Here is a 143,312-nt window from a genome sequence, read left to right as displayed (position 1 = left end):
TGGATATAATATATACTGGATATAATATATACTGGCATACAGTTGCCTACTCCTAGTGCTAGTACAAAGACCTCTTCAAATTAGACTTTTTAGGGCCAAATTAGACTTTTTAGGATCGTTAAGTAAGGTTGCTTGTATTTTTTGAAAATATATGTAGATAAAAAAAAATATAAAAATATGTATAATGTTATTTAAATAATAAAAATTGTTATTTAAATATCCCTATACAACCTCCTCTTAATTTTTTTTTAAGAAAAAAAATAATAAAGAAAAAAAAAAGAAAAAAAAAAAAGATGTATCTTACCCCACTGCACTAGAAAACAATGGAAAGTCTTGACTATAAAAATTGTCTTTTTCCACTGAAAAATCCAACTCTTTGATCTGACTGTTCATGGAAAAGGCCTTGTTTAGAGGTTGAGCAATCACATGGGTACGTGTTAGAAAAGACACTTTTATTTTATTTTATTGTTGGGCTGTTCTCCTCTGCTGTAAAGACGGCTGACTGTTAGAAGGGTCAACTTTTTGCTGATGTGTTGCCAAAAAACAAAATAATTTTGCTGATGTACTTCCTTATCTAGTTTTATAAAATTTTCGTTTTTAAAACCCCCTAAAATAGTTCATTCAAATGGGAGACAATCTTATCTCTTGAAGGAAAAAAATTAACCCTTTTTTAAATTCACTAATTCATTAAAATGATTTGGTTGTACAATATTTAACACAAAAAAAAAAAAAAAAAAAGTTGTGAGTTGTCACTTGAATTGAAACATATATCTTTGGAAAAATAAATATTTCAAACTCTATGGTCTATCGGACAATAAGGTTGATAGGTTGAGGTTAAATTGCTTACCTTTTAAACTATAGGGGTTAGTTCTTTTATTATTAATTTGAAAATCATAATAAAGGAGATGGAGAATTTGAATCATTATTTGATTTCTTTGTAAATGAGAAGGGACAATGTTATTGAATTACAAAACTCTTGAGTATTAACAGTCATTTAGTTTAGGTGTTGTTCCTTAAGTTCTTGAAAAAATCCACATGACAGAATTTTAAGATAAAAACTTAAAGAACAGTACTTAAATATTGTATCTAAGTCTTGTTCTAATTTAATTTGTTAAATTTAATGCATATATTTGCTTTAACTTTTTACTTTGTAGGATACTAGCCCTTATTGGATTGGGATTCGAACCATGCAATTACTATCAGGTGCAAGATATAAAAGCTAATATGGTAAATTTTTATTAACCTTTTACTTTTTAAATTTTTTTTACCCTTTTATCATTAGATTTTTAACTTTTACATCTCACAACCTAGTGATAAATTGCATGGATGGTCATGGTCATGTTATTGCATCGGATCTAAATTCTCCATTGTTTTTTTTTTTTTTTTTTTTTTTTTTTGAGGGTGTAAATTCTCCATTGTTTGATTTCAAATTTTCAATTAAATAAAAAAAATAAGTACATATATATTGTGAAATGCTAAGAACACCAATTTTGACATAATTTTGTGCTATAACTCATTATATGACGAGTTGTTATTAGTAAGGATGTATCCCCACATGGCCCACTAACACACCCTTACTAATCACAATTCATCATGTAACGAGTTGTGATACAAAGTTATATCAAAATTTGTGTCCCAAACATTTCTCTATATATTTGTAGAAGAAAACAAAAACACCCGAATCTTAGAGCAAGTCAAACAACATATTTGTAGTATTAGTATCGTAACAGCAACTTTCAGAGGGGGTTCCATCACGTACAACTCATAGCTGTTTTTTTCGAAAAGATGGTGATGCAATCATGTTATCAATATTATCATCATCATCATCATCATCATAACATACAAGTACAACCACACATGCATATCCCATAGTTGGAATTACAATAATTACTAAATCTTAGAAAGACTTTTAATTTTGAACGTGAACATAATAATCCGAAAGAAGAGGCTGAAATAGAAGAGATGGAGAGAGAACCACTTCTAGCGAAGCAAGAAAAACCTTTATTAGATACTCAACACAATTCTATCCCTTCTTCACTTTTCACGTACTTGTACGTTGGTCACTTTTTCGCCAGATGGGGTGCCAGGTTTATTTCTCATTTTCTATCAGTGTTGTGTTTACAATTACATTCTCATTGCTGGGTTTTTCTTCTTTATTTTTTTATAAATATATATATATATATATATATTTTTGGGAAAAAAATACATGTGCGGAACTGACTAGTCTATTGAAGATCTATAATAATTTCAACATTTTGAGATTAAGGCTTGAAATTTTTGAGACTAAAGTTTTTTATTTTACTACAAATTTTGAGACTAAAGCTGGTTCTTGTTGTTGTTTACCATTTTTTGTTAGGCTTATTGAATTTGAAGCTATTTCACTGCTATTGTGACATTTTAAAAATTAAATCTTTCAACTTTAATGTTTTAGAACTATTTCAAACAGTATAATTTTCATTTTTATTTCCCTGGATGTTTTCAAGTGTTGAGTGAATTTTACCACTCTGGTCTATTTAAGGATTGAATTTGTTTTTGTTTTTGTTGTTGTTGTTGTTGTTGTTGTGTGTGTGTGTGTTTTTTTCTCATTTTTTTTTTTCCCATTTTCTATGAATTAGTTTATTATTGAGGTGTTCAAATTCAGATTGTATGAACACTGCTATGGATTTTGATCCATTGAAAGGCTTTTTATTAGTTGCTAAAATTTTATTAAAAGCTACTGCTTGAGAATTCAACAAATAAACTACACAAAGCGATTTCAGGTGAACAATCTGTTAATACTACAGCTATCAGCTATGCCCATCTTGTGCCAAGAAATTAGAACTATGGAGATATTAAGTGAAACATCTTTGAAGGAAGAACAAGTAGCCAGCCAGATTTATTTTCCAATTTTTTTATTTTATTTTTTTTATTTTGATCTTTCCCTACATGTTTATGCAACATTTTGCCCTAGAGATCAACCTAGTTTCATGAATAGACTGAGTCTGTTCAAGTAAACTTATCTGAGGACCATGTTCCATGTGATTTTGTTGATTGTCTAATGAAAGAGATTGATTCAATGTGCCCTGATTGAATCCAAACACATGGTTATATTGACCAATGCATTTGCCCTTCAATATTTTGCCAATAATGACAAATTGGGTGACTCCTCACACCCAATACACTTCCTCTAGATATACTGTTTGGAATTAAGTTCTTATTGAATTCTTTTCTTGTTGCAGGATGTGGGAATTCTCTGTTGGTTTATACATGATCAACATTTGGCCAAACTCTTTACTTTTTGCAGCTATCTATGGTGTGGCAGAAGCTTCTTCTACTGTGCTCTTCGGTGCCATTGTTGGACAATGGGTGGATAGGTTGACATATGTAAAGGTTTGCTTACCAATCTATTCATTGTACACTATATTAAGTTTACAGATTTAGGATGGAGGGTAAGGGCATGAGTTTAAGATATATTGGGTGCGTATGTAATATAATCAACCAAAAAAAAGAGACAGATTTGTGATTGGTGAACATCAAAATAAAACAAATTTTCAAAAGTCTCCTAGAAACACCCAAAATATTTTGCCAACTAATTATTGCCTGACGACTAGCTCTTGAACAGGCACGACGAGAAGTTTATGGATTCTAATCAATGTATAGTTCTTCTTAACAATTTATAGCCAGGACTATCTTCTAAAAGATTATTGGAGATGGCTGGCAAGTTCCTTTTTGGCATATTTATTCTGCTTAAATGCCTTTCAGACAGGCCCTCCCAACTCTTTATGTTATAGCAGAACACAACAATGTGATGGAGGGTACTGGGGTTGTAGCCTCTTTGCCTTCTTTGACAAATCTGTTATTCATTTGTAAAAGCAAAAAGAATAAACTAAGAAAGAAAGAGACAAGAATTAATCCTCCTAAGCTGTCCACCAATTGATTTGCTTAGATAATCTTGTTGTCTTCATCTACAGGATGGAACATGAACAAACCATTATATGATAATTTAAACTTACTGAGTTATTTATAAAAGTATGCGGGTTGAACTTGCTGTTTGAGACAAATTTAAATCATTGATAGATAAATATGCATCTTAAACTCTATTGGCAGGTTCTCCGACTTTGGTTGGTAGCACAAAATCTCGCTTATATAATTGCTGGAGGCACAGTGATTGCACTACTGAAATTTTCATTCTTGAAGTCCACAAATTTTACAGCATTCATCTTTCTTGTGATATTAACCAACATCTCCGGAGCAATCGCAGCACTTTCAACCCTCGCTGGTACCATCTTGATTGAAAGGGAATGGTAATTGCACAGAGGCTTTCAAGTGAAAAATGACTTCATAATTTCACTTACATAAAAATAAATAAAAAAAAGAAAAAAAAGAAAGTACTGTGTAATTCTAGTTGAAATGTTCATCAGTATTGTTGGTGGTCAGAATTTGATCCTGCCAGACATATCATCTAAAATTTATTTTTCCTTAGTTAGAAAGTATTAAACATTTCATATTTTTGTAATCCTTGTTCAGTTTGTGCCTTAGTAATGCTTAATTTTTGTTATATTGTATTGTTGCTATCACACCATTTTGTCATTTTTGGTTTAAGTTCCTTTGATTTCTTGGCTACCAAACGGAGAATAAGGAATTTGTTATATTAAAAAATAATAATAATAACTTTTATGTAATATATTATCTATTTTTAATTTACAGGGTGGTTGTGATGTCAGAAGGCCATCCTCCAGAAACGCTGACAAAGCTGAATTCAATTATCAGGCGAATTGATCTAATAAGCAAGCTAGGAGCCCCTGTATTATCTGGCTTTGTTATCAGCTTTGTGTCACTAACATCATCTGCTGTGTCTTTAGCACTGTGGAATGCTATTACTGTTTGGGTGGAATATTGGCTTTTTATCTCTGTATATAATGGGATACCTGCTTTAGGTGAAAGTAGCCAAAGGAGGGTCTCAAGACTTTCACATAGTGTTGAAGAGACAGAAAGCTTGCTTTCTGATGATGGAGGCAATTCAGCATTGGCAGAGGAAAGCTGTGTAATGAGTATATTTGGATGGATCCCTTGTTTTGATGCATGGAAAGTGTATTGGCAACAAGATGTTGTGCTCCCTGGATTAGCTCTGGCTTTGCTCTATTTCACCGTCCTTAGGTGAGAACCTAATTACTCTTGGAATAATGGTTAAATGATCAAATTCATCATTTCCTAACATCTTAAACTTTAGGGATAAGTGTTAGTTTAAGCTTTCAGGACAGGTGGTGATCTATCAATTACAACTTCTTCATGAGTGAATGAATATATGAATATGTTTTAGGTTGTCTATTTTTCACAGGTCTTATCTCCCCTTAATTGCTATGCATTTTACATCTGATTATTTTTCCTTCAAATTGCTTCTAACTACACCTCAAAGTACATAAAATTTCCTCTCTCTGAGTCTCTGTGTATATTTTTTCCATGCTGTTTTTTTGGCTTAGCTGAATGTTGAACAAATTCTTACTGATTTTGTTTATCCAGCTTTGGAACTTTGATGACGGCTACTTTGGAATGGGAAGGTGTACCTGCTTATGTTATAGGGTTAGCACGTGGAGTAAGTGCTGTGATTGGAATAGCTGCAACAGTTGTATACCCAATATTACAATCTCACATTTCAACACTTAGAACTGGACTCTGGTCTATCTGGTTTCAGGTGAAAACTTCAGTAGACACATAACAGGTCATTTGGTATTCAGAAGATAGATTTAGTAGTATTACTTATTTTGAAGTCACATGCCCATTTGTAAATTGTAATAACCTGCAATTGCATTTTTTCCCTTTCTAAAAACACAGATATAAATAGTGATTCTTTAAGTAATCTTATTTGTGTTATAGGCCATTCTTTGTCAAAGTTACTCCTAATTAACCATTGAATTTATGGAGTTTATGTGGTTTTCATGCAGTGGTTCTGCCTTATACTATGCGTTGCTTCAATATTTGTGCAAAATGGCCTTTTATCAGCGTCTATGCTGATGGCTGGAGTAGCAACATCTCGGCTTGGTTTGTGGATGTTTGACTTATCTGTCATCCAACAAATGCAGGTAGAGAAACCCCAGAAATAAAACTAGGACTATACACTTATAGCAAATTTATAGCAAACTAGTACTCATACATTTTAATATCTCTCTTTCTTCTATTATTAAAAATAATTTCAACTTGTATTCTCACTCATTTTCCTTTGTAAATAGGATTGTGTTCCTGAATCTGATCGAGGTGTTGTGGGAGGAGTTCAGAACTCTCTGCAGTCTATTTTGGATTTGATGACTTATGTCATGGGAATAATTATCTCCAATCCACAGGTGACCTTATTTAGCTTTTGGTTTTGGCTTAATGGAATATCATTGGATTGATGCATGTATGTTCAGTTTATGCTTTGCTGTTAGTTCAGTAAGAGCACTTAATACATCCTTCCAATCTGTGTGTGTCGTGAGAGAGAGCGAGATTGGAAGAGTATCATTATTATTGTGGTGAATCTTTTGGCTATCATGAAATTTTCAGATTCTCTGGTTCTCAGTTTCTTTAAGTTTAAGAAACAGATAAAAGAGCAGAAGGAAATTCTATATTTCTGTATTTGTAACCTGTACAAGTAGAAGCCTGTATGCCGTATGTATAGGTGCACAAAATGAGTGATGTATAAGAAATGGGAGTACTGTACTAGTAATACTAACAGGCCTTGGCCTTTGGGCCTATAGGGCTTAATGTATTCTAACACTCTTGATAACTTAAGAAATTGTGTTTTTCTTAGTACCATTCATCCTCATTTGACTTTTGGTTGTGGTGGAAATATGATTAGTTCTTCATGCCACACATTTGAGAAGTGTGTCATGTCACATGTGGATTGTGTTCACCAGACTCTTGTGTCAATTGAGAAATATGATGCTTTGAACCAAATTAACTCCATTATTGTTATTTTGTAATATTTCAGGATTTCTGGCAGTTGACTTTGATATCCTTTATGCTGGTCACATTGGCTGCATTGCTCTATACTGTACATATCTACCATGTCCGGAAGCACCTCTTCCACTTTGAGAAGTTATTTTCATGGATTCAGTGGTCAATAAGATCACCTGAAAAGGCTGAAATGCTTACTTAAGTTGAAAAGGTAGAGGTTCTTACGTCTTATGAGTCATGATATAAATATTTCTCAGTTGCTGACAACATGTTGTATCTGCTGGCCTGAGAAATTGATTTCACATTCCTATGTAAATAACATTCTTACAATCAGTATGGCTAGAACTTAAAACGTTTTGTTTTGAGAAATAAGATAGGCAAATCTAATAATGTGTTTTGGCATGTTGTAAACAGCTGGACAGCATTAGAGCTGAAACTGCTATAGATAGCTTGTAAAATTTCTCTTTTAGTGAAGCTATTAGATGAATACAAGTCCAAACAATTTAGTCCTATTATATTACTATCAAAGGACCTATAACTCTTGACTTCAAAATTTATTCTCTGAAGTAAACGACTAACATGGCACTTTATAATTTAAGTGTTTGTAGTCTTTGTTAAAAAGTTTAGTAGCTGACAATGATGAAATTACTTTTAGTATGTTGGTTGGTTGGTTGTATAATTGTCAATTTGTCAATGGAGTGGGCAGAGTGCGACCAGTTTGGGCTATTCTTCAATGTCATATGCCCATGGAGGGGCCTCTTATAGCGTGCAAATCCCTTTATAAGACCCACATATTCTGAGAGAGTCGTTTTATGAAGCAGACATATGAGATAATTATTGCTTGCCGTAAGAGTTTTATTAGTATTAAATCTTTTTCTGGTAATAGTAACTTTAATTCACTTCGTCTCAAATTCTTAAAAAATATGACCAAACTACACAAGCCTTAGAATTAAATTTTATGTATACCAGAAGGGGTTTTATTATAATCCCCCAATTTATAGCTTACAAGTTACAAGTTCAACGGATCTCTATTGAAAAGAAACCAAAAAAAAAAAAAAAAAAAAAAAACAAAAAATCAAAAGTGACACTTTTCTACAAAATAAAAATGATTTCAAAGAATAGTGATAAATTAGAAGTAAAGTTTATGGAAACTGATAGTAAAATGAAGTTTATCATCATGCCAAAAGAAAGAAGAAATATTTTCATATATTGTTTATACAACTTTTTTTTTGGGATGAAAATTGTTTATACAACTAGCTCATGTGGCAAGTTGAGATTGATGTAACATCACTTTCACATAGCAAACTATTGAAACTATTTTTATTTTACATCAATCATAACATCATGTCTCAAAAATTGTGAAAAAAATTATAAAATTTTATGTGATTAGACTAATTGTGTTGAGAAATTATATGGATAAATGTGGATTACACATTTAATAAATGTTTGTAAAGTACTTTACAACCAAACCCATAATTTTATATGGTTAATACTTAATAGATAACATAAGATCTCAGAAAACATTATCCAACAGTATGGTTTATGAGTCAAATGAGATTACAATTGTATCTCTCTTAAATACAACCGAAGTAAGATGTAGATTCCCCTTCAAAAAAAGAAAAAGAAAAAAAAAAGTAAGATGTAGATATATAAGTATTATCATAGGTCCTTCTGGACCGCTTCATATACCTGTAAACATCGTTCTAACTTCTAACTTAGTTGAATTTGTCAATTTATTTATTTATTAATAAAAATGAGGTTAGTAAAATGGGAAAAAGAATTTGTGTTAACAGAAAAAACCACACAGAAGACCAGCCTCACAAGTCAACCATAGCTATAAAACAAAACTACTGCCAAAAAAAAAGTGAAACCCACAGACTCCATGCGTACAACACAACTGGGGCAATAAATTTGAGACTAATCCCCCACTTCTTACAATGTTCTCCATTGTTTCAAAGTTCAGCATCTTACCTTATCTTATGTATTTTACATCTATTGCAATTTCCTCGGTTTTGTTAGGCGTTTTGAAAGCTTAAAAGAGCATTTTTCAAACTTAAAAGAGCATTTTTTAAACTTAAAACTCCGTTTTGTAATCACAATTCCTCATAGTTTTTTTTTTAAAAAAAACACTCATTTTAAACTCAAAACACCATTTTCTAGCCACTTATACAAATGCACCTAATTAAGATTGAAAATCCACAGCCAGAACTTCAAATTTTAAGATTAAAGCTTGATTGTTGTATTTTATTAAGGTTAAATAAATACTAGAAACTTAGCCTTACGAACATGAAAGAAATAGCCTTAACAATCTTTAGAAATACATTTTAAGCCTTGAACATTTTTGTTGAATACACCAAGATGCTATTTGATTTAGAGGGCATTGACAAGAATTTTTTTTTCCCTTGCTTTGTAGTTTGCACTTTATTCTTACAAAACAAGCATTTGAAACGAATGAAAAAAGATAAATAATAAGTACGAAGAAATAATAAATTTCACTTTTTTATTTTTATTTTTTTATAATATTTGGTGAGGTGACAGATTGTAATTACTGCATAATAAAAGTAATGTCAATAGTAGTCTTCCTGAAAGTAATATTGTATTAAATTTAATCAGTCATCTCAATAAATTGTAAAATCGTAAAATCTATTATGCATTGTTTTAAAATAATAATAATTTATTTTTTTATTATTTGTTTTAAAAAAATGATTTAATAGTAAGTTGTTGGGCTATGAGTTTATGTCAGTGAGAAAAAAATATTGTTTTGCGGGGTGAATGACTGAGTAAAAGAGATGGGCCATATGGGGCCTGTCCATGCAAGTTCTAACTTCTAAAGTCTAAGAGTCTTTGACCTTGGACAGTTAAACCTATTCGGCCTCCATTTTCAATTTCTTCGGATTTTGGTGGGTGGATATATTGCTAACCAACATATATTTAACTCTTTCTTTTTTTGAGAGGATATATTTTAACATTTCTAATAGAAGCTTTTGGTCAAAATTCGGCATATTCTGGTACCATTTCCAAGCTCCCTGTCCCTCGAAAGTGGATATAAAAAAAAAATAATAATAAATAAATAAATAAATAAAACAAAAAGACAAATACAAAGGGAGAGGGAGTGAGGTCCTTCTCATATTATGTGGCACATTAAGTATATTAAAATTATTAACTTAGTTTACTCTAAGTCAGACTTTCTTATAAAGGCTATAAAAGTTTAAAATGCTAGTCTTGTACCAAAAATTTTGTAACTTGGTGTTATTCTGGTCTCATTTATTGTTGTAATTATTGAATTATATAAAAATAAAACTATTATAATTATCATTTTATTATTAAATGTGTACATTTAAATGTAGTTTTATTATTTAATTTTATTAAAATAATCTACTTTAGTTACAACTTAAAAAAAAAATGTTGTAGGTATAACATTTCTCTATACTATATATATAATAAAAATTTTGCCTTCCACGTTGTGTTTTCCCTATACTATATATAACATTTTTCTATACTATATATATAAAATAAAAGTTTTGTGGAAACTCTCTTACAATCTTACCAGTATTTATTTTATTTATTAGTTTATTATAATTTTTTAATAGAATTAGGTGTATGACATAATTTCGACAAAAAAATACAGTAAAATAAAATCTATCAATAGGTTGTAATAAATCGGCACTATACTTCTTCCACCTCTTTCTTCGTTAACGTGTCTATATGGGAATTGTGAAATTTTATATAACAATAAATTATTTAGTGATTTTCACCAAAATATTTACAATAAATTAATATTAAATAAACTAATGTCCAAATTATCTCATATATTATATAATAAAAGTTGTATCATACATGTTGCACCAAAAAAAGTGGGCATCCTCTCCTTTTTCTTTTTTATTTATTTATCATTTTTATATTTTTATTCTTATTTTAATCACATAAGTTATGATTAAAACCAATCTAAACACAAAGAAACTTCCCATGTGAATTATAAGACCTTTTTGTACACTAAATGAGAATAATGAAATTAAATTATTTAGATTCTCAAAAAAAAAAAAATTAAATAATGAAGTTATTGTCATCAAAATGTACATTCAAAAAAAAAAAAAAAAAAATTACATATTAAGTAAGGTCACATCCAAAGCATGTACCATATCATATAATACAAGTTTTGTCCTCCAAGTTGTGGTTGACCTAAATATTGAAATTTCTTTTAAATTAGTGGAAACTCAATTACCAATATTTATTAATTTATCATAATTTTTTGTTTTAATAATAAAATTAGGTCTTACACAGTTACACGTCATGCTTGTATTATGTGACTCATTACAAGTTGTATGACATAATTTCTCCATGTGACTCCTTTTAAGTACATTAAAATTATTCACATATTTTACTGTAACAGAATTCTATTACCAAAGTTTTCAAACAAATTAAAATAGTGTTTCAGTTAAAACTCAATTATCAAAAGTCTCAAGATTTTTTTTTTCAAAAGTCATTATTTATTTTAAATTATTTTATAATTTGGGGTATATTATAATTTATCTCCTTAAGGTTTTGACCTATCATAATTTTAGTACACAAACTTTCAATAGTTACATTTGACCTCATAAGGTTTGAACTACAATAAAATCATTATGAACCTTCCCAAAATAAGGTTTATAATTTCATTTTCATAAAAACTTTAAGAACGAAAATATAGTGATTGAAAAGTTTGTGACATGAAACTAAATTGCAAAATATATTAATTTGAATAATACCCTTACGATTTCATTTTAAACCAAAATTTAGAGAGTAAAATGTAACAATTGAAAAATAGTAAAGTTAATTGTAATAGGATCAGGAACTGGGAGTAAGTTGTAATTTTTTTTCAATAATCTAACATGACCATTGGTTTTTGATAAAAAAAAAAATTTGATGTTACACTATATGTGCATTCGTCATGTAAACTTAAATTACTTTTTTTTTTTTTTGTTCATTTTTTATTCAAATTTTATTATATTAATAAAATATTTTTCTTTAATTTATAGTATATATTGTCTTACAAAATGTTATTACATCAAATGACTATACGAGTTTGCCAAAGTTGTGAGTATCTAAAGACGTGTTGAGTAATAAGTGGGCATAACCTCCCTTGCTAGGCGATAAGGTTGATGATGATGACTGGTGAAGCTTTTACAAAACCACTCTCAAGCTTGCATGTGAATAATGCAGGCTGCTTTTGAATAGGTCAGGCCAAGAAGAACATGGAGCACATAATATTACAGGGAAGCCTATAAAAAGTTGCCGACAGTCTAGCAACAATTTAGGCTGTAATTTGACAGAAGGCTTTGTAGTTTTTAATTTACTGGCTAATGATGTTTTATCTGGGGTAAGGATGTTTATTAGTCCCTAAACAATCATTCGAATTTCAAGGTTTTTGTTTTGTTTTTGGTTAAACATATAGCGGAGGGAGGGGGAAATGAGATTTGAAGCATAGATATGAGGTAATACGAAAGATACCATTATCACTGGACTATCATTTAAATTTCTCAATTTTCAAGTTTGTTGCTTAAAAGTATGTCAAATTAATTTATGTCATTTTTCAATAAACTTTATCTTTCTCACTTTAGTCTTTACCATATGACTGGAGTGAGAGAATTGGCTGACATTGCATTTTTTTCCAAAAAAAAATAGTAAGTATGGTATTATGTTTTTTTCCCTAAAATATGAAAGTACAATAATAGCAATAATAATTAATTACTAATTCTTCAACCGTACCATTAGTTGTATGAATTTTGCCCCGTAATCTCACAATAAAGTAAATTTTAAATTTCTTCTAAAAAAAGTAAATTTTAAATTAGATAATTGTATTCCCACAAAAAAAAAAAAAGAAAAAAAAAAAAAGAAGAAGAAGATAATTGTATTAAGATTTTAATGAAGAGCATTACCCAATAATAAAATGGGTTTGATTTTGAAATTTGAATGAAGAAATTGATACAATTAATATTTAAGGGACAAATTTTTTTTTTAATATTATAAATTGACACAATAATTTTAAATAAGTGAGTCTTTTAATAAAATAATAAACAAGTAACGTTATCTATGATAATTTCTCGTGTTTCTCGTATGTAAGAATCAATCAAACAAAATTACAAGCCACTCTCAGCCCTCAACCTCAAGGCAGAAAGTGCCAAATGAGGGAGTAACTAACCCGAGGACTTATACAATAATGAACAAATACATAGACAACGCCATTAGCATCTCTATTGACCCACGGGAGGCTACAAGTTACAACAAACAAAAGTCTTTTTCATCAAGGACAAAATATCTTCAGTCAAACATCACTGTCTCCCAACCTAGTCTAAGGCCATTCTCCTTTAATGGTTAACTTTTGTAGATTTAGGAGTCCTCAAATATTAGTTCCTTCTTAACCTCTCTGCTCTTTGGCAGTCATCTGAGACCACAAAATGGCTTAAGCTTCAGCCACTTCTGGTTTCAAGAGAGGAACTGTGTATGCTTAGTTTGGAGTATTCATCATTATGTACGTTTATGTTGTTATAATAGCTGGAAACATTATTGTACGCCATGTGTTGTTAATTTGGAATGTTATGTATGTTCATATTATTAGAACTCGTAATTTTAAAGTTAATCCTTTGTTTATGTCTTGGTAATTTGGTACTTAATTAGTAGTTATTGTCTTTTATAAGTAGTTTGGATCGATTTTATTTCAATGATTCTTTAACATAAATTATCATTATTTCAATGATTCTTTAACATAAATTATCATTGTTAGGCTCTAAGATTTCAGGAACTAACGTATTAGAATTTCAATTTGTATATGTTGGCAAACCATGATCAAAACATTTAGTCTAGGTTTAGACTTGCTCAAAGTTTAGTTTAAATTAAGTTTGGAATCGAGTAATTGCAAGAAATTACTATTCAATTTCTGCAAAACTCGATCGATCGAAAGTTGCAGATCAGCAAAAATCAGCAAATGTAAAAATGCCATAACTTATCTATTTAAAGCCCAAATCGCGATATGTTTTTTCCAGTATTTAAAGAATATCATAAGCTAACCCTATGTAGGGTTTTCAAGGCTTTTTAGAGAGAGAAAAGTGTGCCTCTTTTGTATTTAGGGTTTTGTATCCAAAAAACTCTCTCATGTCTTCTACCGGTGTTATTCCTTGAGGAATCTCAAGATCTGGTGTTGTAGAAGTTGTTGCCTTCTCTAATCATCAAAGTTGTTGATGATCTAAACCTTCAATAGTGGTCCTGGAGTCACAAACAAAAGAGTTGGTGTTTTTTATCACAAGTGTGGGTGCTTATGTTGCACAGGCCTAAGAAAGATGTAGTCCATGGACTCGGAGCTATCATAGGGTCGTGTTAGTAAGTTTTCTACTTGAAGTAGCAATAAAATATTAGTGGTCTAAATTCTAGTGTACAAACTTTCAATTCTTTCATAGTGAATTTGCTTTTTACCTTAAGGATAATTAGGTTAAATCCTCTCTAGGTTTTTTACCGGTTTGGTTTTCTTGGGTCATTATATCATTGTGTTCTTTATATTTCCGCTGCTTTGTATGATATGATTGGAATGTGTTAACCTAGATCTGAATAATTTATCTAAGTAATCACTTGGCTAAATAACTAGGTTAATTAACTTGTGTTTTAAGGGGTCTAAAAGCGTACAATCATTTTCATTTTATTTTTATACCAAAATTAGAATCTTATCATCTTCCATCCAATGCACGAACCCTCGATCGTGTGTATGATCCCAATCCAGACAATCATGATGAAGAAACTTGATTTAGTTTCATTTACGCTAGTTTGACAACTTGCAATATTCTAAGAGAGATACCTCATTGCATTTGCATATTGAGGTAACAACTTAAACAAGTGATCCTACGTATATATTCACTACGAATACAAGATAAATTATTCTTTTAATTTTTTATTAAATACATATCAAAACATGTTTTTTTCTTGAGAAAAAGAGAGTTTCAACTTATGGCGTTTGATCATGAAAATAGTTATTTATCATCAGATCAAGACATTAATCGCTTTTTTGTACAAACAAGAATTAAACCCTAAATCTTTTATTAAACCATCAGAGACTTTACTAGATAAGCTAATTAGAACCCACAAAATACGTTTCTAACTTTGAACAAAAAGCTGTGTTCCAGCACAAGTGAATGCACTTGAAATTTGTTTAAGCATAGACCATGTAAGTCACAATCAAGGAAACAAGATATGAAGATCCCTTGATTCTAAATCTGATAATTGGGGTATGACGTTATGTTTTTTTTTTTTTTTTTGCCAATTGAATAATGACCAAAATTCATCACGTTGCCGTACAAACACTTGGAGATAAAGAAAAAGAAGATTAGGTATAGACTATTAGGATTAGGTAAAGCCGTACTAGTTTAAACCTACTATTAGGTAATATGATAATATAGAATTTCAACTTTCAATTTACAATTAACTGACTTAGTCTCATCTAGGGAAACAAATCAAAGATTTTGTATACAAAATTAGAGGGGTTATTTGAACAAATATACCTCCAAATTTAATTTCATACCGCACACTATTATAAATTAAGCTTATTTGAACCAAGGTCTCATTGACTAACGTTATAGAAGTTAGCAAGGGAAAGCCACCCAATAGTTTGCTTTCTTTTTTTTTAAAGGGTCTGGTTAATATTATGACATACATTAATCATCATTCATTTGTAAAAAGTTTTTATAAGAAATTGAAAAAACTATCAAAACAGTTAATCACTTATTTATTTTTCTATAAAATAATTTCTAAAATAGTTTATTGAAGTATATTTTTATAGCATACATTAATAAAATTATTTTTTAAAATTAAAAATTTTATGCATTATCGACACGACAAGGCATCTAATGCCAAATATACTAGTGTAGCTACTAGTGGGAATTTCATAATGTTTTTTTGAGGTGCAAAAGGAAAAGGAATCGAAAATGACGGTACTAAAGTGAGAAAAGAAAATCTTTCTCAAAAAAAAAAAAAAAGTGAGAAAAGAAAAAGAAAAACAAATTTCAACGTGTAGAGAGCGCGTTTTGTTTGACCTGACTTTGATTCCGTGTACAAACTACGTACAGACTCAGTTGCCCACTCATCTTAAAGGTTTTTTTTAATCTTTTTCACATATTATATTTACAATAGGCACCATAAATTATATTAATAAAATGAGTGTTTGGATCGGTTTAATCTTTTGCAGCTAAGCAAAAATTATTTGCTTAAACCTTTTCTTACTTATTGAAAGCCATGTCCTACCTCACTTACTAAATAACTAGATAAGCAAATAACATCTCATGTAAATATTTTTTTTTTTACCTCCATGTTAAAACTCCATTTATGCATTTTACTATTCTTTTTTGGTATTTCCTTTAAGCACTTCCTCTTTAAGAACTATAATGAAATTAAAAAAATTTAACAACTATTGACATGAGAAGTTGTAATTGAAAATTTGGAATAATATCAGTTTTAAATAAATTCATTATTGTTACCATTTTTATTTGAAATCATCATGAATTCTTGGCACGATGATCATTTTATAAGTACAAGTACTTGTGAGGTGCGGGAGCAAAAGTCGAGATACATATGCACTTAAATTAAGTTAAAATAAAATTTTATTTCATATTAAAAAAATAGTTATTTGAAAAAATTATGTGAAAAAAATTATCTCTAAACTTACTAAAGAAAACCAAAGACTCTTAACATTGTTTAATGATAGGTCTTTTTGCCCAGAGAAAGGTTTAAAGTAAACACAAAAGAAATGAATACTTTTTCCGTGTTTCCGTGTTTCGCTGATGCATCAACTCCCAATCCTATTATGAGTTTTTAATTGCAAAACCAGAAGCATTTTTAAAGAATAATATCCTTCTCTATGGTCCTTAGGATATTCTTTTTTTCTTTTTCTTTTTTTCCCGAAGATATTCTTGTTTGAGTAAGGACCAAAAAACTACACGAGAAAAACAATGAAACACATAATTACATGGTGCAGAATCATATAATAGCAATAGCACCACCACCAGAAGAAGCAGAATAAAAATCTGATACTTACAAATAAATACACCGAATCTTTGCACTTTTATTTCATCATTCCCTATTTGACATACCATGGATGCCATTCCTCTCACTCAGGTTAGCCATATCACATGGCAGAGCTAACCAAATATATGCCCAAACCACAATTTTATATCTAGAAACAACCCAACTATAGCATCTAAAATCAAAGTAATGTTTGCCCCAAAAAAAAAAAAATCAAAGTAACAAAACGCAGGGTATCCTTATCATTGTAGGAATGGTCCCTCATTGGTAATATCCGAGGAAAAGTCAGCATTTTGTAATGCAAAAAAATCCTTAATTGTAGTATTTTAGACCTGTTTGGTAGGAGAATTCTTATTTTTGTTTTCAAAATACACAATATGAAAATAATTTTCAAAAAATTGAAATTGAAAATAGTTTTCAGATAATAAGTTTTACATTATACGTGTTTTGCTCCCACTTTTAAAAATAATTTTCAAAATACTAAAAAGAAAAAATGATGTTTGGAAGACCATTTCTTTTTTCTTTTTCTTTTTTTAATTTACAAAAAGTATTGTGTAGAATTTGTAGATTACCTTTTTTTTTTGATAAAGATAAGTAGGAGCACAATTTGGTTCCTAAGCCCAAAAGATAAAGGGATTTAGGCCCAAAGAGCCCAATACAATGAATTTGTAGAGAGTGGGTTCGAAAACTAGGCTCTAATAAGTTGGATAACAATTATAGTGGATTCAGATGACAAGAAAGTAAAGACAAACTAGTTTTATCCAAAGAAAACCGTCATCAACACAATCTAGGGAGATTAGTTCTTGTATATATTTCTTTTGGATTTAATTACAAGTCTAGTTCCTATTGTTACAGTGTTTTTCCCTCAATTCTCCGATCCCCCCATGTAATGGGATCCTCCTCCTTTATATTGCCCCCTTTCCTTCTATCTCAGCCCTCAATGTGTAGATTAAATGGCTGACTTTTTTCCTTGTCCTATCAACACCTTCCTAAATTTTTTAGTGGTAGTTGTAAGGCAGAACATCACTGTTCAGGCATCACTTTCACATTAATGCCGCCAGAAAGTTAGCTACAAAGCATTTAATGCGGTGATAGCAGCTTTCCCTCAGATATTTCTCACTTTCTTTTTACCTTATCCCTTCTTGATGCTTATCTCTGCCAACAAAATCACCCAGATTGTTGTCCTTGATGTCAGGCCAACCCTTTTGACCTCTGCCCTGTTAAGCCAAGGTGAAATTTGTCCTCGGACATACTTCTTGGAACCTTTAAACTAGACCCCTTTGCCCATTCACTAGCTTGCGCTCCCACACTAGCATCTTCCCGTCCTTAGACTATTTAATGTCCTCGGACAGGACCTATGACCCAATATACCCTTCTGGGCTTGTCATCCCTACAATAGTCTATCGAAATTCTCCTTTTTTTGTCTCCTTAGAAAAAAAGAGGATTTCGATATTACCATTATTATCCTCTTCTTGTCATATGTCACCTTTGTATGTGCAGATGCCTTTCCAATTGCCCAACGCATGCTCCTGACGTTTCAGCATCCGGGATGCGTCTGTATTAAATTCCTATGGCTCCATGTCCCCTACATTCTACGACATGATGAAGATCCAATGGCTGAGGATCTTATTGGAACTTGAGCGGGAATTTTCCTACTCTCCTTTCCCTTTGATACAATAACTATTTAAAGACCACATTCACCTCACTTCTACAATCATAAATATCAATAGCCAGTCCGAGGAGAGTTCCTTCCTTCGCGTAAGTCATTTAAACATTCTCTTTTACTTTCTCTTATACTTTTCTTTAAACAAATCCCTTCTTTCCTCGGCCCCTCTAACTTCCTTTCACCTTTCTTTCACCTTCAACTATTTTGACAAATGGGTAGATTTGCCTACCTGGTAGACTCCCTAGAGAGTATAGAGAGCTTTAAAGTTCAATATGGAATCCCATAAGGGGTTTCCATTAGGTACTGTAAACAACGGGACTGGTACACCCAGAGGTAGGAGGGAGAAGTGGTAATCCTGATGATCACCTTCATAGAGGGAGGGATGAGAATCCCCATGAGCAGAGTCACTAGGGATTACCTGATAGCCCATAGATTAGCTCCCACCAAATATGCCCCAAATATGTTTAGTATCCTAGGTAGTGTCGATGCCCCCAACAAGAAGATGGGTCACCTCACCCATCACAACGTTAACTAGGTTTATAATCGCCATAAACTAACAGGGCAGGGCTACTACCTAAAAACTAGGGAACTCGCAGTTAGGCTCATATCATGCCTCCCTAAGTCTAATAAGGGCATGAATAAGGACTACTTAATTGTCTTAAGGGAATGGCACGACGACCTTCATTATTCAACGAGAGAAGGGACACTAGGTGAGGTTTTTAGGTCTAGGTCTATTGTTCTAATAATAATACCCCCTTCTCTCACCGACATCTTCCGTGCTCACTTGTTTTTTTTTTTTTTTTTTTTGGTACTTATAATTTTAGTTCCCTTTGATCTATGCTGCTTTTTCTTAACAGCGTTTTTTTGTTGATGGTTTTGCGAATAAGCATGCTGCTACCCCGAACATAAACTTAGTTAACCACCAGATTTAAACAAAGTACTCAAGGCCGAGGTCTTTGTCCATGGTGACGGGCAGTTAAGGGCAACCCACATCATCCTCGGCTACAACTTGATCTCGTCCAGCTTTCAGGCAAGTGTGTAATCAAGGCGAGGGACCCACGTTTACATCAAGTCAATGTAGCAGTCCCCGGCTTCCTCGTCATCAGTCTCATTCCAGAGGGTGTACTGCAAGTGGAGCTACCCTCTCAGTCTGCAGCCATGGAACCCACCCCTTCCTAGCCTATTATCAAAGAAGAGGAAGAGGAAGAGGAAGAGATAGTTGAAGTCTCGGATTTTGAAAATGACTTTGAAGTTTTCAACCAGCCCCAATCTCTAGAGCCTCAGGTCGACGACTCTAGCCACCTCCCTCTAGCCCAAGTAAGCAGAATCTAAGAAGACATTAGCATTCCCGAAGCAATGGGGATATAGTGCAAGCCTAGAGCTAGCCTTCTAGAGATCATGGAGTCTTAAGCAAGGGGCAAGGCACCCGAGGTGGCCGGTCAAGCTAAACACCCCTCTCTTCCCATTCTTCATAAGCCCTAGCTCAAACTTGTAGACAAAAAGAGAAAACGGGATCAAAAGGGGAAGGAAGTGATGGAAGAGGGCTGAGGTGTCCCTCCCAAAGAGATTGAGCCTCAAAGAGGGGCCAAGGTAGCCAAGACTACCCAAATGAGGTCCTCGAGTGATGGGGCACCTGGGGACAGGGGACGTGACCTTTATACCAAGGTTCCAAATTGGAATCCCCCCTGGTGTTAGATAAATCCCCTTTTCCTGCGAACTCTTTAATAAGGGACTTCCAGTAGGGGAAGGCCGGGTATGTAGCGCACCATGAAAAGACATGGCCGATCTGAGGACCATAAAGAGACATGAGGTGTTTCTGGGTCTGAAGAGAGACCACGCCACTGTAAGTCTTTTAAGCTAAGTCGCCTTTCTCTTTACTGTTTTTTTTTTTTACTCACTACTACATTTCCTTTGCAGGCTGTTCAAGTTACTTTTAGGGCTAAGGAGTTGGTGAATATCACTCACCGACTTTTAGGGCTGAGGAGGGCAGGTGTATTGCTGCTATTGAGGCCTTTAACGTGGTCGAGAAAAGGGTTAATGAGCTGAACACCAAGCTCATCGAGGCTGAGAGGGAGAAGAAAAGTGCTGAGGTTGCTCTGGAAGGGGTGGAAAGGCAGGCTGAGACTCAGCGCAAGCAACTTCGCCAGGCCGAGGATGAGCTTGCTGTGGCCAAGGAGCAAATAAAAGTGCCGAAGAAAAAATTGGAGGATGCTGAGAAGGCTAGGGACCAGACCAAACAAGATGGCTACGACGTAGGGGTAGCTGAGACCGAGGAGGCCTTCAGGGCTGAGGTCTCGGGGGTATGTAAAGCATACTTCCTCTAGGTGTGGAATGAGGCCCTCAACCTGGCTGGGGTTGAGGCCTCCTCGACACTTAAGAGATTAAAGAATGTTTACTACCCCCTCTGCAATCTGGGCACCAGACTCCTCAGTCTCCCAGGATAATGCAGCCCCCAAAGATCAGAGCTCCATTGATGAGATTCCGGCCAAGGACCTTCCTCCTCCCAACAGTCCTCCAAAAGGGGCGGAGCAAGCTAGCATAGTTGAGAAGGAAAAAGAAAAGCCCAAGGAGACCCCTTGAGACTACAAAGCCTTCAGCTGCACCCAAGGATTCTTCTGAGGGAGGGGTGGTTTCCCAAAGCCATGAGATGGTTTTGGCAACTTTACCCATTCCTGCCAAGGAAGAATCCAAGGGTAAAGGCCCAACATCCTCAGCAGCAGTAACTGTCCAGCCTACCAAGACTCCAGCTAAAGACAAGCTTGTAATAAAAATGAAGCCATAATTTATTTTTTATTTTTTTATTTTTTAACTATCTTTACTTTTTTGAACTGTTGTTTTTGTTTCCAAAATTTGTAATCAATTCTCCTTTTTGTAATCAATTTGCATTTTTCTGAGGCTCAGCTTAATGATAATTATAAGCTTTTCTTTCATACTTGTGGTATTTGCATGAATCCTAACATAGTTTTTGCTTTACTGCACACTTAATCAATGTGACAATGAGATATAGCTCTATTTAGTTATTTGCATAAGTGATAACATAGTTACTACATCCCACATAATCAGCAACAGGAAAGGCTAAACCTACTAAGCCTACAATCTCAACAAAGTATACCTTTAACTTCAAAAACATACACAATAGTAGAGCATCCATACATGTTGGGCTCCACCTAACCCTCCACTTCTCAGTAAGTCTAAGGAACTGGATAACATAGATATACTTGCAAATGCTTTAAGTGAAGCTCAAGAGTGTCCATTTGATCAAGTTACTACAATGAAGGTCTTTGTCATTCAACATGGCTGGTTCTGTTTACCCCTTAAACCAACAATAAGAAGTATTAATTTACCCAAGGTATGTGATCCGAGGAACTAGACATGACCAAAATTTTGTTTAACACTTAGAAAAATGATATGAAGTATTAATTTACTCAAATTATGTGGTCCGAGGAGCCAAACATAATTAAGATTTTGTTTAATACTTAAGTAAATAATAGAAACTATTAATTTACCCAAGGTATGTGGTCCGAGGAACTAGGCATGACCAAAGTTTTGTTTAACATTTAGAAAAATGATATGAAATATTAATTTACCCAAAGTATGTGGTCCGAGGAGTCAAGCATGACTAAGGTTTTGTTTAATACTTAAACAAATAATAGAGAGTATTAATTTACCCAAGGTATGTGGTCTGAGGAACCAGACATGACCAAAGTTTTGTTTAACATTTAGAAAAATGATATGAAGTATTAATTTACCCAAAGTATGTGGTCCGAGGAGTCAAGCATGATTAAGGTTTTGTTTAATACCTAAACAAATAATAGAGAGTATTAATTTACCCAAGGTATGTGGTCTGAGAAACCAGGCATGACCAATGTTCTGTTTAACACTTAAACAAATAATATAAAGTGTTAATTTACCTAAGGTATATGGTATGAGGAACCAGGCATGACCAAGGTTTTATTTAACAGTTAGAAAAATGATATGAAGTATTAATTTACCCAAAGTATGTGGTTCGAGAAGCTAGGCATGACTAAGATTCTGTTTAATACTTAAAACAAATAATAGAAAGTATTAATTTACCCAAGATATGTGGTTCGAGGAACCAGGCATGACCAAGGTTCTGTTTAATACTTAGAAAAATGATATGAAGTATTAATTTACCCAAAGTATGTGGTCCAAGGAGCCAGGCATGTCTAAAGTTCCATTTAATACTTCAACAAATAATAGGAAGTATTAATTTACCCAAGGTATGTGGTCCGAGGAACCAGGCATGACCAAGGTTCTGTTTAACACTTAAAAAAATGATATGAAGTATTAATCTACCTAAAGTATGTGGTCCGAGGAGCCAAGCAACTAAGGTTCTGTTTAATACTTAAACAAATAATAGGTGTAACGCATAATGTCATAAACAAAAATATGGCATAAATGACTTTCATTAATACTAATACATTTGCAGGTTATTTACATTCCAGGGGTGTGGTATAACATTTTCATCTAGATCTTCGAGGTAATATGCACCTATTCCTGTTATCGAGGTGATACGATATGGCCCTTCCTAGTTGGGCCCTAACTTTCCTCATACTGGGTTCTTTGCAGTACCCACAACATTTCTTATACTAACTCTCTAGGCGCTAATGGCCTTAACCTCACATTTGAGTCGTACACCTTCTTGAGCTTCTGTTGATAATACGCCAATTAAACCATGGTATTTTCTCTTCGCTCTTCAATCAAATCTAAACTCTTCTTTAATGACCCATCATTGTTGTTCAGAGTAAAAGAGCTCATTCTCAGTGTTGGGAATCTAGAATCCAGAGGAATTACTACCTCGGCCCCATAAGTCATTGAAAAAGAGGTTTCTCTTGTTGACCTATGAGGGATAGTACGATATGTTCAAAGAACATTTGGTAGCTCTTCTACCCATTTACCCTTAGCATTGTGCAACCTTTTTTTGAGTCCATTCACTATGACCTTATTGACAGCCTCGGCTTGTCCATTCTCCTGTGGATACGTCGGGGTGGAATACCTATTCTTAATGCCCAGGTCACAATAGTACCTCCTGAAAGCTTTGCTTTCAAATTAAAGACCATTGTCCAAGATGAGGGTGTGAGGAATCCCAAACTGAGTGACAATATTTTCCACACGAATCTCTTGGCATCCATGTCCTTGATATTTGCTAGTGGTTTAACTTCAACCCATTTGGTGAAGTAATCCATGCCAACCAGCAGCCATCTCTTATTCCTTGTTGCCATAGGAAAAGGTCCTACAATATCCAAGCCCTATTGAGTAAAAGGCCAAGGGCTAGAAAGAGGATTGAGGACACCTCCTAGCTGATGAATATTTAGGGCAAATCTTTGACATCAGTCACACTTATTTACGTACTCTTGTGCTTCCTTCTGTATATTTGGCCACCAATATTCTTGAGTTAGGGCTTTGTGGGAAAAGGATTTGTCTCTTGTGTGGCTTCCACAAATCTCTTTATGTAACTCTTCTAGGAGTAGCTCTACTGCCTCGGGGTATATGTATAGCAAATACGGCCCAGAAAAAGAGTGCTTATACAACTTTTGGTTCTCGGACAGCCAAAATCAAGGAGCCTTTCTTCGCACTTTGTTAGGCTTGGCTTTCCCTTTGGGCAAGATATTATCCTTAAGGAATAGCACAATAGAATCCATCTAGCTAGGTCTCATCCTAATTTAATGAATCTGGACTATCTCTCTCTTCATTTAAGTAGGTTTGCACAAGTCTTCAACAAGGATAACCTAAGGTAAGCTTAGCGCCAAGGAGGATGCGAGAGTGGCAAGAGAATCAGCATGGGTATTCTTACTCCTAGGGATTTGCAGTAAGGTGAAAGACTTGAACCTTGATTGCAAGCGCCTAACCTGATTCAAATACTCTTGCATTCTCACATCCCTGGCCTCTAACTCTCACTTTACCTGCCCTACAACCAACCTTGAATATGAAAATATCTCCACTGTTTTTTCTCCCATTTTCTGAACTATAGTCATCCCTACCAATAGAGCCTCACACTCAGCCTCATTATTTGACCAAGAAACCCAATCTTAAGGATTTTTCAATAACGATCTTCTCAGGAGAAATTACAACTAGCCCTACTCCAAATCCTCTTTGATTTGCTGCACCATCAACATATACCCTCCAGGACAAAAGCTTTTGTAGGGAGACCATGCCAGTTGATTTTTCTTCCATGTTCTACTTTTCTCCTTCCTCTTCCAATGGGGATTCAGCAAACTTGGCTATTAGATTTGCGAGGACTTGGCCCTTAATAGAGGTACAAGGCATGTACTTGATATCGAAAGCCCATAGGATCGTGCCCCACTTGGCAATCCTTCCAGTGTAATCAACTTAATGAAGTAGTGACTGAAGCGGAATTTGGGTTAACACAGTGACTATGTGAGCTTGGAAGTAATGTGAGAGCTTATGCGTAGCATGCATCACTACCAAAATGGCATTTTTCTAGTAGTAAGTAACGAACCTCGGTCTTATGTAGTGACTTGCTCATATAATAAACTGGTCTTTGTATTCCGTTATCAACTCATATCAATACTAAGCTCATTGTATAGGAGGCTACAGCAACATAAGCAAACAAAACTTCCTCTTTCTCGGGATGGGGCATAATAGATAGCTGAGAAAGGTATTCCTTTAGCTGCTAGAAGGCCAGGGCACACTCCTCGGTCCATTCAAACCCCTTCCACTTATGCAACAACAGAAAGAAAGGCCTACACTTGTCTGCTGATCGAGAGATGAATCGGTTTAGAGTAGCAGTCATCCCTGTCAATTTCTAGACCTCTATGGGATTTCGAGGAGGCTGTAAATCGTTAATTGCCTTAATTTGATCAGGGTTGACTTCAATTCCATGATAAGTGACCATGTAGTCTAGAAATTTACCTGAGTCAACGCCAAAAGAACATTTGGAAGCATTGAGGCGCAACTTGTGCCTCCTTAATATTTCAAAAATATTCTTGAGGTTTCTCACGTGCTTGGACACTACTTTACTTTTCACCACCATATCATCTATATAAACCTTAATATTTTTGCCTAGTTGTGGCTTGAACATCCTGATCATCATCTTCTGATAGGTAGACCTTGCATTCTTTAAGGAAAAGGGCATCACCTTGTAGTGGTAATTTTCAATAGGAGTAACAAAAGTTGTCTTCTCCTGATCACCCAAAGCCAATGGTATTTGATGGTACCCTTGAAAGGCATCCAAGAAACTCATCCGAGGATGGCTTACCGTTGCATCAACTAACTGATCTATCCGAGGCATGGGGAAGGGGTCTTTTAGGTAGGCCTTGTTCAAATTTGTAAAGTCCACAAGTACTCGCCACTTTCCGCTTTTCTTCTTCACCATTACAATATTGGCCAGCCACTTAGGGTAAAATACCTCCTTAATAGCCTCGGCATGCCTAAACTTGACCACCTCCTCCTTGACGGTATTAGAATGGTCCTTAAATGAGCGTCGAGGTGGTTGCTTTTTGGGGATGATGGATGGATTGACGTTTAAATGATGGCAAATGAAGTTTGGATCCAACCCGGGAGCTTCGTAGGCACTTTATGCAAATACATCAACATTCCTCGTGAGAAACTTTATTAACTCTTCCTTCTCCTGGGGAGGCAACTGATCTCCGACCTGGAAAAACTTCTCCTCGTCACCACCAATGATGACTTTTCTTAATCCCACACATTTGGCCCCCTCCATCACATCCTCTACAGATGACACTGTGATCCTTGATTGCTATAGACCTTGCTCAACTGAGGCTGAAGATTCAACTTCACCCTGATGTCTGATCGTAGCTACCAAGCATTGCCTAGCCATAGACTGGCTCCCCATTAACTCCTTAACCTGGACTCTGGATAGATACTTCACCTTTAATTGTAGGGTGGAGGAAACGGCCCCCAGGGCATGAAGCCAGGGTTTTGCTACAATGGCAGCGTAGGGAGAATAAGCATCCACCATAATGAAGTTCACCTCCACCACCTTTGAACCTGCTTGCATGGGTAGTTTAATCTGGCCCCTTGGAATAACAACCTTCCCATCGAAGCCCACCAAGAGTCAATCATAACATGCCAAGTCTTTAGGTCTCAATCTTAGTCTTTCATACAAATCAGGGTACATGTTCTCCGCACCACTGCCTTGATCTACTAACACCCTCTTCACATCATACCCTTCTATCCTAAGGGTGACCACCAGGGAATCGTCATGAGGCTATAAAGTTCCAACTTTGTCTTCATCAGAAAAACTTAATGTTGGTCGGACCTCCATCCTACCCTTCTTTGGCTTAGGGCTGGAGTCCTTGGCATGAGGCCGAACCACACATCACCCTGGAGGGATGAGAGTCGGTCTTCCCTGAAACGGCGATGATAACATTAATTGTGCCCAAAGGTGGCCTCAAAGAATTATCTCTCCAAGATCCCGATCCTATCTGGCCCCTTTGCCCATTGGGTTGATATAGAAATTGCTTTAACTTTCCATGCCTGACCAGCTGCTCCAAATGACTCCATAAAGTTCTGCAATCTTCTGTGGTGTGTCCTTACTCTTGGTGGTATTGGCAATGAAGGCTTTGGTTGCGCTTTATTAGGTCTCCTCCCATCTTATTTCACCATTTAAAGTATGGCTTATTCTTGATTTTTTCCAAGACTTGATGTACTGGCTCTCGGAACACCGTGCTAACCACTTGAGTAGTAGTAGATCCACATTTTCTAGCAAAATCTCTTTGAGGCCGGTTACTGTTGTATCTATCCAACCTAAAATCCCTTCTATCCTGAGGGACCACCTTAGCCTTCCCCTTCCCTTACTGTTGGTCTTCCTCGACCCGCTTATACTCGTCAATATGGTGCATGAGCTGACTTACTCTCCTAGCAGGCTTCCTGGTTAATGACTTCCTCAAATCATGCTCGGTAGGTAGGCTGACCTTAAAAATTCTTATAGTCACATCATCAAAGTTCTCATCAATCTCATTGAACATCTCTCAATATTTGTCAGAGTATGTTTTCAGGGTCTCCCCCTCTCGCATGGTCATGGACAACAAAGAGTTTAAAGGCCGAGGAACTTTGTTACAAGTAACAAAATGAGATCCGAATGCCCGAGTGAGTTCCTTGAAGGAACTAATAAAACCTGCTCCCAGGCCATCAAATCATCTCATTGCCACAGGCCCTAAATTGGATGGGAACACCTTGCATATCAAGGCCTCGTTCTTGGAGTGAATAGTCATTCTCTGGTTGAAGTGGCTTACATGCTTTACAGGGTCTGTTCGACCATTGTACATGGTGAATGTTGGCTGAGTAAATCGTCGAGGAAGTTTTCCTCCTCCAATTTTGTGTGTGAAAGGGGATTTGAAAATTTGGTTTAACGCTCTACTCATGGTGTCGTTTCCTAGGCCCCTGCAAGGTGGGCTCTTTTGTCCACACTTATGGTAGTGATCCTCATCACAAGAGAAAGACTCGCTAGGGGGGGGGGGGGGTCCTCGACCTAGGCCTATAACTACCATCTCCATCATTATTAGAAGAAAAGTCAGAATTTGAAGGAGTCCTTCTCCGTCGTTCACGGCGCAACCTCCTTCGCAAATGGTCAATCTCCAATTGCATGCTCCTAGTGTTCTCTTCATGAGAGACGTGACTCCCACCTCGAGATTAGCTCATACTAGTATGCATAGTATGCACACTAACCTCTCGATCCCTTTTGCATTTAAGGTTGAGAAACTAGGCTTGTCGTTGGGAACTAGTAGACTTCCCTCGATTCAGACCTGAACCTACCATAACTGAACGTTAAACTCATTACAACACAAGAAATCCCCACAGACGGCGCCAATTGTAGGAGCACAATTTGGTTCCTAAACCCAAAAGGTAAAGGGATTTAGGCTCAAAGAGCCCAATACAATGAATTTGTAGAGAGTGGGTTTGAAAACTAGGCTCTAATGAGTTGAATAACATTATAGTGGATCTAGATGACAAGAAAGTAAAGATAACCTAGTTTTATCCAAAGAAAACCTTCATCGGCACAATCTGAGAAGATTAGTTCTTGTATATATTTATCTTTTGGATTTGATTACAAGTCTAGTTCCTATTGTTACAATGTTTTTCACTTTCTTTTTACTTAATCCCTTCCTGATGATTATTCTTGCCAGCAGAATCGCCCAGATCGTTGTCCTTGATGTCAGACTAATCCTTTTGACCCTTGCCCTGTTAAGCTGAGGTGAAATCTATCCTCGGACATACTTCTTGGAACCTTAAAACCAGACCCTTTTGCCCATTCACTAGCTTGCGCTCCCACACTAGCATCTTCTCGGACTATTTAATGTATTCGGACAAGGCCAATGGCCCAATATACCCGTCTAGGCCTGCCATCCCTACAATAAGGATAGAGCTCATGCATTTTTTACTTTTATTTTTGGATAATAATAAGTTTCAAATTTGGAGCATGTGATTTTTTTATTTTTTTATTTTTTGGTGATAAAGATAAGCTCTTTAATTTAAGAGATATAAGAGTTTAGACAATTCTGTGGGGTCCACTATTTTTATTTTATTTACAACTATACCATTAAAAACTTTTTCTGTATCTTAAAAACACCCTTTCAGCTGTTTTCAAAATCCAAGTCTAAACAAGAAAAATAGAATACAATTTTCTAAAAACTGTATTTAGAGAACATCAACCAAACAATTTATTCAAGTGTGGGACCCACCATTTTATGTTTCGCAAAACAAAAAACTAAATTTAAATTCTCTTACCAACCAGACTCTCAATTCTTTATCCAAAAATGAAAAGATAAAAAAAAAAAAAAAAAAAAAAAAAAAAAAAAAAAAAAAGGGTTCTCAATTAAATATGAGAACTTTTGGAAAGCAATTAAAAATTCATAGCATTTTGGAAAGCAAAAAATCCTTTTGTTAAGGATTTTGTTAATAGTGTTCTAGAAGGGTAGCCTAAGGTGTATTTAATATCTCAATAAATGTATACAAATATTATTTAATAGAGTATTAAATACATTTTAGCATGCACCGGTTAACAAAAATTAATATCATTTATTTTTTTTTAAATTAATTCAAATCGGGACTTGGTTTAGGTCTGTTGCATCTAGTACATTGGACTCGGTTAGATGGTGATACGTGTTTAAAAGTAGACACATGTCATCATCTCAACGGATCCAATACTACTAGACACGTGACTTAAGCCTTACCCTTTAAATTGTACGCAAATATTATGTATCACACAATCCCAACAAATTTATGCATGCAAACCAATAAATTATTGATGTTAAAATTTTTTGAAAAATGAAAATGTTAAAAGTATTACAAAAACATTGCAAATTCATGTGACAAAAATGTGATTGGTGCCACTTAAATAATATAATAAATGAGTATTTAAACTTTTTTCTTTTTTTTTTTTGTGATAGGTTAAATAAGATTGTAAGATTTATATAATAATAATATTCCTAGCACTACGACTATGAAAAATTGTGCATTACAACTTTTAAATGAGTATATATTATTACTTCTTAACATCTGTTCTTACTATGCTTATTAACAAGACCTTGAATACGTTTAGCAAAAAAAAGAAAAGAAAAAGACCTTGAATACAATCATATGATTGTATTATTAGTCAAAATAGCACTTCTTTTCATAAATACTCCTATAATACTAAAACTTAATCATGCAATTTATTTAATTAAGAAACTTTTTTTCTAATTGAGAAATAAATTAAATATAATTTTTTTTTTGATCAAATAAACATACTACCTACAAAATATCCTAATAAGGTACAATGACAAGAGTACTTACCTAAATTTGGACCCCCAAAAGAAATTTTCCCAGTTGAAACTGCATGAGTCACAACCTTCCCTAATTAGAATCTGAAGCTCTCTTTTTTGACTAAAAATCAATTGGTCTCTCTCTCTCTCACACATGGGATTCCTCATTCCTATTCCTAACTTTTATCTCTCCAGCCGTTCTTATCTGAGTAAGGTTGGTACTATGTATAGGCCACCTATAAGTACGGCTATATCTAACCGCATATCTTTTTTTTTAAAATAATTATATTTTTTTGAAACGTAGCGATTGTCCTCCACACAAAATGAGAAAGATACTTCTAAAAATTTAAAAATAATAATATATATTTTTTGAATTTATAATTATTTTTTATTTTTATTATTTATTTCTATTTGTCAATACGTTTCGTACCGTCTGCACTTGAATCTGTCCTTCCTCACATAGTCCTCCACCATATGAATCAGTCCTTTGTGTTGCGATAAGACAGCGACTTTTCTTCGTGACTAAATTGCCCATAGTCAACCCCTCTTATTTACTGGTCGTCCTTCTCGTCCTTGTTCCGTACGGAAATTTATTTGCCTATTCAATGACATAAATGCCACCTCCATCATTTTCTAGAATCATCACTTTTTTACTCCTAAGAATGATTTTTTATTTATTTATATATATATATATATATATAATACAAAAAGTAGCTGGTCACGTACTAGTATACTATTCAAAAATTTCAAAATATCTCATTTACTACCTAATTACAAAAGTCACTTAACCTTGTTTGAGTTTTTTTTTAAAGCATACGAATGTCTTGATGCAGTCCTTGTGAATTAAGGCAAACATTTAAAAAGAGAAAGATTTGGAAGAGTAAAAAACTCTTTAAACATAAACATTATTTAATACCATTTAAAATTTTTTTTTCTAAGAATATAATTGTTATAATAAAATCATTGTAAGAAGTATGAAGACTTGAACTCTAATCTTTGTCCCCCACATCCCACAAGCACTTGTGAGATGACTATCATGCTAAAGGTGCTTGGTGGTAAGAGCATGAAACTTTTAAATGGTATTTAGTATGCGTTTGGAAAATAATTATAAGCTAGTAGTTTTTTTTTTTTTGCTTATTTTATGTACTATTTGTAAGTCTCATACTATTTTTTTTTCTCAATTTTATTTCAAAATAATCTAAATTTCATATACACACATATATATATTTTAAGTTAATTTTTAGCTTTTTGTTTCATATCATGCAAATAAGTTAAAGAAAATAAGAAATTTACAAACGAACCCTAATAAGTGTTTATTTGAGAACAATTTTTTCTGAAATTTTGTTGTTAAAAATACTAAAAGTTAAATAAAATAAGTAGATAATTCACGTGAAACTTACAAATAGTAGAAAAAATAAGTAATAAACTAGTTAATAAGTGCATCCTAAACACACACTTGTCATTTTAGGTGGTTTTCATATTTTACCAAAAAAAAAAAAAATCAGAAAGAAAAATGTTTTTTTTTTGTTTGTTGATAAAAATGAAAAAGGAAAATGTTTGTACTTCACATCGTACTTCAGTCATTAGGAGAAAGTGAGGGGTAAAACGGTCTTGTATTGGAAACAACAAATACAATCAATGCAAGCTTTATAGGAAGTCCACAAGGCTAACAAAGTAATTCTCCACATTCCTTCTTCCTCAATCCTCACTACTCCCTTCCCCACAAAGTTCCCATCACTATAACCAAAACTTTTCTGTTTAACGGTTACTTCTAACCTCAAATCCCAGCTATAAACACAATCTCATCTCCAATCTCATACCTCAAATCCCCCAAAACCCAGAAAAACCAAACACAAAACACAAAACCAAAATCTTTGTAAGTGATTTTGCTTCTCAAAAAAACCAAAAAACATGAAGAAAGCAAAACAATTTCAGTTTCAAGTTCAACCACTTATCAACAACAACAACAACAACAACAACAACAATAACGGTTTGAGCTTCAGCTACTTCGATCTCTTGTCTGAAGAAATCGTGTTCACAATCCTCGACTTGTTAACACAAAACCCATTAGACAAAAAATCGTTTTCTCTCGTGTGCAAGAACTTCTACTTCCTCGAATCCAAACACCGTCGAATTCTCAAGCCACTTCGCTCCGAGTACCTCCCAAAGGTTCTAACACGTTACCCCCACGTCACCCACATGGACCTCACGCTTTGTCCACGTGTCACCGACGCTACCCTTACGAACGTAGCGAGTGCGTGTAACTCGAACCTGGTTTCCATTGATTTATCGATGTCCAAGTTCTTCACGGGTGTTGGGTTGTTGAATTTGGCGGTGAAGTGTGAGAACTTGGTGGAGTTGGACTTAAGTAATGCGACGGAGTTGAAGGATAGTGCGGCGGCGATGGTGGCGGAGGCGAGGAATTTGGAGAGGTTGTGGATGAGAAGGTGTAGGATGGTGACGGATATGGGAGTTGGGTGTATTGCTGTTGGGTGTAGGAAGCTGAAGCTGTTGAGTTTGAAATGGTGTGTGGGTGTTGGTGATTTGGGTGTGGGTTTGATTGCTGTTAAGTGTAAAGATATTCGTAGTTTGGATCTTTCTTACTTGCCGGTAATTCTTCTTCTTCATCTTCTTGTTCTTATTGTTGTTTGTGTTTTGTGTTTTTTTGGGTCTTTTTGAGCTTGTTTAGTATGTATCCTTGTTTTGTTGCATACCATTCTGGGAAATATGTTTTTGGGATTTGTTTGTGTGTGAAAGTCCATTTTATGGTTCAGGTTTTGTTTTTTAGATCTAACAATGTAGAGTGTGTGGTGGAATTCAAAATTTTAAATGATATGGTACTTGATGCATCTTTACATTTGTAACATTTAATTTGGATCATGGAATGGGTCTAATTAAAATAGAGAGGATCCTTATAGGTGAAGATGATGCTGTTTTGTTCTGGGGGAGAATATGTATGAATGTAGATGTGATCATGGTCAAAATCCAATTTTTTTATTGTTTTGTTTTGTTTGATTTTTTGATTTTGTGATCATCATGGCATATCATCTTAGTGAAGGATATTCTTACATGTGTGTGTATCTGTCGAAGTGATTCTGGGTACTATGCTTGTTGGATATGTGTGTTTGTGTGCGAAAGTGATGTTGATTTTGTCCTGGGGAGAAATGAATGAATGTGGATGTGGTCATGGTCTTAATCCAATTTGGGTGTAATTCGTATTAATAATGTCATTTGTTTTTGAATTTTGTTCCTCATGGTTTTTTAGCTCACTGAAGGACGTTCTTTACATGTGTGTGTGTGTATGGAAATGATTCTAGTCTTAGTCTTAATGAAATCTGTTGTGTGATCAGTATTAATTGTGTCAATTTGAGGTATTTAATTTTTTTTTTTAATTAATTAATTAATTTTTTTATGGTTTGTCAGCTTATTTAATGATGTTGTTACCTGATCTTCATCTTGAGTTGAATACTTTGTAGTCCTAGCTAAAATGGGGGAAAAAGTGATAATTAAGTGTTTAGCGGATTTCTGCCTGTGGAATGTGTTTTGGGAAATTTTGTTACGTATTATTGATGCCTTTTCATGTTCTGCAGATCAGTGACAAATGTTTACCATCCATCTTGAATTTGCAATATCTTGAAGATCTGGCTTTAGTGGGATGCTTTAGTATAGATGATAACAGCCTTGCAGTCCTCAAAAATGGATGCAAGTCGCTAAAGGTACTTTTTCATGGGTTTGTTGTTGTCCTTTTTGTCTTATTCCTTTTATTGTATTAATTACAATTAACAAAGATAGAATAATCACAATGTGGAGCTAAAAGATTTGCCTGGGCACAAAATTTGGAAGAATATAAACTTCCATGTGCCTCGTATAATCTAAGATGCTGTTCTAAGGTGCTGAGTTTGCAGTATAATTTAGTTGATGTTATAACTCATCAATGTATTCAAGTGTATATCATATGATTTTCATGAAATATATGATATACATAGAATAAACATCCTGTTTAGCCATGGATTCCACATCCTACTTGTCAAAAGGTCAGTTATGTTTTTTTTGAAGTATCTGTTTGACCAATTCACTTATTTTTCATTTGAACAGAAACTTGATATGTCAAGTTGCGAGAACATTACTCACATTGGCTTGTCTTCCGTATTCAGTTGTACCATATGTCTAGAACAAGTTACATTAGCAAATGGTTGTTCTGTAAGTCTCTACACTTCTTTGTGTATTTCTAAAAGCTGAAGCTTTTTATCTTAGTACATTATTGACAATGTCATAATGGTGGTGATGTAGGTTAATCTTGACCTTGCTGATAGTTTGAACAAGCTTTCCAAGTTGCAATCAATCAAATTAGATGGCTGCCCAGTTACCTGTGCTGGACTAGGGGCCATTGGAGATTGGTGTGTATCACTGAAAGAGCTGAGCTTAAGTAAATGTTCAGGGGTGACAGACGAAGGTTTGACTTACCTTTTTATGAAACAGAAAGATTTGAGGATACTAGACATCACTTGCTGTCGCAAGATAACTGATGTTTCTATTTCCCACATCACAAGTTCATGCACTGATCTCAGTTCTCTCAAAATGGAATCATGTACCCTGGTTCCTAGAGAAGCATTTATCTTAATTGGACAACGGTGCCATTCTCTTGAGGAGCTTGACTTAACAGATAATGAAATTGATGATGAAGGTATTGACTTTACTCCACTATAACGTAAACAAGGGCTACTCTATGAGTGATATGCTAATGTAGTCATGTTCCTTCCTTTTACAGGTTTAAAATCCATCTCTAAATGTAGCAAACTCTCTAGCTTAAAACTAGGGCTTTGCCTAAACATAACTGATGAGGGACTTGCCCACATTGGCATGAGCTGCGTAGGGCTTAAAGAGCTGGATCTATACAGGTTCGTGACTTATAATCCATAACTTTTTGTCCTTTTTTTTTTCTCTTGCATTGGGATAAAGTAGTCCATGTCATCTTTGGCAATCAACTGAAAGTATTTACTTTTTTCAGGTGCACAGGAATAACAGATTCAGGGATTTTAGCAATTGCCGGTGGTTGCCCTGGCCTTGAGATGATCAACGTAGCCTACTGTAAAGAAATTACTGATAATTCCTTATTGTTGTTCTCAAAATGCGCACAATTAAACACAATTGAATGTCGAGGATGTCCTCATATCACATCTTTAGGTCTAGCAGCAATTGCTGCAGGATGCAAGCAACTCACCAAGTTAGACATAAAGAAATGTTACAAAATTGATGATGCTGGGATGATTCCACTAGCTTACTTTTCTCAAAACCTCAAGCAGGTACTCTTCCTCCCCTTTCTCTCTTTGTTGGAACTTAATGGATCAAGAGAAACATTTAAATCAAGCAGTAATGGTTTATTCCTTTACTTGTAGATAAACTTGTCATATAGCTCGGTCACAGATGTGGGGCTCTTGTCCCTTGCCAGCATAAGCTGCCTCCAGACTTTGACTATCTTGCACTTGAAAGGTCTGACTCCTAGTGGACTAGCAGCTACCTTATTGGCATGCAGAGGACTAACAAAAGTGAAGCTCCATGCATCCTTTAAATCCTTGTTACCCCAAGCAATTTTCGAACATTTGGAAGCGCGTGGTTGTTTGTTCCAGTGGAGAGAGAAAGTGTTTCAGGTATGTCACTAGGTCCATGAAAAAACTAATTTCTTTGATCCATCATATATATATTAAAAAGAAAAACCCTTACCTAGTGCATAAGTTTCCCACTTTTGTGGGCTCTAATATTTAGATAAGGTAAAATTTTAGGTACAGCTTGTTAGGTATTGCACCTTCGGTTCCCCAATTGAATTCAACCATATGGTTTTATTGGTCAAATGCAACAAAGAAATGTTTGGAACTTGCTGCAACAGCTGTGTTTCCTCAACAGGCAATAGTATTTGATTGCATACATGCATGTCTTTGCACATATGTGTGCTTCAATAATATAACTTGGAGAGAAATCAGATTATAGTCAACAGCAACCATTCAATTTTTGATTGTTAGGTGTGGACTGCTTTGGAGGTTGACAATCATGTAGACAACCAAAATGAATGTTAGATGAACTAAAGCCAATATATAGCACTATTAAAATAATCATTTGCAGTTAGTTAAATTACTTGATTAAGATATTAAGGTTATTTTGGTGTGATTGACAGGCTGAATTAGATCCCAAGTGTTGGAAACGACAGTTGGAAGATATGATGCAATAGGATCTTCTGAAGCTCCTTTTTGTTCAGGGTGTCAAGCTCTCAAGCTGGTAACTGTAAATACTATGCAGAAGTTGACGTCTATAGCATACTGGAATTCGAAGGTCTTCTCCCGTATGCTTGTTTATTATTTGGAGATACATGTAGTCGACCTTAATTAACTTATTGAGTATTCAAAGCTAATCCCAAAAATTCTGGGACTAAGGCTTGGTTATTGTTGTTGTATTTGGCGAAGTATTTAGCCTTTGGCAGCTCTTTCAAGTAAGGGCTGTCTTTTTTGGTGTGCATCATGGAAGCTTCATGAAAGTCATCAAAAAGTTTAGAGAATAGGTCTTTGCGAACTTGTTTTAACTACTCACTTTAATTGATTTCAATTATCATGTGCTTGCGTATCTACCTTATTATAATAAATGGAGTTGGCTCTTTGTAATTGGGTATTATATGGCCCCTTTCTTGAATGTTTTTCTTTTCTCTTGGTATTAAAAATTGCAAAGTCACTTGTTCCTTTAAAAAAGTATAATGTTGCAGACTTTAAAAGCAAATTTGGAAGTAGTGTACCTTGAAAATTTTCTATTTGGACCGAGTCCAAGCCATCAGGTAAACAAAAATATGTTAAAGTTGTAGCCTATATGTGCATCCAATGTGGGAACACTTCAACGTTAAGATAAATATATAGCAATTCATGTGAAATGATTCAATAGTCATTGGAGTTTCTTTTTTGCCAAAAGCTTAATACTTTGGAGGCCGTCACAGTTAATTGTTACTGTCGTTATCTTGCTTTGCGAAGCCAATTTCTCCTTGGACAGGATTTTAGCTAATCTGCATAGATAAAAGCAACATTCACAATCAGAATCCTATACATTTTCTTTATGCTCCCTCTTTTATAGACATAATAGCAATGCTAGCGTCTATCTACTCTCCACCACATCATTCAATGAAATTAAAGGAGGCACTCTCTATCATCTATTGGCAAAATTGGACAGACCCATCTACTCTCTACCCCGTCATTTAATGAAAGGAGGTACTCTATCATCAACATGGCAAGTTTGTACTCTGTACAGCTAGAAACAAACGGAGTTCAACATCTCAACAATTTCCAAACAAAAGTGAGCTTATGATCACTTTTACCAAGCAAACAAAGACAAAACGAGAAACAAATTAACTGGTTGGATGTGTGACTGAATTGGTTCTAATTACTCAGGTGAAGTGAAAAAGGAAGGAGATTCTCGAATAAGAAAAAAAGATTCGGCAATTTCGAAAGAATTGAACTAGAAGTCATATAAGATGAAAATCTCATTTACTGAACAGATCAGTTCTTAATAACTCTGAACTAGGTTTGTAAGAGGTCTAATTAGAGACAGTAAAAGAGGGTGGGCTAAAAGCTCCTCCATAATTCACATACATAAACATCTCTTCAAGTATTATAGTGGAACTTTAGGCCTTATGTAATGGTCCCCATTTGGCAATTGAACCAACAATCACAAATTACTCATAGAAGTAAATGATCACTGAGTTATTGCTTTCCTCATAATGGCTTCAAACCTTGACATATATATATATATATATATATATTTTTTTTTTGAGAATCCTTCAAACCTTGACTTTGATTCTTGCCCTTTTAAGTGCCATTGTTAATGACTGCATGGTCCTCTTGGGGCACCTAGAGGAATTTTAGATTGATCAAGCCCATTGTAAAAGAAACTTTTGTGCCAACTTCTTGTTGTTTAGTTTCTTCCTAATTCATGTCTATTAAAAAAATAAAACATTTAAGATACTACTTACACCCTTTAAGTTAGGATCACTTCTAAATAGATCTCGTATTTATTAAAACTTGTGATTTGCATTATTGAGCATTATAGAAAAGACAGAAAGACAAATGTATAACTCTTCTATTAACATCTTTTAGAATCGATATGTAAAAAAAAAAAACTTTTAGAATCTTATCATTTATCCACTCAGGACCTTAGTAAAAGGAGCACATTGACATCTTTACAATACCTTGAAAGCTTAAGTTGCAAGTTTTGAAAATTGATGAACCGATTTAAAAGTAACTCTAAATTTAGAGGGTGTAAAGTGTATTTTCTCTCACACACACAAAAGTACGGAGCCCAATGGGCTAAAATCCATCATTTGTGAGATGGACCACTTTTTGTCTATAACAATCTTTGAAGTGCCGCTGTAGCTTCAATTGGTCATGAACTCGTGATCCATCATGTACTTGTGGCCCATGGAGAAACAATCAAAGTGATCAACCCATTTGCCGTTCATGCAAGAATTTAAAAAATAAAAAGAATCATGATCGCTTGAAGGTCCCACCGGGAGTCGAACCCAGGTCGCTGGATTCAAAGTCCAGAGTGCTAACCACTACACCATGGAACCTTGCTGGGCGAAGGTTTCACCATTAAATAGTTCACTGTAGAAATCTGAAGAGAGCTTCTCCAAAATTCCAAATTAATAAATATTGTGATTTTGGATGTAATTACCAATTGCGATTATTCATTAGTTTAACTGACCCTATCATCTGCATTATGAACCCATTTTTTAATTCTTCTACTAGGGGGTAATATTTCAGAATTATATAATTCATATTTCTTAATTCTTCCTTCCAAAACCAATATTTCTTTCAAGTTGTAAATTACCTAAATATCACCCCTAAAACATTTCTAGTTTTAAGAATTTTTTGGTAAATAATCCTTGAACGTTTAGGAACTCATAATTTGTTTGAACAAATTCGAGTTAAGTTACAACTTATGTTGAAGCGAATTATTGCAAAAGTTAATTTATTTTCATTATAGGCTGTGAACTAGTTGATTTATTTATTTATTTATTTGTTTTAACTAGTATAACTTTTCTTTTTGTACAAGAAGATTTGAAAAAAGAAAAGTTATGTATTATTAGGACAAAAACTTAGATATAATATCTTAAGTATTGTATTTTAAGTTTTTTAATTAATCAATGAGTCACATAGTTGAATTTAATTATTCTTGAAAGAAGATTCCGCAATTTGTATTGCATTGATCAATACAACCACATATTAATTGAAAAACATAAATTCTTAAGGTAAAACATTTAGGGAACCGTCCTTAAGTTATATTCATCCAATTAAATGGCTCATTGGCAATACAACCACATTATTGAATTTAACTAAGATACCTAAGCTACTTCGTTTAAGAAATTATATTTAAGATTTGTCCTATTGGCATTTGCTTAAATAATTCAATTAGTTAATAAAAGACATTTGTGCTTAAAAAATGACTATGACTCTACAAGGTTTATTAATTATTTTCTTGAACAAGACTCTATACGTATATATCAGTAATTAATCTCCCGAAAATTATAAGTAACGCTTGTACCCATCAAGTCATTATGATACTCCTAGAATTTTTTTTGGAGCAAAATGATACTCCTAGATTTTAAGACTTATCACTTCACAACAACAGTAGAAGAGTAAGATTTGGGCTGGGACTAATTTATTTTGAAATATTTAAAATCAACGCTGAAAAGTCTTTCAATCCACGGGAAAAGTTTAAATAGAGTACCCACCAAAAACCAAAACTAAAATAAGAGATTCTAATGCATAGTGGGCTTTTACTTTTAGTTTTTGGGCAAAACTTAAATAAAATATAAATAGGTGACATATATGATTATATTGACTAATAAGTAATATGGTTGAATTTAATTAACTTTGAAAAATAATATTATTTACATTACATGGATCAATACAATTATATATTTGAATTTAATAATAAAAAAATTTAAGATGTAAAAAATTTAAGTTACATTTAAGTAACATGGATATGTAACTAAGTTTTATTTAACTTTTTTTTTTTTTATTTTAGAACCAACCAAGTTTTACTTAGTTACCTATCTGATCAATTATAAATTTTTAAATACTACTTACTAATTAAAATACAATAAAAAATTAAAATAACATAAAAAGCAAAATGGTAGCTGAAGGAACACGTGGCTAGCTCTCTGCCTTAGCCGCCTATCTTGTGGCCAGTCAAGTCAAAGCCACAAGCTTGGACCAAATATAGGTTTCCACGGTCAAACTTTCTGAGCTTCTCCGAAGAAGCATAGAGTTGGGAGATGTTAATAAGAAACAGCCTCAGCAATAAACATTTGGCCTTCAAAGTATTTAGTATTTATCTCTCTCTGCCTCTCTTCTCTACTCTTATAATTATCGATCGCCCATCTTATATTAAACATGGCTTCCTCAGCTAGCAGTTTAAATAATCCTATAAATTCTCATCCCAACTTCTCCTTCTCAAACCAATTAATGACCTCCTTCACTGACCTCCTTTCCAATAACAAAAACATGGACCAAGAAAGTGAACTCAGATGGGGACTCTCTGACCTTAAATCTGATAGAAATGGAAATGAAATACCAAAATTCAAGTCACTTCCACCTCCTTCATTGCCACTCTCTCCTCCTCCACTTTCTCCTTCTTCTTATTTGGCTTTCCCAACTGGTTTAAGCCCAAATGAATTCTTGATGTCACCTTTGTTTGGCTCCAATTACAATGTAAGTTTTGAGCTCCATAGTCCATATATACGCTTTGATGTTTGTTGGCTGAGTTTTACTTATTTGCATACTGTTACACAAAATGATAAATGGGTCTTTGTTATTTTGTTGTGTTTATGCAGAATCTTCCATCTCCAACTACTGGGGCTTTTGCTAGTCAAGCACTCAACTGGATGAATAATTCTGGTGATAACCAGCAGCTTGGAATGAAGTTGGAAGAGAAAACTTTCTCTGATTTCTCTTTCCAACCCCAAACAAAGCCTGCTACTACAACATCATCATCCACCTTTCAGTCTTCTTCAAGCATGGTCTCAAACTCGGTGGTATGTGTCATTTCATATAATTCAATTATTACAAATATTCTTGATGTTCAGTAATTATGAACACTTTCTTTATTTTAGAGCTTTCTCTCTCTTTAGTTTTCAAAAACTCTCATGCTTTTTGTTCTAAAATTTTAAATTCGATCATGGATCTTTAACAAACTAATTAAAGTCGCAATTCAAGTTTTTTATTTTATTTTATTTTATTTTTAAATAAAAAAAGAACTTATTATAAAGAAGAGCAGACAATACTACAAGTTCTTGATAGTATGTTTTAAGTTTTGTAATTAAAAAAAAAAAAAAAATTAATAATAGGGCCAACGAGAGTAGACTTTTTGTGGTCTTGCCACATGCCAAAGTAGGAGGCCATGTTGAATGTCATATCATATGCCTATGTGCAATAAAAAAAAGTGGATAGGGCTTTCTTTGCCCTCATAGGGCTATTGAGACAATTTTTTAGATTGTTATAATATCCTATTAGATATTTTTTTGTGAAGAATCCGTAGACGTCGGCAGAGAAAGTATGTTTAATGCGTATAGTAATTCGTTTGTTGAGGCGATAAGTTTTTTCTGTGATAGTCAACAAACGTGCCAGCTGTGATAAAAAAAAATATTCCTTAAAAGATAAAGACATAAGACATTACCAAAGGTGCTTTTGAAGGCAACTTCTAGGCCTTAAGGTAAGACGTTTTGGCTAAGTAACAGCTCGAGTTGTTGGGTTCCCTCAGTAATTCAATACAAATTTAAAACCTATACCACTGCACTGATTATTTGTTTGAGATGTTTTTAAAAAACAAAAATTGTATACTTTCCAAAAATAGTAACAAATAGTTTCCAAAAGTTGTGTGTGTGTGTATGTTTATATACCATATTGCTGAAGAGACATAAAGAGTTAAGTTATTTATCCTGCTACAAACTCCTTGGAGGCATTATGCATGGCAACCATTAAGACTACTCACATCCAGTGAGTATGCTAGGTGTCAACTATGACACTAAATTATTCAAATACTTGAATTTTTTGTAGGTGGAATTTTTTTTCATTACTTTTGCTTTGAAACTAAATATGATTCTTTCTTTTTTGATTTTTTGCTAAACAAAACTAAATATGATTCTACTTGAACAGGAAGAATCCTTGAAAAGACAAGAAGAAGCATGGAATCTTAAAAAACCCATGAATCAAAATGAATTTTCGTTGGAGAAGGCGGTAGTAAAATCAGAATTTGCACCAATAAAGAACTTCACTTCAGAAATGGTTACAAGCCAAGCAAAAATGCAGAGTGGTGCTGCTGCCTTATCTGGTCACAATCAATGCACTCAACAATCACAATATATAAGAGAGCAGAGAAAATCAGATGATGGGTACAACTGGAGAAAATATGGACAGAAACAAGTGAAGGGAAGTGAAAACCCTCGTAGTTATTACAAGTGCACGTATCCAAGTTGCCCGACGAAGAAAAAAGTTGAGAGGTCTTTGGATGGACAGATTACTGAAATAGTATACAAAGGAAGCCATAATCATCCTAAGCCTCAGTCTATTAGAAGATCAAATTCTCAATCAATTCAACCTTCTTCGTGCACGAATTCAGGCGTTTCAGATCAGTCGATTGTTACACTAGGCAATAGACATATGGAGTCTGTCACAATGCAGGATGATTCTTCGGTCTCAATTGGAGAGGATGACTTTGATCAGAGATCACCAGTGAGTAATTCAGGAGGAGATGATGATGAAAATGAGCGTGAGGCCAAAAGATGGTAAGTCATAAAGTACTAGCATGATGGCTTTGCTTGTGTTTTTTGAAGAAAAAATTGTAAATTGGGTTTTATTAATACTCTCTTAATTTCTCTTTTGCAGGAAAGAAGAAAATGAGGATGGGGGGTTTTCAGCTTCTGCAAGTAGGACTGTGAGGGAACCTAGAGTTGTAGTTCAAACAACAAGTGAAATTGATATTCTTGATGATGGGTATAGGTGGAGAAAATATGGACAGAAAGTAGTTAAGGGAAATCCAAATCCAAGGTATTTCACTCTTGTGACAATTACAAAATATTTTAAAGAGTACTTAACCTTATAGATTTCTTAGTCTTTCTAAAACGAACTTTTGAACTTGTCTCCTAACTCTGCAATTTTCTCTTATATTTAGGAGCTACTACAAATGTACCTCTATTGCTTGTCCTGTGAGGAAACACGTTGAGCGAGCATCCCATGACATAAGGGCTGTGATCACTACTTATGAAGGGAAACACAACCACGATGTTCCTGCAGCTCGCGGTAATGGCAGTTATGCTGTGAATAGAGCTGCGACCAATAACAGTAGCAGTAATGAAGCCATGCCAATAAGGCCGTCAGTCATGGCCACCCATCCTATCCAGACAAGTTACCCAAATTCTTTTCAGAATACAATGCTAACAACATCCGGAATTCAAGCACCATATACTCTACAAATGGTGCAGAACCAAGAGGGTGTACCATTTTCAGGGTACAGAAATCAAAATCGTGACTACATGGATCAAACACAGCTCTCAGAAGGTGTATTGTCAAGGGCCAAGGAGGAATGGAAGACTGACTCATTCCTTGATTCATTCCTATCTTAGGATTGCTAATTTTGGAATAGAGAGAGAAGATCACACTAATTATATTTGTTTTATGAATATAGTTTATAGTTTATAGTTTATAGCTTTTGCTGTCTAAAATTAGGGATTGAAATAAGTAGAGGAGTTACTTTTCCTTCTTTTTTTCTTTTTTCTTTAAATACGATTGAGGCTGCTTTAAAGCTTTAGAAAGTATACCTCATTTGATTCAGTTTGTAAAAGTAGAACAGATAAATGAGGTGCAAAATGAATGCCCATGTAAGTTATAACAAGTGCCAATCCTATGCTCTTGAAGAATTCTTTTATTTTTAAACATTTCTTGTTTTCCCTGCTGGTTTTAAGAATCTAGCAAATCTTTGCATTTTCAGATAAGATTGTCTCAATATTTAGCCAAACCAGCCCCAAGTGTCAGCTTGAGTAACATAGAAGTGAAAACATATTGCTTTGGGGCCAGGGCCACATTATTGTTCTTTTCTTCACATTGTCCCACCGACTATATATACAATAGATAAATGTGATTTAGATTTCTTAAGTGCTTAAACCAGAACTTTTTCGGCAGTTACTTGTCCCGCAAAGGAAGCTATAGCTCCCATGGTTTGATTTGTTCAGGAAAGTCACTTTCTGAAAATTGCTTTCGAGATATAGAGCATGGAGTGGGGCTTTTTATGGGGGCTTCTTGTCTTTAATATTTTGCATATTTCATGACTCAAGCCAAAAGTGAAATGAGTTTTTTTGGCAGGAAACATCACCATTAAAACCGCCAAAAACAATAACCAAGCCTTAGTTCTAAAATTTTAGGGTCAGCTATAGATTATAAACAAACTAATTAGAGTCAGGCCATAAATCATAAACCTGACCAAGTATAATTTATAAACAGAGTCAATGAAATCTCTTTATGCACAAATCAGCTCATACCGCATATGATGAACAAATTCAAACACTTACAAACAGATGAAGGCTATGGATGCCCAAGTATTCCCTTTGAAAACATAAATTTACACGCAAAGGTATTATGCAAACAACAAATTCAATAAAGAATCATCAATGGACACACACACACAAAAAAAAAAAAAAAAAAATCCATCTCAAATATAAGACTGAGTTGATATTTTGTATCCTGAAATCATGGCCAACAATGCCAGTGAAACGAATGCAAAGAAACCCATGCTGATGGCTGCTGCAGAAGAGTCTGTAAATATGTTGTCTACACCCTCTCGCATGTTATTGGTCAAAGGAATTGCAGCAGATGATGCTGATATCAATAGGTATGCCATAATCTGTGAAAAAAAAGTTTAATCAACCTCATCTTCAATTCTAATTATAAATATCGAATCATAGCTGGACATTAAACTTGTATCCCTTCAACTTATGGATTAAGGTCAAAACCTTCTTTTTTAGTTTGAATTTTAAATCAAGTGTGCCACTTGTTATTAAAAGACTAAAATGTATCGATTTCATTGAGACAAAATTGTGAGGTTCACACAAATGTGCTCAAATACCCCAAAGCAAGAAAGACAAATTAGACAACTAATGACTAAGAACACAAATCATCATTTTCCATCTCCTGCTTAAAGCCTTAAACTTGATAAAACATTTTTCTTATTACTTTGTGTTTGTCCAATCCAAAATTTCATTAAATTTGAGAAATTTGTATTTGATTAGTTCCCGATTGTTTTTTCCCCTTTGCTATTGTGACTTTAAAGTTTGGCAACATGTTGATGTTACAGGTGTCTTTAACGCAACAATGAAGAATCAAACACGTCTATCAAGGTGGAGTGCAATAGAAAATTTTCCCTTATAGAACCACTGACAGTCACACATGTGGCCGATCTTTTTAGTCTATTGAGGATTTACAGCGACTCCAAAATTTTGGGCTAAGACCTAGTCTTTATTGAAAAAAAAAAAAGAAAAGAAAAGTTTTTTCTAAGTGAAAAATAAAAGAAACTGGACCCAGAAACAGAAACCCCCAAATAAGTCGGATTTACGGCGAGATCGATCTGAAAAGTTAAACAAAAGAAAGAATCAAGACCAACCTGATCTCCAAAAAAGTCGAACAATCCAGAGGTCCGCTGTTGAACTTGAATCAAATGTCTCCCTGTCGAAAGTTCATGAACATGTCTCAAAGCTTGTGCCAATGAGTACAAGGTCGACAAAATCGCTATTGCCAACAAGTACCTATAAAAAAAAAAGTTTCATAACCAAAACCAAAATTCTTAGCCACAAAAACCCAATTAGCAATCACTTTCATAAAACCAAATAGTTGACTCTTGAATTTACCTGTATTCGTCGTATCTATCAAAATTTTTCCAATCACCGTGTTTATTACTGGCCATGATAAGAAAAGCAAGCAAAGAGAAAATCAAAGCCAATACTCTTAAAGCCAAAGCTGCTTTCTTTATCAAATCTTCTCTCCTCCATCGCTGTACAATCGCCGCGGCACCACCAAACCCGAACCCCGAAGTGGGTGGTGCGGTGGCTGAGTTTGCTTGGTTCTCCACGTCAGCAACCGGTGGAGCTGTGGGCTCAGTCCGTGTCGGTTCCACGTGTTGGTGGTTCGACTTAGGATCATCCAAATTCGACATGTTTCTCGAAGTCTATGCCCTTGGAAGTCAGCAAAGAACATTAACGGAACGAAAGCATTTAAAGGAACGAAAATTGTTTATTTATTTATATAAATGACAACTCAGAGTCTGTATTTTATAAGGTTAATTTGCTCGCTCATGCTGATTGGGACAACAAGGCGGGTGATTATAACGGAGAAAAGTGGTTTTGTGACGTGGCGAGGAGTGATTGGATGAGGTAGTGAGGAGGAATACGAGGTAAAGTGGTGGATAATTCCGCTGGGTAACTGAAACTGAAATAGCTGTAAGCCTGTAACCAACTTCGGTTGATACGGTCTTTAGCAAAAAAAAAAAAAAAGTTTAGAGAACCTTCGGACAAGGCGAATTTTAGGATCTTCAGACATTTTGTCTTTGGAAGTAAGAAACCTTAATTGATCAATTTTGAGCCATGCTAAGACCACAATTTATTGCACAACTCGTCTTGTGAAGAGCTTTGAATGATAGAAATTTAGATCTATATAGACCTACTATTTTTTTCGAGTCTAAATTTGGTAAAAATAGGATGTAAAATCCATGTTTTACACAAATTCGATAAAATATTGTCACATCAACATTTTACTTAAATGTCCGTTTGGTTGAAGGAGTGAAAAAGTGGGAAGATAGAAAATTGTGGGAGGATGGAAAAGTGAGAGGATAAAAAAGATTTTATTTTCTCTCATTTTTGTTTGGTTGGGAATGGAAAAGTGAAGAGATGGAAAAAATGAGTTTGAATAAATTTACTCATATACCCTTATTAAAGAATGATGCCAAATTAAAAAAAAAAAAAAAAAGTGACAAATAACCACACAAAAAAGAGCAATCACCCAAAATTTTTTATAAAAATAAAAAACATGTTAAAAAAAAATCACATCTAGTAAAAATAAAAATAAACTATCATATCCAAGCCCTAAAAAATCAAAAAAAAAAAAAAAAAGTGACAACTAGCAACGTGATTGCCCAAAAAAAAAAAAAAAGCAAAAAAAAGGGGCAACGTTACTGGTTGCCTAGGAAAAAAAAAACCAGGGAAGAGAGAAGAAAGAAAAAAAATGCAACTTAAATTGAGGGTATTTGTGTAAAGTGCATCTTTCAGCACTTTTCCCTCTTCATTTTCCTCCCAAATTGGGAGGATAAAAAAAGGTGAACCCAAAGGGAAAATTTTCCCCCCTATTTTATGTCTCTTTTGTTTTCTCTCTTCAACTAAACAGTGGAAAATGCCATTTTCCACCCTATTTTTCATATTCCCTGTTTTCACCTCAACCAAACATATCCTAAAATTCAATATATCCTATTACAGCTAATAATATCTCAATAAACTTCCATTTGGTTGGAATTATATATGGGTATTAAAATTGATTGTGTGCAGCTTGCTTATTCTTAAATATGTGATAAGATGATATGGCATGTCGAGATTGGAAGAGTAAAATATGAGTTTTACACCACATCCTTATTAAATTTAATTTTTTTTTTTTATCTACCATTCACAACTTGTCATGTGACAAGTTGTGGCAAAAGTTATACAATAATTTATAGTTCTAGCATTTTCCATCAATTTTAGGCCATTTTTCTTTTTTTAGAGTAAAGCTGGGTCTAATGCCTAGGTCTAGTGCATTGGAGTTATTTTGGAGCCCAAGCCCAAATTGTATAGAGTCTTGGTTTAATGAGCCCAATACAATGAATTTGTAGAGAATGAGTTGGAAACTTGGACCTTAGCGAATCAGACGATCAACCAACAGATATGAATGATAAAGAAAGAAAGATGACATAGATTTACCAGGAAAAAACGTCCTCGAATTTTATCCGAGGAGACTCATTCTTCATATATCTCGTCCCCCCCTTTTACCAGTCCTTCCCCCCTATTTTATACTATCTTCCTCCCATTTCCACCGTCCACGTATAGATTTAGGTTGATAGTGATGATACTTGTCCCATCAGCCCATTTCCAAAGTCGTTGGGAGTGGTTGTAAAAGCTGAAAAGCAGGGTTTAGTTAGTTCAAAAGCATTTAATGTAATAGTAACAGCTTTCTATTAGATATTTTCAGGCCTCCCTTTGTCCTTTTCTTTCTTAATACTTATCATCTTCCATGGAATGATTTGGAGTGTCATTCTCAATGACAGACCGTCCTCTTTGTCCTCGGCCTTGCCTGGTCGAGGAGAAGTTCTTCTTTGGGCTGGGCTCCTGGCCCGACATATACATTGGTATGGGCTCCTTGGTTTGTCACCCCCACATCAACTGCTCAGGATTTTTCTTTTCTTTTTCTTGGGAGGAAAGGAGGATCTCGATATGATAAGAGCCCCTTTCACACCCATTTTACACAATTTTTGACTGCAAGATATTTTTTAGTTTACCTAAGTCATGTTCCTGACGTTTCGATACACGAGGCGCGCCTTCATTAAGGTCTTTACAAAGTGACGCAGATCCAACGGTTAAAGACTTCTTTGGAAATTAAGCGGGATTCATTTCACTCGTAACTCTCTTTTTAAAACTTGGGCGAATTAATTTCCACCAGATTTCGTCTTCTATATAAGACACCTTTGGAAGAATCATTCTTCCTCATTCACAGATCCTTGAGTTCTGCAGGAACCTCAAGTTCTTATTCCTTTAGGCATTCCCAGGGACCCTACCATGATGGTGATCAAAGTCTAGAAAATGAGGTGGCTAAGGATAAAGGTGAGGGCAAGGAAAACAAGCCCTTCTCGGAAATCAAGAATGCCGCCAAGATCCAGGATAATGCAGTTAAGGCAAGGGAAGCAGAGGCCAAAGACGTTCCTTCCTCTCAACCGAGCAAGAAGGAAATCCCTCCTCCTTCAGTCAAGACCTGAAGCAAGTGTAGATCGCACCAAATTTTTGGTGCGGCAAAGTTTGAGTCCTACCTGTTTCTCAGCCATGATAGCAAAATATCCTGTAGCTAGGAGAAAAGGGGTCCATCAAGCGTTCCCACCTCTTCTTCTTTCTCATCACCGATACCATCTATGCTTCCTCTTCTTTCTCATCGCCGGTACCATTCATACTAGCTCGATTGCTGCTAGAACAAGATTGTGGATCTAGCGTCTCCGCTACTTCTTCTTTCTCATCGCTGATACCATTCATACTGGCTCGATTGCTGCTAGAACAAGATTGTGGACCTACCATTCCTATGAGCTTTTTTTTTTTTTAGTTAGCTTTTGAAACAGGCTTGCCTAAGCCATTTTGTATATGATATATTTTCCCTTTATTTAATAAAAAGATAACTGCATTTTTACTTTATGAATCTTTCCTTTTTTGCAATAATCGTTTCATGAATGGGTGTGTTGGTATTTTTTCTTCAAATAGGGCTTAGAATTGATGCTATTGATGGTAATGAAAAGTTGTCACCCTGAATTTATCAAAATTGACAGTGGCACCCGACTGCTAGCTTTAAATAAGTTAACTATGTAGGACTAATCAGGAAAATAACCGTGTGCTCTATACTGCGAACAGTGCAACCATCAAAGAATGTAGAATTTAAAATAAGTGATCTGAGGGGACCATCGTGTACTAAGGTTCTGTTCAACATTTATGATGATATTATAGTGTTAATTCCCCTAAGCATCTGGTCCAAGGACTCAGGCATACGTTAGGTTCTGTTTAAGCACATTATAGAGATGTCATAGTATTAATTTCCCCCAAGCATTTGGTCTGAGGACTCAGGCATGCGTTATGTTCTGTTTAAGCACTTTACAGAGATGTCATAGTGTTAATTTCCCCCAAGCATCTGATCCGAGGACTCAAGCATGCGTTAGGTTCTATTTAAGCACTTTACAGAGATGTCATAGTGTTAATTTCCCCCAAGCATCTGGTTCGAGGACTCAGGCAAGCGTTAGGTTCTGTTTAAGCACTTTATAGAGATGTCATAGCTAGCCCCACTTTGGATCATCTTTTGATTTGCAATGCTATCAACATGTGCCGTTCTGGGCAAAGGATTCCATGCAGCGAGACCATACTAACTAATTTTCCTTCTACGTGCTGTGCCTCTATCATTTCGACTGGTGAAGGTTTAGCGGTATCGGCCATTTGGTCCGTGAGAACCTGCCTCATGATGGGGGCACAAGATATATATTTGATATTAAAAGCCCCCAATATAGTTCCGTACGGAGTAATCTTCTGCATGGCATGCGCCACGGCCAAAATGGTCTCCTTCACCAATGGTCAATATATCGTTGCACTGCCTTGGTAGGTTAAGCGTTCAACTCACTTAGAACCAAGTCCCCACAGACGGCACCAATTGTAGGGTCACAATTTTGGAGCCCAAGCCCAAATTGTATGGAGTCTTGGTTTAATGAGAGCCCAATACAATGAATTTGTAGAGAATGAGTTGGAAACTTGGACCTTAGCGAATCAGACGATCAACCAACATGTATGGATGATAAAGAAAGAAAGATGACATAAATTTACCAGGAAGAGACGTCCTTGAATTTTATCCGAGGAGACTCATTCTTCATATATCTCGTCCCCCCTTTTACCAGTCATTCCCCCTTATTTTATACTATCTTCCTCCCATTTCCACCGTCCATGTGTAGATTTAGGTTGATAGTGATGATACTTGTCCTATTAGCCTCTTCCCAAAGTCGTTGGAAGTGGTTGTAAAGGCTGAAAAACAGGGTTCAGTTAGTTGCAGAGCACTTAATGTAATAGTAGCAGCTTTCTCTTAGATATTTTCAGGCCTCCTTTTGTCCTTTTCTTTCTTAATACTTATCTTCTTCCATGGAATGGTTCGGAGTGTCACTCTCAATGATAGACCGTCCCCTTTGTCATCGGCCTTGCCTGGTCGAGGAGGAGTTCTTCTTTGAGCTAGGGCCCTGGCCTGACATATACATTGGTATGGGCTCCCTGATTTGTCACCCCCACAGGAGTCATTGGACCCAAGTCAAGTTTGTAATGCTATACATAGTATTTGACTACACGATACATGTAAGATCACAAGTTGTTATTAATTTTTAGGTTGATTGCCAATAAACTTATTCATTTGAGAATGATTTCATGATATTCATGAATATTCAACCTAAAGAATGATTTCATGATATATTCAACCTAAAAAAAAAATGATTTCATGATATATTCAACCTAAAGGATAGTATTACAACTTTTTAAAGCATCACATATTTTCAATATATAATTGTATTTTTACACAAGAAACAAAAATAATTTGGTGATTTACTTATCTAAATGCATGACAAAATTTTTCCAGGTATAATTGCATCTTTACCTAATAAATAAAAAAGATAAAATATGGGTACAACTCTTTAGAGGTTATGTTTCAAACATTCAATTAAGTTCTCTAATTAAATTCAACAATGTGTTTGTGTTAAAAAAACAATAACATGGTTGAATTTTATTATCCTTAGAAAAATAAGTCATGTTTGCATTGATTGCATTAGTCAATAGCAGTCATGTAGTTGAATTTAATTGAGAAACCTTAAATACAATATTTAAAAAATTGTATCTAGATTTTACTATAAATAAAATAAACAAATGAAAACATTATAATCCAAACACAAAAGAGGAATAGAGATCGGTTAGAGACTAATGCAGTGTCGGGCCAAATTGGGACTGGGACTGAGGGGGACCCTGACACCCCCCCCCCCCCCCCCCCCCCCCCCCAAAATATTCTGAAAAAATTTAGTAGATATATATATATATATATATATATATTTTGGAGTTATCCTAACCCATTTGAAAATATTAAGGAACTCTTAACATTTTGGTCCCAATATCCGGATAAGTCCAAAATTACATATTACTTTCATTGAAATGGAAACAATCCAATTAGTGATGAATATATATGTCAAAAAATTGCAATAATTAGACATTTTTCGGCATCTTAAGATGAAGACATAGTTATTTTAACAAATATCTCACAAAATAAATAGAAAAAAATTCTAATTTTTCACGCTAAGGGCTTATTTGCACAACAGCAGCAGAAAGATTGAAGATCTTTTTGAGATTCGCTGCACCAGCACATAGTTGCAAACGTTTTGCTCATCACAGGATAGGAAACAGGTAACTCTCTCGCTCTCTCTATTTGAATGTCTCTCTCTATGGCGTCTCAACTCTCTCATTCTCTCAACTGCTCTGTCCGCCTTCTTTTTCTTTCTGTTCTTTTTTTCTTTCCTCTAGGCTCTAGTTTTCGTCATTTACAATTATGCAACAAAGCTTGTGTGTAAATAATAGTTGCAGACAGCAGACTAGGTAAACACGTGTATCAGCGTGGTTAAAATCTTCTCTAGAATCTCTACCAAAGCAAGTGGGTAGGTTGTAGCCATGCCACTTTCCAAGGTACTTTTTCTTCCATCTTTTTATAATTTGACTTTTCTTTTTCTTTTTTTTTTTTTTTTTTACCATAATTTGACTTTTCTTAACCATATATTTAATTGTTATTAAAATAATCCATATATCATATACCATTATTTGTACCTATTAAAATATACTACTATTTATCATTTATATAAATTAAATTGGATGTACATTACTGTGTACATGCCTAATATTTGAAAATGTCTAATGTTTTTCTGTGTTTCTTGATCGTATCTTGTACTTCTTTTTTAGTTGAATAAATTTCAGTTTACTATTAAAAAATTGTAATTAATATATACTCAGAATTTTTTTCTTCTAATTTTATATATGGGCTCCCAAAGATAAATCTTTGGTTCCACTGGAATAATGAAAAATTATTTATTTATTTATTTATTTTGATAAGAAGATTCAAATATCTTATAAAACTTTAGAAGCATTACAAGCAATATCCTGAGAACACGCGTCCTTAATCAAGTTTGGAGTTTCCTCCAACCAAACAACAAAATCACCCACATGTTTTGCATATTGGGCTAGGATGTGGGCTGGCCTGTTGCCTTCCCTTTTAACATAACAGAAAGAAACAAAACGGAAATTGTCTAAATGGGCCAAGATGTTGTCCGTGATTGTTTCGATAGAAGCTGGGGCCTCTGTTATTCCAGTTAGGATATTCTTAAGTGTGCTGGAGTCAGTCTCAAAATACACCTCTCTAAACCCCGTCTCCCCTGCAAACTGGAAAGCTATTTCCATGGCCTTCGCCTCTGCTTCCAGCGCTTCCAGGTTGGCAGGGACTCTCTTACTCATAGCTGCCAAGACCGATCCTTGCGAGTCTCTTAACACCAGACCCACCCCCATGGCCCGTGAGTCTTTGAATATTGCAGTGTCTACATTCATTTTGTATCGAGATGATTCCGGAGGATGCCACCTGACATGCCGGTCTGGACCTGACAGAACCACCCTTTTGTTTGCAGCCCTGAATTCCTCCACTAAAGCAACTGAGCTCCTGGCCAGAGTATTACCTGAACGACTCACACCCCCATTACGAACAGAGTTCCGTTCCTTCCAAATTTCCCAACACATGGATATGATTTTTTCCATTAAGTCTGAGGACACCGAGCTTTGTTTCACCAGCTGCCATATTACATCAATGAAATCCCATCCTTTATCAATAGAGAAAGGGAGAGTCGTTTTACTGTTGCTCCAAGCAGCTTTCGCCTTTTCACAGAACCAGAAAAGATGAGTGCTGGTTTCGGCTTCCTTCCTGCATTGGTTGCAAGTCTCATCCTTCGTGATTTGCCTCTTCTTCAGGTTGGCTTTGGTGGCTAAGGCATCTCGGCAAGCTCTCCAAGCAAAATTCCGGATCTTGTTAGGAAGATTCAGGTTCCAAATGCGTTTCCAAAGTTTCTTCATCTCCGATGCATCAGAGCATTCTTCCTTGTTGGAATTCTCCATTGCACGGATGCTATGATAGGCACTGCAAATTGAGAATTTTCCATTTCTTGTACCCCCCCAAACCACTCTATCCGCAGGCAACCTTTGGCTAAGAGGGATGCTCATCACCAGGTCGGCTTCCACAGGATTAAAGAGGTGCTTAACTACGGCCAAGTTCCATTCTCCCCGATCTTCCACAATGAGGTCACAAACCTTTGCGTTAACCCACTGGGCCTGAGCGGGAGAGAGAATTCTCGGGTAAGACAAGGATGGCAGCCAATCATCGGCCCAGATTTGAATGCTTTTGCCGTTACCCACCCTTCACCTAATCCCCTTCTTAACCACTGATTGGGCAGACATTATGCTTCGCCAAGCAAAAGACGGGTGATTACCAATGGATGCATCAGTGAAATCACAATCCGGGAAATACTTCGCTTTGAAAACCCTTGAGAAAAGAGACTGGGTGTTGGTCAGCAACCTCCACCCTTGTTTTGCTAAGAGAGCCTTGTTGAAACTCTTCAAGTCTCTAAAGCCCATCCCACCGTTTTCCTTTGGTTGACATAGTCGTTCCCAACTTACCCAGGCCAACTTCTTTTCGTTCTTTCTTTGGCCCCACCAAAACTGTCTTATCATGCTGGTAAGGTCGTCACAAAGGTTATCCGGGAGCTTAAAACAGCTTATAGTATAGGATGGGACCGCTTGGGCCACGGCCTTGATGAGAACCTCTTTTCCGGCAGTCGAGAGGAGTTTCTCTTTCCAGCCAGACAGTTTGTTAGTCACCTTGGATTTCAATTGAGCAAAGGAATTGGATTTTGATCTTCCAATTAGGGAGGGAAGACCTAGGTATGTTTCATGTTGCTTGATCACTTGAGCGCCAAACATTGTTTTGATCTTTGTTTGCACTTCTCCTCTCGTGTTTCTGCTGAAGAAAAGAGAGGTTTTCTGGTTATTTAGCAGCTACCCAGAAGAAGCTTCATACACTTTGAGAATTCTTAGGATTTCCACACCCTTCGCTTCGGTTGCTCTCCCAAAAATTATACTTTCGTTCACAAAAAAGAGATGGGAAATTTTTGGCCCTCTTCTACAAACTAAGATCCCACTTAGACTCTTTCTTTGCACTGCCTTGTGGAGCATTGCCGAAAGGCCTTCCGCACAAATAAGGAAGAGGTAAGGAGACAATGGGTCCCCTTGGCGTAAACCTCTTGAAGGGATGATGTGTCCACGAGGAATCCCGTTGATTTTGATGGCATAAGAGACTGAGCAGATGCACTTCATGACCAGTGCTACCCATTTCTCTGCAAAACCCATTTTCAGCATTATCCGTTCCAGGCAGCCCCATTCGACCCTATCGTAGGCCTTACTCATGTCCAGTTTCAACGCCATCTCCCCCACCTGGCCCTTCCTTTTCTGGCTGATATGATACATAGTCTCCGACGCCACCAACACGTTATCTGTAATGAGCCTTTCAGCCACAAAGGCACTTTGATTCTCACACACTAGCTTAGGTAAAATCTATTTAAGCCTGTTGGCGATAGACTTTGATGCAATTTTATACACAACGTTACATAGACTAATTGGATGAAAATCTGTCACCCTTTGTGGTTCTTTTACTTTCGGAATTAAAACAATGTGAGTTTCATTGAAGTGCAGGGGAATAATGCCTAAGTTTAGAAAATCTAAAACAAATTTTACAACTATAGGGCGTACCTTAGGCCAGAATTTCTGGTAAAAAATTGGAGGCATCCTGTCTGGGCCTGGAGCCGTGGTGGGGTACATGTGTTTTAGAGCAGAATCCACTTCTGTAGCTTGAAAGTTCCTAGTGAGCAAAGCGTTCATTGGATCCGTCACCTTTCCGTGAATAGCTTGGATAAGTTCCTCACTTACCACAAGGTTGGACGAGGTAAATAGGCTCCCAAAATAGTCCACAAAGGATTTTTCAATACTCTCATCTTCACTTTGCCAGCTTCCAGAATTATCCAGCACACCATGGATAGTATTCCAGTTATATCTGCTAGAAGCCTTAGTATGGAAAAAAGAAGTGTTTTTATCCCCGTGTTTTAGCCAGAAAATTCTGGACCTTTGGCGCCACATGATTTCCTCTGTGTCCAATAAATTTTTTATCTCTGTTCTAATACACTCAATCTCCTCCAGAGTATCAGATGACCCCCTCATGCCTTCCAACACCTCCAATCTAGCTTGCAGCGCCGCTAGTTTTTTCCCCACATGCCCAAAAGAGTTGTTGTTCCAGTCAGACAAGGAGTACTTACACTCATCTAGACAGGAAGATAGAGGAGAAAAGGAATCCTTGTACATTCCTCTATCCCAAGCATCTTCTATCACCCCGACACAAGCTTTATCTTTCAGCCACATTTCTTTGAAGCAGAACATTTTCTTACGACGCCCACCCTTTCTTTTCTGCTGAATATCCTTGAGAATTAGAACACAATGATCAGAGGATGAGTTAGGTTTATGGTGGAGTTGCATTTTCGAAAACCTGGCTGCCCAGTTTGTAGAGACTAGAGCTCTGTCAAGTCGCTCCCTAACCCAACCTCTGCTGCCCAAATGTCTACTCCATGTAAAGTCTTGGCTTGAATACCCCATGTCACGGAGGTTACACGTATTAATTGCATCACAGAATGCTTCCATTTGTTTCGCCGGTCGAGTACAGCCACCCTCCTTTTCACTACTATTCATCAACTTGTTAAAGTCACCAAGGCAGACCCACGGCAGAGAGTTAAGAGAGGATAACCGTTTAAGCAAAAGCCATGATTCCTGTCTTTTACTCGTTTCCGGGTTTCCGTAAAAACCTGTTATTCTCCATTGCTTTCCGTTTACCCCCTGATCAACTATCGCGTCAATGTGGCTGTCGGAGAAAGATTGGACATCCACTTTCAACTCCTTTTTCCACAGCAAGGCTAATCCCCCACTACGCCCCTTGCACGGAACAACCAGCCCTTGGGACCTTTTCAACCCATCCTTAATACCATCCATTTCAGAGACAACTAATTTTGTTTCCATTAAAAAAATAAAACTGGGATTTTCAGAAGACACTACCTTCTCAAGAGCACGAACTGTATGCCAGTTCCCAAGCCCCCTACAGTTCCAGGCCATTCTACTCATTGATGACGGCGGGGCTGCGCAGCAGCCTCCGCCGATCCCATGTGCTATGCCCAGAGATGGCCCTCCAGACCCGCTTCATTCTCTTTCTTACTTCTTTTCCAGTTCTTTGTTTCTTCCTGGAGTTCTTTGAGCGGTGCCGACCCTTTTCGTTTTGATCCCGATTCAGACCCATTGTCGGAAAGGTGCGTCACCTCCACTCCATCTCTCCTCAATCTTTTCCATGTTCCAAGTTTGGCCCCATTTTGTGCTGCTGGTTGCTGAACCTCTACCTCACCCGCCAGAGATTCGTTCTCCTTTCCCTTGTTCACAAATGTTTTTGTTTCCTCTGGAAGTTTCTTTTGGTTGCTTGTTTTCTGTCCTAAGCTTTCACTCTTTATTACGTTGACTTGCTTTTGTTCCTTTAGGCAGATATCAATCACCTTACTTCTTAAGATCCGGCCTCCTTCAGTTATCCCCTGGGCCATATGACTTTGGCTACGTTGGGCTTCTACTTGGTTTCGTCCAAGCCCATCTGGGCCCGCTGGATCAGTTGGTGGGCTTAAGTGTGGTCGTTGGGGTATAAGGGGCTTATCAACTTTCCCGCCCACAGTCAGCACCTCGGATTGAGCACTATTTGAAAAGCCTGTAGCTACTCTGCTTTCCTTCATAGCCTCCCGGTTTCCCATTCTTTCCCTTTCCGTGTCTACTGCATGAATGGCACAGTCAATCTCCCTCAATTGCGTCTCAAAGTCATCTTCCTTCTTTTTTTGAAAAGTCACATCCATCATGACCGCCTCTGACATTGGATTCGACATTACCGATGTAGTTGGTATTTCACCCACTCCACCCTATCCTGCCTTTTCCGATGATCTCCACCTACTATTCATGGCCTGGTTTTTGCTTTGCTTCTGATTTCCGGACTTAATTCCGTCTTTTTCATTTTTTCGAGACGATGCTTCTGCAACCTGCGGCCTTTGCAGCCTTTCAGTCTCCGCACAGAGCCAGGGGCTGTACTGCCTCTCTTCAAGCTCTAGGGACTCATTGCTATCCAACCAGAGTGGGCAATCTCTATCGTCGTGGTCCAATTTCCCACACCAGTAGCAAAAAATGGGGAGGCGCTCATATCGGAAATCCACCCATTCCTTCTCCGTTGCTCCCATTCGCACCACCCTTCCACTGCACAGGGGTTTTGAGATATCGATGTTCACTCTTATTCTAAGGTACTTTCCCAAACAGAAACCTTTTGAACCTATATCCATCTTCTCTATCAGCCCCAATGGCCCTGCAGTCTTATCTGCGACCTCCTTTGTCTGCATTCTCATCGGTAGGCCATGTATCTGTAGCCAGAAAGAAGACCTATCGAATCTTATCGTTGAGATCGAATCCCCTTTACCCAGCTTGTGGAGAACTAATAAGTATTTATCAAAACACCATGGGCTTGCCCATAGTACTCTATTCATATCCTCTTCTTTTTGGAACAGGAAAAGAGTAGTGTTGTCACTGGTGTCCTGTACCACGAAGTTTTCCTTTGTTTTTTTCCATATCGGTTTCAAAGCCTTCACTACTGCCTCCAAGTTAATGCGTCTTTTCGACAGAAACTTACCTGCTAGAACCCAGCCCTCGTTCACCTCCTCTTCTTCTAGAACTACCTGTTCTGCTTCATTTTCTGTCAGTTTTAGTTTTTCACATCTCTTTGCGATCTCCTCCATTGGAGGCAACCAAAACAAAACTAAATCCCGCACTGGAAAATTTATACCAGAAAGGAGAAACGACTCTTGTCTGACGACAAGCCACTTTTTTCACCTCAGGAGTTTCCTAGGAAACTTAGAGAGAAAACTCACGTTAGTGATCACGCGCTTTCAGTGGACAAGCCAATTAATGCCCAGGAGGAACATCTTTTAACCAAGCCGGAAAATTATTAGAGCACTAGCATTGAAAAATGCTAAAGTCATATTTAAGGCATTTTTAACATTTTTGAGGATAAAAGTACTTGCATCAAACAATGCTAAACCACACTATTGCAAAATTTTTTGCAATAGTGCTACAGTACAATTCTAAACTTAGAATTGTACTGTAGCACAATGGTAAAAGAAAAAAATATATTTTATTCCATCCAAACCGCTGAACTTTCTCTCTCCACTATCACGGTACTTCAGTGCTCTTCTCTCTCTTCTTTGTTCTGTTTCTCCATCTGCTCTCGCCTCTCTTCAGCTCTCTCCTCTCTTCAGCTCTCTCCTCTCTTCAGACCCAAACAGCATACTCCTCCCAACATCAACATCAACATCACACACCATGTGGATTTGCTGAAGCTCAACCGATTCACCCTCACCCATCTCCATTGCCGACGCTTCACACGGCGTCTCATCTCAGACCCATCTCCAAATCCCGATTCACCCTCACCCTCAACCGATTTAATCAGACCCATCTCCAAATCCCTTTACCGATTCACCTCACCCTCAGCCGAATCCCTTTACCGATTCACCCTCACCCTCAACCGATTTAATCAGACCCATCTCCAAATCCCTTTACCGATTCACCCTCACCCTCACTCATCTCATAAACCCAACACTCTAGATAGTACCCATTTAACTCTTCACTCTATCACTCTCTCTTCAAACCGACACTCAAGGTTCAACTAAGCTCCGTCGGTGTGGGGGATTCAGCTCCATCGGTGTTGGTGCTAACTGTAAGGTGGGTTTTGATAATGTATTAGAGTTTTTTTGTTTGTATTTCTTTTCTCTCTCTGCAAGGAAAAGAGGGATTCAGCTTGTGTTTGTGTTTGGGTTTTGATCAAAGATTTGTTGTTGATGTTTGCAGAGATTCAACTTCATCAACGACGGGTTTTCGCTCTCTGGCACGGGATTAGCATCATAAAAAAATTTGCTCAGGTTCATCTTCCATACCAGTAAGTTTCCCTTTCTATCTATTTCTCTCGCTTCTCTCTTTTCACTTTGTTTCTGTTCCCCTTTGGATGGATGAAATGGGAATATTCCTGATAATTTTGTGATTAAAGTAACTGAATTTGTATAGAGGTTAAGGCATGCTTTGTATTGGATCTTAGCAATGCGTTAAGCTGAATTTTTTATATAAGTTTTTAGTTTAACTGGGAAAGAATGAAAATTTAGTACGTGGGTATGGTTCAGGATACTGTTGTTAATTTGTAGATACTAAAATGGGAACTTTTTGACAAGTTTGTGATAAAAATAACTGATATTTGTAACTTACTCTGAAGAAAAAAGATGTAACTGAATTTTGAATAGATGTTAGGGCACGCTCTGTTTTGGAGCTTAACTCTGTGTTCAGCTTAATTTTGGATATGTAAGTTTCTATTGAATTGGGAAAGGATTAAAAATTAGTGGTTGGATATGGTTCAGACTAGCATTGTAAATTTTTAGATGCTAAAATGGAAATAATTCCGGGAATTTTGTGATAAAAGTAACTAAACTTGTTTAGGGGTTAGGGCACACTTTCTTTTGGAGCCTTTTTATTTTTATATTTATAGTTTTTTGATAAGCAGAAATACAAGTAGCATGAATGACAAGGAAAAACTTTATTTTGAAAATCTCAAGGATCAAATCCTTGCAAGACAAGTTGGGTTTGACCCAAGGAACATGTAGATGTATTGTCGTAACCTTATTGTGGTAGTAAATTATTTTAGGGTTGGGGTTTGGCATATGTAGATGCCATTTTGGTAGTGGCTTATTTTGGAAGTGGCTTATTTTGAGCATAAGTTTGGAACATGTAGATGATGTATTGTTCCAACTTGATCAATTGGCAGTAGGTTGTGCCACTTATGTAATCACATCATTTTTGCGTATATAAAAAACTTATGTATTTTCTATGTTTGATATTATATCTTCTACCAATTGGTTGTTCCAACATTCAGTTTTTTTTTTTTTTTTTGTCAGTTTTATACTTCTGTTTAATTTTTTCTGATAGTTATTTGCCTGCTGGAATGGGCTGCCCTAAAGTTAGAGGAGTCTAAGAAAAGTCATGTAGTCAGAAGTTAAAGTCTGCGGATGCAGCAGTTGCTGCAGCAAATAGTAAAGATAAAGGATTTAAAGACTATTGTAGGCTCGGAACAATTTGTGGTGGAAATGAAACTTACCCTTCTATTTTCTTTAATAAGCATCCTTTTACATACTTTGTTTGGTGGGATGACTAGCTTAATGGATTTCATTGTTACTTGTATTTTTCATGACCCTTGATGCATCTACAGTGTATGAGATTGATGTGGTATGTGTATGGTGCATCTACCGTATGGTGTCTTTTTATTTTGAATAGAATTTACTTACTTTTCAAAAAGGTGGAACTCAATCATGGAGCAACGTACTCTGTTTGGTGGGATGACTTCACTTAGTGGTCACTAAACATTGATACATGTACTTTTCATGTCCATGCATCTACAGTATATATCATACTGTATGGTGCCTTTTTCTTTTAAATAAAATTGACTTACCTATCAATAAAAAGTTTTAACAATAGATAATTTGAGAAAAGCTGTTTGCTACTATGGATTGATGTAGTATGTGTAAGACTGGTGGGGATTTATGCCTAAGATGGAGCGTGATTTACTAAGAAAATGGTCAGATTTTTGTGGCAAAAAGGCATATTCAGTAATTTGGGGGCTATTCCTTCTTGTTTGATGTGGACTCTTTGGAGAGAAAGGAACGTGTAAAAAGCAAAGCCCTATATCCACAAATACTATGTGAGGAGAGACCATAACTTTTACTTTTAAACCAAAATATCTTTAAGTTACATAGTCACTCGCATGTTTCTTACAAAGGAAGGAGGTTCCATTTGAGCTAGAACTCATTGACTGAACTAGTCATATTGTCACATAACAGCATGATAATCACCAAGCCATACAAATGCCCACTAATAAGATAACAATCTGAAATTCTGAATATAAATATGAAGTGATAAAAAAGCCTGTATATATCTATCATTCTCACTATCCAGACAATAGTTAGCACCAAAAGTCAAAATATATATAGCATAAAAATATCAGACCTAGACGGCTAGAACTACCCAAAATCAAGAATTTAGAGAATCACCTGGAAAGCTATGAACTAGGAATCATGGTTTGAGTTAGTCCTTCATAGTGGCCAAGGAGTCATAGCATGTTGAATTTCATCCTCCTTCATAGTGGCCAAGAATCACCTGTTTCCTTTTTTTTGATGTTCATGTTTGTATGTTAGAAAACTTAGCTAATTATCTAAGTTTCTAACAATTATATCCTCTCCACCTCCAAAACATTCAACTTTCCCACAAATTAGTCACTCTTTTTATAATATCCTCACTGCACTGTCAGTAAGTGTGAAGGCATAAACTTGCACCTAGTTGTTGTCACATAATACACTTTAACAAGTGTGTTTAATTTTTTTGGTAGCTGTCTATGTGGCTGTTTATTGATGTTTATGTGGCTGTTTTATGTCTATTTCAGTGGCAGAATTTGTCAAAATCTGTTATGGGGCTGTTTTGATGTTGTTTTAAGCTATTTCAGTGTGTTTAATTTTTTTGGTAGCTGTTTACTGCTGTTTATGTGGCTGTTTTATCAATTTTTTTTTCTTTTTCTTTTTGTTTGGCTGACTAAAGTAGATATCATTCAGTTTTATGTTCTCTAACACTGTTGTCTTCAAGGTTGTCTCTATGGGTCGCTCTCTTTTTAAAAAGTTGCTTTTTGACGACTCAGACGAGGATGAAATAATGAGGCGAATTCTTAAAGGTTCAACAGTACAACGTAAACGTCGTCGGTATATCGAACGTGATCGTTTGGCAGGCCATAAAAGACTTTATCTCGACTACTTTGCTGACACACCAGTATATCCTCCTAATTTATTTAGGAGGAGATTTCGGATGAGTCGATCCCTTTTTCTCCGTATTCAATCTAGGGTAGAAACTTATGAATCTTATTTTATCCAAAAAAGAGATGGTGCCCAAAAATGGGGTTTATCTTCTCTTCAAAAGATAACAGCTGCACTTAGGATGCTTGCGTATGGAGTTACAGCTGATTTTATGGATGAGTATGTGCGGATTGGAGAATCCACTGCAATGAAAAGTCTAAAAAAATTTGTTAAAGCGGTGGTTGATATTTTCTCCAAGGAATACTTGAGGTCTCCAAACAACGACGATATTGCTAGACTTTTAGCCAATGGGGAAAAACGTGGATTTCCAGGGATGCTAGGGAGCATTGATTGCATGCATTGGAAATGGAAAAATTGTCCAGTTGCATGGAAAGGTCAGTACTCTGGTCACATTCATGAGCCAACCATTGTTTTGGAAGCAGTGGCATCTTATGATCTTTGGATATGGCATGCGTTTTTTGGGTTACCTGGGTCAAATAATGACATTAATGTATTAGAACGGTCTCCTATATTTTCTGAGCTTGAACAAGGACGTGGTCCTGCGGTTAATTACTCAATCAATGGTCATGAGTATAAAATGGGATACTATCTTGCCGATGGCATCTATCCGAAGTGGTCAACATTTGTTAAAACAATTCCATATCCACGAGAACAAAAAAAAAAAATTATTTGCACAAGCCCAAGAGGCGAATAGGAAGGATGTAGAGCGTGCATTTGGAGTTCTTCAAGCGAGATTCGCAATTGTACGTGGACCTGCAAGATTTTTCCATGCTGAAACGCTCCAAGACATCATGAAAGCTTGTGTAATTCTTCATAACATGATCGTTGAGGATGAGCGAGATGTAAACGAAGCGGTGGAATTAGATTATGAGCAAATTGATGACAATCCTACCATACAAATGTCACGGGAGAACACAAATACATTTACGGAGTTCATTGAAACCCATCAATGTATTCGAGACCGTAAAATTCATTCTCAACTTCAAACAGACCTCGTTGAGCATTTATGGCAATTACAAGGGGAGTTGTAGGAACTTAGTAAGTGTGTGAGTTATGCTTGTGGTGTTTTATTGTAATTTGACATATATACGAGTCTTATAAAGACAAAATTTATAGTTATGTATGTGGATTGCATTTATATATATGTATGTAGATTTTTAAAATTGGCAGGTTGCATGTATATATGTATGTGGATTTTTTAAGTTCGTAGGTTGAGTACATTGATATTTGGCAAGTTGCGTATATATGTGTGGATCATTAAAGTTGATATCTGGCAGGTTTGCTCTCAAAAAAAAAAAAAAATGTGGCAGGTTCTATGTGTGTGTGTGTGTGTGAGTGTGGATCATTAAAGTTGACAGGTTGAATACATTGATATTTGGCAGGTTCTTTGTGTCTTGCCCCTTGGCCAGCTTCCAGATCTTATTAGAGTTTATTGTTTATTGGAAGTGTAATTTTCCATCTTTCCAAAGTGTATTATACTCTCCTGAAAGTTACAGTGGTGGTTGTTCCTGTTTTCTGGTATCACCTACCATTAAGGACCAACAACAAATTTGGCATCTTGGTATAGTGATTGTGGCTGTCCTCATAAAATTTGGCTGTCATAAAGTTTATTGTGGTTGTCATAAATTTGGACCGAAAACAAATTTATGCATTTGATTGTGGCTGTCATAAAGTTACGTTACAGTGGTGGTTGTTCCTTGTTTTCTGGTATAGTGATTGTGGCTGTCATAAAATTTGGCATCTTGGTAAACTATGGTGTTGTATTGTATTGTATAAACTATGGCATCTTGGTGTTGTATTGTCGCCTGTATTGCCTCTGCATTTCCTGAGTTTTTGTGTATGAATTGGTGATGAAAGAACTGAGGATATATTTTATAACCTGTATTGATCACTTCTCATTCTTTTATCTAATAATTAATTTTTACCAGTCAGAGGTCCTTGTCACTAGATACATATATTTCAGTCTTGAAAGTGCAAATCAAAGGCAAGATTAGGTGCAGTGTTATTGTTTAACGTTATAATTATATAAGATAAAAGTAGGTTTGATGCTTGTAGATACAATTCAATCGTTAAAAGTTGATTGCCACTTTTTCTCTCACTACTCTCTAGTCAAATGGAATGGTGGTATTTGCAGGAAATTAGTGGCTGAGATATTAATGTTATCGTTGGAATAGTCATAACTGGAAAAAAAATTATAGTTGGAAAGCCCAGGAAAATGTTACCGTTGGAATAGATGCTTAGCTAAAAAAAAAGTGATGATGTGAAAGAAATAATAAAGAAAGATTAAAAAATAATATTTTAATGAAAAAGTAAAATAATAGAGTTTTTTGATGTAGGGTGTATTGTAAAATGGTATGGTATAAGTGATAAAGTAACTTTTTAAGATGGTAAAATATGATAGCATAGCATTCTTTGATGCTGATGCTCTTATATCATATAAAAGTTACCCTTTATAATTAGCATGCCGTGTTTTCTACGGAGAACCTTTCATTCCTTGTTTTACGTGAAAGTAAGCATCTTAATATTATAATAACAATACAACCCGTTCCCTTAATCAAATGACTCATTTATTAATTCGAATTGTAAACAAAATGTTATTAAGTACGTACAATGATATGTTTTCGGTTGTTTGTGGCCCATCAACATTGCCAAGCAAATCATTCTCAAAAAAAAAAAAAAAAAAAAAGAACATTGCCAAGCAAATGCTTTGTGTGCTTTTTTATAGTCTTATCTTTTTTAAAAATCTCAAGGGTCACTCATAGTCAGGAACGGAGGGAGACTTTGACTAGGGGCAATGTCCCCCTATTTTTTTTTTTTTTTTTTAATTAATATATACATAGTCACCAATTTTAGTAATTTTGTTATATAAAATCACACTTTGTCCCCCTTAATATTATTATTGATTATTTTAGGAGTACTACTCTAGCCACAAAGTTTACTATAACATTTTTACAAATTATTGTGGTAGTAAACTTTTATTGGTTTGCATTTGAGCTCATCACTTATCTCGCATTTTTACTTACTAATAACCATTCACCATATTAATAATTTGTAAAAAAAAAATTGTAATTCTAGCATTTTCCTCCTTTTAAAGGCCAGATCTAAAATCTAAAACAAAATAAACAAGCCCAAAAAAATTATTCAGCAACAAAAATTACCAATAGTAAAGCTAAAAACAATTAAATTCAATCAACCAATTTTATCTAAAACAAACAACTTGACCCTTTAAAAAATTTTAAACAAAATAATTTTGTCCACTCCTGAATGCACACATAAAAAACACACAAAAAAAAAAAACTCATTAGCTATTAAGCAACTGACCTAGAAGCTAGAGCCACCGCACGCAACTAACAGTAAAATTGCCCCCCCCGTAACTTCAAATTCTGGCTCCGTCCCTGCTCATAGTTTCACTTCCAACACTTTCGAAATTTCCACTCATAGCCTTTTTTTTTTTTTTTTTTTTGAAATTTCAAAGTTCATTCATAATATATAATGACTCCTTTTTCTTTTGAGAATCAATATATAATGACTCCTTGAAGAGACAACTTCTCTAATTAGTAATTAGAATTTGTATTAGACAAAACAGGCCAACAACTGTACTTAGCACATGGTGCATCGAAATATGATAACAGCCTCATGTTTAATTGAATTTAATTACGTTTACCAAAAACTGCCCAATTTAAATCATTTGATTTAAAAAAAAAGAAAATTCAAACTTTCTTATTTTTCAATTATGCCGATTGACGATTGTATATTGACCAGCATTACACTGGCAAGTCGGTTCTATCTTTTTACTAGACCTATAAAACATATATACGGTGTGGTAAATCAAAAGGTAACTTGGGTTACTTCGTAATTACCATAGAGCTCGTATTACTTATAAAAATAGTTTTGTTTATTTTCCCTCAGAAGTCATACACATATAAATATGCAGGGGCGGAGCTACACACATGGCCCTCCATGATTTTAAAAATTATCTTTTAATATATATTTGAGTTAGCCCATGGTGTTCTTTGAAAAGTAATTGGCCAATTGATCTAATAGATATAGAAACAAGGTAATTTTTTTAAAAAAATTATTGAAAATTTTACTTTGGTATTTGATTCTCCAAAAAAAAAAAATGCTTTTGCATTTGTTAAAGTTTTGGTTCTTTGAAAATTTCATTGATTCCATTGAAACTTTTTTATTGACTTTGGTAGGCAATTTGATAATTTATATTGATAATAAAAATTTTAAGAATTTGACTTTCAAATTTTCATTTGCTTTTTTGAAAAAATTTTATTAACTTTGGTAGGAATTTGATAAATTTTTTTGAAAAATAAAATTTTAAGAATTTTACTATGGTAAAAAATGAATTTTGTTCTATGAAGATTGTCATTGACCGTAATTTTAATAGGAGATACTAAATTCTCTCTTTCTTTTGTATATATATTTTTAACATGTCTATTATCAAATAAGGCAACTTTAATACTTATTGAAGTTTAAAAGACTATAAGTTCTCCAAAAAAAAAAAAAAAATTATATAGTAAATATGTGTCAATAAAAATTATAAATTTGTGTGCAATCCATCATTTGTTGATATTTTTTTTTTTAAGGAATTAAAAATAAAATAAAATCTGATGTGGCTGCACAATTGGTAATAATGCGTAGGAATTTTATTTATTTATTATTAATTTGTTTGACACATCAGATTTTTTTCATTTAAAAGATAACGGCAGGGACTGAATTGACACAACACTGAAAAGTTAAGGACCAAATTAACACAATTAGAAGATTAGGGACCAAATTAACATTTGGTGTAAAGGATAAGGACCAACTATGTAATTTACCCATAATTATATATCAAATTAAGCAATTGTGGAATTTGTTGTGACTTTAAGTTTACTGAATAGTATATTACCACTAGAATACAAGCACTTATTTTTTAGGACTTTCTCTAGGTCAACATCTTAATTACTAGAATACAAGTACTTAATTTTTTTTAGGACTTTCTCTAGGTCAGCATCTTAATTATAATTATTATATGTTAGTTGAAAACCGATTACAACTTGTCCATCCCCATTTTTTTTTTTTTTTGAGAAGGGGTACATCCCCATTTTTGATCAACTTAAACAAGATATTGATAAACATAAACAAATGCTAATTAAATTATATTTGATATTTAGCATTAACCATGAAATGGCTTCATTTGAAATAGAAATAATCTTATTTTAGGGAGATGTTATGAATATGATGATTTGTGCCAAGGAGAGTGGGAACAAAATTCTCTTATTTCACTTAAAATGAAAAGAATCAATTGAACAATTAAGTTATTATTTTTTAATCTAATTTTTAAATCATGTAACTATTTAGTGTTAGTTTGGTTTGCGTCTTTGTTAGTGGGTCCCGTGCACTGTTCATAGGACTCACAAGCTATCTAATTCAGCAAAATTTTCATTAAAACTAAGTCTCACAATACTATTCGTATATTTAAAAATTATTTTGCTACAGTGTTTTCAGTTTTCAGTTTTCAGTTTTCAATTTTCAATAATAAGCGGCATCCAAATAGATCCTTAGAGTGCGTTTGTATAAACTATTGGGAAACTATCTTTGAGTTTAAAATGAGCGTTTATAAAAAATTACGAGAAATTGTAATTGTAAAATAGAGTTTTGAATTTTAAAAATGCTATTTTAATCTCCCAAAACCCCTAACTAAACCGACTCTTAATTTGATAATAATAATAATAATAAATTCATTTAAAATGGGGACGTTATAGTCACACAAACACAGTTGCCTTTCGTATTAGACCAAGGATGATGTTTAATTATGCAAGGGACCTTGGAGTTGGGAGTACTCTAAAGGCACCCTCACATGCAAGTCGGCAATGACATTGCTAGTCAAGGCACCTTTGATTCTCGTGTCATCAAAGTTCAATTCATAAACAAGTACACGGTCGACAAAATTGGTACTGCCAGTACGTACCTAGTCCAATTCAACACAACCTCATTCACCAAAAATATTTATTAAAAAGAATCAAATTCTTAGTGCCAGTTTAACTCAACTTATTTTTAGAAAATCAAAACTTTAGGTACAACACTTTATTTGTTAAATCTTGATTTTTTCAACTGAGTCACTATGCATATAATTTTATTGAACAACGCAGTATAAACAATGCTATATTTTTCAAGAACAATTAAATTTGTCAAAAAATTTATAGCTCAATTAGTACTCTTAATATTTTAAGTAGTAAAAAAATAAAATATTAAAAATACTATATTTTAAATTTTTATAGAAGACTATATTAAAAAGACTATATATATATATATATATATACAAACACGTATAGTTTCAAATTAGTGTGCCCGCAAACTGACACTAAACCTCAAAAACCAATTAAGAATCGCATGAATTACTCTACCTATATTCTCCATATTTATCGAAATCTTGCCAACCACCATCTTCAATAGCATTCTTATGATCTTCCCAACTATCGTATTCGTAGTGAAAGCGAAACTCACTATGTTTGTTTATGGCCATGATAATGAGAGCAATCACAGAGAAGATCAAAGCCAATCCTCTTAAAACCAACGAGAATTTCTTTATCAAATCGTTCCTCTTGCACCGACGTACGATAGTTGAGCTCTCAACCGCCATAATTGAGCTTTGGTTCTCCACGTTGTCAACTGGAGGAGGAGCTGTGGGGATGGTTGGCAACAATCCCACATGTTGGTTCGACGCATGCAGGGGCATAGCTAGAAATTTTTGTTGGGGGGCAACTTATGATACTAATTTATGAGTTTATACAAACTTTCATAAACACGTATAAACATATACATCTATACACACATATAATTTAGTATCTTTCATAGTGAATCCTTAAAATTTTCATTTTTAATATAAGTTACCAAATTGTCTACCAAAGTGAGTAAAAAAATTTCAATTGAACTAATGAAGTATTCAAATATATGAAAGATCCAAGACTTTAATAGACACAAAAACACATTTTACAATAAAAAAAAAATGTGAGGAAAAAAAAAATTCTCTATAACTACTAGATCAATTGGAAAACTTTTTTAAGAACATCATTAGACTAGCTCAAATATTTAGGGGGTCGAGTCCCATTTTTGTAGGCTAATAATTAAAATGTTAAATATTTATATATAGTATTAAAGTATTTTTTAAATTTTTTTTGGGGGGGGGGGGGGGAGGGGGTGGGCATGGCCCCCCCACTCATACAAGTAGCTCCGCCCCTGGGTCACGCATGGTTGTTGTTGATCATTGACATGTTCTTTGTTTTTTGAATTCAATGCCTCAGAACTTAGCAAAGAGTAAAAGACTATTTTGGATGAATGAATCAAAGATCAGGGTATATATATAGTTAAATAACAAAAGCTTTCTGAGAGTTTCTTCAGGGTAAGAAATTACTCTTTTTTTTTTTGGAATTAATTAAAATGAAAACTTATAGTTTTATAGTATAAGAAAAGTTTGCTAAAAAAGAAAAAGAAAAAGAGAAGTTATCTCGTTTGTCTTGTGAAAGGCTACCTTTTTTGCCCAATGAGACAAAAGGCATGTGATTGCTGCACATAATGAGATAAATGATTAGGTGTTGATACTAATAATATTGTGGAAAGAAAATATTAAAAGTCACCATAAATTTGGGATAAGAAGTTACCTCCAAGAGAGAGACAATTCCCATTACCTAGCAAATTGCAAATTTTCTTTAATTTTGAACTTTGGATATTATTTGTGAAAATAGGTCTTTCATATGAAGAGATTTGTCACAATCCATGTCCAAGATAATTCACTTGGTGGAGGCATATTTTTCAAAAAATAAAATACATAGGTCAATAATTCATTGGCTTACACACAAATTAGTCGTGATTGTGTGTGCTTTTTTAGATATATATATATATATATATATCTATATGTATATTTTAACTTTATTTAAAAATACTATTTAATAAAGCATTATATATATAAATTAAAAAAAAATTGGAAAATAAAGAAGGCTAAGATTTACTATTTATTCTCGAACTTTTTTTAATTTATATTTTTTTTAAAGAAATTTGTACTACATAGAAAGACCATATAATAGTGAGTTATATATATCCATCTGATAATCTTGAACACAGAATGTGTGTTGGCAAAATCACGAGGGATAGAAAAAGATCAAAAAATATAGTACATCGATCGTGCAATTCGCGACCTCGTCGCGACCTGGCTAGTTGTGAAATGGTTGCGACTTACTTAATCTACACTCTAATCTGGTTTTTTGGCCATATGTTACTTGTGGGCTGTGGTCGCGATTTGTCCTAGAATGCAGCTTTCACATTAGTAAGAGACTCGAGTACTTTCTATCCCAAATACAATTAAGACTAGAAAAATATATTAAAAATGAAAAAAAAAAAAAAAATACATACAAATTTATCATTAAGTAAAACTAGTTAAAACATGAACTTTACAAAAAAAACTTAACTACGAAAAGTTTGCCAAAAAAAAAAAAAAAGGTTTTGGACCTTTGGTGTGCTGCCACATATAATTGTATATATATTACTAAGTAACTATGTTGGTTAGCAATTTTAAGGGTTGATATTCAAAAGAAATAATTTTTTTTAGTGAAGTATAGGAATTTTAATGTTTACACACACAAACATTCTATAGTGAGGTGATATCTTGATTCTTGAGTAACAAATTAAAAGTACCATAATACCAATAAAAAATTCTCGTAATAGTTAAACACTCTCATATGCATCAAAATATTCTCATACACATCATTCATTACATCATCACACTTTCGTCAAAAATGCAAAAATAGAATTGGGTTTGGGTGAGCGTGGTAGCAAAATCCCCACATTTGTGGACCTAATGTGGTCTTGGGATTTATTTTAAAATCTTCAAAATCTAAATTTCATATTAAGCAAAGCATTTTGACACGTGCTCACAATAAATTTTGGAACCGAAAATCCCGTTGAAACCCAAATAAAAAAAAAAAAACTGAAAAAAGAAAAGAAAAGAAAAGAAAATCTATATCTTTTTATGAAACAAAAGTGATAATTACGAGGCCAAAAATCCCAAAAAAAAAAAAAAAATCAATTAAAAAAGTGATCCAACATCCAACTTTGTTTGAGAGAGGTTGAAATCCTTTGAAATTTGAAAATCTAACATAATCTTCATATGATCAAAAGTAACATTATCACTTCCTACATTATAGTATGTGACAGTTTGTGAGAGAGAAAGAAAGACTTGAAAATGTGCAAAATGTGAACTTTGCTTAACAAAACCTTTCTTGAAACTGAAAATGGTGAAAAGGCTAAATCTCTCTTGAAAATGAATTTATTAACCAAAAAAATCAATTGTAAAAAAACCAAATTTAAAGTATATAAGCTACAAGGAATCAATCAACCAAACAAATCAATTGTAGATAACCGAATTTAAGGTATATAAGCTACTTTTAATTTTATTATGAGTATTTGATAATTCTTTTACATCTCATGAGCTCCTAATTCTCTATTTTTAAATATATAAAAACATTGAACAAAATTTTTGTAAATAATATTGTGGGGCCCAATGGTCTATGGGCCCGGCTCGCTCGCTTATGGGAAGTCCACAGGTCACCGAACTAAAGGAGGCCAGGGCCCAAGCCCAAAAATAGTGAGCCCGATGTGGTTCAAAGATACGTCCGAGGACCTCTCAGTCCTCGGAAAGCCCAGAAACCCATTGACGAGAATGGGATAAAGGCAAACTTGAGAGATCAGAAAATATCTCACGGAAATAGTCCTTAATACCCTTCATTGAAATGACGCCGCCCCAAACAGAGCCGGACTTTTAGGCTTTATGGACCATCTCCCCCAATTCAGGGATTAGACTGATGGGACAGATATCTGCCCTGGAAAGATCGACCCTACACGTGGACGAAGGACGACGAACATAGGCTAGTATAAAAGGGAATGTTATGTGACCAAAAGAGGGGGATCCCATCTAGCTCCTGAAAAAGAACTTGATGAAAGAGAGTGTCTGGATAATACACGCCGGACTCCACATAAAGACCCTCCGACGGGCAACTGGGGACAGCACCCTCGCTCCTCGGACATGGTCCGAGGAGCCAGATCCTCCTAGATACAGGGCCTGAATATCCAGCCCAAAGCTCTATCTCATGTTGGTTCATCTAAAGTCCGGCCCAAAACACCACCCTGTGATCCAACGCTGGCTTTTTAACCCCACTCTCTACAAATGTTATTGTGAGGGATTTTCCGTGTACGAGCCCAACATCGTCGCTGGGCTGTTACAGATTTTGTGTCCCTACAATTGGCGCCGTCTGTGGGAAAGGTTTGTGCGTTGGCACGGGTGGTGCATGAGTCAGCTCTTCAACAACCGGAGATTCACGAGTTTTTCCCATCTCCGGCGACATACAGTTACTGCTCCGCCGTAAGCCTCCGCTGGGGGCTACGCCTTACACTGCCAACGGAGCGGACAACTCTAGGGGCTTGCGGCCTCGAACCTGCTCCTCCCTCCCTGGCCTAGGGGCTGACCTTCGAAAGATAAATCAATATAGAGAAAAGACGCTAAAGAAGACATCTTAAGTAATGGACAGAACCAAGGCCTTGCATGGTCCTCGGACCCAAGCCTATGGGGAAACCAAGTACAAAGATGATGACATCTTAAAAGTAATGGACAGAACCAAGGCCTTGCATGGTCCTCGGACCCAAGCCTATGGGGAAACCAAGTACAAAGATGATGACATCTTAAAAGTAATGGACAGAACCAAGGCCTTGCATGGTCCTCGGACCCAAGCCTATGGGGAAACCAAGTACAAAGAAGAAGATATCTTAAAAGTAATGGACAGAACCAAGGCCTTGCATGGTCCTCGGACCCAAGCCTATGGGGAAACCAAGTACAAAGATGATGACATCTTAAAAGTAATGGACAGAACCAAGGCCTTGCATGGTCCTCGGACCCAAGCCTATGGGGAAACCAAGTACAAAGATGATGACATCTTAAAAGTAATGGACAGAACCAAGGCCTTGCATGGTCCTCGGACCCAAGCCTATGGGGAAACCAAGTACAAAGATGATAACATCTTAAAAGTAATGGACAGAACCAAGGCCTTGCATGGTCCTCGGACCCAAGCCTATGGGGAAACCAAGTGCAAAGAAGAAGACATCTTAAAAGTAATGGACAGAACCAAGGCCTTGCATGGTCCTCGGACCCAAGCCTATGGGGAAACCAAGTACAAAGATGATGACATCTTAAAAGTAATGGACAGAACCAAGGCCTTGCATGGTCCTCGGACCCAAGCCTATGGGGAAACCAAGTGCAAAGAAGAAGACATCTTAAAAGTAATGGACAGAACCAAGGCCTTGCATGGTCCTCGGACCCAAGCCTATGGGGAAACCAAGTACAAAGATGATGACATCTTAAAAGTAATGGACAGAACCAAGGCCTTGCATGGTCCTCGGACCCAAGCCTATGGGGAAACCAAGTACAAAGAAGACATCTTAAAAGTAATGGACAGAACCAAGGCCTTGCATGGTCCTCGGACCCAAGCCTATGGGGAAACCAAGTACAATGAAGACATCACTGGAACCCCCTATATCCCAGTCGACTGCTCAGATGGATTGCTTAGAAATCATCAGCCTTGGACGATATTCACGCGCTTATCACAGAATATCCAACTGATATCTCGGTTAATTTTCTTAAGTTTCATTTATTATGAATTATCGACGTAATGCCTGGTAGTGTTGATAAATTGGAGTTAGTTGAATTATGCTTCAAGCCATTCGGCTCTAAATACTCTCGAAGAAACGCACACATAGGGTACACCCATTCAAGAAACAGTGTTGTCCAAGAAACGGTATTCAAAACAAGTAAAGAAATTTCCATTATTATCATGAAGAAGAGATAGTACAGCGTACAAGGAAGAGCTGGAATCAGCCTACGTCGAAGCCTACTACATAAGCAAGAAAAAGAAAAATACAAGAAAGCTGGAGAAAGCCGAGGAAGTATGTCGGAGGAGAGGTTGGCTACAGCCCCGAGGCCTTATTCTTCCCCCGCACACTTACCTGCCCATAACTCAGGCAGCCAAAGAGACCCAACTTGAACCTGACACCGTTGAAGAAAAGGTGTAGGGAGTTGGAGGTGGTGGGGCTGTCTCTAAATATACGCCTACCGCAAAGCAGAGGCGCTGATGGGGGAAGACCCTTCTTCTGCCGCACCAAAACTCTGGCATGGACAGAACCTGCTTCGGATTTTGACTAAAAGAGGGGAAGATTCCTTTCCCTCTCGGTGGAGATGGAGTACTGTCCTGAATTTGTGCTTCCTGCGCCCATACCTTACTGTTATGAGCCACATGAAGACACGGCGCTTCTGCGGCGGAGGAAGTTCTTTATTCCCAACCCTCGCTTTCAACATGTTAAGCCAAGAAAGGAGAGCTCCGGATATGGGAAGCGTGATGGGAGAGAAAACTGAAAGAAGGGGTGTATATATAAAGCAACCCACTCTCCCTCCTATTTATTTGAAAAGACAAGATGATGGCAGTCAACTCATGCGGCATCCCAAGGAGCACTACAGACAAAGTGGTCTTGGCTCAACTTCCAACGTCAACTGTAGCCAAGAGACTCAGAGAGCCTTGTAAAGGCGCGCCTCAATCCGTGGGGCGTCAGAGAAATACTGCATGGCTAGAGGTTGCAGAAATATCTCTTATCCGCGGATTCATTTAAATTCACGGCCCAGGCCCGCTTTGCGTAAAGGCCCAGGGACACCCTGTTTGGCACCCCGGGAAATGCTCAAGTTAAAAGGGAAAACCAAGTACTGATGCAGACATTGGTCTTGGACAGAACCTAAAGCTTGCATGGTCCTCGGACTCAAGTTAAAAGGGAAAATCAAGTACTGATGCAGACATTGGTCTTGGACAGAACCTAAAGCTTGCATGGTCCTCGGACTCAAGTTAAAAGGGAAAACCAAGTACTGATGCAGACATTGGTCTTGGACAGAACCTAAAGCTTGCATGGTTCTCGAACTCAAGTTAAAAGGGAAAACCAAGTACTGATACAGACATTAGTCTTGGACAGAACCTAAGGCTTGCATGGTCCTCGGACTCAAGTTAAAAGGGAAAACCAAGTACTGATGCAGACATTGGTCTTGGACAGAACCTAAAGCTTGCATGGTCCTCGGACTCAAGTTAAAAGGGAAAACCAAGTACTGATACAGACATTAGTCTTGGACATGACCTAAGGCTTGCATGGTCCTCGGACTCAAGTTAAAAGGGAAAACCAAGTACTGATACAGACGTTAGTCTTGGACAGAACCTGAGGCTTGCATGGTCCTCGGACTCAAGCTAAAAGGGAAAACCAAGTACCTACAAAGACACAAGTCTCGGACTCAAGCCTGAGGGAAGAATCAAGTACATAAGACAAAACGTATAAGTCCTGAACAAAGCCTAGGTTTTGCAAAGTCCTCGGACTCAGGCTTCTTGGGAAATCAACTGCCCTAATGAAGGAATTTTTCGGCTTAAATTCTGGAAAGGGTTAAGTCTCACGTATCATGAAAGTGGCAGGACAACCTAATGATCGTCAACCTAAAGAGGCCATTCATCCGGTGGGTAACACGTCCTCGGATAGCTACCTCTTACATCTTATCGAAGCATTTCATACCCATCACGGCTAATTTTAAGATAAGTCTCATTCCTCACTGGTCGGATTGTTATGTTGAATAATAATTTTGCTAAAGTCATCGTGGCCTCTTTTTATCAACGATTACTTTGGTCTTATTTATTATTGATTGAAATGCTATACTATTATGCCGAGCAGCGCTTTCACATTTGTTAAAAATATATAAACAATACATACGAAATAGAGTAACAGTAACTTTTATTAATATGAAAATTGTTACAACGTACAAGGAGGGGCTAAAACAAGCCTATACAAAAAATGAACTGCTAGAACAATAACAACATCCGTAACACAAATAAGTAAACCATCAGGTGTCTTCTGAGTTCGCCTTCAAAGTCTTTCTGAACTCTATGTCTCAGTACTGCTCATATCAGGAGAAGATTCTTATACAAAAATAATGAAGGAGAAGGAAGACGAATTGGAAGACATGGAAGCACTTCAGCAAGCTCTTGTCACTGAAGAATGCAAGGGAAAAAGAAGATGGAGGACATGAGCGGGAAGGAGGAGAAGAAGAGGGAAGCAATGAAAAGAAAATAAAAGGAGCAAAAGAGGGAGAAGGGGAGCCTTATTAGGTATGCTCATGAGAGAGCAAATGGAGATGACAAGGGAGGTTTTCGACTCAGGCACCCCAGGAATGGGGTGCAACGAGTCCCTGCTTCGGATTTTGGCTAAAAGAATGGGGAGACAAACCTTAAGCCTCCGCCACCCTTGCCCCGACCGAGCCATCTCGAGTTTTGTTGGGACATGGCGTTTCTGGGAAATGAAGGGTTTGTTCATGGAGGATTGCTATGAGATAAGTGTTATTGAGTAAGGAGTAACCGGATGGAAGAGGTGGATTCCGGGAAGAACGTGAGGGATTCGGATATGAAAGGGTCACCCTCTGTCTTCTCTCTTTATATAGGGGACGAAGAAGAGGGTATTTGACACATTCAAATCCCCAGGGAAATCCAGAGTATAACGCGCCGTTTCGTTCTCCCACACCATCAGTAACCGTTGCGTCTGGAAGGTCTCGTAAATGGTAAGAGATTAAAGGCACGTTGCAGATAACCACGCGGCATAACGGCAACGAACGTAAATCCAGGAAAAACGGCTCGTAGACCGGCGCATTCCTCGTGGAGGTGAAGAGTCACCAACGTTGATCAAGGGGCGAATTAAATGAGCCGCAGTTAAGGCTCAGTATTACCAAAACCCACATTTCCAACCAAGACGTTGGACAGCAGGGTTTTGAGGGGCTATTGTGGGGCCCAATGGTCTATGGGTCCGGCTCGCTCGCTTATGGGAAGTCCACAGGTCACCGAACTAAAGGAGGCCAGGGCCCAAGCCCAAAAATAGTGAGCCCGATGTGGTTCAAAGATACGTCCGAGGACCTCTCAGTCCTCGGAAAGCCCAGAAACCCATTGACGAGAATGGGATAAAGGAAAACTTGAGAGATCAGAAAATATCTCACGGAAATAGTCCTTAATACCCTTCATTGAAATGACGCCGCCCCAAACAGAGCCGGACTTTTAGGCTTTATGGACCATCTCCCCCAATTCAGGGATTAGACTGATGGGACAGATATCTGCCCTGGAAAGATCGACCCTACACGTGGACGAAGGACGACGAACATAGGCTAGTATAAAAGGGAATGTTATGTGACCAAAAGAGGGGGATCCCATCTAGCTCCTGAAAAAGAACTTGATGAAAGAGAGTATCTGGATAATACACGCCGGACTCCACATAAAGACCCTTCGACGGGCAACTGGGGACAGCACCCTCGCTCCTCGGACATGGTCCGAGGAGCCAGATCCTCCTAGATACATGGCCTGAATATCCAGCCCAAAGCTCTATCTCATGTTGTTTCATCTAAAGTCCGGCCCAAAACGCCACCCTGTGATCCAACGCTGGCTTTTTAACCCCACTCTCTACAAATGTTATTGTGAGGGATTTTCCGTGTACGAGCCCAACATCGTCGCTGGGCTGTTACAGATTTTGTGTCCCTACAAATATATATTTTAAAAAATAAATAAATAGCTAGCAATTTAAATATGGAAATAGGATTAAGGTAGTTATCAAATACACATTGAGGAAAACAAATTCATGATCATGTTATTTTATTAGATTCAATTAAGTTTTCTAATAATTTTGCGTTAAAAAAAGTCACACAACTTATTTAAATCGAATAAAACCACACATTTTAACTAAAAAAACTCATTTTAAACCATATGTCTATGTATCGTAGGATACGATACAATTCATATTATATGCATCTATGTATCGAACAATTCATGAACACTTACAATACATCTTTATGATACAGAACTTTTTATACACAATACAGACGATATTGACAACTATGGCGTGGAGTACTTTGGAGCAATCAAACGAAAATTCAATTCACTTTTATAGTTAAATCTAAAAATGAGTATTGAAGATTTGGTTTGGTTTTGCAAAGAGAGAAGCGAAAAAAGAGAACCAAACAAAGTCTTAGAGTATTAAACCTATACAAGCTCAAAGACTTTAACAGGAATGAAGAGCATAAACGACAAGTGTTTTGATTAGATAAAGAAATGAAATCAAATTAACATTATTATTATCATTAATAAAAAGTCCAAAAAAAATTGGATTTTGATATCCATGGGTAAAAATCCGAATATGAATGGGTAATGACTACTTAATGGGTATTGAGAATTAGGATTCATGGGTAAAAGTTTAGTCTCGAGTTTGGGTATACCCAACCCAAACCCAATCCATGGCCTACTGTGTTGTGCTTACTTTCCCTCCAACATCAAAACATCTCATTTCCATTATCTTCTTCGATCGTTCTATCATCTCTCTTTCCAAGCCTCTCGGTCCCTCAGGGCAACAAACCCACCTGTTCTAGCCTCAATCTCAGGTGAGTCTCCTTGATTCATACTCATAGTTCCAACTATATTTGGTGTTGAGTTGTTTGGGTTTTATTGTTAAATTTTGTGGGGTTTGATGGCTTGTTCCACTCTTTTTTTTTTTTTGGGGCATTTTTTTCCCTATTGTTGTTTTTTTAGTTTTTTGGATATTTTCTAGGTTTTTGATGTTTGTGCTATTTTCTGGGTTTATACCTTATTTTATGAGACAAGAGCTTCAAATATCGAGACCGAACCCTTAAAATTAAATTCTAAGCCACATTATCACATTACTAACAAAATAATACGGTAGGTGGTACTAGTCGATAGCAACTATAAGGTTGGACTAAGGCAAGTAGAGGAAAATCCTGAAGCTCAGGGAGATTGCTAGAGATTTGATGTTGGGTTCAGGTAGGAATATTCATATTTGGCATGATTGGTGGCATCTAGATGGTGTCTTATGTAGGAAGTAGGATGCAGCCAGCTCTTCTGATGCTTTTTTGTCCAGTGTGTTGCGAGAGGGTAATTGGATTTGAATCAAATTGTTCCTTATTAATTTTACTGTGGAAGATAAGACCAATTTGGAACCCTTCCAAATCTGTTTCTTACTCTTTTGTAGAAACTTTAGAGGCTATTAGAGAGAAAAAAGATAAGGTTAGTTGATGGAGATCGATATGATATTCAAGAGCCATACTCAAGCATGCCTTCATTGGATGGCTGGTCATGTTGAATAGATTGTCAACCTAGGAAAGAATGCTTAAATGAGGCTTTAATGGAGATAGCAGAAGTAAAATTTAAAACATAGAGCACCTCTTCTTTGATTGCTTTTTTCTAGGAGATTATGGAGGACTCTCATGAGTTGGTGTTTGGTGAAGCACCCTAGCTTTTGTTGGGATGAGATCATGGCTTGGGGTGAAAGACATGCCAAAAGCAAGAGCCTTAGATTCAATGTATTCCGCTTAGACTTATGGTCTGCTGTATATCACATTTGGCAGCAAAGAAATGGTGTGCTTCATCAAGGGAGAATTTATGTTGAAAAAAAAAATATCCTTCACTTGATCAAATGGGAAGTTAGAAGGAGAATTGAAGGGAATGGCTATTTTGCTAATTCTGTCCAAAACAAAGTTTTGTTTTGTTTATGGGGATTTTCTTTAGATGTTCTTAAATCCTCTTCTTCTTAATTCCTTCCCCTTGTTGTGGCTTAACTGATTGTTTTCCTTGCATGAGTTAGTTTTGGTGTTCTAGTTTTGCTATTAGGGTGTTGTTACTTGAACTTTGTACTCTTTTCATTTGACGCAATACAATCTTCTCTTTCATTAAAAAAAAAAAAAAAAAGGTACCACTTACCTACTATCATAATTCTATCATACTATCAATTCTATCATAATTCTAAATTAAAGGGGAAAAAACATCAAGCTAAAGTAACAAATGGGTGATCTTGAGTGAGAGAGCCAGTTGAAGACCATCTCTAATTGTGCATGACTTCACCAGAACACTAGTTAAATGAATGTCTATTATGATCACAAATTAAACCTCTGCTATCTATTGACTTTGGATTTTCTAAAAGAGAATCATCAAATTAAAGCCATTCATTTGACAATAATATACATTTGGTTTAGTTGGTTTTATAATTTGATGGTTGAGAGTTAGAGGTTTTGAACTCGGAATGTTTTAATGGGAAACATTAAAAAACATAACATATGCTCTGTCTCAAAACTTAAAACAACTAGTAAAATATCTTCTTCTCCTTTTATTTTTTTATTTTTTTTTTATTTTTAGAAGCAGGAGTGAAAAATTTGTGGATGATTCAGGTGGGACTTGTATGTATATATGTTACCTCCCTTGTAGTAAATCATGACCGCTAAATTTTAAGCCTTGGAAAAGACATAGCAGATTTCCTACATGACCGATGATATATCTCAATCAATCTCAATTTGGATATGACAAGACTTTCAATAGAGACCTTTTTCTGATTCAAAGAGAGACCTTTTTCTCAGCAAGTCATGGGAGAAACCCATAAACCCTACCGCAACAAACATGGCATGGAGGTAGTAACAAACAACAAAGCTAAAAATTAGGATCACCCAAAGAAAAAACACAACGAATTTATCCCCCTAAAAATTAGATATACACCAAATCAGATAAATTAGAAGAATATATGCAAGAGAGAGTCGCTAATAATTTTGATTATATAAAATTTGCAATATTGGTTGCAGGTCATTCAAACCAAAAAACAGAAAGTTAATACAATCAATTACGATCACCACCCAACCATCAAGCACTTCATAAGTGCAAACTCGGAGGACCAAAGTCGCTTACCATTCATAAGTGCACATGGGACGGCGATATTCTTCATCATTGGGACGGCAATATTCTTCATCATACACAGAGTCACGATTAGGGCTAACTAGTCGGCAACTCTGGGGCCACACTTTATGATAGACAGCATCCTTGAACACGAAAGCTTCAAAGGTTTTCAGGGTGTACTCAGCAGCAGCTCTGGGCTTGGCCTCAAATTGAATTTTAAAACTTATACCAGCGGCAAGAAATAGTTTCCTCTTCACAAGTCTCACAAATTCAAAATCCGTGCCCTACACCAACCAATTTGTTCAAATTGAATATTAATAAGTATATAGACAGATAGACAGATAGAGAGAAAGATGGAGATAAGAAGAAACAAACCTTAACTTGGTTGTAGCGGTCTAACAGCATCTCTCCATAGACAGAATATTCATATCGTTGCTCCTCAGAAATCTGAGGAACAAGCAAGTTTAATTTTTTTTTTTTTTTTAAAAAGCCTTCTATTCTTCTTTTCCGAATAAAAAAGAAAAGACCCACACATTGCTCATACCTCTGTCTCTGAGAGCCATTTTGGCACATTGAATGGGTCTAGCTCTATGATCCGAGGCTGAGGCTGAAGGTTGGAGTCGATGGTAGGGGGAGGGGTAGGGATAGGGGTAGGGCTAGGGCGAGGAATTTTAGAAGGGTGAGAGAGTTTGACTTTGAGGAGGGGATCAGAACTCCACTCAAACCCGGGACCAATATCAGGTTCGCCATCTTCATCTTCATCTTCATATTTAGAAATGAAGTCCTCGTAGTCTGAAAACAATACTTTCTCGTAGTCCTCATTTGCCATCATTCAATCTCTGAAAGAAAAGGGTCATTATAAACATCCACAAACAGAGGGGCAAGGAGCTCGGTAACATACATACATTGAATCATCCATGTTTTGATACTAACCACATGTACAAATCATTTTTTTTATTCGTATTTGGGACAGTAGAGAGATATCAAACCCAAACCCACATAGGATCCACAAACCAATTGTATTGTATTGTATTGTATGGTGTAGAAAACCCCAATTTTTACAGAAGCACAAAGAGGGAAATTGAGAAATTGAAGACAAAAAATAGAATAACGGTGGATCAAATCCCTAATTAGAGGACAAGTGCCAGAGAGAAAGAGAGAGACATACCAAACCAAAGAGATTCTTGACAGAGAAAGAAACCTAGCGCCGCTTCTGATCTAAGAACACGCTTGTAAATAGAGAGCTTGTGTGGTGTGTGTAAAATGTAAATATACCAAATAGAACTACAGAAGAGCTTCAAACGGGCCGGAGCCCAATTGAGGTCGGGTAAAAAACAACCGCCTTTTTTTGTTTTTTATTTTATTTTATTTTATTATTTTATTTTTTTATTCTAACCTAATCTAAGTGTATATGTGTATGAAACTTCTTCTTGGAGATTTGAACCTCGACTCTTGCCCCCCACACCCCACAAGCATTTATACTTGTGGAGTGACCATCACACCAATGGTGTGCAATGGTAACAATCGCCTTTAATTGAAGGGTGAGAAGTTACGGCGTAATTAAGCTTTTTTTATTTCAATATTCCCAAAAATAATAATAATAACATTTTTTGGATTTTTTTTAATATAAAATTTGATAATTATGATGATTTTTAAAAATTATTTATTACTAGCTTTTAATACAAAATTAAGGTCTCCTCAATTAATAATTTCACACTTGCCTACATGTGTTATATCAGTATCGGTAATGTTTTTTTTATATTCCGAAGTGAAGTCATCGTAGTCTGAAAACAATACATCCTCATAGTCCTCATTTGCCATCATTCAATCTTTGAAAGAAAAAGAAAAAAGAAAAAAGGTCAGTATAAATATCCACAAACAGAGGGGCAAGGATCTCGGAAAAAATAAAAGAGAGAGAAAGAAAGAGACATACCAAAGAGAATCTTGAAAGAGAAACCTAACGCCACTTCTGATCTGAGAAGACGTTGTAACAGAGAGCCTGTGTGTGCAAAATGTAAATACTGTGTAGAGTTCATGTTTAACTTTTTTTAAAGAGCAAATATTAATTAAAGTTAAAGCTTTATTAAATCTTGAACGTCTTCCCTCCTTAAACTTATTGAATTAACTCATTTGCTCTTGCCTTATTTAGAAATGGTTTTGCATGTTTACTTATCTTTCATTATTAACTACAACTAGTTTTTAACCCATGTTTCGCACGGTTTTTTTTATTAGGTATTTCGTTTAAAGTTTATAAATCACTACCTACCTTACATCACATCTTCTCAAAGAACTCAATTCAGATTTGTGCTAATTTTACAAAGACCATAGTAGGTGTGGATTTAGCATCAATCCCTTTTGTCTTCTCTCAATCTAGAAATAGATTCCTTGTTGTGGTTTGCATTGCTTTTGTGTCATTGAAGTCCCAAATGGTACAGTTATTGGAGGGTGCATGTATGTTTGTGAGAAAAACATGTTCCATACTAATGCTAATGGATTTGGGTCCATAACCATGGGTTCCAATACACGAGATCTTGTAGCACTTACCAATGAGGCCCTATACCAAATCTCTACTGCAGATTGCAAATATGCATTCCTAGTAGAACAAAAACGGTTTGAGGGCAATTTAACAAACCCCTTTGAAATTCAAAAGGAAATCCCTATCTTCCTCATCAATGTACAAGTAAACTACTTCTCTCAGTCTATTAATTCTATTTTAAATGTATCCAAACTTTTCCTTCCTTTATACTAGAGTTTTTAAAATTAGTATACTCTCAAAACACTTTACTAAATAATCTATAAAAAAAAAAAAAAAATGCATACCTAAATGATCAATTTTGGGAACATAAGCCTTAGAGAGAATGATTTGCTCAAAAGGAAATGCAAAATCACTAGAGGGACAGCATACCAAGTTTATGGGGAGCCAGTATGGAGAATATTCAAGCTATGAAGCTCATGATCTTCGATGTGCAACGCAAACTAGTTGAAAAGCTTACCAATTTATAAATGTGGTCCATCAACATTTATACATGGCCTAATTTTTTTTGAAAAGCACACCAATGTTTTAAGTGGTTAAAATGTGGCCCATAATGCAAAAAAATGTTGTGAAAACACGTATTTAAGTACTCATAATGCAAAAAATGTGTTTGGTACTATATTTCTTATAACGTCTTTTCAAAAGTGAAAAAACATATAAATGTGTGTTTGTTATGTGTGCATTTTTTAAAAAAAAGTGCTGACATGTAGTCTAATTAGTGGGGCCTACTGTTTTTAAAATATTTACAATAGTGCCATTGAGCAACATTGTTTGAAAACTGAAAGTTGGTAAGAGGTGTTTTCTAAATTCAGTGTTTAAACACCCTAAATTGAGCAATGTAACTCAAACACTCTAGTAAAAAACACTCTTACCAAAAACAATGTTTTTTTTTTTGGTTTATAGTTTTCAATGTTTAAACACTGAAAACTATTGTTCAAACACCTTAACCAAACAAGACCTAAGGGCCTGTTTGGTTGGAGATTTCTAGTATCACGTTTAAAATAATGTGAAAACTATGGTTTAAAATGTGTTGAGAAAACACATGTTTACAGTATTCATAAAGCAAAAAATGTGTTCGGTACCATGTTTTAAATAACTCATTACAATGTGTGAAGAACATAATTGTATGTTTGATATGTGTGTGTGTGTGTGTGTTTTTTTTTTTTTTTTTTAAATGACAAGCATTGTACAATTTATTTTTTTTTATTTGAGGAGAGAGAAGTCAGTATATGTGTTGTCTAATCAAGTGGGCCCCATGATTTTCAACATATTTACAAAGGGGTCATGCTGATGTGCCATTGAACAACGTTGTTTGAAAACTAAAAACTGGTAAGTGAAGTTTTCTAAATTCAGTGTTTTAATACTCTAAACTAAGTAACGTGAAAACTATGGTTTAATTTAATAAAAAAAAGACTCTAACTGTATCCGAAACACAAGTATTTTTTTTATTCCATAGATCTAGGTACACAAATAATTTCACACTTGCCTACATGTGTTATATCAGTATCGGTAATGTTTTTTTATATTCAGAAGTGAAGTCATCGTAGCCTGAAAACAATACATCCTCATAGTCCTCATTTGTCGTCATTCAATCTCTAAAAGAAAGAAAGAAAAAAAAAAAAGGTCAGTATAAATATCCACAAACAGAGGGGCAAAAAGCTTGGAAAAAGTAAAAGAGAGAGAAAGAAAGAGACACACCAAAGAGAATCTTGAAAGAGAGACCTAGTGCCACTTCTGATATGAGAAGATGTTTGTAACATAGAGCCTGTGTATGCAAAATGTAAATACTAAGTGGAGTTCATGTTTAACTTTTTTTAGAGAGCAAATATTAATTAAAGTTAAAGCTTCATTAAATCTTGAACGTCTTCCCTCCTTAAACTTATTGAATTAACTCATTTGCTCTTGCCTTATTTAGAAGTGGTTTTGCATGTTTAATCTTTCATTACTAACTACAACTAGTTTTTAACCCATGCTTCGCTCGGTTTTTTTTATTAGATATTTCGTTTAAAGTTTATAAATCATTACCTACCTTACATCACATTTTCTCAAAGAACTCAATTCGGATTTGTGCTAATTATACAAAGACCACAATAAGTGTGGATTTAGCATCAATCCCTTTTGTCTTCTCTCAATCCAGAAACATATTCCTTGTTGTGGTTTGCATTGGTTTTGTGTCATTGAAGTCCCCAAATGGTACAGTTATTGGAGGGTGCATGTATGTTTGTGAGAAAAACATGTTCCATACTAATGCTAATGGATTCGGGTCCATAACCATGGGTTCCAATGCACGAGATCTTGAAGCACTTACCAATGAGGCCCTATACCAAATCTCTACTACAGATTGCAAGTATGCATTCCTAGTAGAACATAAATAGTTCGAGGGCAATTTAACAAACCCCTTTGAAATTCAAAAGGAAATCCCTATCTTCCTTATCGATGTACAGGTAAACTACTTCTCTCAGTTTGTTAATTCTATTTTAAATGTATCCAAACTTTTCCTTCCTTTATACTAGAGTTTTTAAAATTAGTAAACTCTCAAAACACTTCACTAAATAATCTAAAAAAAAAAAAAAAATGCATACCTAAATGATCAATTTTGGGAACATAAGCCTCAGAGAGAACGATTTGCTTAAAAGCAAATGCAAAATCTCTAGAGGGATAGCATACCAAGTTTTGGGTGAGCCAGTATGGAGAAAATTCATGCTATGAAGCTCATGATCTTCGACGTGCAAAGCAAACCAGTTGAAAAGCTTACCAATTTATAAATGTGGTATATCAACATTTATACATGGCCTAATATTTTTTGAAAAGCACGCCAATGTTTTGAGTGGTTAACATGTGGTCCATAATGCAAAAAATGTTATAATTGTATGTTTGGTATGTGTGTATTTTTTTTTTTTTAAAAGTGATGATATGTAGTCTAATTAGTGGGACATACAATTTTTAAAATATTTATAACAGTGCCATTGAGCAACGTTGTTTGAAAACTGAAACCTAGTAAGAGGAGTTTTCTAAATTCAGTGTTTAAACACCTTAAATTGAGCAACGTAACTCAAACACTTCAGATAAAAACACTCTTACCAAACACATTGTTTTTTTTTTTTGGCCCACTGTTTTCAATATTTAAACACTAAAAACTATTGTTCAAATACCCTAACCAAGCAAGACCTAAGGGCCCCCTTTGGTTGGGGATTTCTAGTATCATCGTTTAAAATAATGTGAAAACTGTGGTTTAAAAAGTGTTGAGAAAACACATGTTTACAGTATTCATAAAACAAAAATGTGTTTGGTACCATATTTTAAATAACTCATTTCAATGTGTGAAGAATGTAATTAAGTGTTTGGTATGTGTGTGTGTGTGTGTTTTTTTTTTTTAAATGACAAGCGTAGTACAATTTAATTTTTTTATTTTATTTGAGGAGAGAGAAGTCAGTTTATGTGTTGTCTAATCAAGTGGGTCTCATGATTTTCAACATATTTACAAAAGGGGTCATGCTAACATGCCATTGAACAACGTTGTTTGAAAACTGAAAACTGGTAAGAGGAGTTTTCTAAATTCAGTGTTTTAATACTCTAAATTGAGTAATGTAACTCAAACACTCCAGTAAAAAAACACCTTTACCAAACGCATTGTAAATGTAATCCATCAACATTTAATTAGTTTTTATAAATAATAAAATTTTAAATTAGTTTTAACTTTTCCCATCCTTACTGATCTATTATTTTCTTTTATTTTTTAATAATAAGATAAAACTAGTTCATTTTATTCTGTGTAGGTTATTTAATTTGTATATTTTAGGCAAAAATACTTGCTATAGTTGTATTTGCTTAAATAAGTTATTTGAAAAAAAATTAAAATTAATAATCATATTTAAAATCGACTATGTCACAAAAAAAATATTAAGTGAATTAGTAATTTTGCATCTTAAAGGCAAGAAAAATATTTTTTTTTAAAAATTAAATGTTTGGTAAATTACATATTTAGTCCTTATCTCATACACCATATTTCAATTTAGTCCAGTGTCGTGTCAATTTAGTCCTTACCCTTATATCTTGGATGAAAATTGCTGACATGGCAAACAGCTAAAATAAAATTTTAGTTTATTGTTACATCAATAGAAGCTAATTTTTTATTTTAGCCATTAGACACGTCATCAATTTTCATCCAAAAAATAACGGCAGGAACTAAATTGACACGGTACTTAAAGATCAGGGACCAAATTGATACAATTGAAAGGTTAGAAATCAAATTAAAAAATGGTGTATATGATAGGGACTAAAAATGTAGTTTACCCTTAAATGTATTATTTAATTAATAATTAAATATAATAAAATGCTTTGGTTAAGGTTTTCGCCCTCAGCCCCCAAAATTTGTTAAGTCAACCCTAGAAAGAGGCAAGGGAGCCACCACCTAGTTATAGCTAGGTCCAAGAATCAAGAATTACTTTATGAAGGTCTACAAATCAGACTAAGTCCCGAATTAGGCTACAAGATGGGAAGAGGTTAGACACCTCAAATATAACACAACACTTTCATGTTGAGTTAATGCACACACAGTGGCGGCTTTAGAATTTTTTTTTTAGGGGGGATCAATACTGTCGGAGCTAGGAATAGTCCGGAGAGAAAGTTTAATTATTTATTTTGTTTAACGAAGAAGCAATTTTGACAGTAATGCTACTAATGCAACACTTTCATTTAGTAAAATCTAGGTGGGAAGTTGTTAAAGGTATGTAAAAAAGTGATGCCAGTTGTGAGTGTAGATATAAACCAATTACAACATACCACTTAATTTTTATTATAAAATTATTGTGAAAATATTGTGAAAGTAGCACTGAAATAATTATATTTAAGCTTATTTCAGCTGAGTTCAAACAAAATTTAGGTTTAGGGTGTTCCAATTTTTTATTTAGGGGTCAAAAAAAATTATATATAATTTTTTTTTGGGCCAAGTCAAGGGGTTCAAACCCCTTGGGCTGGCTGTAGTGCCGCCCATGTGCACATAGACCCAAAACAATAAGAAGAAGAGCTTTAAACTTATATGATATTAAAGAAAAAGAAAAGGTTAAAATTTGATAGAAGGGATAGAAACAAATAGTTTTTTTTTTTTTTTTTTTTGGTTCTAGGAACATCATTCAAACATAGCAAAATTACAAAGAATAATAAGTAATATATAGAACAATTTAAATTAATAAGAACAGTCTCTTAAAATATACATTGTTATTTCTTCATTCCAAACAACTATACACACATTTTAATTTATATAATGCAACTTGGAGAATTGCTTTCATTCCTTTTTAACTTTGGCTTGAATTGTTGATTAAGTTGATGTCATCTTTTGGTACATACTCTATTATCACCAACACCATCCTCCTATCTCTCTTCCTCCTGTTCACTTTCCTGGCATTAAGATTTTTAGAATAAACATTTAAAAAAAAGCATCCTGAAATTTTATCAAACAAAGTTTATACATATAATTAAGCAAATAAGTATATTTTATTGAGTAGATATAAAATTACACATCCTCATCTAAACCAATCCCCATTGAGACTTTGCTTTAAAGGTTGATTAAATTATAGAAAGATTAGGGTATGTTTTGTAACTGTTTTTTTTCCTAGTTTTCTATTTTTAAGAATAGTTTTCTATTTTCTAACCCAAAAATTTGTTTTGTAAGCAAAATAGATAGAAAACAAAAATGGTTTTCAATTCTCAAAATACAAAGGAAATTGAAACTAAGCCTTTGCATGCTTTTAGCTTTTAGTTTTTAGTTCTTACGCCCCAGTGAAAACATGGTGAAATTTGCTAATCAATATATTTTAAGGAAAATTTTAGGAGAATAGCATGTGATTAAAGTTATTTAGTTATGCAGACTCTTTTTGGAACTCGAGTTCCAACCCAAAATCGAGTTTAACAAACTCAAGTTCTAACTTGTTATACAATGTCAGACAGCCATGCAACCTATACTAATTGAAACTTGAGTTTGATAAACTCGATTTTGCCCTCGTACTATCCACCTAAAATTTTCCTAAAAATATACTATTCATCAAATTTTGCCCATGAAAACCTGAAGAAAACAATGTGAAAACCCTCAATTAATGAACCCATGCCCAAGTCCAATCCCCATTGGTAGCAAAACACAAAATTTCATCAATTTTTCCTCTCTCTCTCTCCCACGTGATAGGAAGGTTGTTTCTCTGCATTCCACTGTGTGAAACTCAACCATCTGATGATCTTAGAGAAGAGGACGACAGACCATCTTTGCTCACTAGTAGCATAAGTATCCATTGCCCCCACAGAGTGAAGCAAATTAGCAACGCGAATTCCTCGTTCTAATTTATCTCATAGATCCAATCCACCCTCCTCCTCACTCCTCACTCCTCAGATCTTGTTCAAAAGAAAGAAAAAATTTTACCAGCCGACCTGATGGACGTTTGATAGGCACCTAATGATGTTGATCTTGTTGGGATTAAACCGAATGAGCCCATTATATTGATCTTGTTGGGACCTAAACCCATCCGATATAAGTGTAACTTCACAAATTTTTATTTTTATTTTGAAAACATTTTTTCTTTTTCCAACTAACCAAACAAGTTCTTGACTTTGAAAACACAACAAATTTTTTTTTTTTACCTTTATCCTTAAGAACAAATTTTGAATGCATGAAACAAAAATAGTTACCAAACATAAGCTTAATTAGTTTTTTGGAGGTTAGTAATCATACAGATGGATTTAGATGGATAATTAAGTGCTTTTGAAACTTTGCTACCTGTATGGAAACCAATAAGTAAATTAATGTTACATAACTGTTTATTGGGTGTAGTTGTAAGTGAAGTTGGTAAACTCATATTGTGTTGCTTGCAGACTGCTGCATTTTTAATTCCAACCCTACAAGACAAGTTACCATATTGGTAAGCCTGGTCCAACTATGTCACTCAATCAATATCACCTACATATAACACTTAAATAACGATAATAGAAATCTCTAAACAAACAGGCCCAATGTTTGAAATGGTAAGTTTCAGTCCAAATTACATTTCTATGCATTGTATTCTCCCCCAAGGAGTTAAGTTGACACAATCACACATCCAAGTTTAAATGTGCATGTCTGAATTTAAACCACGCAAGTCCAAGAGGAAGAACAACTAACAAAAACACACACAAAAGGTCCATTGGACATTTTCACAAACACTTCATACACACTCATTAATGTACCTAAAATTTCAACTCATACTTTCAACTTTTCCTCTCTCCCCTCTTTCCTTCAAGTTCATAGGCATCAACGAATATTTTCAGTTATTAATGAAGTAGACAACAAGAACAACAAATCATATAGCAATCAATTGAAAAACTAAAAAAATCCAACATACATACATACATACATATATATATATATAAATATATATATATATATATATATATTTATATATATAAACCAACTCAAACTCAAACACAATTTACACGAAGCATGTGTTAAGTGCAGAAATTGTACTTGGTAATTGCACATGATAGGTGCTGCTTTGTGTTTTTAAGCTAACTGGAGATAAGGAAAAAGCCCTGATGATAGAGCAAATGAATAAACTCCTTTTCCTTTAGCCCAAAAAATTGATCAAAATCTGGTAATTGAACTTATTGAATTTGGGTGATTTTATTTTGTGGATTGTGTATATTAGAGCAAGTGATATTAACGTTCGATATTTCTTTGCAGCCTTTTGGTTAATTTAGTGTTTTTTTTCCCCTTTGCAGGCTGAGATCAATGTGTATATGCATTTGTTAATCCACTGTTTGTTTACAGCTACTAGTAGTTAATTAAATTTACTGTTTTGTTTATTTAGTAGAAACAATAATAAATTTTATTCTTTCAATATCAGTACAATGGGAAAGAGAAAAGAGGCGTATTCGACATTGGCCTCCTCATTCTCTTTTGTAACACTAGTAAGAGCTAGAGCAACACTATCTTTTTCTTTTCTTTTCTTTTTTTGATAAACAAAAAATGGGTAGAGGGGGTGATTAGTGTGGCTTCCTTACTTAGGCGTGACTATAGTAGCACCCTACCCGCTCTCAGACAAGACCCCATACTCCCGGTCTGTGAGAAACTCACTTATTATTCTTTGGACCGTTTGGGATAGAGATGAGATATAAGTAGCACCAATACACAACTAGTTGTTAAGACTCGAACCGAAGTCCTGAGACTTGTTGGCATGGTATCTTACCAACTAGGCCACCCAAATGTTGGTAATACTATCATTCAATTTTTTTTTTTTTTTATTAATATTTTTTTAAGGTGAACCATATTCTTTTGACTTTTGTTGTAGTGTGTTATATTTGCCTAATATACAACTAAAGTTTGTAAGTTTCAAATTTATTGTTCAAATTTCTCATCTCTTAGGGAATAAGGAGATTATCATAACAATCAAAACTCATCACAAAATTACAATGCTATTTTAACCAAAATTAAAATGAAACCAAAGGAATAAAAGATAGACTTTATAATAATTTATTACTCAAACAATTGGTAGATACATTCAAATTCATGATCATGTAGATTGTGTTTTGATATAAACTCAAATTTCTATTTCCAAAAAAAAAAAAAAAAAAAAAAAAAAAAAAAAAAACTTAGTATTAACTCAAACCTAAATTTAACTGAAGCTATAAAAGGGAGAGAAAAGACTTTGTGATGGAAAATTAAAAAAACCATAATACAAAAACACATATTTATAAAATAAAAGTATAATAAAAATCTCATCAACCTTAACTAGAGTTATAAGAAAAAACAAAAATCCAACAAGAGAGAGAGTACTCACAGTTTTTGTGTGGGAAAAATATGGATTGGATGAAACAAAATGATATCAAATTTATACAAAATAAAATGGGAAGAAGAAGAGTCAAAATATAAGAAAGAGAAAATGATGAAGGAAGTGTAACAGTAAAGTAGAGAGTAATGGAGAGATAAAGAGGTAAAGAAGGAGGGAGAAATGTTGGAGGAAGTGTAACAGTAGGTGTGGACTAATAGGGAGAATAATTTTTTTTTTTTTTTTTTTTTTGAATAGGGAGAAGAAAATTTTAAAAGAGAAAATAAGTGGTAGAAATAATTATATGATGTGGTTGCTAATGTAGCTTAAGAGAAGCATAACAACAATAAATACTACGCATTAGGTTTTAGATATATACTAGTCGCGGCCCTACTCATTGCGCGTGATAATCCTTTTGGGGTGATCTCATTAAGTTTATCTTTTGAAAATTGGACTAATTTAATTAATAATAATGTATTTTATAATCATATTTTCATTTATTATAGGAAAAATCACAAATGTAATATATAATTTTTGTCATATCAAGATGAAAACAATATAATTTTTCCCAAAAATTCAAAATGTAAGTTAGTTAAAATATTCATTTTTTCATAAAACTTATTTATAACATTTTGTGTATCATTACAAAGTATATAAAATTTAGAAATTAGGTTTAAAAAAAAATTTGAAACCCAATTTTTTCTACCCTACACACCAAAAACACCAAAAAAACATATTTAAAAAATTAATAAAACTAAAAAAAATACAATTTAAAATAAAAAAAGAAAGGGAAAAATAAAACTCACATCATAATCAAACTCCTTCCCAATATGTAAAACATATCAAATGTGAATATCCAATCCACAATCAAATTTAAAATTTTTAATAAGGTTTTGAAGTTATGCAATAGAAATAGGTGGTTGATTCTAAGCAAAAGTGCTGGTTGTAACTTTATATATAATGATTTGAACTCTTTTTCGTTAATAATATTAAAATAAATAATTAAAAATAAATCAATAAACCAAGACTACAATTCCAACGGAGAAAAAAGTAGAGAAATTTTTTAACAAAAAGAAGAAGAAGTGTTGTGTAAATATTGTCATAATCTAATCCAATATGTGAATCATTGCCAGTGGGAATGAAGATCCTACTCAGTGGATAGCTCTCATCAAGCATGAAATCTGCATTAAGAAAGAATATGTTAATATAAAAAGATACCTCATCACCTTTGACGTCAGCATCCTACCAATGGCAAGGTTTTTTTCAACACTTGGGGCATCCCTCTCCAAGTTGGCATTGTCACCTTTGAAGCCACCAAACATTGTTGCTCTCTCACACTTGAAGGCATCACATGCAATGGCACCACTCCAAATTGGTGTTGTTTGTTTTATACTCCATATAGCAAAGAAAAAGTTTTGGTATAATATTAAATTACTAAGAAAATGATTGAAGAAGATGAAATGATCACACGTTGTACATAACACCACTAAGGCATGGGAGAATGCGTAAGTGGTTAAATATGAACTCTACACGTGGAGCTACTGTGAGCAAAGGGAGAGGAAGTGTTGGCTAAGGGATCTTGTCTTGGTCCGTGCTAAAGGCGTGACTGCCTTGGGAAGGAAGTAAGATTTACCCTTAACATGGTACTCAAGCACTCACAAAAAGGGAGATAATGACTTCCTAAGATTAGAGGCTATGAGGACACCCCTTATTGGTTGAGTGCACAATGAGTCACCTTAGGAACATGTGTACCTATCATAGTACTCTTGATGTCCCTCTCAATATCCCAGACTTGTCTTTGAAGCAGTGGCAAAACTACCTACCTACTAGCAAATAATATCACAGTTGTGAAAAGATCTAAAAGAGAGAACATGGTAACTTGACACCTGTCCTTGTATTCAGCCGTATTCCTTAGAATATAAAAGGAACACATAGCTGTGTTATTAGGGCAAGAATCCAAGTAGATATTTTGAGATGAAAGTGGAGAGTTTGTAGGAAAGAAAGGCAACTTCATTGTAAATTGATTTCTTTCATACGAAATACACACTGAGCTGAGCAAAAATGCTATGTTCTTGCTCAAATCATGGTTTTTTATCCCTTCTCTATGGTTTTCCACATACATCCTGTGTTGTTTTGATAGTCAGTTTCTTCTTCTTGTTTAAATGTGCATCTTTTTCATATCCTACCATCACTTTCTTTATTTCTTGTCTGAGTGTCATGTCAAAGCTTGCATCTTTTCGAGCTTTCTCATGTAAATGTACTGTTAGATAACTTATTTCACTCCCATAAATAAGCTCAAATCTAACTAGCACGTACATTTTTGGCGACTCCACTGGGGATCTCTAGTTATTTTCCTTTTTAAGGGTGTTTTTTTGAGTTGTATACCTCTATTTGTAATCATTTCCTCCATGCCTCCAAGGAAGAAGATGGTTACTGGGACATTGATTGGTGTGGGTGAGAACCATCGGTCAGAACCAAGTGCAGACCACATATCCATGCATTCTGAAAGTGCCGAATCCTTGGGAGAGGCTGGTCATCATGATACCAAATGGATCATGGCTGCCATTGAAGATCTTCAACGTTCTCAGGCTGTCATATGGGTAGAGTTTCAATCCTTACGTCAGGAGACAGTTGTACCTCAGGCTCCTCAAGGTCCTCAGGGGTTTCCTTATCTGACTAAGGAAGATACACATGCTATTCTGTTTGAAACTAAGAAGATGGAAAGTGCTGTTTATGTTGATATGAGGCCTCCTTATTCTGAAGAAATAGATGGGAAACCTTACTCTGCTAGCTACACATCTCCTATATTCCCTAAGTATGATGGCATAACAGGGAACGCTAGAGAGCATATTAGGCGGTATGTAGATGTGCTGACAGCTCACTCTCATGACCACGAGTTGAGGCTTAGAGAGTTCTCTAAGTATTTATAAGGTTGAGCTTTTACTTGGTACACCAGTCTTGCACCAGGATCAGTTCTAAGTTGGAACGATTTGGCAACACAGTTCATGAAAATGTTCTTTGCTTTGGAGGAAAAGCTCACGTTGTCAGATCTACAACATGAGAAGCAAAGGGTGTCTGAAGAATTGCTGGAGTATATTCGCAGGTTTCGAGATCTCTCTTTGTTGTGTTACAACCTTATGGAGGAAGAAAGGCTAGTGGATGTTTGTATCGCGGGTATGTTGTATGAATATCAGCCTTACTTAGAGAATCTTCTGATATCTAGTTTTACAAGACTTGTAGAAGCTGCAAGGAGAACAAGTATGTCCGTAAGGAAGCCTTCAAAAGGTTCAACTTCACATGCTGTGAGTGCTCCTAGACAACCGTGGAGGAGAGAAAACAAGAAGGTGGAGGTTGCTGTGACTAAAGAACCTAGGAGGGTGGCCAAAGGAAAGAAGAGGGATAGAGGTGGTATTCTCCCTCCTTTTACTGTGTCCACTAAAGAGTTGTATAGCATCCCTGAAGCTTGGGTGAAAGATGGTGTAGTAGTGTTGCCTGAATGTAAGCATGAACCTACAAAAGAGGAAAAGTGAAATCCACTTTATCATAGCTACCGCAGGAGATGTGACCACCATACTATGGATTGCTATGCCTTGAGGAATATTTTCCATGATAGGGTAGCTAAGGGAGATTTGGTTATCAAAGCTGGGAAGAGAGCTGACCCAAGGATGTGTAGACCAGAGGTGGCAATGACTTTCTTCGTAGGTCGTGAGGATCTAATGGAAGAAGAAGCAGAGAACATGGCTAGTAGTAACTCAACATCGCCACCATTGGTAGATGAAGAAATGGTAACGACAATCCAACATGAGGATAAAATACATTCCTTTCTTGAAGGAATAGGTCATAGACCAATGGCTAAAAGAGACACAGCCCAAGCCTTGACCAGGGTGATGGAAAGGAATTATGAAGTGGCTGCTGTTGAAGGAAGTTTAAAGCAAGTGGCATATTAAGAAGCAAAGGATTCAGTCACATTTTCTAATAAATATCTAGTTAATCGAGCTATTGATGTCGATAGACCTTTATATGTCACTGCCTTTTTGGGAGCATCTCGAATCAAAAGGGCATTGGTAGACACTAATGCACCCATTAATATTCTACCTCTCCCAACTTTTGATGCCTTGGGGATTCCGAGGGAAAGAATTATTCCAGAGCCAATGCAGGTGGCAGGAATAGGTGCCTTAACAATAGAATACTATTGGGCATGTGTCTTTGGACCTTAGGGTTGGGCCAATTCGGGCACTTACTCTCATGCATGTGATGGAAGGGAATACATCTTACCATATCATCTTAGGCCGTACATGGCTAAAGGCGTATAAAGTAGTGGCTTCCATATATCATCAGTGTGTGAAGGCCATTTAGAGGAACAATTAGGAAGTCATTGAGGCCACCAAGATGCCTTTTGATAGAGCAAAACTTCACTTTGCTGAGGTAGCTTTATATCAAGAGTACGAACCTGAAGCGAGAATAGAATTCTTCCTTTCAATCCTATTGCTTTGCAAGCAAAAGAAGAAGATGATGGCGAAGTGGTAGAACTAAAAAGGCCTTCCAAGATAAGAAGAGTTACCGGGCCTGATGGCTAGGTGATATATGAGTTCTGACGATTAACAAAAGGGGATGAGGAGGATGGCGAGCCTAATTCCCTTAATCCAATACAACAGCCAGAGGAAATTCATGTAGTTGAGGAGTTTGTGAAAGAAGCCCCTAAGTGCATGAATGATGTTGTTAAGAATGTCCGGGAAGAACTTGTTGAGGTCAATCTAGTTGATGAAGGAGAAGGTGAAAAAATGGTGAAGATCAGTAAGAATCTATCCGAAAAAGAGAGAGGAAACCTGGTAGATTTATTGAAAGAATACAAGGATGTTTTTGCTTGGAGTTATCAAGAAATGCTAGTTTGAGTTCAAGCTTGGTAACGCACAAGTTAAAGGTGGATCCTAATGCCAAACCTGTGAAGCAGCCACCAAGGAAATATTTTTTGGATGTGGAGGAAAAGATAAAGCTTGAGGTACAAAAGCTTTTAAAGGCAGGATTCATTGAAGAAATTGAATGCCCGAGCTAGTTAGCTAACATAGTTCCAGTAAAGAAGAAAAATGGTCAGATAATAATTTGTGTGGATTTTCGGGATCTCAATAAAGCCTGTCCAGAGGATGGATTCCCACTTCCTAATGTTGATAACCTGGTAGATGCAGTGGCTGGTCACAAGCGTTTCTCTTTTATGGATGGTTATAGTGGGTATAATCAGATCCTTATGGACCCAGCAGATGCCCCAAAAATTGCATTTAGAACACCCTTTGGAAACTATTTCTACAGGGTGATGCCTTTCAGATTGAAGAATGAAGGTGCAACGTACCAAAGAACTATGACTTTGATCTTTGGTGATATGCTTCATAAGCAGGTGGAGGATTACGTTGATGATCTTGTGGTGAAGGCAAAGAATCCTTTTGAACACTTGGTGCACCTGAGACAAGTCTTTGAAAGATGCGGAGAGCATAATTTGAGGATGAATCCTTCCAAGTGTGCCTTCAGAGTATCTTCAGGGAAATTCTTGGGATTTCTTGTTCATCATAGGGGGATTGATTTGGACCCTACAAAAGGTGAAGCAATAACTACTCTCAGTCCTCCTACAAATCTAAAGGAGTTGAGGAGCTTTGTGGGAAAGGTTTATTATTTAAGAAGATTCATTACAAGCCTAGCTGAGATTTTAAAGCCTCTCATGGAGCAGACAAAGAAAGGAGTAACTTTTGTATGGTGTGATCAATGCCAAAAGTCATTCAAGAAGATTCAAATAATATTGGCGGATCCTCACACCATGGTGGCCCCTATACCTGGGAAACCCTTGCTATTGTACATAGCTAATACGGAGCAATCCTTGGGAGCATTATTAGCTCAGGAGCATGAAGGGGTAGAGAAGCCAGTATACTATATTAGCAAGCTTATAAAGGGACCAAAGTTAAGATACTCAACTGCCGAGAAAGTATATTTGTCTCTAGCTTTTGCTGTGACAAAATTCAATCATTACTTTTTAGGACATCGTGTGCAGCTGGTGGCTAAGAGTAATCCTGTGAAATATCTCTTTACACGTCCTCAACTATTAGGAAGAATGGTGCAATGGGCCATCCTGACATCGTGCCTTAATATTGAATGCATACGGCCAACCGCCATCAAAGGTCAGGCAGTAGCTGATCTGCTAGCTAACTTTCCTAGAACAAGTGATTCTTCACCTCCCTTACAGGAAGTTATGGTAACAGAGGAGCAGGAATGGTCAATGTATTTCGATGGGTCATCTACGTTTCAAGGGGGAGGGATAGTAATCTTAAAGTCACCAGGGGAGGAGCATATGTTTGCCTATAAACTACACTTCCCTTGCCCTAACAATGAAGCAAAATATGAGGCCTTGTTGGTAGGGATGAAAGCTGCTAGAAGGTTAGGCATAAAAAAGTTGAAGGTGTTTGGTGACTCTAAGTTGGTAATAAGACAGGTTAAGGGAATTTACGGTGTAAAGAATCCTAGTTTGGCTGCTTACAGAGCTGCAGTGCAATGGATCATGGAACACTTTGATTTCATAAGATACAAAGTGGTTAACAGAGGTGAAAATAAGCTTGCTAACTCGTTAGCTACTTTAGCCACTAAGTCTGTATTGAAAAAAGAAAAGATGACACTCCGAGTTGAGAAGCAACCTGGTTTAGTTCAGGATGAGCTATGTTTCCCTCAAGATTGGCGAAAACCCTTGTTAAAGGCAATGACTCAAGGGAAGTATGTTGGGTCAGAGTTACCGGCAAATATGAAAGACTTCCTCAGGATTAATGGAGATTTGTTTCTCATGGGAGCGGAAGGTTTGTTGATGAAGTGTGTCTCAAGGTGAGAGGGACTGACCATGTTGCATAGGTTGCACTATGATATTTGTGGTGTAAATCTTGATGTCAGCCTCTATAGAAGATTGCAAAGGCTAAGGATCTTCTGTCCAGAAATGACCAATGATGCTAAAGAAGAACAACGGAGTTGTAAATCTTGTTTTGTCATTCCTCTAGACCAAGCAGAGGTACTTAATGGGGAGTTGCTAGGAGAAGATTGGCAGGATCCATACTTGAAATACCTCTTGCAAGGTATATTGCCTGCTAATCGCGTACAAAGAGAAAAGTTAAAAAAAATATGTGACTAGGTTTAAAGTGGTAGATGAGAAATCATTTAAGAGAAGTTTCCAAGGGAGATGGATGGTATGTATTCCTATTAAGGAAGTCAATGGAGTTCTTTCAAACCTGCATAAGGGAGAACCAGCAGGACGCCCTGGTGGGAGGAAGTTATGGCAAATGGCTTTGCACTAGGGATATTATTGGCCCACAATGGAAAGGGATACTCAAGTCTTAGCAAGAAAATGTCAAGAATGCCAAAATCGAGGAGATGAAATACATATCAGCTATAGACACTCAATTTTGCACCCATGATTTAATTAAGGAGAATGACTTGAATGACCATCCACGTACCCAAAAAAATCATGATTGCATTACATGCGTCAATTTGTCTTTGCATTACATGCATCAATTCATTCATTGCATATCATAAAAATGATCTTGAAGTTCTAACAATCGCAATGATGTGTCTGGTTTCTAAATCGGACCATCGGATCAAAAGATATTGCATGATTAAATTTGCATGGTCAACATGCATTGTGTCTAGGTAGAGTCGACCACACACGATTAATTTAAATTAATTTTGATTGGTTAAACAATTAAAATTAATTAAATAATTTTGTGATTGGTTGATAATTAGTGTCTAAAATTGGGATGCATGCATAGGAATAAAAGGGATGATTGGATAACAATAAAATTATGGATAATCTGAACTTATCAAGATTTATTTTAGGGTATTTATCTACAAGATAATTGTTCTTGAAAAGCCTGAATTATCTAGAAAAGGGATAAAAAATCATGGACAAAGGATGAAAACACATTTAGGTGCAAGGACCGGATAAAAAAACCCTAGAAGGAGAGTCTGAACGACACCTGAACACGAAAGAGCGTTCAGCATCCAAAAGCACCATTCGACGCTTTTGGAGTGCTGAACAACACTTTAAAAGTGCCGAATTGGCATCTTTTGGGCTTTGGCCTAACGGCCTTTGGGTGACAATAAGGCACACCCTTTTCGATCTTTTCGCAGAAGGATGAGTCCCGATTCGTATTCTACACTTTAGGGCTAATTTTTAGAGTTTTCTGGCCTCTATAAATAGAGACCTGGGTCTCATAATTCAGCACCTTTTTTCTACGTTCTGAGAGGCATACGTTTTGAGGCTCTCAAATTGCTGATACTTGCTAATCCTCTTTGAGATTTGCCACTTAAATTAGGGTTTTTAGGCTTCAAAGATAATTGAATAAGTTTCTTTGAACCCTAAAACATCATCTTAAGAACAAGAAGTGCTCATGCAAGAGGTTGTTTTCAATCACCCTATCTTTTTATGTTGATAAATGTTTTTATCCATAACATGAATGGTTCGTCTTTGTTTTGTTTAAAGCATGATTGTTTTTTTTATGTGATTGTTATAATCTCTTTCTTGAATGTCAATAATCTGCATGTGAATAATGCTTTTTCTTAACATAAAAACATATCTACATCTTTATTAGATGTAGATCCGACTTTTCCTTAAAATAAAAACAGATCTGCATCTTTATTAGATGTAGATTTGAATTTTTCTGAACATAAAAACTAATCTACATCTTTCTTAGATGTAGATCTGAGTTTTTCTTAAAATAAAAATGGATCTGCATCTTTATTAGATGCAGATCTAAATTTTTCTCAAATTAAAAACTGATATGTATCTTTCTTAGATACAAATTTGATTTTTCATAAACATATGCAGATTTTGAAATAAAGCAAAAGATTAAGCATGATTGTGTTTATGTTTGTTTTATTTAACTCATATTGCATAAATTAAAATTATGAGTGAAACTCTCTTCTTAAAAAAAAAACCTTTCCCTTTTTTTAACATATAAAAACATATCTGATTTTTTCTGTTATCAAAAACCATTTTTTTTATTATCACAAACACAGATCTGAATTTTTATCTCAAAAAATCACTTTTTCCTACATACTACAAAACAGATCTGGTATTTTGACAAACCCAAAAATCAATTTTTTTTTTATCAACCAAAACAAATCTGAATTTTTTTAAAAGAAGAGATTTCATTCATAAATAAATTTGTGTGATTTTATTTTTTTCATATGTTCAACATATCATTCATGACATGCATAAAATGGTACATTGGTCATAAGAGTCTAGAAGACTAGACTCTGTCTGGGCGGAATGGGTGCCTGACACCTTCCCATTCCGTAACCTAGCCTCCGGATTTAGGTCTTTGTCTAAGTAGATCTAGCCTTGTCTTTATTTATTTTGGGTAGAATATAACTAGGACAAAAAGCCATGTAATTATTTGGTAGTTTGTAACTAGGACCCAAAGCCATGTAAATTTCAAATATGTAATTTATTATTCAATCAATGAATGGAACAATTAAGTCATGTACTTGTATATATTTTTTTTCTTATTTTTTGTATAAAAAATAAGTGGCGACTCCACACCACTTACCCAAAAAGAGAGGTGCCGTAAAAAGTACCCAAATCTCTTTTTTTTTTTTTAGGGGAACTTTCGAGGTCTCTCACACCAGCCATCAAAGTCTTCATCTAATTGTGACTTCATATCCATTCCACACTTGGGGGCTAGATTTTATAGGACCTATAGCCCCCCCCCCCCCCCTCTCTGAAAGATGTACATGGATACTGGTAGCCACTAAGTTATTTACCAAGTGGGTAGAAGCTGTGGCTATGAAGAAGGCAACAGGTAGCTCAATGACTAATTTGACAGAATGGTACTCCATTTCTCACACAACATTGACACCTTATTATCCCAAAGGAAATGGCTAGGCTAAGGCTTCTAAAAAAATATTATTGAAGATATTGGGAAAAATGATTAAGGAGAATGGAATGGGGTGGAAGGAGGAGTTTTCTACAGCTCTGTGGGCTCATAGAACAGCCAAATCACAAGCTACAGGAGCTTCACCCTTTTCTCTAGTCTATGGCATAGAGGCTGTAATCCCAATAGATTTAGTAAGGCCAGCAGTGAAACTGGCAGAGATTGCAGGAATACCCAGAGAAGACACTTTGGAAATTATGGAGGAAATGCGTGATAATGTTGCTTCTCATAACCGCATTTACCAGGCTAACATGAAGGCTAGGCATGAAGGCCAAGTTAAAGAAATAAAATTTCAAGTGGGAGAACTTGTTTGGAAAGCTGCCTCGCATGTACGAGGAGTTGCTAGAGCTGTTAAACATAAGTTTTCTCCAAAATGGGAAGGACCATACATAATAGAGGAAGCACATGCAATAGGACATTATTGGCTAAAGGATCAAGCAGGTATAAAGCGTATAGCCCCACTAGCGGAGCTCACCTTAAGAAATATCATGCTTAACCTTATAAAAACATTTTTTTTTTTTTTTTGTGTGGCCATCATGTCAAAATGATTTTGTATTTTGCAAAACTCATACTATTATAAACAAAGACTTATATGCAGTTATTTCATATGATGTTGTTCATAATATGCATGCAAAGTCTAAATAGTCTGACGAAATAAGGCACGGTAAAGTTATAGTACAACCCCATGGCCTTTCAAGACCACAAAAAAATATTACAACTTGAAAATTAGAGAATGTTTGTGAGAAAACTAAAATTTTCAAGGGAGAAGTCTGGATCGCTCAGAGCTCCTATCTCACCTTCCAACTTCTCAATCTCTTGCCTCAAAGAGCTACATTCTGCGGTGACACCTTATAGTTGAGTTTGAAGGGCAGAACTTGCTTCTTGTTGGGATGTTAATTCCACCTGAAGTCATTTGATTGATTCCTAGAGCTGAGTGATTGAAGTGACATGCACCTATAAGGTTGATTTTGCTTCCTTTGCTTTGTTCATACACGAGTTCTCCTTAACTCTTAATTCACGAAGTGAGGACAAGGAAGCATGAACAGAGGGTCCTGCCTTCTTTAAGTCCCTCAATGCAGTGACACGGCTTTTTAACTAGTCGACATTGACACTTAGGCTTTCAGCCTCACTCAGTGTGGAAAGGAAATTGTCAAGGGGGAGAGCTAGACAATCCTCTTTACCCTTTGACTATAGTTGGGATATGATAGACCCAATTTGCTGTAAAAGAAAGCTCCTAAGTGACAAGGTCTATTTGCTAATATCCCTCATGGTTTCAGGATATTTAGAGAGCAATAGAGAACAAATTGCACTCAAATTAAGAGAAACCAATGAGAGCAATGGATCAGACTCTGTCAAGGTGCTTTCACCCTCTTGTTCCTTGGAAGTAGCTTCTGTTAAATCTTCTTTCTCTTGGGGATTTTCGGCATACACCCGATTTGAAACCCCCCTTTCAGTGTAAGACTCTGTTTCTTCATTGGAAGTCATTTCTTGTACAGAAACCTTTGGGGTTGAAGAAGTGACTCTTGCTTTGGGTTGAGTTTGAGGAACAGAGCTTGTAACCTGTCAAAGGTCAAAAATAGAGAAAAGAAGGAAGATTACTTGAGTTCAGGGATAAAAGAATAGGTTACAAGAAACAATCACTATAGAAAAAAGAGTATACCTTGGACTTTTTGATAGAAGGGGTTTTTGCATTCTTCTTTCTCGTAGTGCTTGAAGGTTTGGCTTTTGGAAGGGGCTTCAAAGTCAAATCTCCCTGAAAGATAGGTGGTACACCACTCGTTGGGCATCAGACTCCCTAAAATTCCTAACACATTCTTGAATGTCAAACCACCATGACTTAAACTTGGGTGAAGGCAGTCCGTTTCTGGTGGGGGAAGTAAAGGGGATTTCATGGCTTGACACTAAAATCTTGATGAGATTTTCCTTCTTAAAGGCTAGAGAGGCCACTACAGCAGGCAAAGCTAAAGTAGAGAGATGCCCCAGTATGCCTTGGTCAAAACCAAATTGGTGGACAAACCTACGGGGGTTGTAGGTTTGAGTTTCGTACTCGTCTTGAAAACGTGCTTGAAGGTGAGAAGGAAAAGCACAAGCAACAAAAGAAAGTTCTTCAGACCAGGGAGTATCTCTGTAATGGGAAACAGAGATGCTTTCTAGGGAAGTGAATAGTGAAGGAAGTCCACCCTCTAAAGCAGAGTAAGGTCTAGTTGTCCAATCGGTAGGGTCATCTAACACTTTGCTAAGGAAATTGTTTGAAGATACTGCCACTTTGTTCCAACGCGAAGAGCGTGGCAAGTCTTGGGGTGATGGCAAACTGGTTTTATAGGAGCTTAACACTCTAGGGACAGGATCATAATTCCTAAAGGGTTCCCACAACCATATTTGTAGAAAAGCAACGAGTACAAAAGTTTCAATTTGAAATCTACCCTAGGAGCATTGCAAGTCAAGAGTAAAGTGATCTAGGTGATAATATAAAGTTCCTAGAAAATATGGGGTAAGGGGGAAAGATTGTCCTCTAGCTAGTTTAACAGCTAAAGGAAAATGTCTACTTAGAATCTTTTCATGAGGATATCCCTCAAATAGATGGCGAGAAAGTAAAAAGGCAATAAAGGCTTCAAGTTTATAAGAACTAAAGTTACCTTCTCTCACAACAAAGTCAGTGCCTTCCTTCAGGGAGTCTCCATTGGCTTCCTCATCCATGCCATCAACATACTCCCTCCAAAAGTATATGATCCATCCCCAAAAGTTGGCTTTGGAACCTTTGTCTCCACCAACATTGGTATCTTCTGGTACTTCATCACTAGGGGCTTTCCCTTTCCTTGTCGCTTTCAAAACTAGCTTCTTTAAAGTTTTCTTCACTGCATCCTCAAGGAACTTCAGAGCTTTAGACTCATCAGGAGATAAAGAAATGTTGACTACCTCACCATCTCCGAATAGGGGAAGTCTCAATATCTCGTAGATATCTTTTAGAGATAAAAAGATTTCTTAACACCCTGTGAAGAATGTGTGAGTGACAGAGTTCCAACAACACAGAAGCGAAAGCAAACTTTCACTATCCTTGCTAACCTCTAAGTTGGAGAATACAAGAATGGTCTCCACAAGCTTTACTCTCTGAAGGATATCCACGAAGGGAGGATGAGCCAGCACCCTTTGACACCAGCTTCTCCAACCTCTGGAAACCGAAGTATGAGATTTGAAAACCACATCGATGGTAGGCGCAAAATCTCCCCTACAAGTGCCGAGCCTTGGAATGTGTTTCAATTCCAGATCCATAGTTAGAAGATCATCAGGTTCCCCACATGCTGTGTAGGGAGGGTCTTCAGAGCAAGGAGTTGAGTCCTAATCAAGACTTTTGTCGAATAGGTAATCTTCAAAGAAGGGAGGGATGATCCACTGTTCTTCTATGGAAGGATTTTCCTCTCCTCCTAGAAGAAGTTTGTTACCTTTTGAGGCAGAAGGTTTTGCAAATTTAGCAGAGCTAGATTGTAGACCACGTTTTACACCCATGATTTGATCTGTGAGAAGAACTTTGGGTTTCGGGTTGAAGAAGGAGAAGAAGAAGATAAGGGAAAAAGGAGAAAAATAAGAAAGGAAATATTTGTTTTCCTTATATACTTTGATAAGTTAGTATTTTCCCTCCAAAATAGATTGGTTCAAAAAGGGAGACATCTTTTCAAAATTGACACGTGTCAGCATAGGGAAGAAACTGAATTTCTGACAAAGAATGGCAGTTAACGGTGCTAAAATCAAGAAAACCGCCGTTATAGTCCAAGGGCAAAGGCACAATCCTTCACCAACAAGTATGATTTAATTCGTTGCATTTAACATTTTATTAACTGACATGTTTATCCTTATGTGTTGTGCAGGAATTTGATATATGATAAAATAAACATATAATATAACATGAAAGAGAAACGGTAAACATATAATAAATAACTTTTCTTTCTTTCATATATTTTTGTGTTTAAATTTTTTCCTATAAGACAGAAAATAGGAATTTACATGATTTGGCCCTTATGGCCTATCACTTCTTTTCTAACTACAAAAAAAGAACACAAAATTTAGACCCAAAAGTAAGAAAGATAAAGTTTTTTTAAAAAAAAAACTTAAGCCAAAAGATGGCTAAACAAAACAAACATAATAATAATAAAAAAATAAAAAAAAAAGGAAACAACAGCAGGTTCAATGATGAGCAACTTAAAGAGACCTTGGCGCATAAGTATCTGTATCATCCCCAAAGTCCTCTTGGGGATAATCCAGAGCCAAATACTTCATCTCCTCTTCATCATCCTCTTTTTCCTCTTCCTCTTTGCTTTCATCATCCCTCGAGTCGGAGCCATCAAAAGAGCCCTCAGAGAGTTGTCAGAGGAATCTGCCTCCTTGGAGTCAGAAAGCCCTAAAGTGCTAGACTCCGAGCTTGACTGACCAAGCCTTCGCCTTCTCCTATAGCGAGTGGGAGCATTCAAGAATACAACAGTCGTTGCCTTCTTAGCCTCCTCTTCGACCCTCAACCGAAGTTCCTCGGAGTCCTCCTCCTCTTCATCGCTCTAGTTAAAAGGAGTAACCTCCTCGGGAATGAAGACTTGAGGAGGTAAATGGTGAATGGGAAAAGGGAGAAGAGGGTGCACAGGGCTTGTGGTGGGGAAGGAGTATGATCACTAGAAGCACTCTCAAAGGAGCTTGAGGAGTGCTGTGGGGAGTTAGAACCATCAGAAGAAGAGTTTGACATTTTTTGTGGAGGTTAAGGTTTTCTTTGGAAGGATAATCAGAAAAATACAAAAGGAATGAAGGTTGAAGAAGAAACATTCCCTATTTAAATTCTCAACTGCAGTTAAGTGAAGAGACATGACATTTATGAGGAGTAATGTATATCTGCCAAAACGCAAGAAACGAAGAGGCGCCAAAACGGCTAGAAGCACCCTTTTGAGCCACATGTCTATTTTGAATGTCGCAAGGCATGATTACTGGAGTCTTAATGCCTGAACCAATGTGACTGTCCAAGGCCTTTGCCATTAAACACCATTGACAGTCAGGGGGCTAATGTACATAACACCATTAAGGTATGGGAGAATGCGTAAATGGTTAAATCTGGACTTTACACTTGGAGTGGCTGTGAGCAAAGAGAGAGGAAGTGTTGGCTAAGGGATCTTGTCTTGGTCCGTGCTAAAGGCGTGACTGCCTTGGAAAGGAAGTAAGATTTACACCTGACATAGTACTTAAGCACTCACAAAAAGGGAGATAGTGACTTCCTAAGGTCGGAAGCTATGAGGACACCCCTTATTGGTTGAGTGCACAATGAATCACCTTAGGAACACGTGTATCAATCACAGTACTCCTGATGTCCCTCTCAATGTTTGAAACTTGTCTCTTAAGTAGTGGCAAAGCTACCTACCTACTGGTCCCAGTGCCACGTTGGCGCAGTTTGTATCCTTTAGTCAGTAGATAATATCACAGCTGTGAAAAGATCTAAAAGATAGAATATGATGACTTGACACTTGTCCTTGTATTCAGTCATATTCCTTAGAGTATAAAAGGAACATGTAGCTGTGTTATTAGGGCAAGAACCCAAGTAGATATTTTGAGATGAAAGTGGAAAATTGGTAGAAAAGAAAGACAACTTCATTGTAAACTGATCTCTTTCATACGAAATACAAGCTGAGCCGAGCAAGAATATTATTTTCTTGCTCAAATCGGGGTTTTTTATCCCTTCTCTAGGGTTTTCCACATACATCCTGTGTTGTTTTGATAGTCAGCTTCTTCTTGTTTAAATGTGCGTCTTTTTCATGTCCTATCATCACTTTCTTTATTTCTTGTCTAAGTGTCATGTCAAAGCTTGCATTTTTTCGAGCTTTCTCATGTAAATGTACTGTTATATAACTTATTTTACTCCCATAAATAAGCTTAAATCTAACTTATACGTACACACGTTTATAAAAGTTGACAGTTGATTGTCAAACTATGTAAATGACTTAGAGATAATAAAAAAAAAAAAAAAATGTATCTCATCTCATTACTTACACCAGTTATATAAAAAGTTCACGGACAACCTTTTCATTTGATACCTAATATCAAAATAAATTTTAGAACTTAATTACATGAGCTGTAAAAAGATAGGCTCCATGTATTAAAACGTTTGACCAAAGGACAGAAATGTATGGCCAAAAAGTTATAAACCGTTTGAGCATTTTATGCTCATTGAATTGAGCAGTAATGGGACACGAGAAAATCTATCAAAAGACCGTTTTTACATTAATACAAAATTAACAGCTCCTTGAAAATGAAAAAATAGCGAGATATGAATATTGATTATAATCAATTTCTCTTTAAAAATAAATGATATGTATCATAGAAGAAGTGATTATAGTAGTATTTTCTTTTATATATATATATATATATATAGAATTAGTTAACTTATGGTGGTAGTGGCAAAAGACCACCTTGTATCAAGGAGCATTTAATATAGACAATAGAGTTGATGGTAAAGTGTAGTGCATCATGTTGGCCACAAAGAATATGTTAGTTTTTAGACCCCTCAAAAACACAACCAGATTAACCTATGTAATTAGCCAAGTGATTAACTTAGTAAAATTAACAAATCTAGGTTAACACAAATATATCATATCATGCAAAGCAGCAGAAATAAAAATAACAATGATATGATGACCCAAGAAACCATACCGGTAAAAACTTGGGGAGGATTTAACCTAGCTATCCTCAAGGTAAACTTGAATCCACTATGAAAGAATCGAAGTTTTACAATAGCAACTTAGACCACTAACATCCTATTGCTACCCCCCAGTAGAAACTTACTGACACGACCACGTGCAAGCTTCGAGACCACGGACTCCTTCTTTCATGGATTCTCCAGCAAGTACAAGCACACCCGCTTGTGTTTCTTTAAGCTCTTATGGCAGCAATTGAACGATCATCAAGCTCTTGAAGAAATGTTCTTCTTGATAATCCTAAGCTTGTGTAAAGGCAAGCACCTTTCAGATCTTACAAGAGATTCACACAAACAGCAATGTGAGCCACCCAAAAACGTGGCTAGGGTTTGCCTTATATACCTAGGGCAAAACATAAAACCTTAAACGTTTTAATGAGCTAGGGCTGAGTTGGAATTCTGCAGAAAAACGCATTCTGCCCGATTTTCGATTGATCGAGCCTAAGCTTCGATCAATCGAGCCAGGCCGAAATGCATACTGAATTCTGCATTAGCTCAATTCCAACTTTACATAAAAGACACAACTTTGAGCAAGTCTAAACAAGACTAAACAACCTGTTTTGATCATAGTTTGCCAACAATACACATTAGAGTTCTAATACATAAGTTCCTAAGTACTTAGAACCTAACAAACTTCCCCTTTGGCAATCCGTGACAAAACACAACTTAAAGCTCAAAGTTTACAAAGAAAAAGCCCTTTACAAAACAAATTGCTCGTTACAACAAATCCAATCCTAACTACTATCCATCAGTTGCAAGTGTAGACAGCAGCTCAATTGAATCAACTTGTATATTTCCTAAAACACTAAACAAGACGCATAAACGCATGTGTGGAAAATACAAGTAAACAAAATAAATTCTTGATTTCACTCAGCACAAAATAAAGACATATATCAATGAATAACTCATAAATACAAATCAATAAGCAATGAAACAAGAAGCATAACAAAATAAATGTATCTCCCCCTAACACGAATAGCCCAACAAAATACATCAAGAGCCAAAAATGTAAATACAAAGTGCAGCTCCTAGATACAATCTAATCACCACAGGCTTCAAAACAATCAAAAAACTCCCTCTATCAACAAAAAAAAACCTCTACTAGCTATACAAATGCTACTCCCCCTTTTTGTGACGGAATGCCAAAGGGCAATTAGAATCCATCATCAAAAGGAGGTGGCGAAGGGGATCGTCTAAAATGCGCCAACTCTGCACGGAAAGCACGAACCTCATCGAGCAAGTCCACCAAAATCTGTCCATGAGCCGCCTGAACGGTCAAGACATGATCCAACGAACGTTGAATGTCTGAATCATCCGAAGTAGTCGGTGGAGGAACATCAGCATCACCAGCAGCAGCGCCAGATGCCTCAACCTGTGCAGCACCTGTAGAAGAAAGAGGAGGGGGTACAGCACCAGAAGGCTCAACTCTAGGACGCGTAGAGCCAGCTCTCATATAAGCAGCCCTCTAATTAAGGAAGGTGGCACCTATGGGACCAGTAATGTGTATGGGCTCAGACACGAGGAAACCATCTAAACCAAGAAACAACAAAATCCTATGAATGAAAATAGGATGAAAAAGAGCATGAGCGACGGCTAAACTCCTATGAACTTTGTTCAAAGAACGAAGAAACAGGTGAGGGAAACTAATAGAAGCACTAGAAACAAGGGCGTACAAAAACACACATCGCTCAATAGGGATGGTGTGGAGATGAGAAATAGGCCACAAAGAATGACACGTTATCCTAAAGAGAAGATAGGTAGTCTCAGTAAGCTCAGCAGACGTGATCCGAGGATTAGAACCCCACTGGATAGAAGACCCAGTGATGTATGACATAACATCATCAAGGGGTGGAGACTCCTCATAAGGATAGACGGGTTGCCTAACTACCGGAACACCAAGAGCCTCAGCCACTACCCTAGGGGTAATGGTGAACTCTACACCTCGTATCCAACTCCTAACCAAGGTGTTGGCATCATAGATGTGGCAAGAGAGGTTCGAGTAGAACTCTCAAATTAGGGCAGTCGGGGGTGGATGATCTATCTCCAACAAAGGCAACCAGCTCCTACTCTCAAAATTTTTCCTAATGGTAGGATCTAACTCATCTAACACAACCTTCCACTCAGCCCAAATCTTTCTCTTACTGTTCAGCTTCTCATATAACTCTCTGCTTTTGTCACTCCGAAACAACTCACTCCTAGAAGGAGACTCAAAAGAAGTGGAGGGTGTCCTATGGGCTCTAGTCTTCCTAGGCATGGTGCTAGGATAAGGACAAAGACACAAAGCAGAACCAAAAAGAACAGAAAGAAAAAAAAACCAAGGGCAGACTGCAAGTTAGCACAAAAAAAATATAGAACAAAAATCTATATGATGCATGAATAGTTAAATGTCATGATGCATGCTCTAATGCAGTGATATCAAGTTCAATTTAAGTTTAGAATCACAAAATTGGCTGAGTTTCTAACAAAAACCCCAAATTTGAAAGACCACTTGTTTGATTTGTAAAATAAATTGACCAATTGATCATCACACAAGGTAGAATACAGAATATAATGATCAATTACATCAATTCAACAAGCCAATTTCATCAATTAAACTAAATTTGAATAAAATCCCCAAAACGGGTAAATACAAGCCCTAGAATTTTCAATTTCTCACAAAACACCAAATTGATCAAATTAAACATCATAGATCATGTTTATAACATTATAGGAACAAAACCCAATGATCAATTTCAGAAAAGAAGACTTGAATCATCAAAAACCCCAAATTTGAATAGGTCCGAAAATCCCAACAAAATGCATGAATTTATGCATGAAAACATGAAAATAAATGCAAAAGGCAAGGTAAAATGGACTTACTGGCTTAGAGAGAGGAAAACCTTGCAAAACTTTGGGAGGAAAACGACAAAAATTTGATGAATGAGCTTGTCCAAGTCGGAGAGAGAAAGAAAAGTTTGAAAAACTTTTGAAAAGTGAGTTTGAACAAGTCAAACTCAGTTTTTAAAAAACCTGATTCATGATTTTCAATTGATCGAAATTTTAGGTTTGATTGATTGAAACAGATAGAGGCTCACCTAAATTTTTAATCGCAATTTCGATTGATCGAAAAACAGCCTCGATTGATCGAAATTCTGAAAAAAAAACACAGTTTTGAAAACACAACAAATTTTGTGCAGAAACTTCTCAAAGCATTGAATTTTATGAATAAAATGCATGAGTATGAAATGAAATTCTTTTCAAAAACACAAGTTTTAAACCCAGTTTTCCCAAAATTAAGATCTTTAACCATTTTCCCTTTAAATTCTCAAGCATCAAACATGTTTTGCATAAGACTCAAGGTATGTTCAAACTTGGTTGGTCAAACCAAAAACACACACAATTACATGTACAATGTTTGGCAAAGAGTAACTTGTGTAGTGTGTGCAACTAGCAAAAACTTGAGATACATGTGAGGTGATATGTGAATAGCAATTAACTACAAAGTCTACAAAATTCATCACATAGGATTTGAAAGAGACTATCACCTAAAGAGTTACATCATATAACTCCCACATCTCCTAGATCATAAGCTTGCAATCATGTAAGTTTCTTGATTTTGCCTCATATTGTACATACAAATTTTAATTGTTCAGAAACTTATTAAAATAGTCGGGATAATGTACACACCAATTTATTTATTTGATTTAGTTTTAAGTCCAATAATACACACACCAATTTTAACATTTAAACCGAGGCTACACCTTATGTTCTTTTTATGCAGGTGCTACACTTTCTCAAGCACAAAATCTTACGATATGCACTAAGGTGTTCATGATTGGCTAGTGAACAGTGGTGAGATGGTTATTTATGCCTTTCTCAAAAGGTTCAAGTCCGACAGTCAAAGACATGTGACTTCAAGATCAAGACAAAGTGATCAAAACTGTAAACATCTTTCCCACACAACATGCACTACGAAGCTTCAACTAGTAAATTGCAATAAGTAAACTCATCAAAGCTAAACAAAGTACAAAAGACATGTTATGTGAAAATAAATTAACCAACCTTGTTTTCAAAACCAAGAAAATAGTGCAAAACACAATTTGCTTCCTTTTTCTTCCTTTTTTTTTTTGTTTTTTGTTTTATTTAAAAAATAAATAAACAAAAACAACCTAGAATGAAATGAATGAATGTTATGCAATGCAAATCCTAGAAACAAAGAAAACAAAAAAAAAAACAAAGAACAATGGTCACAAAGAATATAGTAATGAAGCACAAGGACCATGAAAGCCAAGAAAGATCAGGGACACAGAATCACACCAATTACTTGACGAAGTGTCTTAAACTTACTTCTGTCAAGAGGTTTGGTGAAGATGTCAGCGTTCTGATGTTCAGTAGGGATATACTCAAGACACAAAATCTTCCTTTCAACAAGATCCCTAATGAAGTGATATCTAATGTCTATGTGTTTAGCCTTAGAATGTTGAACAGGGTTTTTAGAGATATCAATAGCACTAGAATTATCACAATAAACAACCATGGTATCTTGGGATATCTCATAATCAGTTAAAAGTTTTTTCATCCAAAGAAGCTATGAGCAACAACTTCCAGTAGCAATATATTATGCCTCTGCAGTAGACAAAGACATAGAATTTTGCTTTTTACTCATCCAAGCAACAAGATTGGCTCCTACATAAAAACACCCACTGGTGGTGCTTTTTCTATCATCAGCATTACTAACCCAATCAGAATCAGAAAATCCAGCAAGAGACAGATTAGACTCTTTACTATAAAATAATCCATAATCACAAGTTCCACCAACATATTTTATGATTCTTTTTATAGCATTCAAGTGTGAAACTTTAGGATTAGATTGAAATCTAGAACAAACACCAACACTAAAGGCAATATCAGGCCGACTAGCAGTCAAATACAACAGGCATTCAATCATGCTTCTGTATAATGTAACATCAACAGACTCACCTGATAGATCATTTGTTAATTTTGCATTTGCAGCCATTGGTGTTCTAGCATGTGCAGCCTTGTCCAGTTCAAATCTCTTGACTAGATTTCTTGCGTACTTTGCTTGGTTGATGTAGATTCCTGAGTCCGTTTGCTTCACCTGCAATCCCAAGAAATAAGTTAGTTCACCAACCATACTCATTTCGAACATTTCCTTCATTTCATCTGCAAAAGAATGAGCAAGAGGGTCATTAGTAGCACCAAAAACAATATCATCAACATAAATTTGAGCTACAACAAAACTATTCTTACCCTTTCTTATGAAGAGAGTCTTATCTGCAGATCCCCTTTTGAATCCATGCTCAGTGAGATATGCAGTCAATCTATCATACCAAGCCCGTGGAGCTTGTTTCAAACCATAGAGGGCTCTCTTCAACTTATAAACATCATCTGGCCTGTGAGGATCAACAAAACCCTTCGGTTGTTCAACATATACCTCTTCTTGCAACATTTCATTCAAGAAAGCACTCTTGACATCCATTTGATATAGCTTGAAATTCAGATGACTAGTTATAGCCAAAAGTATCCTAATGGATTCCAATCTTGCTACCGGTACAAAGGTCTTATCAAAGTCAATCCCTTCCACTTGTGTGTAACCTTGAGCAACAAGTCTTGATTTATTCCTGATAACAGTACCATGTTCATCTGACTTGTTCTTAAAGATCCATTTAGTTCCAATTACATTTACTCCCTTTGGTCTAGGAACTAATTCCCACTCATCATTCCGAACAAATTGATGAAGTTCTTCATGCATAGAATTTACCCAATCATCATCTTGAAGAGCTTCATCTATCTTTTTCGGTTCAAATTGGGACAGATAGCATGAGTGTGTAATTACACTTAAGGCTTTTGATCTTAATCTCATGTTATCATTCAAGCTTCCCAATATATTTGTGGTAGGATGATTTAGCCTCACTCTAGAGGAAGGACCTTTAACTAAAGATGTGGAGGTACCTTTTTGTTTTGATGAAAAACTAAACTCATGTTGTGCTTGTTGAGTCTCATGAATCGATGTGGATGGTTATGGACTTGATGGCACAGAAACTACATCATTCAGCACCATCAACTCTTCATCACTATGCTTCCCCACATAATCAACAGGAAGTGAGTCATTAACCTCCATAGCCTTATCTTGTACCGGAGCAGTGTTTTCTGAATGTGCTTCTGAACATACTTCATCATTGATCACAACATTTGAAGATTCCATGACTATTTTGGTTTTTAGATTATACACTCTATATGCTCTACTAGTAGAGGAGTATCCCAGAAAATATCCCTTGTCACTCTTTGCATCAAATTTTTCTAGGTTCTCTCTATCACGTAGAATGTAACAATCACTACCAAATATCCTGAAATATTTGACTACAGGCTTCTTTCCTCTCCAGAGTTCATAAGGAGTCTTCTTGGAATCAAGTTTGAAATACACCTGGTTGAGTTTATGGCAAGCAGTGTTAACTGCTTCTCCCCAGAAGGATTTGGGCAACTTTTTATTTTGTAACATGACATGTGCCATCTCCTGAACAACCCTATTTTTCCGTTCCACTATTCCATTTTGTTGAGGTGTCTTAGGTGAAGAGAACTCTTGATATGTGCCTTGATCATTGCAGAAGGTAGCTAGCTTGGTATTCTCAAATTCTCTTCCATGGTCACTCCTGATTCTGGTTATCACAGTATCTTTCTCAACCTGCAATTTCTTGCACAAATGTATTATCTTCTCAGGAGCCTCAGCTTTATCTTTCAAAAGCACAACCCAAGTATATCTAGTAAAGTCATCTACAATAACTAGAATATATTTCTTTCCACCTAAACTCTGAACTCTGGCAGGACCCATAAGATCAATGTGCAATAACTCAAGAGGTCTTGAAGTTTGAACACTAGCTACAAACGGATGTTTGGATTTCACTTGTTTACCTATCTGACATGGTCCATATATGCACCTATCTATCTTCTCAAAATTAGGTAAACCAATAACTGCATCACATTTGGAAATCTTCTCTAATTGCTTATGACTTGCATGCCCCAACCCTTGATGCCACAAATCAACTTGATCAATCTTTGCATTAAAGCACTTGTTGCTTATACTTGGTGTTAAACCATAACAGTTGTCAGCTGTCCTTACACTAACACACATATAGTCACCTCCTCCATCAAGTATCTCACATTCATACTTAGTTAAGAGAACATTCAGTCCATTGCAAATCTGACTGATGCTGAGTAAATTTGCCTTCAATCCATCATCATACCAAACATCTTCAAAGACTGGCAACCCTGGAATGTCCACAGTTCCAATGCCTCTGATCACAAATTTGCTTCCATCTCCAAAAGTGACTGTCCCAATCTTTCCTTCAAAAAGAGTCTTGAATAATCCTTTATTTCCTGTCATATGCCTGGAACAACCATTATCCAAATACCAAAGACAAGAATCACGTGCCTTTAAGGTGGTTAAAGCAGTATAACACAAGTAATTATTTTCACATATGATAAGACCAAGAAGCTCAAGGAAAGATTTAACAAAAGTAACAGGAGACAAAGACAACAAGTAAGCAAGTTGACAAATAAGCAAAAAGATTTTCCAAGAATCCATGACAACATGGATCAAGGATCAGCTCAGAGATCAAAAGATCAACAAAAAGAGAGCTACCTGCTCTGATACCACTTGTTAGTTTTTAGACCCCTCAAAAACACAACCAAATTAACCTATGTAATTAGCCAAGTGATTAACTTAGTAAAATTAACAAATCTAGGTTAACACAAATATATCATATCATGCAAAGCAGCAGAAATAAAAATAACAATGATATGATGACCCAAGAAACCACACCGGTAAAAACCTGAGGAGGATTTAACCTAGCTATCCTCAAGGTAAACTTGAATCCACTATGAAAGAATCGAAGTTTTACAATAGCAACTTAGACCACTAACATCCTATTGCTACCCACCAATAGAAACTTACTGACACGACCACGTGCAAGCTTCGAGACCACGGACTCCTTCTTTCTTGGATTCTCCAGCAAGTACAAGCACACCCACTTGTGTTTCTTTAAGCTTTTATGGCAGCAATTGAACAATCATCAAGCTCTTGAAGAAATTTCCTTCTTGATAATCCTAAGCTCGTGTGAAGGCAAGCACCTCTCAGATCTCACAAGAGATTCACACAAACAACAATGTGAGCCACCCAAAAATGTGGCTAGGGTTTGCCTTACATACGTAGGGCAAAACATAAAACCTTAAACGTTTTAATGAGCTAGGGCTGAGTTGGAATTCTGTAGAAAAACGCATTCTGCTCGATTTTCAATTGATCGAGCCTAAGCTTCGATCAATCTGGCCAGGCCGAAATGCATATTGAATTCTGCATCAGCTCGATTCCAACTTTACGTAAAAGACACAACTTTGAGCAAGTCTAAACAAGACTAAACAACCTGTTTTAATCATGGTTTGCCAACAATACACATTAGAGTTCTAATACATAAGTTCCTAAGTACTTAGAACCTAACAAAATAAATTTTACAATAAAAATTTAATAGAGTTGGTAAACCAAAAAAAAAAAAAATGATGTGACTGATGATGTGACTCAACAGGAGCGTTGCAACAATAATTATTACGCTTCATCTTTTAAAAATATAATATAATATTTAGATAGATATAGATTCTCCCATGCTTAAACCCTGAATAGATCATATTAGAGAGTGTGATTATTCATAAAATACTTGTCCTTTACTCTGTATGATGGCTGTATTTCTTTGGTCGAAATCCATCCATTGAGTGGTGACTGTGTTTAGCCCTGTATGAGTGTATCTTTGGTGACTTCCATCAGGTGGTGACTGGTGAAATTCTGTATCCCTTTCGATTTTCCCTAGGTGGTGAGCTTATTATATTTGTTAGAGAGTTCAATTTCTTATTTACTTCAAATCAGATTGTATCTCGGTGTCATATGAGACGAGTGCCAAGTATTAGAAGACTTAGAGTCTATTTGGAATCTGCTTATTTTGTTGAAATTGAAAACTTTTTACTGAAAGTACTGTAGATAAAGGTAAAAGTTAGCTAAAATAGTACAGTGGGACTCATGAATAGTACCAAAAAGTGCAGTGGAGCCCATAAATAGTTGCAAAAATAAGCTGAATAGTAAAATAAGTTAGCAAATTTCATCATGCCAAACACAAACTTATGCTAAAAGCCACTCAAAAAAGAAAAAAAGGAAAAAAAAAAGACTTATGCTAAATACCTGGATCTTCTTACTTCACTTAGAGTGAGTGGGGTTCTTGTACATCAATGGTGGTGACTGGTGACACATATCAGTCTGACTTGGTTTTTTTTTTTTTGATAAAAAAATAAGTTTATGCTGATATGGTAGTCTATGTAGCATAAACATAATTTTTTATTTTAGCCATTGATCACATCAGCATTTTTCATCCATTACTTAATGACAAAAATCATTTTGACGCAATATCAAAAAGTTCTGAACTAAACTAACACATTTAAAATGTTAGGAATCAAATCGACACAAAATGTAAAGGTAAGGGATCAAACTTGTAATTTACCCTTTATTTTTCTACTTCCAAGTATTACATTATAGTATGATTTTGTGAGAAATGTTGGTAGGGAGTCAAATGCCAAAATTGGTGGAGACTATGAAACTAGCTTATGAAATGAAGATGTCATGTTGTATTAAAAAAAAAATAAAGTTGCTCTTATTTGTAGGGGTGTCTGGTCTCTTTGTAGAGTTTTAGAGTTGTCTCATTCCTGAACCACCAATTTCTTATCTTGATCTAGCCATCTCTCTAAATTTTTGTACTTTTTGGAGAGTAAACAATTACTTTTACCTTTTGCCTACCTGCTTTTACAAATACATTTTCCAACCGGCTCTTTATCATTTCCCTATTCCATTTAAATATTACTTCTTTAATCTTCCTTTATTCATTTTATAATCTTTCTTTATTTTTTATTTACTCATCCTCAACGATTATATTTTTCAATGATAAGTTTTTCAAATTTTCAAGTGTTCATATTTATCAAATCTATGTTAGTCTTGAAATTTATCAAATTATATTATTTGGAATGAATTTATTTATTAATTTTTGCCTAACTTTTATTTTTTTAGAATCCTTTCACTTTTTTTCCCTCGAAATAAAACTTATCTTATTTTAATTTAAGAGATTATTATTATTTATTAGAAAACAGCTTGGACCTTTATAGATTAATTTTTATTTTTATTTTACAAACTGGATCATTATCCATTAAGTTTGAATGGATTGATTTTTTATAAAATAAATAAAAAAAAGTTTGAATGGATGATTTTTTGCTTTTTATGGATTTATTATTGAAATCAACTTTTATTTTATACTCTCTTTCTATAATAGAGAGTATTTTGTGTTTATCTAGTTTCCTGGAGATGCTCTAACTTGGTCCAAGTAGATTAGCAAAACACTTTTGAGTTTTAGAGAAACTGTTAGATCAATGTTTTAATGTTTCTCTTTCTATAATAAAGAGTTTTTGTGTTCACCTAGTCTGTTGGAGATGCTCTAACTTGGCCTAAGTAAACTTGTTTTGTAGCATTTGTTTTTTTGAAAGAGTTTCAACCTATAGCGTCCGCTTCTGATGATGCTCTTTATCATCAAACCAAGACACCAATTGGTTTTTAGTGTAGGCGGGGATTGAATCCCAGATTTCTTATTCAACCATCATAGACTTTACCAGTTGAGCTAATTGAAACCCACACTTGTTCTGTAGCATTTTAATTACTCGTATTTACTGTTCAAATGTCTACATGATTCCTCAAGTGTACATGGCATTAATGTAAGGAGTCCTTGTTATTATTATTGACTTAAAATAGCGTGTGAGGTTCTAGAATTGGCAGATTTTATATGACAAACTGTGTCAAAAAGTTTTGTAGGCTAAGTGTTTTTTTTAGGATGACAGACACGCACAAGGGAGATGAAATGAAATTCAAAACACCAGGGAAAATAAGTTTAAGTCTATATAAGCTGCTGAAAATACACAAAACATGAAATTTCAGTCAAGCCAAATCATTAAAGTAGGCAAAATTTTTGCATAATAACCAACACTCACTTAGGTCTCTCTGCTCTCATACATGAGGCTGCACGAAACCAGCAATGGATGGGCATTTCAATTTGTAGAGGCTGCCTAAGAATCACCCATCTCTTCTTTGCAGATGATAGCATCCTCTTTAGTAAGGCAAACGCCGAAGAGAGTTAAAAACTAAAGCAAATCCTTCAAAAATATGAAGAAGCATCTGGCCAAAAAATTAACACAGACAAATCTTCAGTGTTCTTTAGCCCAAATACGCCTTAGTCAATCAAAGAAGAGATTTTTGCCATCCTTGGCCCCATGCAAGACTCCAGACATTCCAAATACCTTGGTCTCCCATCTTTTATTGGAAGATCCAAGAAGCAGGTTTTTGCTACTTTGAAGGAGAGGGTGGGGCAGAAACTTGCTTGCTGGAAGGGTAAACTACTCTCTATGGGTGGTAAGGAAATTCTCATTAAGGCAATTGTTCAAGCAATCCCAACGTATACCATGAGTTGCTTCCAACTTCCTCAAAGCTTATGTGAAGATTTAGAAGGTATGATGAGGAATTTCTGGTGGGGCCAGAAGCAGCAAGAATTCAAAATGTGCTGGATCAGTTGGAAAAGGATGTGCAATTCGAAAGCTAGCGGGGGAATGGGATTTAGAAACTTGCAAGCTTTTAACCTTGCTATGTTAGCTAAGCAAGCATGGCGTATCCTCACAAATCCAAGTTCCCTTGTTGCCCGTGTTCTTAAGGCCAAATATTTTCCCATTGGTGATGTTCTTAGTGCCAAGCTTGGCAACTCCCCATCTTACTCTTGGAGAAGCATTTACAACAATCTCAAAGACTTAAAGGAAGGAACTCGATGGAGGGTAGGCAATGGAAAAAGGATCCATATATGGGATGATAGATGGATGCCAAATCCATCCACTTATAAAGTCATCAGCCCACAAACAGCAATCCAGAATTCCCAATGGTTTCCTCGCTCATAGACCCTATCATAAAATGGTGGAAAGCTAATTTGGCTCGAGCAATGTTCCTCCCCTTTGAAGCTGAAACAATTCTCAGAATCCCTTTGAGCCATAATCTGCCTAAAGATCAAATAATATGGTTAGGGAATAGCTGTGGTGAGTTTACAGTCAAAAGCACGTACCATATTGCCCACAAGTTAATGGATGCGGGGGAAAATGAGGAAAGCTCCTCGGGGGATCCCCTTAGGTTACTGTGGAAGAAGCTTTGGCACCTAAACCTCCCAGCTAAGATGAAGATTTTTGCTTGGAGAGCTTGTGTTAATGGGCTGCCCACAATGGAAAACATGAATATCAGAGGCATCACTAACCGTAAAACATGCCCAATTTGTGGCTCTGAACCTAAAAATATCATCCATGCCATCCTTAGATGTGATTTTACCTCTCAGGTTTGGGATTTATGGGCTGAAAATCCATTAAGGGCCAGTCAAATCAGCTTGAATTTCCAGGACTCAGCCATGCTTATCCTTACTCAAAGTCTACCCAAGTCCTGGAAACCTTCTTTGCTGTAGCTTGGGCCATTTGGTACAACAGAAATAAAGTGGTCCACAATGAAAGCAACCTTTCCCCACAACAGATTTGGCATATGGCATAAAGCTCACTAGAAGATTTCTCAAATGCTGCTGATGCGAATCTTTCCTATAGCAGAATCTCCCCCACCAGATGGGAACCCCCTCCACTTGGAGTTTACAAAATAAATGTGGATGGAGCCTCGGACCAAAATAGGTACTCTAGTGTTGGGGTCATTGTAAGAGACTGTAAGGGTCAACCAATTGCTTGTCTTTGCAAGTGTCTTCTTTCTAGTTATTCTGCTGAACTTGTGGAGATAATGGCTTTGGAGCAAGGAATCCTGCTAGCTAAGGATTTGCAGATGCCCAGAGTTATTTTCGAATCAGATGCTCTCAATGTCATCCAAGCCATAAATGAAAAAGCTACAGGGAGCAGTTTTGGTCATTTCATTCAGGATTTTCTCCAAGCTCAAAATCTGTTTGAATCATGTTCTTTCAAGCATTCAAGCCGTGACCTTAACAAGGTAGCCCATGAGTTGGCCCACTATGCTTGGAGGAGTGCAAGTTCGCAAATTTGGGGAGGAGTCACACCCCTTATGGTTGATCATTTAATCCATTCTGAAATGTGTACTGTTTAGCTTTGTTCTCTAGTCTGTATATGAACTCTCTGTTGTAATCTTTGTTTGGTTATTAATGCCATCTTATTCCCTTTCAAAAAAAATAAAATAAAATAAAATAACCAACACTCACTTTTCATAAAATATCTACTTGCTAGCAAAGCTCTTGGCAGTCATTAATTTAATAGGTCCACATTCAACAACATAAGATACACAAAACATGAAATTTCAATCAGGACAAATCATTAAAATAGGCAAAATTTTTTCTCAATAACCAACACCACTCTTCAGAAAATGTCTATTTGCCAGCAAAGCTCTCGACCGTCTCTCCCTTAGTAGGTCCACACTCAACCACAGTAGATAGTAAATTAAGTTGGTAACTACAGGTTTTTGGATTGTATGCCGTAGGCCCTCGTAGTATTTTCCCAAATCCACAGTCTGCCCATCGCTTCCCCCAAGAGTTCTTAAAACGCCAATACTTTTCTGCAGTGCTTGAAATCCCATGTCCTGTGAGCATCACTGTAAGTGCATCAAAGTCATTTTCTGTTGGAGGCCTAGATCTTCCAGAATGACCTTTGTAGATTATATCTTCTCCATGTTTGATATTCATGAACTCCTCAAATATGTGTATTGATCTATGTAGCACGGGTGCGTTTTGGGACTCGGGTGCGGGTGCGGGATTCGGCAATTTTTTAAAAAGTAGGGTGCGGGTGCGGCGGGACTCGGCGATTAAAAAATTATTAAAAATATTTTTATTTATATTTTCTATATATTTTTACTATTAAAATATTTTTAAAAAACACATTACTATGTTTTGATTCACAAAACAAAGAAATAAGAAGGCAAGAATGCCTCTGAACAAAAAAAAAAAAAAAAAAAAAAACTCAGACGCGGCACCGACGCGCGGGCAACCGCGTCGGACGCTGCGTCCCACGTCGGGCCGCGTCGGACGCGAGTGTGGCACCCTCCCAGCCGCGTCCATGCTTTCTAGGTATTGATGCACATAAACAAATCCCATTGTTTAACTTACTAATCATGATCACTTCTTCACTAGGATGAATCACAGTGAAGCTAGAAACAGTTAGCAACTGTTTATCCTGAAAAATTAAATTAGATGTAAGTGAAATAAATAAAAAGCACTATACAAGATAAATAAAAATTCTATCTCTATTTGGTTGAGAATGACATACAACATGACACTTTCCTTCAAGATCAAATAACTAATTTTATTAATTCATATCGTTTTTAGCATATGTATTTCCTTCAAAATCAGAAAATTAAATTTATAAATTTGTAATTTTTTTTAGCGATAAAATAAATAAATATATATCTAGACATGTTTTGTTCTTTGTCAAAAAGCGCAAAAAAAAAAAAAAAAAAAAAAAAAAAAGAGGAAGAAGAGAGAAAGGAAAGTAACTTGCCTTAGGCCGTGGTGTGTAGGGTTGTCGTCTACCCTTGAATGGACCGTAATCTTTTTCAAACATTACCCCATGCGTAACCACCAAATTGAAGGCTGATATTAAGCCAATGCTATAGCCACCATTTTTGTCTACTTTTGAATCTGGAGGTTTGTTAACTAGTAAACCCCAAAATTTGTCCACTAATTCTTGTGTTGAAAGATTAAATGCGTTTGGAAGATGCATATCCATTCCCCAGTCTTTCGCCATCTTCGCTTCCAAGAGAGAGATAAGTCCCATTGCCCAGGAAATTCCAAATTGCCCTTGATTTCGAACATGAGATATTCTGGTCGGAAAGCATTCTCTCATATCCATATCATAATATGCTACATCACAATCCATGTCCGACATAATTCACCTAGTGGAGGCATAGTTTTCAAAAAATAAAAAACACATGTCAATAATTCATTAGCATAGCTAGTGTTTTTAATTGGGGTGAAATACATGTTTGTACATTAGTCATAATTCATATATTTATGTGCATTTGTGTGTGACAAATAGAGTTAAAAGCCAAAAAAAAAAAAAAAAAAAGAAGCTTAATGACTAAGAATGCCACCCAAAAACAAATCACTAGTTTAAGCAACCCAATAAACTTTTAGCGAAAAAAAAAAAAAAAAAAAAAAAAAAAAAACATTCACGTTTGAACACACACGGACACAATGCACTTTTGTTTTCTTAGGAAAAAAAATAATTAGCACCTTGAAAACTTTGTATTGTTGGTTGTAAAAATTGTTATATTTCAAAGAAATGCTACAAAGAAACATTGTATGATTCACTCACTACAAAAGAAAACATATGACAATTGCACTGCCAAACCAAAAAGCATAGTAAAAAAAAAGAAACAAAAAAGTTTATATCTTTGAATAGGGTCTCTAATATTTTTTTTTATAGGAATAGGGTCTCTAATCGATAAACTCACCGGGATTCTTTTTACAAGTTTAAGTTGCAGTTAAACACTCTCATATGCATACACATCATACATTATAGTTAAACAGACTCATACATCAAAAAATTGTCATACACATGGATTTGGGTGTTTTACCTCAAAAACCTAAAAATATGTGAACTGTGCTTGACAAAACTTTTCATAAAGCTAAAAATTGTGAAAATGAGGTTGAAAAGGGAATCAATTAACCAAACATTGAACAAATTTTATGTAAATAATATTAGAGAAGAAATATATATATATATATATATATATATTACAAACGGGTAGTTACCAAATAAATATTGAGACAATACAAAATAAAATGTACAGTATATGATTAGTGTGTGTATATATATATATATATATATATATGATATGATTTGTGTGAAATTTTAAGGGCTGAGATTTGATTAGATTTTGTCAGAATAAATAACATTTTTTGAGTGATTTAAAAAGAACTTTGATATTTACCAGAATACCCTAACGAGGTGGTATAGTGTACCAATTGAAAAGTAGCTTCCCGACCCTTTTCTGTCTCAGGAATCAGGATAACCTAACCCATAATAAACCCTTTTCTTTCCTAAAAAATAAATAAAATAAATAAAAAACCAAACCCTTTTTTTTTTTTTTTTCAATTTTCAAAAATACTCTCTCCCTTCCGGAGTTCCAGCTTACAGAAAATCACATTCGGCGAAAATCCTACTAACCGCTCCACTCCGAATAAGTTCCGACAACTGCTCCAGCCGGACGACGACAACTGCTCCAGAGCACGTGTTCTCTAATTAAGGTTTCGATCCACCGTTATTCTATTTTCTGTCTTCAATTTCTCTATTTTCCTCTGTGTGTTTCTTTATGGATTGGCTTTCCCGCTTGCTTGCTAGGGTTTGAAAAATTGAGGTTTAAAAAACTATAATTATAGCGAAGAAGAAACGCTCTCCATGACTGAACACTCGCGCTCCATATCTATCGAAGAAGAACAGGAGCTCGCGAGGAGCAACAAGAAAGTTAAGGACTCGCACAATGCAACCCCTGTCGATTCAAATAGACTACCTGGGAGTACCAGTTCTGCCAGTAAGTTCTCTTTCCGGGATAAACTCATGGGGGATATCCCAGATGCATACTCTCACGCTTTCACCTATTTGGACCATATGGACGCTGACTCTGAGTCGGATGAGGAAACAGAGGAACTTTGTGATGGTATGGCTGCGATTTGTCTCTCTAAAGAAACAAAGCGACGCATTAGAGCTCCCTGGGCAAAAGCACTTATTGTCAAGGTATTCTGCAAAACAGTGGGGTTTAACTTCCTACATGCTAAACTCATGGGTCTTTGGAAACCAGCTGGGAGAGTTGACATGGTGGATTTTGGAAGGGACTTTTTTTTTATGAGATTTTCGCTTATTGAAGATCTAGAGTTGGTCCTTAAGAAAAGACCATGTTTCGTAGGTGAAAATTTTTTGTCGATCCAGAGATGGGAAGCTAATTTTAAGCCATCTGAAGCGCAAGTTACTTCGGTGGCAGTCTGGGTGAGATTCCATGAGCTACCTATAGAATACTATGATGCGGAAGTCCTTCGTTAGCTTGGGCGAGCTCTGGGAAAAGTTCTTAGAGTAGATACGCACACTGCTAAGGAGGCTCGGGGCCGATATGCTCGTGTTTATGTGCAGGTTGGTGTTAGCAAACCTCTAGTCACCTCGGTCCGCATCAGGCAACAAAACCAACCAGTTGCGTACGAAGGTGTTAGTAAGTTATGTTTCTCCTGCGGCCGGCTAGGCCACCGGAATGAGACTTGCCCGTATTCTATCAAGCCTCCGTCATCCCCCCGAAAGATTCCCGCGTGTTGAGCGACGCGAAAATTACGGATCAAATGACAGCCAAATCTAAGGCGCGGACAGAGAATTAGACTGAGGATCAGAATGCTTTGGACAGTGCAAATTCTAATGCCTCCTTTGGTCCGTGGATGGTGGTTTCACGAAAAAGGAACAACAACAAAGGGGTGAAGCAAAAGAACACGAGCTCTTTATCTGGTTTGGGAAAGGATTCTTATCACGGTAAGCCTAAAGAGCCGTTGGAGAGTCCGAGCTGTAATAAGTTTTAGGCTGGGCCGAGTGATATAAATGATTCGAATGGGAAGAGGAAAGCCCAGTCTGAATTGAAGACAAGCCCCACCTTGAGCTGTTCCCCTCTAGATAAGCTATTAATTTCAAATGGCTTAGTTATCACAGGCTTAGATCAAGATCCTGTTGTGAATGTGGGCCGCGCTAGTAAGGAGTCGCACAAGCAAAAGCCCAAATCTGGTTCAGTTAAGAGTAAAAAGGATCAAGCGCGTAGTAGGGCAGTTCTTTCTTTTCCTATCAGTGCAGAATCAGATAAGGGGTCACTTATCACAACCGCGTCAAACAAAAAAAGTGTATCCATTCATGCCAATTGGTCCTCAAGCATTTCTAAGCTTCGTCCTGAGATTAATGGAGAGTTTATTTTCGGTGCCAGTCCAGATATTAATATGGGTGATCAGCTTGGCCGGGTTGGCTATGGAGATGCCGGAGGTGATGATCGAGGAAACCCAAGCCTTAACAGTATGGAAGTTGCTCTCCCCTTTAGTGCTGATGAGTGTAGGCCTGAGTTACCTGCCGTTGATAAATCGGGCTTGGGGAAGGAAGAAAGAAATAAGGTGGAAGCTTCTCTTCAAGCTAGGAGTACAGGTGCTCTGTGTGCATTTGATGCCAGGCAGAGGCCAGATGAGGACGTCCGTATGGGACTTGATGGTGGAAGCGACACTCCTGTCTCCATCTGATGAGTGCCCATCCCATTCTCTGTTTAATAATGAATATTATTGCGTGGAATTGTAGGGGGCTTCAAAACCCTCTTTTCAGAACCATGTAAGGGAGCTGGTGCACACTTATAATCTAGCCATTATGATCATTATGGAGACTCGCATTGGTGGTGCTAGAGCCAGGGACATCACTGATAAGCTTCCTTTTGATGGGGCCATTCATACGGACACTCTTGGTTTTGCTGGTGGGCTTTGGCTTCTTTAGAATTTAGATAGAGTCCAGGTTCATCAGCTGGCCATGTCAGAGCAAGAAATCCATGTTTTGGTTAAGGTACTCCCTTCAAATTTTGAATTTATTTGTACTGTTGTCTATGCTAGTCCTAGATTCCAAGAGAGATGTGTCTTATGGAATAATTTAAAAAATGCTGCCAATCTTCATGATAAACCTTGGATTATTACTGGAGATTTTAATGAGGTTCTTGTGGAAGGGGATAAATTTGGGGGAAGAAGCATTAGCTCTAATAGGTCCCTTCTTTTCAAAGAATGCCTTGACCACTGTTCTATGGTTGATATGGGATTTGTTGGGCCTCGTTTCACTTGGACAAACAGAAGGAATATTTGTGATCTCATTCAAGAAAGAATTGACCGATTCTTCGCCAATCCTAGCTGGTATGCCTTACACCCTGATGCTAGAGTTACTCACCTAACTAGATGTGTGTCTGATCATTGCCCGGTGCTTCTTGAGACTAATCCTTCCAATAGTGTGTTTCTGCCTAGACCCTCAACTATGAATAAGATCGAGAGGGGCCCAAAAGCCCCCAAACCAAGAACTTTAAATTCCAAAGTTTTTGGCATTCGGATGTATCTTTTCCTGGAGTTGTCATGGAGGCTTGGGGCCGGACTAGACCTCTCCGGGAGTCTATTGAAAATTTTTCTAGAAAAGCCTCGGTTTGGAACAAGGACCATTTTGGTAATATTTTTGGGAAGAAGAAAAGGGTCATGGCTCGCCTTTACGGCATCCAAAAAGCCATCGCTTCTCACCCTTCGCATTCTCTGCTTGAGTTGAAGAAAGTTTTGCACAAAGATCTTAATACCCTCTTGGACTAAGAGGAGGAGTTATGGGTGTAGAAATCTCGTATTAACCGGTTGGTTGAGGGTGATCGTAATACGACCTTTCACCATATGTCTGCTATTGTTAGGAGAAGGCGCAACAGAATCTCTTGCATCAAGAATGATTTGGGTGAATGGATTCAAAGTGAAGTAGGGGTTATGAATTTCATTAGAAGGGGGTTTGAGAGGTTATTCACAACTTCTCTTGATGTTGCTCCTCTTAATCCCATTCAGCCTTCCTGGTGGCTAGCTGGCCTATCAGATGAGGATAGTTCCAGCTTGAGTAGTATGGTAACAGATGCAGAAATTAAAAATGGTCTTTGGGCGTTGAAAGCCTTTAAAGCTCCGGATCCGGATGGCCTCCATGCGGGGTTCTTTCAAAGATTTTGGCTCATTATGGGGGATTCGGTGAAGGCTGAAGTAAGGAAAGCCTTTATGGATTGTAAGATCCCTGATTACCTTAATCATACAAATGTGGTGTTGATTCCAAAAATGGCAAGTCCTGAAAGCTTAGGAAACTATCGCCCAATCAGTCTTTGCAATACAGTGTACAAGATTGTCACTAAGATTCTTGTAGCCAGGATTAGACCACTTCTTGATAAGCTTGTGTCTCCTCTTCAGTCTGCTTTTGTGCCGAGAAGAAGAAGTGTTGATAACGTCATTGTGGTGCAAGAGGTTATCCATACTATAAGTAACAAGAAAGGTCAAGTAGGGTATATGGCTATCAAAGTGGATCTCGAAAAGGCTTATGATAAAATCGAGTGGAGTTTCATTAGAGAAGTTCTCATTAATGCCAATTTCCCCCATAATGTGATTAGCCTTATCATGAGTTGTGTTTCTTCAGTTTCCACTTCCATTTTATTTAATGGAGGTAATATGGAGCCTATCTTTCCTTCAAGAGGAATTAGGCAAGGTGATCCGCTCTCTCTATACCTTTTCATTCTTTGCATGGAAGCCCTTGGTCACTTCATCGAGGAGAAATGCAAAAACAAAAGTTGGATTTCTGTTAAGAGTTCCAACAATGGGGTGGCTGTTTCGTATCTTTTCTTTGCGGATGATTTGGTCCTATTTGCAAAAGCGGACCATGTTAATTGTTCAACGATTCGGGATGTTCTTGATGATTTTTGTGCTAGGTCCGGGCAGTCCATTAGCAAGAGTAAATCTCAAGTCTTCTTTTCCCCGAATGTTGATGTGGATACTAGGGAATCCTTGTGTGATATTCTAGGTTTTCGTTCAACACCTAACCTAGGAAAATATCTTGGTTTTCCCATAAAGCACCGTGGGACCACTAATGAGGATCTAAAATTTGTGTTGGAGAGAGTTAAGCAAAAGTTGGCTGGTTGGAAAGCCAACCTCTTGTCCTTGGCGGGTAGGGCTGTTCTCATTCAAGCTTCCACTTCTACCATCCCTGATTACATTATGCAATGTACGTCTTTTCCAAATAAGTTGCTTGAGAACATTGATCGGGTCAATCGAAACTTTTTGTGGGGATCGTCGAATGAGGCAAAGAAAGTTCATTGGGTGGGCTGGCATAAAGTTACTAAGCCTAAGGAGGAAGGGGGTTTAGGGATCCAGGCAGCCAAGGGTAGGAATCAAGCTGTTTTGGCTAAGTTAAATTGGAGATTTAGGATGGAGAAAGAGGCATTATGGGTGAAGGTCCTTAATAGCAAATATTGCTCATATCGAAGACTAAATGCGAGAAATGGTGATAAACTTCCTTGCTCTAGGACTTGGAAAGCTATGAAGATGGGGGGTGAGGTGTTTAACAAGGGAATCCAATGGATTCCGGGGAGAAGTAGTAACCTGAATCTTTGGTATGATAATTGGATGCCTAATGGTAGTTTAAGATCTCTCATTCAAGGCCCTCTTGCTTGTGAGGATGAGTCTTTGAAGGTGAAAGATGTTTTTGGATTATATCCTCATGGAAACTAGCTCTATTCCCTACTCGGTGAGCTCAGTTCAGGGGGAGGATAGGCTGCTTTGGTCTGGAGTTAACCAGGGGGACTTTGATCTTAAACATGCTTATGATTTAGCTATAGGGAGTGATTCGGATGCAGGTTTCTTTAATGGGAAATGGGTTTGGAAATTGGACACCATTCCTCGAGCTAAAGCTTTTATTTGGCAATGCTTACACAATGCTATTGGCATGGGAGAATGTCTTGTAAAAAGGTGCATTAGTGAAAGTGATACCTGCCCCTTGTGTCATAATGAGCCTAAATCAATTCTCCATAGGCTAAGGGATTATGCGACCTCAAGACTAACTTGGGAAAGATTGGGAGTCAGCCCAAATAGCAATTTTTATGAGGGAAATCTGGTTGATTGGCTGAAAATCAATTGTACTAATAACTCTTGCAGGTTAGGAGTGCAACCTCCTTGGAGAATCATTTTCCCTTTCACCATTTGGCTGCTGTGGAAGTACAGAAATGCAACTATATTCAGGAACCTTCATGCTCAACCTTATGTCCACAAGGAGGCTCTTTTCCGTGCTCTGGAATTTCAGCATTGTGGCCTTAATGCCAAGAAGACAGGCAACAAGAGATTGGTGCAAGTCAGGTGGGAGAGACCTCAAGCCGGGTGGGCTTGTCTGAATACTGATAGGGCAGCTATAGGAAATCCAGGCCGGGCTGGGAGTGGCGGCCTTATCAGGAACGATCACGGGGAATGGCTGGGTGGTTTTTCTAGGAGTATTGGATCTTCTAACAGCTTTATGGCAGAGCTTTGGGGGCTTAGAGATGGTCTCAATCTTTGTTATGAAATGCAGTTGAGTGTCGTGGATGTTCAGCTTGATGCAAAGGCCGTTGTTCAGCTTTTCTCAAATTCTTCAAGTGCTAACCGTTGTGCATTGCCTCTCCTTGATGACTGCAAACATTTGATATCTCAGATTGGCCAAGTCCGAATCAGACATTGTTTTCGTGAGGCCAATATTTGTGCTGATTTTTTGGCTCAGTTAGGATCTCAACAGGATAGATCTTTTGTTTTATTTCATGACCCACCTGTGGGTATGTTGGATTTGTTAAGCTCTGATAGAGCTGGTATGTACCATAGCAGATACTCTTCTGATCTGCCTTGTTCCCCTTAGTTCTTTTCGTTAATGAAGTTCCTTTCTACCAAAAAAAAAGAGAAGTTTTTTGGCACACAAATACATAGCTATAGCTGTTGTGAATAAATAATGATGTGTACACGTGCTCTGTATCAAAACATGGATGATTCAATGTATGTATGTTACCTCCCTTTTAATTTTTCTGTGCTCCTTGCCCCTCTGTTTGTGGATGTTTTTACTGACTTTTTTTTTTTTTTTTTTCAAAGATTGAATGATGGCAAATGAGGACTTTGAGGTTTCAGACTACGATGATTTCTCTTCTGATTATAAAAAACGCAAGGTTGTTATTAAGCGCAATATAGTTTGGAATTCTGACCCCTCCTCAAAATCAATCTCTCTCTTGCCCTTTTAAAATCCCCCGCCCTCACCGGCGCCCTACCCCTCCCCCTACCATCGCCTCCAACCTTTGGCCTCGGCCTCTGATCATAGTGCCAGACCCAGAGCCAGAATGGTTCCCAAAGACAGAGGTATGTGCAAGTGCAACATTGTGTGCGTGTGTGTGTGTTTGTGTTTTCTTTTTTATTAGGAAAAAAAAAAAGAAAAAAAAAAGAAAAAGAAAAAGAAGGAGGTTTTTTTAATTAAGCTTGCTTGTTCCTCAGCTTTCTGAGGAGGAATAATATGAATGTTCTGTCTATGGAGAGATGCTGTTAGACCGCTACAACCAAAGTTAAGGTTTGTTTCTTCTTATCTATCTGTCTATCTGTCCATATACTTATTAATTTTCAACTTGTACAAATTGGTGTAGGGCACTGATTTTGATTTTGTGAGACTTGTGAAGATGATGGTAACGGTTGCCACTGGCTTAAATGTCAAAATTCAATTTGAGGCCAAGCCTAGAGTTGCTGCTGAGTACACCCTGAAAACCTTTGAAGGTTTCGTGTTCGAGGATTGTGTCTTTTATCATATAGTGTGGCCTGAGAGTTGTCGACTACTATGCCCTAATCTTGACTACGTGTATGATGAAGAATCTCGCTGTTCCATGTGCACTTATGAATTGGCAAGGGACTTTGGTCCTCCAGGTTTGCCCTGACTCAGCGCTTGATGGTTGGGTAGTGATCGTAATTGATTGTAGTAACTCTCTGTTTTGTTGGTTTGACCTGCAACCAACGTTGCAAATTTTATATAATCAAATTATTTGTGACCCTCTCTTTTTGCTTATTTGGTTCAATTTACTCGAGCATATCCATTTTTTTGGGAAAAGGTATTCATTGTGTTTTAGTTTTGCTGTTTGTCACTACCTCTATGCCATGTTTGTTGAGGTGGGGTTTATGGGTTTTCATTGAAGGCATATTAGTCCCTATTCCACCGGGAAGAGAAAAAAAAATGTGGGTACACTTGATTCTATGTTTTGACGCAAAAACATTAGTGGAATTCATATGCAGGAGCTTGTACCATTAGGTTTACAAGCCAAAGGAAGATCGCTAGTGGTGTTGAATGCCTGAAAAGAGGTTTCAAATTTTCCTACATTAGGTGAATATAAGCAGAGCCCCAACCAAAGCTAAATATCTTTAGAGGCTTAAACTCCTATTTCAGCTCAGCTTACCAGAATTTAGGTATTAAGCTATCTTGTTGTGTTGGATGGGATCTCTAAAGAGCAAAATGAAGTTGAGATGCCTGGGAAAGGATCTCTAAAGAGTAGAATGAAGTTGAGTTGCCTTAGAACGATGTCAAGCGAGTTGCCACATCTAGTCTTTGGGACCAGATTACTATCTGCGATATTTGCTTCAAAGTGAAGGAATGGGAAGAAAGCACATATTAGATATGTTGGCCTAATGATAGAAATCACATCATAGGGTTCGACTCTTATCATATCTATCTATAAATAATACTTTTACCTCCTAACCTTGTCTAGAAGTCCTTGTTCACCATCCCACTTGATTTTTTGAACCCTTTGACCTCAAGTCTCCATCTTTAGTGAGCTCTAGCACAATGTGTAAAACCTTGAGTGATGTCTGAGTTTCAGTCCTTAACATCTCTTGGAAAAAAATTAAGGGGGCAGGAGTATTTTCCACTACTTGCTCCAACTCTTTAATGTAGCTAGGGGTGTGCAGCCAACTCGCCAACCCGCCAAAACCGACCCAACCCAGCCCAACCCGCCAGGTTGGGTCAGTTTTTAGGGCTTGATGGGTTGGGTTGGGTTACAAAAATTTTTTTTGATAGCGGGTCGGGTTGGGTTCAAGTTATAAAATTCCAAATCCGCCAAGCTCGACCCGACCCACCCATATAATTAATATATATTATATAATTAATAATTTTTTTAAAATAACCAACTCTTCCTCTTATCCTATATAAAAGCCAATATTAATGTATATTAGTTTACATATTAATGTATAACTGAGTTGGTATATTAGTTCATATATTAATGTATAATTTTTTTATCAACTCAGGTAGCAAGTGTGATTTTTTTTTTTTTTTTTTTCTCAATTTAATAATAATAGTAATAAAAAAAAATTGTCCAACCCATGGGTTCAACCTAACCCAACCTGACCCATGTGAGTTGGGTTGGACTTATGTGATGGGTTGGGTTGGATTGAATTTTTTTCAACCCACTACGGTGGGTTGGGTCAGGTCAAAAAATCCCCTTAACCCGACCCAACCCCATGCTCACCCCTAAATGCAGCTTTACATTTGGGTTCGCTTTGCCTAGTCTCCATTAGAAGAGCTCTCCTAGCGGATCCCATGCCATATTCCAGAGTTATAGCAAGTGTGACTTGGTAATCAATGTGAATATCGGATTTGCAATCACTAGAAGTTAACAAAAGAATGAAAAATAAAAAACAAAATGAAGGAATAGGGCTTCATATGAGAATTTGCATTCTGTTACATGATTTTTGAGAGCTTTTTGTTGAAGGTGGGTGGCTTCTGGTGAACATTTTGACGTTAAAAGGTATAACTATTTGGTGTTGTGTTTCTCTTTTAAATTTATGGGCTGAATGACTTCTATTAATCCTTGAGGAATACTTCTACTTTGATTGGTCTTAGCTTCCTTTCCAAGTTTGTTTTCTCACATTTTCTTACTTTTTTTTCTTTGGGTATATCTAGATGCACAAGGCAAGTATTATTTTTTGGAATTTGCTAGAGTGAGATGGGAGAACTTTTTTTTTTTTTTTTTGGGAATTAGTAAATTTTTGTTTATCTAGTAGAATTTGGGTTAAATAGAAAATAATTAAGCTATGTGATTCTCTTTATGTTTGATATCCAAGCTCTATAATGAAAGATATGGCTCAACGATGCTAGCCATGATTAATTGTGCTAACTTATGTTTATGCATGCTATGGATAGATGAATGCATCCTAGGGTATATCTTCAGTTGCAAATAACTGACAAGATCAAAGCATGTGCATCCTTAGAAGCAATTGGCAACAATGATGGAATACTGGACCCAAGGACTCGTCAGAGTATAATTGCTTGATAATGTATGGGCTTGCCCAATTTTGCTTGAACTTCCCATTTGCATCTTGAACTGGGGTTCATATTTCTTTCAATACTAAATCCCCCAACTTCAAATCTCTATTTCTCACTTTCTTGTCAAAAGCTTTCCTAAGCCTCCTCTGGTAACCTTGAATATGATACAAGGCCTTGAGTCTTTTCTCATCTAGCATGCACTACTGATCATATCTGCTTTGTAACCAATCTGCTTTAGGGATTTCACTTTGCAGTATTGTCCTCAGTGAAAGGACACCCATCTCAATGGGAAGAACTGCTTCCATCCTATACACTAATGAATATAGAGTGGCTCCTGTGGAAGATCGAATTGATGTTCTGTACCCCCAAAGTGCATAGGGCAACTGTAGGTGCCAGTCCTTGTAGTTCTTTGTGCTTTTCTTCAAGATTCGCCCTATTTTTTTATTAGTCGCCTCAACTGCTCCATTGGTTTGAGGACGGTAAGGTGAAGGTTTGTGGTGCTGAATATTGAACTGTTATAGTAGCTTCTCTGTTTCTCCCTTGAAGTGCAACCCATTGTCCGAGACGATTTCATGTGGGACCCCATATCTGCAGATGATATTGGTCTAGATGAATTGAGCAACTTTCTTTGAATTCAAAACTTTGTATGAGGCAGCTTCTACCCATTTAGTGAAATAATCAATGGCTACGAGTATGAATTCATGACCATTGGATGTTGTTGGGTAGATCTTCCCAATGATGTCTATTCCCCATGTAGAGAATGGCCAGGGTGATGTCATGGTATGTAGTGGCATGTGCGGCATGTGCTTTAGATCTCCATGGACTTGACATTGATGTCATTTTTGAACATGGGCCGCATAGTCGGCTTCCATAGTGGTCCAGTAATAGCCTTGCCTCATTATCTTCCTTGACAACATGTGTGCATTCATATGTGGCCCATAACTTGACTTATGAACTACTTCAACATGTGTGAATTCCTGAGCCAGCAATGCATTCATCTCTCCTGTAAGAAGCTTAGAAACCGGTTCCAATGCTTCCTCATTTATCACTGGATTTGTGGATGTGAAAAGGCCCTGATAGAAATTAGAAAACGTATCTGCAATCACTTCTTGTTGAGAAATCCACACTCCATCAGTATTGTAGATACCTGATATTCTGTTTCGTCTATGCCTCTAAGTTGCACCTTCTAACTTTGATTGAAATTCAACTCACTCATTTAACTTCACTTTGGTCAATAAAACTATTATCTAGCATTTTTGGCCCACGGATTGGAGTTTCAAGTAGGCCCTATTGATACCTAAAGTTTCACAAATATGCGCAATAATTTAAAAATGTGTGCTATTTTTCATACATTAGCAAAGAAATTAACAAAAGACTAAGGTCCTAAGGATTTGGTGAGTAAGCATTCACAATAGCTCGTGTACAATGGCATAAGGGCCAAATTTTTTCCAACAAACTCCAAAAATCACCCACATCAATTTATGCATCCATTGTGTAAATTGTATGTTATTTACTATTCGATCAACAAAATTATTTTTATTCTAAAATTTAGACCAAAATAGCTTGAAATTAAAACATGTGATTCATGACATAGCTATTGATCTTTGATCTTCATGAATTTTGCAAGTATGAAGGATATCATAAGAACATGCAATTTAAGGACAGACCCAAGAGGGGTCCCTACACCCCCTCCCTCCCAGGTTTATATATATATATATATATATATTAGGCATATTATTTTCAACCAAAAAAAAATATTATATTTTGGCTCCCTTCTATGTAGCTTGGCTCCTCTCCCCACCAAAATCATCAATACAACCAATTTCAGTCCAACCCAAACTCGTGTAAATCCTCAACCCAAAATATATGGATGCATTTTTGTTAATATTTTTATTTTTAGAAATGCTATATCCACAACATTTTTCACAATAAATCTTAAGTGATAGGTTGTTACTAACTGTTATTGGTGAGTAAAAAAATAATTTTAGTAGTGGGTTCAAATTAGAAACAGTAACAACTAACTATTTAGGATTTTTTGTAGATATAGCACGTCTGTTGTTTTTTTTTTTTTTTTTTTTTTTTTGCTTATACTCCTAAACCCCCCCCCCCCTTTTGCTTGAAATCTTGGGTCCATCTATAATGCAATTCAACGATTACATTTTCGAAATTCATATCTAACGGTTTAATGTTCTAGTCTCTTCTTCCAATGGCTCCTCCGTTTTTCTAAGTAATAAATGGAACTGCCCTTCATTTTGTACTTTGTCGTCCAAAAATAAATCGCATGTTTTTCCTTTTCAAATTTATTGTTTTGGCGACTTCATGGGTGTTTAGACAAAAATATTGCCCTTAAAAGGTACTTTTATAGTAACGAAACGATCATAACGTTATGAAAATATATGTCCACTATGTTAACGTAATAAGTTTCGATAAACTTTGTTGACAACCTATAACTCAAACGGCATGTCCACATTTTCTTTTTCTTTTTTGGCAACCCCTATAATTGACCAAAATTCAATTAAGGTCTCTAAACTTCATTCATTACACTTTTCTCAAAAGAAAACAATGGTGGTCCCAGCATCACAATCCGTAATGATCATGGATTAGTTATGGCTGCTCTATCACAACGAATTTCATTGCCTACCTCAGTACAAATGGTGGAAGTGTTATAGCACATTGAACGCTCGGGTTTGCCCAAGAGTGGAGTTCGGTAAGTTGGTGTTGGAAGGTGACTTGGAAACCATCATAAACACTATTATGGGAGATAACATGCAGTCCTCCTCCTTTGGACATATCCTCCAGGATATTGAACTTATGGTTTCTACTTTTAATAATGTTTATGTTTGTCATGTTAGAAGACTAGGAAATTGTGTTGCTCATAGGCTTGCTAGACGAGCTATTAGTAATTCTTTACTTGTCTGGATGAAGTTTGTTCCTCCTGATATATGTGATGTTTACAATTACAATATTCATTTGATTAATAAATAATACTTCCCCTCTAGGGGCTCTTTCTCTAAAAATTAAAAATTATGCACTGCATTCATTCAATTGAGTCCTAATCAAGCATATTCACTTAAGACGTCCCATTTGTCACTATTAGAAATGATTCATTCAATTGAATCCCAATCAAACATGTTCACTTAAGACATCCCATTAGTCACTATTAGAAATGCTTCATTAAGACTCATGAAGACCAAAAATAAATAAATAAACTCAAACTCGCCCTAAATGACAGCTCCAACCCAGTGTGTATTTCATACCAAAAATTAAAATCACCCTAAGCATTCATATCAACTTGTATTATTTATTTATTTATTTATTTTAGCACAAAGATTTATCTTTTTTCTATTTTACATGACCACTTTTCAAAACGTTTACATGAGATTATTTATTCTAAACTTTATTTCATTAAAATATCTTCTTTTTTTGGGGGGGGGGGGAAATTACACTTTACCCACCTGCGGTTTGCCTCAAATTTAACTTACTCACCCGTGATTTTATTTTTGAAACTTAACCCACCTGTGCTTTACTCCGTTACTATTCTGTTAGCCACCTCCCTATCAGACGTTACTAAACATTTTTTTTTATCAAAAACAAAACCCAATTCAGATCAAAAACACCTCTCTCCAAAAACACACTCCCATCCACACGTGCTCATCAAACTAAGATCCTAGATGCTACAAGACAAAGAGCTTGAGATAATAGACTGAGAACCATCTGGGTTTTGATCATGCAAGTAAACCGAGGAAGAACGAGACACCAATTCTGAGTTTATCTGAGGCAAACTCGTATTTTTGATGGCTCTTGACACGATGCTGTCTCCAATTGCAAACAGAACGGTCCATTCGAAAGAAGATATTGAACTTTATAGTGACTTAATGAAGTTGGATTCACCACATTCTCAATACTACAAGGACGAACGCAACTTAGTTTTATGGCAGTAGATTATTTCTTCCTTTCTATATTAACTGTCTAGTAAAGCATAGTTCCCTTACTACTTTAACCTTTCAGTTGGTAGTAACTCCGCTTGTACATGTAATTGTTGAATCTTTCTTTACTTGTTCAATGTTTGATATTCCAAATACTCAAAATGATTGGTTTCAAAATAATCTCTAGATTGATCATAAGATCCTTTCAATTTCTAGAACTCATTATGTATGTTATGTTTCTTTGCTCTACTGCACTGCAGATCGAGATTTGTGACCCAAATGCATAGCTTTTGTGAGTTTCAAAAACAGATGCATACATGTGCTCCGTATCAAAACTCAAAACAACTAGTAAAAAGTCTGTTTTTTTATTTTTATTTTTTGTTTTTTTATTATATATAAACAGGAGTGAAAAATCCGTGCATGGATGATTCAGGTGGGATTTTCAATACAGACCTTTTTCTGATTCAAAGAGAGACCTTTTTCTCAGCAAGTCATGGGAGAAACCCATAAACCCTACCGCAACAAACATGGCATAGAGGAAGTAACAAACAACAACGCTAAAAATTAAGATCACTTAAAGAAAAAACACAACGAATTTATCCCCCTAAAAATTAGATATACACCTAATAATCAGATAAATTAGAGGAATAAATGCAAGAGAGAGTCGCTAATAATTTTGATTATATAAAATTTGCAATATTGGTTGCAGGTCATTCAAACCAAAAAACAGAAAGTTAATACAATCAATTACGATCACCACCCAACCATCAAGCACTTCATAAGTGCAAACTCGGAGGACCAAAGTCGCTTACCATTCATAAGTGCACATGGGACGGCGATATTCTTCATCATTGGGACGGCAATATTCTTCATCATACACAGAGTCACGATTAGGGCTAACTAGTCGGCAACTCTGGGGCCACACTTTATGATAGACAGCATCCTTGAACACGAAAGCTTCAAAGGTTTTCAGGGTGTACTCAGCAGCAGCTCTGGGCTTGGCCTCAAATTGAATTTTAACACTTACACCAGCGGCAAGAAATAGTTTCCTCTTCACAAGTCTCACAAATTCAAAATCCGTGCCCTACACCAACCAATTTGTTCAAATTGAATATTAATAAGTATATAGACAGATAGACAGATAGAGAGAAAGATGGAGATAAGAAGAAACAAACCTTAACTTGGTTGTAGCGGTCTAACAGCATCTCTCCATAGACAGAATATTCATATCGTTGCTCCTCAGAAATCTGAGGAACAAGCAAGTTTAATTTTTTTTTTTTTTTTAAAAAGCCTTCTATTCTTCTTTTCCGAATAAAAAAGAAAAGACCCACACATTGCTCATACCTCTGTCTCTGAGAGCCATTTTGGCACATTGAATGGGTCTAGCTCTATGATCCGAGGCTGAGGCTGAAGGTTGGAGTCGATGGTAGGGGGAGGGGTAGGGATAGGGGTAGGGCTAGGGCGAGGAATTTTAGAAGGGTGAGAGAGTTTGACTTTGAGGAGGGGATCAGAACTCCACTCAAACCCGGGACCAATATCAGGTTCGCCATCTTCATCTTCATCTTCATATTTAGAAATGAAGTCATCGTAGTCTGAAAACAATACATCCTCATAGTCCTCATTTGCCATCATTCAATCTCTGAAAAAAAAGGGTCATTATAAACATCCACAAACAGAGGGGCAAGGAGCTCGGTAACATACATACATTGAATCATCCATGTTTTGATACTAACCACATGTACAAATCATTTTTTTTATTCGTATTTGGGACAGTAGAGAGATACCAAACCCAAACCCAAACCCAAACCCAAACCCACATAGGATCCATTACCAATTGTATTGTGTACACAAAAAGAAAACCCCAATTTTTCAAACCTTGGCAAGCAAGAAAGCAGGAAATCCAATCCATACAGAAGCACAAAGAGGGAAATTGAGAAATTGAAGACAAAAAATATAATAACGGTGGATCAAATCCCTAATTAGAGGACAAGTGCCAGAGAGAAAGAGAGAGACATACCAAACCAAAGAGATTCTTGACAGAGAAAGAAACCTAGCGCCGCTTCTGATCTAAGAACCCGCTTGTAATAGAGAGCTTGTGTGGTGTGTGTAAAATGTAAATATACCAAATAGAACTACAGAAGAGCTTGAAACGGGCCGGAGCCCAATTGAGGTCGGGTAAAAATACAACCACCTTTAATTGAGGGGTGAGAAGTTACGGCGTCATTAAGCTTTTTTTTATTCCAATGTACCCAAAAATAATAATAATAACATTTTTTGGTTTTTTATATTTTAATGAATATAAAATTTGATAATTATGATGATTTTAAAAAATGATTTATTACTAGCTTTTAATACAAAATTAAGGCCTCCTCTATTAATAATTTCACACTTGCCTACATGTGCTATATTAGTGTCGGTAATGTTTTTTTTTTATATTCAGAAGTGAAGTCATCGTAGTCTGAAAACAATAGATCCTCATAGTCCTCATTTGCCATCATTCAATCTATGAAAGAAAAAAAAAAGGCCAGTATAAATATACACAAACAAAAGGGCAAGGAGCTCGGAAAAAATAAAAGAGAGAGAAAGAAAGAGACATACTAAAGAGAATCTTGAAAGAGAGACCTAGCATCACTTCTGATCTGAGAAGACGTTTGTAATAGAGAGCCTGTGTGTGCAAAATGTAAATACTAAGTAGAGTTCATGTTTAACTTTTTTTTAAAGAGCAAATATTAATTAAAGTTAAAGCTTCATTAAATCTTGAACGTCTTCCCTCTTTAAACTTATTGAATTAACTCATTTGCTCTTGCCTTATTTAGAAGTGGTTTTGCATCTTTACTTATCTTTCATTATTAACTACAACTATTTTTTAACCCATGCTTCGCACAGTTTTTTTATTAGGTATTTCGTTTAAAGTTTATAAATCATTACCTACCTTACATCACATCTTCTCAAAGAACTCAAATCGGATTTGTGCTAATTTTACAAAGACCACAGTAAGTGTGGATTTAGCATCAATCCCTTTTGTCTTCTCTCAATCTAGAAACATATTCCTTGCAATGGTTTGCATTGCTTTTGCATCACTGAAATCCCCAAATCGTACAGTTATTGGAGGGTGCATGTATGTTTGTGAGAAAAACATGTTTCATACTAATGCTAATGGATTCAGGTCCATGTGGGTTCCAGTTAGCTCAACTGGTAAAGTCTCTGATGGTTATATAAGAGATCTGGGGTTCAATCCCCGCCTACACCAAAAACTGATTGGTGTCTTGGTCTGATGATAAAGAGCTATTATCAGAAGCGGACGCCATAGGTTGAAACT

General features: G+C 36.1%; 13 protein-coding genes, 1 long non-coding RNA gene and 1 other non-coding gene across 17 annotated transcripts; 8 read left to right on the top strand and 7 right to left on the bottom strand.

Moving 5' to 3' along the window:
• The first annotated feature begins 1,823 nt into the window (after nt 1-1,823).
• Nucleotides 1,824-7,421, top strand: LOC126692489 (solute carrier family 40 member 2-like). The gene is made up of 8 exons (XM_050388111.1): nt 1,824-2,087; nt 3,219-3,369; nt 4,087-4,283; nt 4,687-5,136; nt 5,500-5,671; nt 5,922-6,059; nt 6,207-6,317; nt 6,944-7,421. Exons 1-8 carry the CDS (start codon nt 1,963-1,965, stop codon nt 7,109-7,111), a joined length of 1,512 nt encoding a protein of 503 aa, XP_050244068.1. The 5' UTR covers nt 1,824-1,962; the 3' UTR covers nt 7,112-7,421.
• A 24,626-nt stretch (nt 7,422-32,047) lies between these two features.
• On the top strand, nt 32,048-37,020 carry LOC126692488 (F-box/LRR-repeat protein 3). The gene is made up of 8 exons (XM_050388110.1): nt 32,048-32,970; nt 33,951-34,076; nt 34,456-34,560; nt 34,651-35,044; nt 35,129-35,258; nt 35,369-35,663; nt 35,757-36,008; nt 36,530-37,020. The coding sequence occupies exons 1-8, from the start codon at nt 32,272-32,274 to the stop codon at nt 36,581-36,583; spliced, it is 2,055 nt and encodes a 684-aa protein (XP_050244067.1). The 5' UTR covers nt 32,048-32,271; the 3' UTR covers nt 36,584-37,020.
• Nucleotides 37,021-38,887: 1,867 nt separating this feature from the next.
• Nucleotides 38,888-38,959, bottom strand: TRNAQ-UUG (transfer RNA glutamine (anticodon UUG)). The gene has a single exon. It is a non-coding gene; the product is annotated as a tRNA-Gln (tRNA).
• A 1,733-nt stretch (nt 38,960-40,692) lies between these two features.
• Nucleotides 40,693-44,324, top strand: LOC126692486 (probable WRKY transcription factor 33). Its single transcript, XM_050388108.1, has 5 exons — nt 40,693-41,105; nt 41,228-41,428; nt 42,549-43,177; nt 43,278-43,439; nt 43,564-44,324. Exons 1-5 carry the CDS (start codon nt 40,788-40,790, stop codon nt 44,012-44,014), a joined length of 1,761 nt encoding a protein of 586 aa, XP_050244065.1. The 5' UTR covers nt 40,693-40,787; the 3' UTR covers nt 44,015-44,324.
• A 513-nt stretch (nt 44,325-44,837) lies between these two features.
• On the bottom strand, nt 44,838-46,660 carry LOC126692487 (CASP-like protein 4B1). The gene is made up of 3 exons (XM_050388109.1): nt 46,289-46,660; nt 46,045-46,186; nt 44,838-45,288 (listed from the first exon to the last, which is right to left on the bottom strand). The coding sequence occupies exons 1-3, from the start codon at nt 46,591-46,593 to the stop codon at nt 45,097-45,099; spliced, it is 639 nt and encodes a 212-aa protein (XP_050244066.1). The 5' UTR covers nt 46,594-46,660; the 3' UTR covers nt 44,838-45,096.
• Nucleotides 46,661-54,670: 8,010 nt separating this feature from the next.
• On the bottom strand, nt 54,671-55,231 carry LOC126691078 (uncharacterized mitochondrial protein AtMg00310-like). Its single transcript, XM_050386159.1, has one exon. It carries the CDS (start codon nt 55,229-55,231, stop codon nt 54,671-54,673), a length of 561 nt encoding a protein of 186 aa, XP_050242116.1.
• A 75-nt stretch (nt 55,232-55,306) lies between these two features.
• LOC126691077 (uncharacterized) lies at nt 55,307-57,460 on the bottom strand. The gene is made up of 2 exons (XM_050386157.1): nt 56,057-57,460; nt 55,307-55,861 (listed from the first exon to the last, which is right to left on the bottom strand). The coding sequence occupies exons 1-2, from the start codon at nt 57,458-57,460 to the stop codon at nt 55,307-55,309; spliced, it is 1,959 nt and encodes a 652-aa protein (XP_050242114.1).
• An 836-nt stretch (nt 57,461-58,296) lies between these two features.
• On the bottom strand, nt 58,297-59,157 carry LOC126691076 (uncharacterized). The gene has a single exon (XM_050386156.1). The coding sequence runs from the start codon at nt 59,155-59,157 to the stop codon at nt 58,297-58,299; it is 861 nt and encodes a 286-aa protein (XP_050242113.1).
• Nucleotides 59,158-63,100: 3,943 nt separating this feature from the next.
• On the top strand, nt 63,101-64,766 carry LOC126691075 (uncharacterized). Its single transcript, XM_050386155.1, has 2 exons — nt 63,101-63,859; nt 64,698-64,766. The coding sequence occupies exons 1-2, from the start codon at nt 63,101-63,103 to the stop codon at nt 64,764-64,766; spliced, it is 828 nt and encodes a 275-aa protein (XP_050242112.1).
• A 17,216-nt stretch (nt 64,767-81,982) lies between these two features.
• Nucleotides 81,983-142,165, bottom strand: LOC126692484 (uncharacterized). 3 transcript variants are annotated; one of them, XM_050388105.1, is made up of 4 exons: nt 142,011-142,138; nt 82,675-82,969; nt 82,506-82,577; nt 81,983-82,414 (listed from the first exon to the last, which is right to left on the bottom strand). In XM_050388105.1, the coding sequence occupies exons 2-4, from the start codon at nt 82,960-82,962 to the stop codon at nt 82,139-82,141; spliced, it is 636 nt and encodes a 211-aa protein (XP_050244062.1). In that variant the 5' UTR covers nt 82,963-82,969; nt 142,011-142,138; the 3' UTR covers nt 81,983-82,138. The 3 variants fall into 3 exon arrangements, with proteins under 3 accessions (XP_050244062.1, XP_050244064.1, XP_050244063.1); XM_050388107.1 differs by lacking the exon at nt 142,011-142,138 and adding an exon at nt 83,299-83,437; XM_050388106.1 differs by lacking the exons at nt 81,983-82,414; nt 82,506-82,577; nt 82,675-82,969 and adding exons at nt 140,646-141,077; nt 141,169-141,240; nt 141,338-141,632 and having other exon boundaries at nt 142,011-142,165.
• LOC126691074 (uncharacterized) lies at nt 97,025-100,305 on the top strand. The gene is made up of 3 exons (XM_050386154.1): nt 97,025-97,373; nt 98,058-98,243; nt 98,588-100,305. Exons 1-3 carry the CDS (start codon nt 97,025-97,027, stop codon nt 100,303-100,305), a joined length of 2,253 nt encoding a protein of 750 aa, XP_050242111.1.
• On the top strand, nt 121,464-122,135 carry LOC126691073 (uncharacterized mitochondrial protein AtMg00310-like). The gene has a single exon (XM_050386153.1). The coding sequence runs from the start codon at nt 121,464-121,466 to the stop codon at nt 122,133-122,135; it is 672 nt and encodes a 223-aa protein (XP_050242110.1).
• LOC126691072 (uncharacterized) lies at nt 123,596-125,096 on the bottom strand. Its single transcript, XM_050386152.1, has 3 exons — nt 124,785-125,096; nt 124,328-124,394; nt 123,596-123,885 (listed from the first exon to the last, which is right to left on the bottom strand). Exons 1-3 carry the CDS (start codon nt 125,094-125,096, stop codon nt 123,596-123,598), a joined length of 669 nt encoding a protein of 222 aa, XP_050242109.1.
• On the top strand, nt 126,621-127,259 carry LOC126691071 (uncharacterized). The gene has a single exon (XM_050386150.1). It carries the CDS (start codon nt 126,621-126,623, stop codon nt 127,257-127,259), a length of 639 nt encoding a protein of 212 aa, XP_050242107.1.
• LOC126692485 (uncharacterized) lies at nt 132,880-133,862 on the top strand. The gene is made up of 3 exons (XR_007645031.1): nt 132,880-133,129; nt 133,262-133,334; nt 133,408-133,862. It is a non-coding gene; the product is annotated as an uncharacterized LOC126692485 (long non-coding RNA).
• Nucleotides 142,166-143,312: the final 1,147 nt, after the last annotated feature.

This window comes from Quercus robur, chromosome 7, assembly GCF_932294415.1.
Source record: "Quercus robur chromosome 7, dhQueRobu3.1, whole genome shotgun sequence".
Lineage (NCBI taxonomy): Eukaryota > Viridiplantae > Streptophyta > Magnoliopsida > Fagales > Fagaceae > Quercus > Quercus robur.
The sequence above is the reverse complement of the archived record's forward strand: the minus strand, read 5'-3'. Positions and strand labels throughout refer to the sequence as shown.

Bases quoted from the DNA above. Each gene is read 5' to 3' on its own strand.
- LOC126692489 (XM_050388111.1), top strand. From the start codon at position 1,963: ATGGAGAGAGAACCACTTCTAGCGAAGCAAGAAAAACCTTTATTAGAT. The intron at 4,284-4,686 runs GTAATTGCACAG...TTTAATTTACAG, and splicing joins ATCTTGATTGAAAGGGAATG to GGTGGTTGTGATGTCAGAAG. The intron at 5,137-5,499 runs GTGAGAACCTAA...TTGTTTATCCAG, and splicing joins CTCTATTTCACCGTCCTTAG to CTTTGGAACTTTGATGACGG.
- LOC126692488 (XM_050388110.1), top strand. From the start codon at position 32,272: ATGAAGAAAGCAAAACAATTTCAGTTTCAAGTTCAACCACTTATCAAC. The intron at 34,077-34,455 runs GTACTTTTTCAT...TCATTTGAACAG, and splicing joins ATGGATGCAAGTCGCTAAAG to AAACTTGATATGTCAAGTTG. The intron at 36,009-36,529 runs GTATGTCACTAG...TGTGATTGACAG, and splicing joins GGAGAGAGAAAGTGTTTCAG to GCTGAATTAGATCCCAAGTG.
- LOC126692486 (XM_050388108.1), top strand. From the start codon at position 40,788: ATGGCTTCCTCAGCTAGCAGTTTAAATAATCCTATAAATTCTCATCCC. The intron at 41,429-42,548 runs GTATGTGTCATT...CTACTTGAACAG, and splicing joins GCATGGTCTCAAACTCGGTG to GAAGAATCCTTGAAAAGACA. The intron at 43,440-43,563 runs GTATTTCACTCT...TCTTATATTTAG, and splicing joins AAGGGAAATCCAAATCCAAG to GAGCTACTACAAATGTACCT.
- LOC126692487 (XM_050388109.1), bottom strand. From the start codon at position 46,593: ATGTCGAATTTGGATGATCCTAAGTCGAACCACCAACACGTGGAACCG. The intron at 46,187-46,288 runs GTAAATTCAAGA...TTTTTTTTATAG, and splicing joins GATAGATACGACGAATACAG to GTACTTGTTGGCAATAGCGA. The intron at 45,289-46,044 runs GTTGGTCTTGAT...TTTTTTTCACAG, and splicing joins TCGACTTTTTTGGAGATCAG to ATTATGGCATACCTATTGAT.
- LOC126691078 (XM_050386159.1), bottom strand. From the start codon at position 55,231: ATGTTTGGCGCTCAAGTGATCAAGCAACATGAAACATACCTAGGTCTT.
- LOC126691077 (XM_050386157.1), bottom strand. From the start codon at position 57,460: ATGGCCTGGAACTGTAGGGGGCTTGGGAACTGGCATACAGTTCGTGCT. The intron at 55,862-56,056 runs GTACGCCCTATA...AGGCTTAAATAG, and splicing joins ACCAGAAATTCTGGCCTAAG to ATTTTACCTAAGCTAGTGTG.
- LOC126691076 (XM_050386156.1), bottom strand. From the start codon at position 59,157: ATGGAGGAGATCGCAAAGAGATGTGAAAAACTAAAACTGACAGAAAAT.
- LOC126691075 (XM_050386155.1), top strand. From the start codon at position 63,101: ATGGGTCGCTCTCTTTTTAAAAAGTTGCTTTTTGACGACTCAGACGAG. The intron at 63,860-64,697 runs GTTAATTACTCA...GATATTTGGCAG, and splicing joins AACAAGGACGTGGTCCTGCG to GTTCTTTGTGTCTTGCCCCT.
- LOC126691074 (XM_050386154.1), top strand. From the start codon at position 97,025: ATGGATTGCTATGCCTTGAGGAATATTTTCCATGATAGGGTAGCTAAG. The intron at 97,374-98,057 runs GTTTAAAGCAAG...GATTAACAAAAG, and splicing joins AGTGGCTGCTGTTGAAGGAA to GGGATGAGGAGGATGGCGAG. The intron at 98,244-98,587 runs GTAAGAATCTAT...AAGCCTGTCCAG, and splicing joins TGAAAAAATGGTGAAGATCA to AGGATGGATTCCCACTTCCT.
- LOC126691073 (XM_050386153.1), top strand. From the start codon at position 121,464: ATGCAAGACTCCAGACATTCCAAATACCTTGGTCTCCCATCTTTTATT.
- LOC126691072 (XM_050386152.1), bottom strand. From the start codon at position 125,096: ATGGATTGTGATGTAGCATATTATGATATGGATATGAGAGAATGCTTT. The intron at 124,395-124,784 runs GTAATGTTTGAA...TTAATTTTTCAG, and splicing joins ATTTGGTGGTTACGCATGGG to GATAAACAGTTGCTAACTGT. The intron at 123,886-124,327 runs GTAAGTTAAACA...AACATGGAGAAG, and splicing joins TGAAGAAGTGATCATGATTA to ATATAATCTACAAAGGTCAT.
- LOC126691071 (XM_050386150.1), top strand. From the start codon at position 126,621: ATGACTGAACACTCGCGCTCCATATCTATCGAAGAAGAACAGGAGCTC.
- LOC126692484 (XM_050388106.1), bottom strand. From the start codon at position 141,625: ATGATGGCAAATGAGGACTATGAGGATGTATTGTTTTCAGACTACGAT. The intron at 141,241-141,337 runs GTATGAGCAATG...CTTGTTCCTCAG, and splicing joins AATGGCTCTCAGAGACAGAG to ATTTCTGAGGAGCAACGATA. The intron at 141,078-141,168 runs GTTTGTTTCTTC...TGGTTGGTGTAG, and splicing joins ACCGCTACAACCAAGTTAAG to GGCACGGATTTTGAATTTGT.